This window comes from Aythya ferina (assembly GCF_964211825.1).
Source record: "Aythya ferina genome assembly, chromosome: 7".
Classification (NCBI taxonomy): Eukaryota; Metazoa; Chordata; class Aves; order Anseriformes; family Anatidae; genus Aythya; species Aythya ferina.
This window is the reverse complement of record NC_140302.1, coordinates 33822217-33930736: the sequence shown is the minus strand read 5'-3', so window position 1 is coordinate 33930736 and position 108520 is coordinate 33822217. Positions and strand designations below refer to the sequence as shown.

General features: G+C 40.1%; 2 protein-coding genes across 4 annotated transcripts; one reads left to right on the top strand and one right to left on the bottom strand.

The window, feature by feature from the left end:
• Window positions 1-2132: 2132 nt before the first annotated feature.
• LOC311439613 (uncharacterized protein) lies at window positions 2133-33326 on the bottom strand (the record flags this gene model as incomplete). Its single annotated transcript, XM_084525506.1, has 6 exons — window positions 2133-2921; window positions 4124-4279; window positions 5844-5975; window positions 22109-22328; window positions 23580-23654; window positions 32597-33326. 4 exons carry the CDS (start codon window positions 33324-33326, stop codon window positions 5960-5962), a joined length of 1041 nt encoding a protein of 346 aa, XP_084381632.1. The 3' UTR covers window positions 2133-2921; window positions 4124-4279; window positions 5844-5959.
• On the top strand, window positions 32955-78627 carry CHST15 (carbohydrate sulfotransferase 15). 3 transcript variants are annotated; one of them, XM_084526544.1, is made up of 9 exons: window positions 33099-33147; window positions 37105-37172; window positions 60150-61219; window positions 62016-62355; window positions 66145-66291; window positions 70267-70423; window positions 73727-73883; window positions 76545-76692; window positions 77997-78627. In XM_084526544.1, the coding sequence occupies exons 3-9, from the start codon at window positions 60677-60679 to the stop codon at window positions 78185-78187; spliced, it is 1683 nt and encodes a 560-aa protein (XP_084382670.1). In that variant the 5' UTR covers window positions 33099-33147; window positions 37105-37172; window positions 60150-60676; the 3' UTR covers window positions 78188-78627. The 3 variants fall into 3 exon arrangements, with proteins under 3 accessions (XP_084382668.1, XP_084382670.1, XP_084382669.1); XM_084526542.1 differs by lacking the exon at window positions 37105-37172 and having other exon boundaries at window positions 32955-33147; XM_084526543.1 differs by lacking the exons at window positions 33099-33147; window positions 37105-37172 and adding an exon at window positions 37300-37524.
• The last annotated feature ends 29893 nt before the right edge of the window (window positions 78628-108520 follow it).

Here is a 108520-nt window from a genome sequence, read left to right as displayed (position 1 = left end):
ATGTCTATCAGCGACAGCAGTTGCAGGATGGATATGTTTTATGCTCCTCTGCATAAAGAATAACGTAAAAAAGAACGAGAGCACCGGATCTGGCACAGTGTTTCCATCTTCCTTCCCTTGATCAGATGGCTTCCCATGCGGGGCTGGTGCCAGGGTGCTGTGCTGTGGGCAGGAACCATGATCCCTGTGCAAGGATGTGAAGCCAACAGGTGACACATTGTGTGTACAAAGAGGACATCCAACACTCGTCCCATAACCTCCAGTCATTCTTCTAAAGCCCCTGCAAAATACCTTCTCCCAAACAAGCACCAGATGGAAATGGATTTTTTTTTTTAACCTAATTGTGTGAGTGGCAGGGGTGCTACTCATCGTCCTCCATCCTCCCCGCGTGCCAAGCACCCGACGGCAGGCACACGCTGCATGTTTTATTTCCAGAACGAAAGACACCATCTGCAGCGTATCCCCCTGTTTATGTCTGCTGCATCTCTGCAGACTGAAAACTGTTGTGTGTGTCAAAGCAGAGCCTCTCCAGTCGATGAACTTTTTATTTTATTTATTTTTTTCTTACAGGGATGACTCACATAATAGTGCAGAGAGAAAGTCATTTCCAATCACAAGGCTATTTCTGAAAACGTGCTTGGCACCAGTGTGGAAATCTTGGCTAAAGGTGGTTGGTTGTAGTGGCACACACAATACCCAAAGGCAGACGTTCTGATAAATTTCTGACGGAGGAGGCTGGGAGATAATTCATCCGGCAGCTTGAGAAGGACTCTGCACTTCTCTTCCAGATAATTGAACTTTAATTTATTTAAATTTAATGGGAAACCATATGGAGAGGAACAGAAAGCTAATTTAAAGCAGTGCTCAAAGCAATCAATATGTTAACAGATTCCTTCAACTTTTCACACTTGGTTGCTGAAAAATGCTTAAAATGTATGTATTTTTTTATTTAGTATTATGAAAACACAGGGTTTCTGGCATGTTGTAATCAAAACTCAAGAGCCAAAATGAGCCTCTGTTGTGAAAATGAAAATATAATTTGAAAGCACAGATCTTATTAGAAGTGAAAATAACAACTCAGATATCTTTTATCAAAAACCACACATCTCTGAAGTCTCCTAAGAAGACAAGTATAAATCCTAGAGAGTTCAAATTGCTGGCCTTCATATGGCCCAGAATGAAAGCAAGAAAATAGTTGTGTGAATTGCATTAACATACTGAAATTGGCAGCAAAAATACAATAAAGAACCCTTGCATGTAAATGGAGTAAATAGAGATTATGGCAGGAGAACACAAAATTACCAAGTATGCACAGTAAGGACGAGAGAAAAACTTTTATCAATTTTCATATTTTCCTTACACTTTTGGTCCACCTCAAGATCAATTCTTTCCATACTGAGTTTTGAAAAGCAACTTTCAACAGATTTTCAGGGGCAGGATATCTAATACTGTGCTTCTGCTCTTAGATGTTGATCTTGTAACACCAATCCTCTTGTGTCCCATGTTCAAATGATTATATTTTTTTGCTCACAGCAAGGTACTAATTGATTTAATGTTGTTATATATTAAACAAACTGTAGACATCTTAATATCTGAGAAAATAAGAAACATTCTCAGATTTTATCTAATAAAAACATAATGGTTTAGTAATGTCAGTGAACTGTCAGTTTATATACGTAGTTTGTAATTTATGTTATGGCTTCATCTATGCAAGGCCTGAAGAGTACAAGCTGCACAGAGAAGCAAAGCCTGCACTTTCCTAAAGTTTATTAACTTGGGATTGTTAAGAAGGCTGAAAGCTGAAAAGAGCAGATACTCCCTGCAATGAACTTTCAGCAACCCTTACAAAGTCTTATGGAAATTCTATAAATAGTCTTCAGTCTAACCTCACTCAGGGCAGGTCTGACTTCTCTGTGGCTTTTTGAAAAAATAAAAAAAATTCTAAGCAGCATTTTGGACATTACTTTTTGTAAGCAAATGATCCTGCAGCCTTTTTCATTATCTGAAGCCTGGAATTCATTTCAGATTTTCCAAGTCCTCTCCCAGAAACTTATTAGTGAAGTGGTACAGCTCTGCAGAGATTAATAGCTCCAAAGGAAAAGGAGAAAATAATATCTACATTAGATTTTTATTTTTATTTTTTTTTTTACTTTATATATATATATATTTTAGTAATGTAAGACTATGTTCCTTCTATTTTTTTGCACCTTTTCTCCTTGGATTTTTTTCTATGCTGGGATAGTCTTGACTATAGGTCAACAGAAAATTAAAGTTACTATGTCCTGTAAATACTGTTTAGTTCTTGCAAGATCAACATAATAGTAAAATTCCTGGATACCAAGTGAAAATGAAAGACTCTTTTAAATAAAATACATCATAAAACCAATGTAATTAAAATGTTTGTCTTCCAGTGGCTAGTCTGCTGGAAGCAGTTCACTTACAGTGGAATGCAGAGGAGCTGGAAATTACACTTTCTGTGAGCTTCTTAAGGCCTTATGGATAAAAATAAATTGTTATGATCAGTAAAAATGTTATGATCAGGCCTTAGAGCCAGCATCCTAAGAGAAGAGGATGAAGCCCATGCCTGAGTCCCAGGATGCCTGCTGTAGCTGAGCAGTTTGGGTGTGAGTTGCCCATTTGACAACCAGCCCTCCCTCCCTCTCTGTCAGGGCTCTAGGGCAGTGCTGGAGGGGTGCACCTTCCTGACCTCAGGTCTGGAGGCTGGGGTGACTTTGACCTTCTGCAAACTGCACCTTCTTCTTCCTGAATACAAGATTTCTGAATACAGTTTGCGGGTGGCGTCTCACTGCTCCCAGCATCCTGGCTCCAAGTGTGAGCAGCCTCTGCTGATTTGGAAGAAGGCAAGCAAAACCCCTCAAGTCCAAAAGTTGTTGTGGTCTGTCAGGCAATCACTGGGAGGTCTAAAGAACAGAATTAATTAACAGCATAAATACAGTGCAATCAAAATTCATTAACAATTACTCAGCAAATCTCCTTTCAACCTCTCGCAGGGAAAACCACCCTTCAGAGCCTTTAATTACTAACTTGAGGATTCCTTCTGTTCTGTTACCAACTGCCACCCAGAAATTTGCCAAGTTTCATCTTTAAACAGTTTAGGTTCCTCCCTCCACCATGGAGTCCTATGGAGGGTTGCAAAATTCCAGCACAGTGGTTAGAAACCTTCTAATTCCACCCTCAAATGTATTCAAGACCTATATATATCCATTTCATCTTGTACTACCCTTCCACTCAAATAATTCTGGTTATCCCCAGAAGATTTTTATAGAAAATTATTCTAGCCTTCTCAGTCTTTAATCTCCTGGCTTTCTGTGTGATACCTGAGCAGCTAAATTGGTTAAGCCACAGGCTTTGACTGCAAGCTATAAACCATTCTGCTGATTTTCCTTTACACTCTTCCTTCCAGAAAGCGGTTCTGTTAGGCCAGTGCCCACTTACACGACCCTCCTAAACTATCTGGGATTATGTTTTTTGGGGAAAATGAAGGGAAGTGATAAGGGATAATTAGTGAGAGGACATTGCTTTATTTTCTAGGCAGTAGCTCCATGGCAGTAATGGTGATGGCTTCATTAAATTAATGTTGTAACTAGCTTAAATTATGGAATGCAGAGCTACAGAAAGGAGCAGGCAATAAGAGGATTTTAAACAATTAACATGGGATGTCCAGGGCTTGCTCATAGGGTAAATTGGTATTTGTATTTTTAATTGGTGAGTAGTGAGGTTGCTTCTTTTATTGACTTGAGGCTTTCTATTAGAGGCCTACAACCAAACATTGGCCTGTCCAGTAATTTAAGACACTCATCTTTGGAAATTGTTTCACAGCAGGAACATCATTAAACATCATTTGTGATTGTCACTGAAGTGTTTTGAAATGCTGTGTCTCCTGCCTGTTATTTTTAGCCCTTGTCTCAGCTTGGCTGTATGCTAGTGGCTGTGGCACTTGTCATGGAGAAAGTACCAGGGGAGGGCAGATGTGGAGCCACACATCATCCTGAAGGCTGAAGTCCCCTGGGAGATTTCTGCTTTCCTGTGAAGCAGCAGCTCCTGGGGCTGAGATGGGACTTGGCTGGAGATGGGCCACGTACTACATCTCTTCTCTTCCCACCTTTCTTTTGAGCATCATGTGTGGAGGCTTGTGCTCCCTGCAGCCAGGAAATAGCTGCCAAGCAACCTTCCTCACCCTCCTCTTCATGCTTGTCCTCATCCTCTGCAGGTGGGGCTCAATCACCTCTGCACTCTATGAAAGCAACATTTGTTTTATCTGCAAAGCAAGATCATGCAAGATCATGACATGCAGACACCTTTATTTTGTACTTGAGACCTGATGAAGACAGCTTCTGGCTTAAAATGTAATTTAGCAACTTCTCTCTAAAGAAGAGCCCAAAAGATTATTGAAAGGAAAATCCCAAACCTCTAGTCCAAAGTATCATGGGGCATGTCTATAATTACATAGCTTAAAAGAAAATGCTAAACATAGCAATGTTAAGCCACACACAGTATGGGATCTCCTTTCACAAAATCACAACCAGGATTGTGGTTAGCTCTCCAGGCATTTATTCAGAGGCAGGGCCAGCAGGAGAGCCTGCATCTTGTACATGTGATTGTAGCACCGTGATGTGAGCCCAAGGGAACAATGTCTGAGACTGAAGTGATGTTTTGTGCAAACAGGGGGATGCCTGGAGATTCTGGGGGGACATGCTGGAGAGAGGAAGGGATAAAGAGGCTACAGCTCCTGCTTGCAAGTTGTGTGCAGCACCTGGGAACCATGCACCTTGAGGTGTGGAGCTGTTGTGAAGCAATCTGACCTGCCTGAGTGGCTCCAGAGGGGCCCCCAAACACTCGGAGTTTAGTAAAAACACTAAAGTCTCTCCAGACTCACTCAAAAGGTATGGATGACATCATGTAATGCTGCTAGTGACTTCCTTAAAACACACACGGGATTAGAAAAAGTTTATGTGCATGTTCTTCTGCGTTATGTATCAGAAGTAGAGCACGTGCAGATCTACTTTACAAACTGAAAGCAACACAATGCCCTGATACACCAGGTCCCACCAGGGCTGTGCCATTTCTTTATGCTCATGTCTGCTTTCCTATAAAGTATGTCTGACACAGGCTCTTTAGTATCCGAAAGACTAATGGTGCACATTATTAAAGTACTGAAATATAATACCAGAAGTTTGCATTTATACAGTAGTGTCTGTAATTTACATAATTAAAACAAAGAATGCAACATAAGAAGTAGTGCTAATGAACGGCTCCCCTCACCTTTTACAACCAAGACCCATCCATCACTTACAGGGGAAGCTGGCTTTTCAACTGACTTCACCCTTTATTAGAATTTATTATTTTTTCTTTCCATGGCAGAAAGTCTTTTCTGGTTCCCAAGACACAGTTCAGGATGTACAAATCAAGCAGTACAGAAAAACGTCAGTTGTCTGTTGACTGGAATAAGGAGTGTTGCTGCCAGGTGCCTTTGCCTGAGAAATGCACATATCTGGAAAATATTGCTGCAGTTTTGCAGAGCACAACACCTGGAAATCCCAGCCCTGACTGACCCTCCATCTACGACACTGGTTGGATTGCCTGCAAGGAGCAAATCCTTTTCTCCTGCAGGATTTCCCTCCCGTCTTCTGAACCTTCAGTCTCACCTGGTCCTCACCGCCTTGTCTGTACTCCTTACTGAGCTGTCTGGAAATAGAAATAACAGCAGTCCCTCTAGACTTCTCCAATCTCTATGGAAAGATTGGTTGGTTCACTGTGATTCACTGTTGTTATTTTCATTTTTTTTTTCCTTCCTCAGCGTGGGTGTATGTGTTAGACATTACCTGGCACAGAGACAGGCGAGGAAGGAGAAGGGGTAGGGCTGTGGGTGTGAAGCTGGAGCAGGCTGGAACTTGCTGTGCATGGTGTAGGGACACTGTCCGTTCCTGGGGCTCTCCCTTCAGATACTTCTGGTCCTATAGGAGAAAAGCGAGAAAAAATAAAAAGCCTTTTGTCTCAGATTGACATATTTTCAAACCATTTCAAACCATTCTCATTGAATTTTCTGGGAATAACCCTGCCAAGCAGAGCATCTGTCCTCAAAACAGGCAGCCAAAGTGAAGCAATGCTCTCTAACAAAGATGATAGGAGTGATGGGTTCTTCAGCAGGGGAAACGGGAAATCGTGGCATCCCTCTCCCTGTTTAACAAAGAAACCTCCTTCTCCCTCCTTTTGTTCTTCAGCCTCTATCCATGCTACCTCAGACTCATGGGCACCTAATATATTTCCCGTCATGTAGCTCCTTGCCCTTGTTTTATGGATGGGAAGCAAATTACAGAGAGACCAAGATCTGTCCTGTGGGACCTGTGGGGATCGCTTTGCAGACCTGGACATGGGTGACATACTAAAGACAGAGAGCAGGGAATCAGACCTGAGCTTTCAAAGTCCCTGTGACCATCACCACAGACGCAGCAGGTCAGAAATACTCCATTCATCATGGGTCAGACTTTTACAGAATAAACACTCAGCCACAGCTTTCTACAGCACCAGGAGCAAAATGTCTCTGTGCTAGCATCTGCGTAACATTTTAATCTTTTTTCCATTGGTCACTGTGTATTTTGTTCCTACACCCTTTTGATCCTAAGTGTTAAAAATGGGCTGACCTGGGTAGTCCTATATCCCTAGCCTGTGCAGACTGGCTGTTTCCAAAGGTGTCCCCATGAGTGTAACTTTTCCACAGCTCTTCGAAATACCAGAGTCCTTCACAACCCTCAGTTTCTGCAGAAAGAGGCCGGTTCTTGTAATACACAGCAAGAAATTCCTGTGGTGGTGTTTCAAAGTGCCAGCACATGTGGACTGCTCTCTGGGTACATATTTTTACTGTTTCCATTTCAGCATGATTTAAGGCTGTGGGGAAAATAGTTACAAAGGGGCTAAAAACAAAACCCCGAGCTCTCTGAGATGGCTGAGGTTGGGCAGCTTAATTTCATACTTAGCAATCATGATCTGCAGTGAGATAATTAGACTCAAAAGTCGAAAGAAAAGAGCCAGATGTTTTCAGACCTGTTCAGCAGAGATTCTCCCTTTGATTGTGACAATTTAGCATATGAAATAAAACTATCTATAGTTGGAACTGGAGTTTAATTTCTGAGGAAAAAAAAAATCTGCTTCCTCAGAGGAAGCTATCTTGGAAAGGAACAAATAGCTTGTGAAAACTAGCAAGATAAAAGGCACAGTTAAGTCAAAAATTAATGAGTTTTGCCCTTTGTAGAGCTTAAGACCAGGCTACAACAGAAAGGCCATTGGAGTATATGATAAACTATTACTGCACACAAAGATAAGAATAAAAACTGTCCTTTTGATCTTTTTCCATAATAACAGTAACTTTGAGAAACAAAAGAAGTGCGTAGGACCTCTCTGTCTACCAAAGACTTTAAAAGAATACATATGGAAAAATCATGATACTTGCAGTTTTTGAGTTGAATTTTCAATATTTTTATTTCAATACTGGGCTAAAATGAAGTCAAAAATGACAGTTCAAGTTACACTGGCTGAAGATTTTCTCACATTTGATTTTTTTTTTGAGGACCTCAGCTCCAGCTTTCTGAAAGCAACCAAACAGATTGCAGGAGGATCGAGGAAGAAAAACGATAATTATGAGAGCAGAAGCTAATTAGGATTCTAGAGTATTGGAAAGACCAAGTGCACACAGACTGTGAAAGGTCAGGTAACTAAGAAACAGTCCAATTAAATTTACTTTCCCCTTCGGCTTTCCAAGAAAACTTCCACAGCCACAGAACATTTCAGACCCAAAGGAAAATTGCATGGAAATATTAGATTCACTTTAGAGAAAGTTTTTTTTAAGTGTTTTCTCAAGAGCACTGGTATATGGCTGTAAACTACACATAACTTTGAACTGCAAGAGTAGGAATCATAGAAAAGCACCACACATAGCAATTATCTGATTACCCATCCTTATGTGGACGTGTAACAAAAACAGAGCTGCTCAGAGTCCACTCTGTGGCTGACCTTTCATACTGCAGAGCTGTAATCCAATAACTTCCAATATTTAATGTGAAACGTGTGGTCATGAATAAAATCTCTCTGGACTGGTCAGGAAGAGGAATGACTGTAACTCTGCCAAGAGGAAAGAAGTTACCAGTTCAGAAATCTTTACTGCATTATCTGGCTGTCTCTGAGCAAACTGCTGGGGGAACCAGCCATGCCACAAGCGGTGGCTGTTGGTGTCAGAGCTCACCCTGTGGCCACCAGGCACTGGTGTGGCTCATCTCCATGGTGTGAGCTGTATTAATCACTTCCCAGTTGGGATAATTGACTGGGGAAACTTAATCCATTGATTCATGGTAGAATCACAGATCATGATATGATTTCCTTTCTAATAACATCTCTAATTCAAGACAATTCATATTTAATATTGTTTTTCCTGATAAAATATCCTACTGAGCAGTTTCTGCATATGTTCAAAGTTACATAGAAGAATTTTGTAATAAACCGTTGCACAATAGCATAAACATTTCTGAGAGGTACAATTAACCTGGATAGTTCAAAGTCCTCAAGCAATTGTTCCCAAATTGTTCCTATTCTCCAGCTTCCCTTTCATAAAGCATGTGTAACTGATTTTTATGTACAGGCTAGCAAAGTCTGAGGACCAATTTATTCCCTTAGCAAAACTGACACAGATCTTAATCTAGCTGCTTCTGTTTATGTTATACTGCTAAAATTTGACTTTTTGTGGATGTTTGTACCATAAAGGCTTTCAGTCCCTCTTCTGCTCATCTTTTTCTTCCTCTCTTCTTATGGTTTCCTACCAGCCACTGCAATTTGTCTTGTGATTGTTCAGTGCACCCATGATCTCCTTGCCTGTGTGCTCTCAGTTTCATCACTCTCAATGACCCTTCTCATGAGCAGGCACAAGTGTCTTACCCTTGCCTCAGAAGGTCTTTATTAGCAAATTGCCCTCAGTGCTCAGATAAGTTAGAAGTATTAACCTTTTGCTAATGTTATCTTGTTTAATGATGAAACCCCCAGATCCCTAGCAAAACTGAGCATTGTTCCTACTACAGCAGAATAGAGGTGGCACACCCTGTGGATCACTGCAGCTCCCAGATCAAAGATAGCCAAGAAAGATTGGTGGATGATAATTCTTTCTTCACATATAGCTGAATGAAACCATGCAAATAAAGCAAAGTTATTCTTTAAGGCTTGCAAATAAGCCTTTTACAATGTGAATCATGGAACAAAAAACATCTGCAGAGAATGTTCTCTTTATGTCTTTGAAAAACAGTCAGCATTTTATGAAACTATATTGTTACTGATGTTTATGCATTTCTCTGCTTTTACAGACAAATTTCCCTTCTGCATTTCTTAGATATTGAGATCAATACTGATTTTTTCCAGAGTCTGAGGGACGGAATTTGTTCTTTTATGGGTATTTCTTTGTTGTTCTTCAAACTGATATCTGCTCAACCAATTTGTTTAGAGCTTGTAACTTATCTGTGAGGTGGGAGGGAATTATCCTAATTTTTCAAGGAAGATGTCTGAGTTTCAGAGATTGACTTACCTAAGGTCACTCAGTGTGACAGAAACAGGTACAGAAGCAGATTCAGACCACTTGGTGTCCAAACCTATATTGAAACTGTTACATATCTTTCCTGGAAGAAGCAACTGGACTTATATCTGCAGAATATCCTGTTTTATTGTGGGCTAACTGACACAGAAAAACATTTTCAGAAAAAATAACATGTAACGAATTAGTAAAAAGAAAAGTTGATTTAAAAAATGCTTCTGATGCCAATCATAATAGGAAATGAAGAAGACATGTTGTCTTCTTCTGAAAAATTTTATTTTCCTGTAGTTTGAACCACAACACAATTCAGATCTTGCAAGAATACAGCAAGAGATTAAGCATGTCTTATTTATATGACGTTTATTATAATAAATACTTTTTAAATGCTTGCAAAGTCCTGTCTTCCTAACCATCTGCTTCCAAACAGAATCTGCACAAAATACTACTTCAGCTATTAAGATAAATGTATATAGGTGCTTTCTAGCCTTTGCTGGTCTTACAGGCAAAAAATGATTAGATGAAAAAGTGTCCCAATTTGATTAGGATGAAAATAAAATATCTATATATTCTGTTATTTGGAAGAACACATTGAAATGTGGCTCACCATCAGACACAGGAGAGTGTCATTTCTAATAGTCTGAATCTTTCAGTGAAATATAATAAATTTGCATTTACTTAATGCAAGGCTATACAGAAATATTCTTATTAATACTACTAGGATGCAAGTTCTGATATTTCAAACTCCAGGGGACAAAGACATCCTTAACGTTCACTTTGAGTCTTTGGTGGGTGGGGAAAAAGCAAACACAATGTGTTGCACACAAGTGAAAACAACCCATTTCTAATTTAGCTTCAGATACAAAACATTTCTTTGTATTTAAGCTCATGCTTTAAGCTCTCCATACAGTTGAAAGAGAGGAACTTCTCCCCTGTGCTATTTCCACCATCCTTATCTCCCACTGAAGCCTAAACCTGAACTCTTTGCTGAGTGTTGGTTACCTGAAGTAGGAGAGAAGTTTGTCCTTGCCAGGGGCAGAAGAGCATGAAGAGAGTCTGGACAGGCAGCACCAGGACTGTCTGGCCCAGTTTTTAGTTTCCTGACCATTGATACTGTGGAATGTCTCTGTGCTGTAGCAGTTGGCCTGGATGAGGCCTGAAGGATTCACTAAGAACACAAGCCGGCCCACCGGGGCATCATGTATATTGAAAACACGGGGGAGCAGAGGTGCTGAAAGCCTCAGGATCCCTGATGCTCTCCTCTGAGGGCTCTGGTTTGGTTACAGAGAGCTGCAAGGAGGCCATCTCACCTCACACATGACTTCTCTTCTTGACAGTGCCATCAGGATCCTTGCTCAGAGAGGGGACAGTGACTGTGGTGGTGTATGTTGTGTAGGCGGTGGGTGTGTAGTCAGTATGATCCCTGGGTCACACGCAGCCAGGAGCGAGCAGCTGGAAAAAAATGGCTTTTCTGGGGCCGGGGTTACGAAATTTGTTCTCCTGATGATGAGAGTTCGTTCAGCTGTGACGTGGGGAAGCAGATGCAAGAGACGACTCATCACAGGAAATCTACGCAGTCCCCAGGGGATAAGCTGTTACCGGGTGGTTGTTATCATGAGAGAGGAACAAAAAAACACAAATCCAAACCAATGCTCCTGCGCTTCCTGGGTGCAGTGGGATATGTTGTGCTCATCTGCTTGGAGAATGTCAGTCCCAAAGTTTAGCTCGCCTAGCACTCACTGCCTAGCAGGCAAACGAGAAGGAGCAGCATGAAATGTGTGCAGACTCTCACCTCTGCTCATCTATGTCCTCTCCCTCTAACTCTATGTATTTTTATCTTGCTTTTTCACGTGTAGATTTCTTATTTCTCTTTCTGCACGCTCATGCATATTAGCATCTAACGTCTCTGAACTTAATTCTCTCGGTATCTTCTTCCCCAGCCAAGATTTGACCTCACCCTGCATGGCAAAAGCTTGTTCATAAAACTTGCTCTTCCTAGCCACCTAGCTAGTTCCTTATTCAGGCAGCTGCTCTTCTCTTTCTGCCTCTCTCTCTTGGAAAAAAAAAAAAAAAAGGTCTCAGACTGTGTGTAAAGAAACCTTTACAGTTCCACTTTTTACTGTCATGTATATAAGTGCCTAGGAAAAGGGGACATGGGGGACACTGAAGATCCTCTTGCTCTCATGGGATCACCCAGTCTACCCAACAGATAAAGTGGGTTATCCAGTCCTTCTATTTGGAATTAAAACTGGACTCCTATCTTGAGAAAGTTTGTTTCCTTCCTCCCCTGGAGTCCCCAGTTTTGGGTACTATATTGCAAAGACACCTCAGATCAGAGGCTGTAATTTCCTCTGGAGGTTGCAAACACCCCAGGAGAGGCATGGCAGAGATGGGGTGATCATTCAGGCAAGCAGGAAAGAGAACAGAAAACCAGTTAAAAACATAAAGTCCCTGGAAAACAGCTCAGATTTTTAGACATCATTGATTTGATTTTTTAATCTCTTTTTCCAGTCTGAAAAATCCCCCAAATGAGAAGCATGTCTCAGGCAAACGCAGACATCACACAGCCCCCACCACCGCTGTGCAGCAGGGCGCAGGACAGCTGAAGGCTGCAGACATGTGAGCTGTGCTTCGGCCAGGAATCACTCTCAGCCTCTTTCCAAATACCCTTTGCTACACCACAGACACCACGATCAGTGCAAACAGCGTGTGTTTTGGCAAAAGTGGAGTAATTCCTGCAAAACAGATATTAAATATACTTCTCAGCTCACACAGAGTGCCATCAGCACCCATCAAGGTAATGAGGAGGGAAGACGTTAGGAGATGGCACGGGGCTCTGCAGCATTATTCTCAGCTAATTGGGTAGCAGGAGCCCAAGCTCAAGGCTGGATCCTTAGTTTTTAAAGAGGTGCATGGAGTATTAAGCATTAGTAGGGATGGGAGTCATCATGAAGCAAAACAAAAAGCCTCGCGTCCCGCTATGAAAATGTAAGTTTAAGTAGAGCAGCTGCCAGCAGAGAGATAATTGGGTGCACTCCTGGCCTTCTCTGCAGAGCCTACAGTGCAGCCAGCCCTTAAAAGCCATCTCCCAGCGAAGAAGAGTGCCTGCCTCGTATTAAGCTGTTTAAATGGTGCACTGTAATTATGCTTACAGATGTTTTAAGAGTAGGTAAGTAGGAAACTGCAGGTCTTTAATTATAGGTCAGCCTGCAGACAGTGCACTTGGCTCGACTGAAAGCAAAGCCTCTGCTGCCTGGGGCGACCTCGGAAAGTGCCTGGGCAGGAGCTGGAGCTGGTTCCCTCCTGGCTTCCAGCTTCCCACAGCAAACACAGCTTCCCATGGGCACATCCAGCTCTGAGAACTTACCACAGCGAACACGGGACACAACAGCAGTCCCTGCCTGATCGGGGGAGAGGCACCGAAATAATGCTGGGTTTTCCCAGCTCCAGAGCTCCCTGAACTGGGTGCCCCCCATTTTGCATCCTGTGGGATGTGGCCACCTCATGCAGGTGCTGCTGATGGGTGCTGGGTCACAGTGGGTCTGAGCTGGACCCTGTCTGCCCTTTCCTTCCTCACTCTTGCTTTCCCACCTACTGCAGAACCGATGAGCACACCCAAGCGAGACGGAGTGCTACTAATTACAGGGTACATGGCAATACTGCTGTCTGCCTGATTCCACAAGAAAACACTTTCTCCCTGTCCTTGTCACCATCTTGGCTTCTTGCACCCTTTCTTGTGATGAGCACCTCAGGGCAGTGTCCCTGTGTATGCATGAACGTGCAAAACATTACGAGTGGAACTGAAATGCACTGGCAATGGCAACAGTGCCAGCATGTTAAAAAAGCTGGTTAACCAGGAGCAGCAGGCGTGTAAGAGGTGGCAACCTTTTCTGCAGAGTGACGTGCCTTGTACACATTTGGTGGCAGCTCAGCCATCAAATATCCCACTGCCTTTTAATTAATTTTTACTTCTGCTGCCCTGGCAGGGCAGTGCTACCTGAGAAAGAAAACCAAGCTGAATGCCTCCTGGTGTGCTGCCTGGCAGCTTACTGCTCGAGCTGGGCTCGCTGCTGACCAGCATGGTGCCAGCTACAGGGAGCTCAGTCACCCCTCGGTCCCTGGTTGTACCCTGCTTGCACACCTGCAGCATGTTAGGGGACAGGACAAGGTGGCATTGGCACCTCTGGGTGTAGGGACAGCCTGGGGACCTGCTGCTGCTCGTCACCTCTGTCCCACCGCAGACCTGTCCCCTACCCTGGAGGATAAATACTGCTCTAAAACCAGCTTCCTTCCCCACTTTTAAGGCTGGAATTGAAATTACATGAGGGACCAAAAGCTGAGCCTTTATGAAGACTTTATGAAGACAGAAGGTTTTGTCAGTTTTGTGTTTTTATTGTTCTGAGGCAATAGGAGTCCTGCCCGAGGCTGTGCAGGGAGACAGAAGGCAAAGCGAGGATACTGCTCCTGGGGCAGTAGGTATGGGCAAAAAGCAATAACTAATATAGGCAATAAGTGTGACATGAGAGGATTTCACACCCACTGAGAAATGCGTAGCAGGTTCCCGTGTCAATAGGAGCAGTACCAGTGGCAGCTAGCAGTGATGTGCTTGGGCTCATTGCAAATCCTTTATCAAGTGACTGAGGCCAAGGGAAGGCATCACAGCCATCCCCGACTTTTATTAAAAGAAAGCAAACTAATAAACAGGAAGGAGCTGCATGTGGAGAGACCACAGTCGATGGAATGAAATGGGAATAAAGGTTAAAGGATGGTTAGCAAATTTAAATGTGAGTGCTTCCAGACTCTCTTGGAAGCGGATGAAAGACTCTGATCTCCTCCAGGCTATTCTGAGAGGTTTTGGTTAAGGGCTGAGAAGAGCATTATGTAAAATATGCTTTCCTGCAACAGTTCCACTGTTTCACCGTTTCCTGACCTTGAAAATCAGAATAATTTAACTATTTCAATGGGTTTGCCATAGTGACGTCTACTGATAACTTGGAGCTAAGAGCTTGCCCACACTTAAAGCTTGTCAGCATGGCTCTCTCACTAGCAATTCTAGCTTTTACCAGCAAATGCTTTTAATGGCAGAGATGTGTCAGATATGTAGTAGTACATTGAGTCGTTTGTGTGAACAGAACTGCTGTCTCAGTGCTTGAGGTGTAGCAGAGGAAGGTACGCTCATACAGGACAGACAAAAACCTTGTGCCTCTGTTCCTCATATGCTCAGAAATACAATATCAGTGTCTAAACACCTGTCTGTGATCCAGGCTTTTTTTTTTTTTTTTTTTTTTTTTTTTCCCCATGTTGCCAAAATTTCAAAATTTTGTTGCCAACATTTTTTTTTTTTTCTTTTAAAATACTTGACTTGAGAGAAAGACCTCACTGTTGTGTGGCTCCAGTGCCAGAACACACCTCTCTGTGTGAAACTTCTGTATTCTGCATCACCTAAATCCACCACGAGTGTCAAGTTTTACCAGTCAGTGATGGAGGATGTGCCCACAGAACATGGTGAGGAGCAAGTCTAAATGGCAAAGACATTGGTGGGACACAGAAATGCTTGGATTAGGCACAGGACTCAGATCTCAAACTGGCATTTATATTCTTACTTGTCCTAGTCTATTGTATATGGATAAGAGATTTCCACTTCATACAGACATTACTTACAGCTCATTTTAACCTGAGAAAAGTTAACTCCTTTAACATGACTGATCTTATTTCCCCCGACTGCATTACATCAGAAAATTATACATGTGAATCATGGAAGTGATTGTGGGATGAACCCTGTGTATGCTCTCCTGCTTTTTCAGAAATCAGCAACTACCACAGCAAACAAGTTCAAGGACAATAGCTATGAAACCTTCCTTCCTGGCTTCTGGGGAGTGATTCTCTGGGATCTCACAGAACTCGTGAGTGAGACTGGGTTGCATATGAAATCAAATAAATAAGTGGGCATTTTACTTTGTCTTTTAAGATATTTTCTCTTGTATGTACAGATTTCCTGTGGGCTACAGATTTCCTGAGAGCTAGTAATAGTTCTTTCTCTTCCCTTTTTCTCTCTCTGTTTTAGTTTTGACTACCAGAATTTGTAGATAAGTCAGGAGTATTTCATCAAGTGTTACAGTGAGCCATAACATTTTTTTTTCCCTTCTTTTTCTTCTACCTCCCCCCCCCCCCCATAGCTGGACAATAGAGATTTGGAAAAGAACAAAAACAAAACAAAACAAAACAAAACAAAAACAAACAAGCAAAATAAAAGCAAACAAAACCAAAACAACACATCATTACATGCCTACAGACTTTTCTGTGCAGGAGGATGTGGTAATGCCAACTCTGCTCATTAAAATATCTATTGATTTATTTAACAGATATACTAAAAGCACTGGCTATAACAGAGCATCTACAGATTCCTTGGCAGACAGTGCTCCCAAGCATTTACCTTCCTTGGCACCAGAAGGCATGTTCAGAAACTTCCTATGTTCAAGATTTTATGATCACAAAACCCTCTGCAGATATCTCTGAGTGATGAACTGCTTGCATGTATCTGCTGTACAAAGGCATGCTTTTAAATGCAGTGATAAGCTGGAGAACTGTCCAAGCCATACACTGCATACTCAGGAGCCCAACTTAGAAGATATTTTTGCTTTATTGGAGATTTCTCCTTTGCCTTCTGATGTTTACAAGAAAGTACTTCTCCTGGTTGGGAAAATAGGTAGTTCTTTGGCAGTTCACCCTATGTGTAGCTTTCCAAATTTTAGATTAGAGTGTAACTAAGCATTAGCTTGAAAAGAAAAGCCTCATCTGGGCTCACACTTCGTCAAAAAAAAAAAAGAAGCTAGTCCAATGGGATTTTTAATTTCAACTCCACCTGTAATTTTATCTGCAAATCTAAAACTCATGAGTAATGAAGTGGGAAAATCATAAAATGCCTACAGCTTTTCAAGCTTCAGCCTGTGATTTTCCAGCACCATCTGACTTTTGTTTATTCTCACATCACTTTTCGTGAGAGCTACTTGAACTCTCAAAGAATTTCCAGAAGCATCAGAAAAAGTCTCGTGCTTGAGTGAGGGTTCATATTGAATGAGACACAGGGGCTAGAGCTCTAATGGAAACTTCAAATCTGAGACACCTCCTACAGATATCACCTCCAACTGGACTTTCCCTGTAGCTTCTGTCCCTCCACCACTTGAATGCAGGCTGCAGCCAACTGGAGAACCTGAAATGAAGACTACAGCCAGGTTATATGATAGAGCTATTACATTTCTCATCATTCTGTATAAAGTTAGTCCTCTTCAGTTAAACAGATTCTCTTCTTGTCTTGGTCATCATCTTTGTAGTTAGCTATGGTATTTTATAACAATGATCATCTAGGGTTGAAGTCAGGCAATAGCTTTCAGAAGGAGAAAGTTTATCTCCTATTGGATCACTGTAAAAGAACAAATAAGCACCCAGGCATGCAAGGCCAAATGTTCAGAAAGGAACTGCTTGTTTGAAAGCTTGCCCTTTCTCTCCAGCTTGGTCAGTTTGTCTAAGGGAAGTACTTTTCCTTGCCAGACTTGCCTTAGCCACCCCTGAAATTCTGCACAGAAGTCAGAGACCAGCAGTTTGGATTCCCTGTCAGGAAGTGTTCATAGACAATTTTTAAAGAGCTGGAATGCCAGCCATAAACACGAATTATCTGTAGGTCTCGTGGACTTGGATGGGAGCTGGTCTGGGTGTTTTGGCTACAGACACTCAAGGCCATTTCTTGGCAGTGTTACAGGAACAATATTTATACAAGGATGAAGCATGACTTTGTCAAAGCATTTGCACAAATTAAAAACTTTGTTTTTCTTTGCTCTTATTTATAATAGTACTCTAAAACAAAACAAAACAAAACAAAACAAAGCCACAACAACCCAAAGTTGTTTTCCCAATGAAGGAATTTTAATTGGTTTTCATGGCAGGACTCGGTGACACTGTAGGTCCTTTCTCATGAGCACTGTGCCTGTGTTTCCTTCTTCTTCAGACCCAGGGGAAGTAACCTGTTGCAATTTTTGTCAGAGGAAAAGGAGTACTAAAGAGAGGTCAATCCTGAGACCTAGAATGCTTCATTGCCTTGCTCTAGCTACTTACACAGCTTCCTTTTCATCTCTGTGTTAGTGCAATTTTTGTACAATTTTCCAGACCCATGGCTGAAGATACTCCATGGATAGACACCAATGATAAGCTCTTTGGCATCACCCTCTCAGTGGCTAGGTCAACTCACTGAAGATCTTACTCAAATATTTATACAGCTCTGATGGGCAGGATGTGAATATATCTGAGTGTAATTAAGTAGTGTGGTTCTAGTCCAGCCTTTTCACCACTACAGGAGCCTGCTGCAATAGCTATTCATTTAATCTTTCCTCTTGAATATTGAAATAGAAATGCTTTTAAATGCTTAGGCATCACCTCTTGTGAAATGTGGGAATGAGGAGGAAGAGGAAAGAATGTTTTCCTCTTATTGAGAATTCTGTACCAGTAGCAAGAAACAGAGGCTTTAATATAGGGAATTTATGCTGAGCAATCTGTCTTAGCTGAGCTGTAGAACAAGCTGTTTTTCACCCATAATATGAAACAAATTCATTTTTGTCTTCAGGCTGCTTCTTGAATGCATGATAATGCAGACAAGGATTTCTTGAATTTTAACTTCAACTTTAAAAGAAAAAGGAAATGTCTGTATTTAAAATCTGTGGTCACATATGGACCCTGGTAAGGTCTGTTGATGTTGAATACTTTGCTGGCAGCTGCTCAATACCTGGGAGATACACTCTATGCACCGAAGAACAGAAGAATAACAATGAACTGCTAAGTTAACTCTCATGATTGTGCTAGGAATGAACACAAGAGAGAGATATTACATAGCTCTCTGAAATGAATGATCTCAAAGATCTCTCACTCTGAGAAATGGATTTGTATACCTGCATAGACTCATAATGGGTGAAAATAAGATTTTATTTTCAGATGTCTTGGTAGCTGATTAGAGCTATTTAGAAAATAGCAGTTTCATTTTGTAGGCAAATGTTGGAATTCCATTATTTCTTCTCACTTCAAACTGGAATAAAAAGTTAACATTTTCTGATGGAAACTAGTAAGTGTAGTAAAAATTGATATGTCATATTGGTTTGCTGCTGCAAAACTGCAGTTCTCCATGCCTGTCTTAGCAAGGGCTGTAACTGCTGCATTACACACAGCTGTAACTGTGTCCTGCAGCTTGCTTTTCTCATACATTAACAGCATTTTAAGAGAATTTTCCATGAATACTGTTGAGTCTGCTGGTATTTAAAGCCCTTGTGCCATGGTATCCCGTGCAAGAACAAGCTGTTTGGTAAAGCAGGCAGATGTTCCTTGTTTCTGCCCCAGCAGTGTCTGTGGGATATGATATGCAGTCAGCTTCACGCTGATGTTTTATTAGTGAAAAAGCATATTTCTGGGAGCCTCGGGTGTCTACTTTCTAATCCCAGCCTCATTCCCTTGTTCAAAAGACAGCTCTCTCTGCATTTGCAAGCAAGTGATCTCACCGCTTAAATTCTACCTTGCTCTTGCAATGAAGCAGTAGCAGAAATGGTGAGAAATGTTAGGGAATAATGTCTGATAAAGACAAGGGTGAAACAGGTCCCAGAAAGCCCATTTTGCTTCGGAGCCCTTTTACGTGAAAAGCTTCATGCATTTGTTCTTGCTGACAGAGTTAGAAATGTATGAGGCTGTCAAAAACAAACTCAGAAGCAATGTTATGTCTGTCACCATGTTGGTGGAGTTTAGATATGACTGAGAAAAAGAATTTGTTTCCTTGGTAGCAGAAAATTGCTTATTTTACAAGGTGCCATGGAGAGTGTTATCTACTTGGGATTTATGGAGTAGAGGCTTTAATAATGCATTTCAGCAGGAAAGGAATATTTGTTTTATGACATACTTTCCAGTGTGGTGGTTGGCTTTTAGACATACTGTGTCTTGAAAATTGATAATGCACATATCAGAGAGCTGGGAAGTCACTTGCCACAAGGGCAGGCAGGATTCATGGAGCTGGAGCACAAACTGACTAGGTAGATCCCGAAGCTTAAGGCACCCTGGTTGGTGGACATCCTAGTGGGACAACATCAGAAGTGGAGCACGAGCACATGCATCAAATGCAGTTCATTATTTTGGACAGCATCTCCTGGTGTGGAAATGCCATTAGCAAGAGTGGTGGTGTTTAAGCCATTAAAAGATATTCTTGTATGGTAGTATCAGGATTTGGTCCTGTGGAACATTGCTTGTTGACATCTGAAAATAATGATGAGATAGCAAAAGACTTTGAACCAAATTCAACGAGGATAAGAACAGGGCTACTGCTTTCATATTAAAGTCAGAAGATTGGAAAACATGATATAATTTACAGTTATTTGGCATGCAGCAGCTCTGTCAGCTGAGTGGAACTGACACACCAGGCTGGGTAGGGAGGAAGGCACATCGCGTGACAAACAGCTAACAGGAGGATAATATCAAGTAGGTGCCGAGAGTTATTTGTTGCTTAATGAAGAGCCTCTTGAGGTTGAAAATTTACAGTCCTTTCACAGTTCAATTTTGTCAGAGTACAGAATAAAAATAACCATTGACCAGACCGTGGAGATGTTTCAATGCACAGAGGAAGTAGAGCAGACCTTGCAGACCCAAGGCACAAAATTATATTGACAAGGGAAGGCAGACCCAGAGAACGAGCCAGCAAAGGCCAGCTAGGGCATAAAATGGGGTGGTAATTAGGCCACTAATTAGATTCTTAAGGAAGGAAGAATGTTTTTCAGTAGAAAAAGGAAGAAAAAATTTCCCAGCACACTGTCAGTCAGGCATGCCATTTTCCCCTGGACCAATCTGCCTCATGATTTCTACCACAAGCCAAGTGTTGGTGGAGATGAGAAGAGGTCTGAGAAGCTGGCACTGAGGTGTGTAGACTTTGTGCCAGCAATAGGCACATATTCACTGCAGAAAATATGAAGTTCAGATTGGAAACTTCCATGACTCCTCCACCCTCCTTGAGGGAAGGGACCTGGTCAAACAGTTGGGAACAAAACTGGGTTTTGGTCAGCAAGGGCTATGGATGGAGGTGTTCAAGGCAGGAATTGCCCTTGGCAAGCCAGAATGCAATGCCATCTTGTAGGTGATCTCAGTGAGGTAAATTACAAATGCTGAGAATGTTCCCTGTAGAAAAGCAGGTCTCCAGTGAGTTCAAGAAGCTGAATTTATGTCCTACAAACACCTGAACTTGATTTTCTGAGATGGTAGGAGTCCCTGCAGAATCACACACATATTTGACCTGTGCTTGGCGTCATCCTGACCCCGCTTCCACTTGGTCAAGTTTATAAATCACACTCATTTCATTATATTTTTCATTTTCTAAGCCGGGAGATCAATAGTCTAGTCACACACAAATAATCCAAATCCTCTCTCCATACCATTTTAGTTCTTATCACAAAAATGGCTCACTCTGAAAAGAACTTTTACAAAAGATTGTTGATTCTGCCAGAACAGATGAAAGCTAAATCTGTAATATGAAGCGAAGAGAGAATTCAAATAGTAAGGAAAAAGTGAAGGCACCTGGGACACAAAATAAATGTGTCATTTTAGCTGTGGCTCTTTCACCTCTGTTTTATTGTGTTCATGTTCTTATTATTTGAAATAACATCTCAGATTTAAAATAAGCATAATATCTGAAATGGCAAAAGGACAAGAAAAGCTATTCAGAACCTTAAAAGTAAAGTTAATATTATTTAGAAAATACGTAGTGGAGCAGTGTTTTCAAGGTACTTATGCAAATGGTGTGGGTGGCGGTGCTGGAAATGCAGTCATGATCAACTGGTTGGGCTGAGCCTCTCCCTGTGTCTGGGACCATCTCATCATGTCTCATATCCAGTGCAACCTTAGGAGTGTTTACCATCCCATCTCCTCCCAGCTCTATATCCCACCCATGGGGTGTCACTGGGGTTTGCTCGTCTCAGGGCAGGAAGCGGCAGAAAGGAGTATTTTGATGAACACTTGCCAAAATACCATCTGTGAACAATGGGAACAATGATATTATGGATGTCCAGTGGAAAGTGGAGACAACCTTAAACTCCATGGAAAAAGGTTCCCTACAGAAAAGTTATGCTCCAAAAAAGTTGAAGGCTGGTCAGTGGAGCTTGCATCTTCCTGACAATTCGGCTACTTTGGTCAGAGACTGTATCCAAATACTCTAAGATCATATTAAGGCCAATTAGGGCCACTAATACTTGTCCTCATGCCTTTTTTTTTTTTTTTTTTTTTGGTAGCATTGAGCCTTTTTCTGGCCTTTTCTGGGAAACTTTGATAGAGAGAGGTGACATCTGGAGCAGCTAATAACCAAGCTGCATCCCCTGGCTGCATCTCCCAGTTGCAGCGTGTGTAAGATGGTGTTGGCCCAAAAAGTTGACCAGAGGTCACATTTTCATCTTGCCTACAGCAGAAAGCACCAGGAGCTGTGGCTGAGCCGGTGGCCGGTTGGAGAGGAAACCAACTCACCGCTTGTCCCGCAGAAACAGCTGCCGAGGCCGACGGCAGCTCGGCGGTGGGAAGTCTCCAGCCGTGCCGTGGGGACATGGTGTGTGCTTGCTTCTTTGGACAGCCCCAGCGGAAAGGACAGGACAGCTCTTTGTGTTGCTTTGTGTTGGCAACACCGTGCTTTTGTGTGGCTGCAGGCTCTGGAGGCTGGGTAAACAGCTGAGCACACAGCTAGCCACTTCTGAAAAAAAACAAACAGGGATAAATCCAGATTCTGCTGCAAAAGTGGAAATGAGGAAGAGGAGCGCCTGATCTTGGCAGGACGTGCCCAGGGCACTGCTCCAGCCGTGGGTGGAACTCCCCATCTCCGACAGCCCGGTGTGAGCAGGCAGCATCCTGCTGCAGCCCCGGAGGAAGCCCTCGCTATGACAACAGGAAAGGGCTGACAAACATGAACTGTTGGAGAGGAAAGCAAATATTGCAACTCGGGATGGAAATGGCGATATTTCAATCAATGCTGTCACATCAGCTACGGATCGGTGTTGTTTCCTTGAAAGAAGTGGAAGATAGAGCGGAGTGGAGAGTTTTATCTTGCAGCACAACTCCAGCCTTCAAGAAATGTGCGCAGAGTGCAGAGCGAGTTCACAATGCCCTGGTGACTGCAGAGTGCCCCGCGAAGTTCAGCGTCAATACTTCTTGGCTACTTGCAGGTTGTAATTGACAGTGGCAGTTTAATTAAACAAAAACAGCAAGGCACTTTCTTGCTAAAAGGGCAGGCCATAATCATTTTCTAGAAATGGACTCCTAGAGCTTTTGCTGAGGATAAGCACTTGCAGCACTTGCAAATTCTGATAAGTGAGTTCAAGCCTTCATTGTTATCTTGCCTTTTTTATACTGCAAAATTGTTGGGAGGAATAAAAAGATCCAGGAATATTTATTACTCTGCCTAGGGGTTTCATTGCTTTCTACTTTACAGTGCTTTGTCATATTACCAGTAGTCACTGTGCACACATTTATTAAATACTTACTGTTATAAAGATAACACTCTCATCACTTTAATGACTTTGCACTAGTGCAAATGAAAATGAATATTAATAAAGTTAGCTGTAACCATGGCACAGTAAAAAATGGTTATTTTCTTTTACAGATCAGCATAGTCTGTTTTACTAAAAATATCTACTCAGCCCCAGTTCTTCCCCGAGGTGGTTCTGCTGCCTATCAGCACTGCCGTGACTGAATGAAGACACCATATGTGCATTTCTCTGCCAGCAGGTATACAGGTCTTTGGGGGTTCTGCAGGAATCCCAGCATACGGGTCAGACTGACATTTCTTTTTTGATCCAGAAGAGAAATAGCAATGGTGCTATAGCAGCCAACGGTGCTAAAGCAGCCTTTCTAGACAGTTCTGCATCGTCTCACCCAAGCAGCTTTCCATATCCTTTCTGATTGTTCTTCCCTACTGTTTGCATGCCAGCAGAGCTGCCTTACCTACCTGAGCTGCTGCCAGGATGTGGCACAGCAGCTTCATCATGGCTTGGCCAGGGCTGCACACGATTTTGGTCTTGCACTGTAAGATAAAGAAAAGCCGGGGTCATGTCTGGGGACAGCCTCACACCCAGGGAGCCGCGAGCTTCCAGGAAGGCTCAGACATCCTGTCTGCGGGTGATCTGCGAGGGTACAGCCGGTTCAGGCGGCGTGGGATGTGTCCGACCGGCCGCACGTCTCCGGCCCAGCTGCACAAGGCATGAGCAGTTGGTCTGGCATGGCCCAGAGGCACTGGGCTGGCTCTAAAGAGTCTGTTCATTTGATCTCTGTTACTGCAGGAGACACATCTATGATTTTTAGAGGTCTCCTTGCTTGGTATGAATCACTGGAAGTTGTGGACAAGGGGAAAAAATCCTGCAGTTGCAACCTACCAGAAAATAAATCTTTGTGGAAGCAAATGTATTGTAGTACTCATTTATTAAATGAGTCAAATGAAAGTTTGCTCCTTCTTACATTACGTAATTTCAATTTTATTTTTTATTTTTTAATAGTCACCACCAAATGATCAAATACAGAGATTTTTGCATGCCTCCATATTTCCCAAACATTTTTCTTTGTTCATATGAAGGTTGAATTTGAGATTGAGAGTACATGGAACTGAGAACCAAATCTTTTTTTTCTTTTTTTTTTTTTAATGATTTTTTACAGTATATGCTGTGCTGACCTAAAAACAGCTATAGAAGCAATTAATACCAAGTAGTAGTATCTTCCACAACAGAGAGAATAATCTATTCTGAACAAAGAGCTCTCAAACACATGGTGCTTTCTTAGTCTAAAATGAGAGTTAAGCCAAAGTGCTGAAAGTGCAGTCAGAAGGAATAAAGATATTGCAATTTTTCAAATACTAAGCATGAATATCTTAAATTCAAAAACCAAGAGCTTATGTAAGCTTAAGCCTTACAATTTTTATGTCTACAAAATCTGATAATTTTAAGTTATTGTCCTTACTACACAGAACTCTCACATTGCTCATTTGCTTTTATGGTCGGTGGACGTTTTTACACACTAAGGCATAAATTTAATAGAATAAACAGTAGTGTAAAATACTACAGATAGCGACTGTACAGAAGCCAAACATTGGATCTTATAGTGAACTTAACTTTAGAGTTTTCTGGTTGAACAGATGGCAAATGTCAAGCCTGATGTTGCATTAATGTAGCTTCCTTCAGTGCAGTCTTTTGATGGAGGGAAGCTTGAGGTCATACTCAGAAAATCTGCATTAACTGTGCAAATTTATCCAAAACACTCACTGTGATAATAATACCTTGACAAAGACCATATTCACGTGGATATGCAACTCATCTCGGATATTTTCAGCTTTCCAGTTTGGTGTAGGTATCTGGGATTTACAATGGGATGGGAATATCAGCAAACTACTTGTGCCAGATGTTATGAGAGATTCAAAATGAAGGAGACTTGATTGAACTTGATAGCCTAGAATAATATATTTCTCTATCTTGACTCATAGATATAAAGAAGTTAGTAAGAAAATGTGGTGTACCACTGTGGGCTCTTGTACTAATTCAGTGACCTCTGAAGCACTTAATGAATAGTGCAAGAGTTTGACCTAGCTCTCAACATAGCCCTGTTTTCTGCACCATTATGGCAGTGTTACTAGCCTTGGGTATAAAGGAAATGTAGTTGTATTTTACAGGACAATGTAGGTTCCAGAATGTTCGTTCACCTCCCTACATTGGCATTACTAATCTGTCTTTCTGCACCACTCTGATTTACCACAGTCCATAAAATGCACACTAAGACCTCTCACTACTATTTATGTCACTGTCATTTTTCTTTATTTTGTCCTGCTGTTATGCTTTCAAGCAGTCAGAAGCTGGCAGCCACTGTCTTAAGGATAAAAATGAATTGACTAAATTAATAATGGCCACAGGGTGCTGAGACAACCAGAGGTGTGGAGAAAGGTGGCCAGGTTCCCAAACAGTGTTATTAAATATAGCAATATAACCTTGGTGAGTCAATACAGCATCAATTGCCCACAACTAACACAATAATTTTACCATCCAGAAACACTCCAGGGAAATAAACATATCTCAAGATTGCCAGGAAAGCCAAATCATTAATGAACAGAATGATGATGAAATGCAGAAAGTCTTGGTTCTTGAGCAAAGCACATTAGTTTCGGGGACATGAAGCTCATTTGTAATGTGAATTTAATTCATATAATCAACACAAAGACTCTGAACAGCAAAGAGGAGATTTTCTGAAATGAAGATTGATTTCTTTGCCAGTACTTTTATGTGAAACACACTCACAAAATGTATTTCTGTGGCCAGGAGTAGATATTTAGATGCCTAAATATCCATTTGTGTATACCAATGGGCAGTTTGCCTCTGCAACTAGAAGAACAGCAGTAGAGTTGCAGGTTTTCCAAGTCTGAGTTCCCCAGTGGTGTTTCTTGACTCTCACTTTGAATAGAACTGGCTCGGTGTGCTTTTCTGCCCTCAGTATTTCTGGATAAGATTCAGAGGACTTTGAAGTGCTCCATAGCACTGGTCCTAGCTCTTTGTAGAGGAGTGAGACTGTCCCTCAGTCTCATCTGCTGTGTAGTTATGCTTGATATTAATATTTCACTGCTCACTAGAAGTTCTCAAAGCTCTTTTCAAACCTAATTAAGGTTCACGTTACATTTAAGAATGAGGCAGATATCCCAATGACAGGAAAAATGAGGACAAGAGAAGAAAAGTGACTTATTCAATATCACACAGTTGCAGTCTTGAGACTGAAACACAAAGATCTCGATTCTTGGTAGTTTGCTCTAACCACTAATGAATAATAATGACTGACCATATTGAAAATTAATAGCACTTTCACCGTGCTTAGCACGTTTAAAGTGCTGTTGAAATACTAATTCATTCACCCTCGCTGATCACTGGGGGGTATGCAAGAGTTTCTTCCTGCAACTTGATCAGCTTTGCATTCGTGGAAAACCACTGAGTTAATCAGATTGCTCACCAGTGGAAAGCAGAGCATGGAGATGATTGCAGGATGAGGAATGAGAGAGGATGCTCACACTGTCTGGCTTTGTGTGTAAAACTGAAGTGTCTGATGTAGGGGTGCTTGAGCTGAGAACTTACCTCCCTTAACATCAGCAGAGAGAAGCAGGCTCCATTAGAAGGCATTCAAAGCATCTGAGTTAGAAGCTATTTCTCTGTGCTGAGCCTCTGGAGAGCCAAACATTAGAGGTCTCAAGCTAGACATGTGAATCCTCTCCCTTAAGTGCTTATTATTATTCCCATTTTGCAGGTGGGTGAACTGGAAAAGACAGGACTGTGCTAAATTAGGTGAGATGCCTGCAGAGGAAAGGCTCCCTCCCTGCCCCTCCCGTAAAACCCCTGGAAGTGTGTATGTGAAAAGGAATGCAAAATTGAATAAATCTCTGGAGAATATGTTTAGGCTGTAAAATACAGAGACAGTATCAAGATATCTGAAAGTGCTCTTAGAATATACGGTGAGTCACGGGCATGGCACTGTGTATTAAATGGTCAACGCTTATTCAACAAAAGTAATTTCTCATGCGAGACCACAGGAGTCACAGAAATTGGCTTTGCACCAAAGTGCCTGATTCAGCAAGATATTACCAGTGTGCAGAAGCTCTGCTGCTATGCTTCAGCTTTTAGGCACTGGGAGACAAGAAGTAACCCATGTGAGGAGAAACCAAAAGACTCCTTACAGATCTGAGCATGGCAGTGTTTTAACTATGTGAATAGAAACTTATCGCTGAAAAATATGTAATAAGAACAGATAATATATGTATGAAATTCACTCCTCCCATGCTATTTCTTTAGCTTGTATGAGGCAGATTGAATTTTACTTCTCTGTCTTCTGCCACCTCTATCATTCCTCTTGAAATAAGAATTCAGTTGCAACTACGGCAGACATTAAAAATGATAACATAAGAAAGTGTTTACCAGTTCTACTGCTGCAGGTGTACTGGAAGAAGGACTACAAATTGAAATGACTCCATAACAAAGTCTGACACAGGGTAAAAAAAAAAAAAAACCAAACCAAAAACAGGCAAGGGGAAGGGGGAAGGAAAAAAGGAATATTCATTTTTTTCCCTGAAATTAACATAAAGAATAGCACTTGAAGAAAACATTTATCAGTATGTCAGCAAGGAGGTATGTGATTTATCTTTGTAATAATGGTTTTTGTAACTTAGAAGGTAAAGAGTTGATCCAGCTTGTTATTTTTCATATGACATCTAGGAAGTTAAATGACTTTATTTGTGTTTCTAAAACGAAAGCTAATCTAGCATAAGTGTGCCTGGCAATGCATCACCCCACAGCTGGACAAGGTCAGGGCCCATCGTCTGGTCCTGAGGGAAGGAAGCCTGGCAAGAGCCATCGTTGCACAACTGAACTCTCTTCTCCTAAAAGAGGGCTGATCTCATGCGTTGACCTCATCAGTGACTTCATGCCTATGGGAACAGCCCCTGACCATGCTGTTCCCTGAAGCAGGCACCCTCAGGGAATGCTAGCTGCCTGAGGCTAAAAGCAGGGCTTGCAAAAGCTTTAGTGCAAGTCTGGCTTCAGATATTGGCCCCTCTACCCTCAGAGTGGCCGGGTAACAACTCCTTACAAGGTTAAAGGGACCCCTGGAGAACCTCTTGGATCCTTTCTTATACAGGTATGGGGTTTTCTCCTCATACATAGGATTTCTGTTGCAACAAAAGGCCAGTCCATACAGTTGATCTTCTTTTTGAATTTATCAGATAAAGGAAGAAGAATAAATGACATGAAAAGAGAAACCCTGGGCAGGGGAGTGCACACAAAATGTCCCAGTGACCTACAATCCCTTACCACAGGCACAGTGTTGAAATAAGTGACCATACAGCATATATCTGGAAAAGTGACATTTTAAATGTATGACACAGAGGAGTGAAGATTGCTCAGTAGCAGAAATTAAACACCTCCAAGGGCAACACTCTTCCATCCTCCTTCAGAGGTAGCAGTGTGTGCTTTGAACCAGGAGCTACGTGCCAGAGAAGCCACCGGAGAGTTTTAGTAGAGATCTGCGGTGTCTTGGAGCATCTTTCCCCATTTAGTCTGGCTTAACTTCCCGTAGTCCTTCTATAATCAAAGCTCATGATGTGTTACAGATTGCCAAAGATTTTTTTTTTCTCTGCGTTAATACAAATAATTCAAATAAGAGACTGAACCAACCTAACACCAAGCCCCTTGGTTGCTGGCTCACGTAGTTGTTCCACAGCTGCAAAGAGCCCTTGGTTGGTGTTGAGAGTTATTGGAGGAGCAGTGTGAAACCCCCTGGCCATCAGCACACGTGAGCTATTTCTGCTGCCAATCTGAACCCATCTTCATTTATCTTCTAACTCTTAACTCCTCATTCAGATTCCTTTAGGGAATCACAGAGCTGTGCACGCACCAGGCTGAAAAGCGTTGCTTGCCCTAGAAGTTAAACACATGTATTTCCAAAAGCAGCAGGCTTCAATCGGCTCCAAGCCTCCTTGTTGCATGTGGTGCCACGAAAGCATTATGGTAATTCTGAGCACTGAACCATTTAAAATCTATTTTAATTGATTCCTGGCTATTTTGCGATTCCAGCATATTGTTAAATGGGTGGTAGATAAAAGTAGCAGGAGGTAACATCTTCTTTTGTATTGCTGCAGGGAGAGAATGCCTAAAATACAGCATTAAATTCTGGGTACCTCATTGCCAGAGAGATGCAGACAAATTGAAAGGAATTCATAGAAGAGCAATAAAAATGATTAAGGGTCTGAAGAGACTGAGTTATGAGCGAAGATTAAAGGGACTTAATATGTATCACTTGGCTAAATGATGACTAAGAGGGAAATGATACCCTTCAACAAGTACTTGGAGGGCATAAATATCACAAATAAAAAGGAATAATTTAGGGTGCTGAAGGACATACAGCTTGGGATAAAAGGATGGTGTTAGGCAAAGGGAAACTGGCTCTGAGTACACATCATTAAATCTAACAGACCATTAGTGGGAAAACGAATTCTGACACATTTATCTAATCCTGTTTCAGTATCAATTATTGCCTGTTCTTGGAAAAATCCCGTTGTCTTCAATTAAAGACTGAGAAAGGACTCCCAGATGCAATCCAGGGATTTATGAGCCAAGAAGCAGTGGCAAGTTGGGGAAAGTGTAAAAAAAAATAAGTGTTCGGAGTTATTTGAAGGTTGATATACCCTATCCCCAGCACCAAAGGATGTATAAAGACATGAAATCAGTGATCTGAATTTTAAGAATGTGTCTGTTGCCAGGATACCACGGGGAAAATAAAAGTAATAATGCATTTCTTTACAACGTACACATTCCATTAATTCCAGCGAGAACTGTACCAACACTTTAATGGGAAAACAGTCCACAAAGAAGAATAAACCTTTCTCTAATTTTCTACTAGCACCAACTTAGAGCTCCGAACCTGGCCTCAGAGCTGGAAGAAGTGCTGGAAGAGTCTCCGCAAGCCTGACAGCACTGCAGCCCTAACCCCAGTCTGTCTTAGAAAGCAGCCGTGCATTCAACAGGATTGAATGTCTGCGTGAAATTAGGTTTTGCTGTGCCTCTGCCCAGCAAAGCCGATCAGCAGCATAGCAGTGTAATGCCTAAAAGTGCTACACACACTGTATATAGCACCTTGTGGTTTTTTGGACTTACTGCATGGAAACTCCCTGGAACCATTCAGAGGTCCCCACGCAGGACATGATTTGCTTCCAGCTCCCCCTTTGCTTCCCTGTGCTGAACCTGCTGCTTCGAAGGGACTTGGCTTTTCTGTTTGCTCCTCACAACTCACAGCACAAGGGGGACAGAAGCTCTTTGGGGATGTTATTTGCTTTTCCTGCCATAACCCACATCAGGTTCTGGTGAGATAAGATTTAATCTGAGGGCATTAGTTTATGCTGGTACCATGTGGAAAAATCCCTTGAGAAAGCTTTTGGAAAGCTGGGCCTGGAGATGGGAGGTCATGGGAAAAGGACACCCCAAAAGCAGCAGGAGTGGGAAGCAAAAGTCTCTGGGGCTGTTGTGGGGAATGGACTTCTTCCTCCAGTGTTTGAGGGTGGGAGAGAGTGAACGCCAAGCAGACACATCAGCATTTCTGCCCTCGTTGTGAGAATAGCCTCAAGATGCTGATGCTGTAGCAGGCGCACAGAGGAAGAGCAGTCCATTTCCCCGGATTAGCATCCCATTACAGCTGTGCTCTGAGGACACAATCTGATTTGTTTATCCCGGAGTTAACTCTGGCTGTAAATGTGCAGTTCTGCTCCTGTCAAACCCAGCCACTAGACCTCTTCACCAGGGGTCTGCCCCAAACAGTGATCAGTAGCAATAAAGCAGGACTCTCATGCATTAAAAAATCACCTTCTGTATTCATGCATCTGTGCTCCCATGTTTCTTTTTTTTTTTTTCTTTTTTCTTTCTTTTTTTTTTTTCTTTTCACTTGATGACTTGATAAGCCTGTTTAGAGCTTACAAATGTGTTCAAACATGTTTTAAAAGCAAGATGATCCTTTCTGTGTTGCAGAGTGAACAGAAATCGTATCTACAGAGGTGGGGGTCAGAAGCTTTATTTTTTTTTCTGAAAGACAATATAGTCAGGGACAATTTTCCTATGATTTTTCTGTTTAATTCCTTCATTTCTTCCCTCTTTAAACATCTTGAGTCATGAGAATTAAATCCCAACCTTAATTTTAAAGATGATCTATTTTGACTGCTCTTTTTTTTTTTTCTTTTTTTTTTTTTTTTTTTCTGACTGTAATTGTCCACAATAACACAATTCATTGCTGGAGAGTGATTTAATATGTCAAAACATTTTGGATTTCCCTCCCCATCTCACTGGGTAATGTTGAAGACAGTTTGCAAGTGCCTGTGAGATGAGTAGACAGAAACTTTATGGACTGTCTGGGAGCTACTGCTTGTGGACACTGCATGAAGATATTTGCTCCAGCTGATGGTTGGTGGGGAGTGGGGTGAGCAGCTCATTCCCCAGAGAATGAAGATCTTGTTTTCATGACAGTTTCTTTGATTCTTTTTCTTAAATATGTAGAAAGGAAGGAAGGGAGTATAATTATGCAGAAATCTGGCTAAGCGTAATTGCTATTCAGAGCATCCCATGAGGCCTAAAAAGGCTTTGGAGGGCAGTATATTTAACCCAGAGCAGAAACACTGAATACGTGTGAATATTTCAGAAGTCCCAGGTTTCACCCAGTCAGCTGTTTTATTCTGAGAAGATTTTAAGGTGAGAAATCGGTGAGGTTCAGACTTAGCTGAGGCTCTCTGATCCATCCAGAGCTCACATACACTACGATGTAGGAAACTTGTGGATGCGTGTTTTTAAGTCAGTCTCTTAGCTATCTGTATGTGATCTTGCAGGTGTATTTGAATTCTGTTTGGCTCCCAGTCACAGCTGTAGTTTGGAAGCTGTTTTGCATTCTACTTTTAAGTTATATATGGCTTTACTTCAAAAGGGATTCCCATGATTTTTTTCTTTGAGATGCTGCTGAAAGCTATAACTAAAGTTGGATTTAGGAAGGGAAAATCTTCTAATCTTCAGTATTTTCATACTTAGCTCATGCTTTGTTACCTCGACATGTTAGCAATGAAGTCACTGAGCACTACCCATGCAGACTGAAACCCGACAGTGGCTTCCCTTAGTGGTAAGAAAGGGGTACAGAGAGCTTTCCTCCTGCGGTATGCTAACACCCAGACCTTGGCTAGGGCAGGCACAGCTGCACAACTTCAGATAAGGCGAGCCCTGCGAGCGTGGCACCCAGCTCTGCCGTGGCACCGCAGGAGCAAGCAGACGTTGTGCGGATGGTTTACTAAAGCAGACTGCTCGTTCAGATAAACACATCTACTTATGTCTACATGGTGGGGTCCTCTTGACGGAGGATGAACCGTGCGCTATCGGAGCGGTAGATTTTGCCTTCCTAGCCAGCGTTTGTGCTGTTGCTGTTACAAACCTGAAGCTGGGCTGCGGGACCCGCTCGGGATCCTCGGGTCTCCCTCCTCCTGCCCCCACTCCGCGATTGGGGCCGCCGCCTTCCTCGGTGGGACACCCTTCGTCCCGGTGGGACAGCCGGGATCCCCGCAGCATCCCCCGGGAGAGGCCTTGCCGGGAGCTCCCAGCGAGCCGAGGCTGCAGCCGATGCTGCGCCGCTCCCGGCGGGGGGCGATGCCCAGCGGGACCCGGAGCCGGCTGGGTGCGGGTGTGTGCGGGTGTGTGCGGTGCTTCTGGGGGTGTGTGCGGTGCTTCTGGGGGTGTGTGCGCTGGGGGGGCACAGCCGGAGCCCCCCCCACCCCAGCGGAGCCGAGCACGCCTCCTCCCGGGCTGCGCAGCGCGGCCGGGGAGCGGCGCGGGGCTGCTCCCTCCCTCCCTTCCCCTTCCTCCCCTTCCTCCTCCTCCTCCTTCTCCTCCTCCTCCTCCTCCTTCCCCCCGCAGGGGCGCGGATGGGAGGACGAGCAGAGCGGCGGGCGCGCCTCCCGGCGCGGTGCGGAGCGGTGCGGAGCCGAGGTAAGGCTGAGCCCAGCTGAGCCAGGCTGAGCCGGCTCCGGGGGGGCTCCCCGACCGCCTGCTCCCCAAGTTTGGAGGCGGCAGCACTTTGCGGGAAGTTGGGCGGCACCGCGGGGCTTCCACGGGGACACCTCGGGCTGCCCCGCTTTGCTCCGAGGGGAAGGCTGGCGAGCCTCCATCCTCCCGGGGATATCTGGGGGGGACACGAGGGGCTGCACCCCCGGGGCTCGGCCGGTGGGGAGAGGTGTCCCCCCTAAGCGTGTCCCCACGGTGACAAAGGGACCGCCGCTCGCTGTCACCCCGCAGGGAGCTGCGCCCTGGAGAGGGAGCAGGCGCCCGGTGAGCGGCTCGCCCGGAGAGCTGCACCCAATTCCCGCACCGCATCCTCCCTAGAATTAAGCCCCGGAGGGATGTTGCCGCTCGCCGCTGCTTATTTTTCGGTGAAAAGGGGTATTTCTTCAACGCGAGCTGTTGGCCGGTAAAAATAGCTTCGTGGCATGCGTTTGCTGAGAATGCAGTCAAGGTTCGGTGGCGGGTTATTATGGTTAGGCTCTTAAGCAACAGTCCCCTCGCTGAACTTTGGTGGTGTCGTACATGGTGAGTTGGTGGCTTTTCGTTGTTGTTGTTGCTTCCTGTGCTGCCTCATTGTGATACTACAGCCGTACCCTGCGGTGAAGTCCCTTATGTGGTCACAGCCAGGTTTGTAGGTTAATGGGATAGACGGCAGCATTGCTAGGGTGCTGCATCTCAACACCCACCAAACTTTCCAATATGGAAATGTATTTCTGTCTTATTCCATGGTTTTGGGCCTAAAGACGTCTTTGTATTGATTTGCTTGCATATGACGTAATAAATGTTTCACTTCTTGAATCGTGTTGGCCGGAAAAAACACTCAGAAAACGTTCTCATCTGAAGAATAAACATGTGCCTTTTGTGTTTAGTGACCAAGGAAAAAGCACAGCAGTTAGCTGAGCAGATTACAGGTTAAACCCCAAAGTTTGCTGGAGCTAGTTGTGAAGGGTAAATATTTGTAAGGTTTGAATGAAAATTGTATGTGCTCATTTGTGTAAAAAACTGCTTTATTGAACAGCATCATACTTGATACTAACTGGGGACTACTAGGTCTCTGCCAAAAAGGGAAGCTTACCTTAGTGAGAGGTCACAGCATCTATAGGATTTATATGTATTCTACAGGATTTATACATATATATTTATATTTATGCTATTTATATAAAGTGATGTAAGTATTTGATATATAATGAAACACACACATATATACATACTCACTCATAAACAGTAAATAGTAATGAAATAGATATCTTAAGGTTTTCTTTGTCACTGATCAAAATGTTGTCACACATCTCTTGGCCTGAGAGCTTCTCTGCTGCTGGTGCCATTTCACTCTTGGGCATTGAGTCAAAGTATTCATCTGGCTCTTCTTATGCCAAAAGGAAGAAAATCAATTTGAATGCAGAAAAGAAGAAACTACTTCTATGAAGATTTAGTAGTGAAACTAATCTTTTTTATTTTTAAAATTTTCCTTTAAATGGCATTTATATCCTATGTCTGTAAGTGCAGTCAACATGCAGTTCTGAAATCAATAACAAAATAGTTTCATGGTTCAAATTTTGTAACAGGAAGACTAATCTCAAATTCAGAGTGCTTTATTTGAGGTTTTGGAACAGGAACATGATGAAACAGCGGAGATTTGCATGACAAAACACTTAATTCCACTAATGCAGTGGAAGACAGTAATGGATTTTATCTTCTTTGCTAAACAAAAAGTAGTTATCTGAAAACTACAAATGAGCAGGTTGAAGCAGACTCTCATATTTGGGTTATTTCATGTAGTTGAAGTGGAAGGATAACTTATATAATCCACTAGCAGTATTAGCAAGGATGGGATTATAAAGGCATAATCAAAGAGAGGTAAATGAGATACTGCTTATATTTTAACACTATATTAACAGCACAGCCATTGTGCTATTTGTGTCCAGAAGTAGCATAAGTTTGGAGTTGAATTATTTCTTACTTTTTTTTTTTTTTTTTTTTTTTTTTTTTACAAAATATTGCTATATAGTTACTGTCTAAAATTGATGTATTTGTTAGAAGGAGACTGGTAACTATAAAATTAAAGTAGTCTGATGTACACAGCAAATTTTTATGGTGAGAAAAACAATGAAAGTAGCTAGAAATCATAGGCCCTCTGGACAAACTAAATACACTTGTGCAAAAATAATCATGAACTGTGACGAACAATTTTAATAATAGAGATTGACAAGTCATTCTTTTGCTATTTATCCTCTGTGCTAAAGTCCTCTGAGTGCCTGCAAGCACCTCATAACAGTCTTGAAACTTGAAGTGTCACCGAAAGTGTTTTTTTTTTCTTTTTGTGGTCTGATAACCTGCAACCTGTGGCAGGAGCTCTATGAGAACTGGGACTTTCAGTGGACAGAGATGATGTTTGTAGCCCAGGTGATTTCAGTGGGCATTGTATGTGTTCTTAAACATGGACTGTGTACTAAAATCTCTCTCTAAGTGTTTATTTATACTTAAGGTCAAGTTGCTAGGTGGATGACAGCAAACTTCCAAAGTTCATGGGGCTATTGTTAAACATGATGCTACACTTCCCATCACCCAATAGGGATCTTTTTCTCAAAATTCCTCTGCTGCCTGGTAAGGGGATCCTTCACATTATTAAATACTTTTCCATGACTGAGTACTTCCCCACATGCTCAAAGGAGCAAAATTTTATGAAACTGTAGCTCAGCATTGTGTTACCTTTCCATTTTGTGTTTTAAAAGTTGTTCAGATGCTCATTGTCCAAAAAAAAAGATGTTCGTCATATCTTTCTCCGGAGACAAACAAGCAGCAGCAGGCCGATTTTGTCTAAATTACAACAATTTAGGAAGTTGGAACATCCAGCTGTGCTCTTTCAGTACAGATACATCATTCAGGTGAAGAGAGACATGACTTAAATAGGTACCAATATACTCCCTCTGCCTCCGAAGTCTTAATTACTCTTGCAGTTACTACGTCCTTAAAGGCTGTATATCCTGCCATTAAAAACTGCAAGGAAATGTGCTGTTAAATCATTCAGCACTGCTCTGGAAACTCAGGTGATGCGAATTGCTGTTTCCAACATCTTGGAGAGTTTTTAGGAGCCTCCCCTAGTTTGAGCTGAGTTCCTTAACTGCTTTCTTGAGGTTTCAGCTCCTCCCTCGCCCCACCTATTTTTCTCTTTACCTTGCACAGGGAGGGATAACTGAGTTTCCACCACACTCCTTGGCTGGACTTATGTTGCTCAGCTGGAAGAACCCAAAGTGCAGTGGAAAAACAAGGTAGATTTCCAATAAGAGAGCGTTTTTTTTAGTGCCTTTCCCCACAAATTAGTTTTTCTTATTTATTTATGTTTCTAGCAGAGTGCACTGTTTTTCTTACTGAAGAACTGCAGAGCCAGATTTGAGTCTAAATACAGCTATTCACATGAGGGGATGGGATCTGTGAGCTCCTACAAGCTCTTATCTCAGAGCAGCCTGAATTACACTGATCTTTCCACTCTTACTGCAATTTCACTAAAATTGTCTGGCTATGTACAACATTGTTGACCCACTCTCTTAGAGATACGTGGGGCTGTATGTGCATCTAACAGAAAGCGTGTTGTACAGTCGGTCACACTGGCTGTTTGTCTGTACGACCTTTTCATTTGTGTTTCCCTGTCCGAAGGACGTGATTACAATTCTGCCTCGGTTGCTCGATTTGATTTTTACATGCGAGGGAGACAGGAAAGCTACCGAGGAGCTGGAGTGCAGCAGGCGCGCTGCAAAGGGAGCTCTGTAATCCTTTGATTACACAGCTGTGCCCGACATGCCACTAAACAGCACTTTAGGGGCAAGCAGTTAATGTAGCTTTTCCATGGAATATTTATTAATTTATGTTACACCTGGCTTCCAGCAGCTGTTGGACGTGGCTTGCAAGCACTGGTTTTAAGGAGCGTGGAACCCTCCCGAAGAGGATACAACCAGGTGAAGTGCTTGATGCCTAGCGAGAAGAAACAAAATAAACCCAAGTCCAGTTGGGTAGTGGCGGCTGATGGCAATGATGGGGCAGCTGTGACTGTGATGAGAGATGAGACGCGATGGTGGATGTGAACAGGAGCCCGTGGTAGGCTCTGGCTGAATGACCTCTCTGTGTCCTTCCATGGCAGTGCACTGAGGTTGTGGACTTGCCAACGCCAACTCACAGCCCTGCTGCTTCCCATTCCCAGATCCAGCTTCTCGGTGTTCCCACAGTGGCTTGAACTACCTGAAATGTGTGTGCTCCAAGTCTCTGAAGTGGAATGTCTGCTGGTTTCCTAGTGAGCTTGCCAGAACTCAGGTAGTACCCATAAGCTAACCCAGCTCCATCAGTGTTTTTGGAACTCCTGTTGCAGCAGCCCTTCCTTGCTTGGGTTGCAGAAAGTGTCTAAGGTCACCACAGTGGCATAGAGTGTGGGAGGAAGTTGGCTGCCAAGGTGTCTGCTCTCTTTGTAATGGCTTTCCTTTGAAATGAACTCATTCGTGTGTTGAAACGTGGTTTTGGGTAGTAGGGAAATGACAAAGGCCTTGGAATTTCACCCTAAGATGGAAGTGAAGCTAGAAAGGCATCATATCTAATAAGATGTCCACAGTTTCATTAAAAACAAGGCCCTTGCCCTTCCCCAGACTGAAATTCCTCCACAGAGATTGCTTTTGGCAGCCCTGATGCAAGTGCAACTTTGGGCTTTCAATCTAACCCCTATAGGCAATCTAAAATGCAGGAGCCAGTGTCATGTCCTAGATTACAGACCCCTAAACCATGCATTTTGGGCGTAATTCCTGCTGTTTTTTTTTTTTTTTTTTTTTTTTTTTTTTTTTTTTTTTTTTTTTTATACAGCAATAAGTCCATTTTGAGGCTTTACTTGATAGGATTGAAGAATAGGTAGTACTGAGATCCCTAAAATTTAGTTATAAATGTTCTTTTTTATACCAACAACTACTAAATTCACACTTTTTAATTTATAACTTAATGTGCTATTATTTAGACTCATCAAATATGCATGTCACTTTATATATACTTGTGTTTTATAATGCCAACTTTCTATCGAGTGTAGCTGTTCCTCACTGTGAAGTGCACAGTGTACAAAGCAGATGTGTACCTAAACAGCAAAATATTAAAACTGACTGCTTTTCATTTGCTTCATGTCTTCCAGGATGGAGAAATGTGCCTCATAAGGAGATATTTTTCTTATATAAAACTTCAATGTTCAGTGTGGGTGAAGGTACCTTGCTATCTTACCATAAAATTAGAAGAGCTGATGAGATTGAAAAAGACTTCTGCATTATTATTTTCTAGTATGAATTCAAGCAAAGCTTAAAACTGCCTAGTTTAAGTCGGGCATGTCAACTTCTCATGGAATATCAGGAAGTGCTTTCCTTTCATATAATGGCAGTCCTAGCGCTACAGACGACTTTTAACTGGAAAGAACTATGATATCAAACCAAAAAAGAAAAGAAAAAATGAAAGGTTTCTAGAAGTACAAAGAAAACAAAATAAGCCTGCTTTGAAAAATGGCAAACTTCTGTAAGATACATAGGAAAAATAATGAAGATTTGTATGCAATATGTCTGTATAAGTGATGGAAGATGCATGATAAACCGTAGTGTCAAATGGGCGCTACAAAAGTGAGCAGCACAATAGGTGTCTTTTTGAAACGCTGGATAACTTCAGATGAAGATGACAATGTCCTTATGTGCTATATGTGTCCAGTTAAAATTCAGGTCTTGGAGCTATATGGAAAAAAGTGCTTAATTTAAGTGCTTTAGGTCTGGCATGAAATTAGCTGTGAGATACAAAGAAATGGGAGAGACATTTTGAAAAAAGTAATAGAAATCAGGACCCTGGAAGGTTTTGCACATGATTTGAAGAAAATGTGAGCTCATTGTAGTGCCTAAGATTGGATATAATGGCCTATGGATACTAGAATTTATTAATTAATTTATTAATCCAAAAAAGGAGGAGGAGTATGTTTGGTACAGCCAGGAGATTTAACTTTAAAAAGCTGGAAATAAAAGAAAATCAAGAAGGATGGGTTATTAGGTTATTTAACAGGTTTATCATGCAGTGAGATGGGTTTGCCTGTGAGCCCAGCTCTTCCTTTGGAAGCTTCATCCCTTGAAAATTCTATATCTGATTTTTATCTAATATTCCTTTCCAAACTCTTGTATTTTGGCTACTTGTTAGATCAGAAATTTGTCTTCTAACTGAGCTGTGTAGATATTAAATAGATAATGTTAAGTAGACATTGTTAATGTTAAATAAGTTAAACTGAAATCTGAAATTTGTAGGACTTCCCAGGAACATTGAAAGCTCAGTAGTTCATAGACCTGTTTCACAGTGTGATGCCAAAGGTTGTGCTCTTCTTCCTTTTGTGATTATGATTAGTGCATTTGTAGGGTTACTGCTGTAGAGTTTGTCCTTCTGGCTTGATTGCCAGGGCCTGAGAAAATTGCCTGGATCCATTCCTCTAAGGGATTTTGTATGCTATAACATTATGTATGGAAGAGGGGCAGGTTGCATGTGTACATCAGGTCTGATGGCAGGTCAGCTTCATGAAGGCATATGAGTTCATGCTGTGCAGTTGTGCTCCAGGATTAGGCTCTCTGGATTTCTAGATCATAGTTTTGCATCCATTGCAAGTGCAAAGGTCAGATAAGTGACTGAATTTTGCTGTGTGAAAGCTCCACTGTGTGAAGGGTTACCAATAACAGTTACCACATTTGTTAGTTACTACATTACTGCTAAACTTGTGATCTCTTCATTAAAAAGACAAAAACATGTTCTTGAACATTTTGGCATTGAGTATTGAGCTTTAGGCTGTGAGCAACTTGTTGGACTCATTCATAAAGTAAATAATTTAGATGAAAAAAAAAATCATAAATTATAGTGCTATAAAAACAGTATCTCAGGTTGAGGATTAACTTGCCTGAGGAACAGATAAGGATAAATCATAATGAAACCAGTATTGCTCTTGACATTCAGTATTAAAATTACTTTGCAAAGCTATTTATGCCAGCTTTAAAACAGTTTCAACAAGAAATGAGATGTGAGAGGTGAACAGAAGGGAACAGTGGAACCTAAGCTCATCTCTCTCATTATAGGAAGGAGGAAAAATTGATTTGTTTAACATTGGGCTATTTAAATACTGAAGCATTTAACTCTTAAGAGTAGGTTTTAAAACACTGCTAAGGAAAACAGTCAAATTAAAAATACACAACATAGTAAAATGCAATTTATATTGGTAACCAGGGAAATCCCATGTGGATTTCTCTTCCATTAGGTTAGATCAGGAGCAGCTCAGCTCTGGGTTTTCACTGATGTAAGGGGGACAAGAATTCGGCACCTCAAACATGGGCACAGAAAATGTTCTCCAGTTGTTCTGGAGAATTTCGTCATTGACTACGTGTGTGTAAGGAGTCATGTCCCAGCTGTGCACCCTTTTCTGCAAGGCAGGGAGCCTTGCTGGGAGGCTGCATCAAGGAGTGTATCGGCCAGACAAGCTTTTGCCTTGCATCCTCACTAGAAGGCAACACCACCCTCCGCTTCCCCACATCATAGGTGGGAAAACTCCATCTTGTTGGGCACATCATTGTGCTTGCACAAGGACAGACCACGCAGCTGAATTGTCCCATTGGATGCAATCTGTCTCTCTTGCTGATGACTGGAGCTGATCACTGTTTACATGCCATACCTGGTCTAGCAGTAGAATCATAGAATCCTAGAACCATTATGTTTGGGAGAGACCTCCAAGATCATCTGGTCCAACCATCTCCCTACCACCAACATCACCCACTAAACCATGTCCCTAGGCACCATGTCCAACCTTTCCTTGAACACCCCCAGGGATGGTGACGCCACCACCTCCCTGGGCAACCCATCCCAATACCTGACTGCTCAGTGTCCCCGTGTGCCTTCTCCTGGCCCTGCCCTGCAGAGCAAGTGGCCTGGGTCACACAGAGATTTTCTTTGTACTCTTCCTGAATGTTGAAGGGGTTTGGGGAGTTCTCTGGTGCCTTTAACACTGCCACATCATGACAAGGAGGAGCTTTTAGTTTAAGTCTTAACACTGCCTTGTGTTATTTTTTTTTTAAAACAGATTTCAGTAACTCTTTGGGTAAAATGCACTTCATAAGATGGCATCAAGTCATTTGCTGCTTATTTCTGGATGCAGCTTTAAGGATTTAGTATTCTTGTTGTTTGATATCATGGTTACAACATTGCAATAACTCATTTTGGTTTAATATTGCAGAATGCATAAAAAGCTTCTGCTGAGATTTAATAGCTTTGTCTTTTAATGGTACCCATTAAGTGGGTGTAATCTCTCCAGTTGTCTAAGTTTTCATCTCACTATACTAGTACACTGGATAATAAATGACAAAAGCTGTAAAAAAAATGTACTGTGAAAATACAAGTAACCATGTAAATATCAACAAGGTTTCTTTTGTTGGACTATTACAATTCTAGATATTTTGCCAATATTATTTTCTAAGGCTTTTCACTATTACAAAATAAAGTGAAACTTTATGACAATATATAGTTGTGCATTAAAAATATGTGCTTGCTACTAAAACAAGATTCTCCCAAACATAATCACTAAAAATGATACATTGCAGTATCTTAACTTTGTGTATCTTTAAAGATAACAAATAATTCTGAAACAGCAAATATCATTAAGTTACATTTAACAACAAACTTCAGGGTTTCAAATTAGGTAGTATAAATGCTGCACTCATTCCAAACAGCAGTTCTCAGGATGAGCTTCTGGCTTCACTGAAGTCAATGAAAACTCTTCCTGCTGACTTAAGCATGCCAGGATTTAAAAAAAGATATATAAAATGAAATAAATTGAAATGGGATTTTAAGAAGCTTTCTTCTTAATGAGTTGCTGGAGTCATTCAGATGTAGTTTTATGTTCTTTAGTTCAGCTGGGAAATTCTAAGGTGAAGATGATGTCTGGTGGGGAAGAGAGCGTATGAAAAGAAAATGTTTCCAGTTGAAATAACATAGCACTGGTTGTGTTATCCCATAGAATAAGAATACCCTGAGTTGGAATGGACCCCCAGGGATCACTGAGTCCAACTCCTGGCTCCATACAGGCCTACCCAAATATCAGACCAGGTGTCTGAGAGCGTTGTCCAAATGCTCCTTGGACTTCAGCAGGGTCAGTGCTGTAACCACTGCCCTGGGCAGCCTGTCCCAGTGCCTGACCACCTCTGGGTGCAGAGCCTTTTTCTAACACCCAGTCTGAACTGCCCCTGTCACAGCTTCATGTCAGAGGTCCCCATTTTTGGAGACCCACTTTGGTGCTAATGAAAGCTGAGTGTGCAGGTGGACATTCCTGTTACAGATATTTTGTCTTCTAAAGTGATGGAAACCCCCAAAGCCTAACTGTTAAGAGTATTGCATTGTTGCATTGTGTGGATAGGAATTTGGGCAGGTGTTTTTTTATTTTTTATTTTTAATACATTTTTTCTTCATCAAGTATGGTGTTCAGGAATAGTTTTAGGGACATATTTAGTGTTGTCCTTCTGGCACCAAGGATTTTTAAGTAGCAACTGAATAGGAGGAAGGAATTAATGTGATTTAGTGTTGTCAAACTGAAAATGAAGTTCCTCCTAACACATCCTTCGAAGAACACTCAATGGCTCTGGATTTAGCCTGCCATCCGCTTTATTTCCCTGCGATATTTTTGCACTTCCTCTGCTGATAAATATTTAGAGTCTGTTTATATTTCATCTGATTTTTTGCTAGATAGTGCTTACAGACTCTTTCTGTAAACACTTATTACTGAAGAAATTGGTATCACAAGCCTTGAAATTGCAGTGATTGCAATTTTGTAATTTTAACTGTAGCTGACCATATATTTGTTAATTATCCAAGAGAGGCTTATTGCTTTATAAAAGTGAACTTCATTTCTGGCTGCAAAAGCTAGAAAGGTAGCTGTAATTGCTTTGCCTGGAGTGCAGGTTTAGTTGCAGAGGACTTGGATGGATTAGATGTGACCAACACTGAGGATCAAGAAGGGATGAAAAGAGGAAAGACTTTCATGTTTGTTAAAGTTTTAGTCACCAGGATCTTGTTAAACTCAGAATAAAAATCATAGGTTTTTTTTTTTTTTTTTTTTTTTTTTTTTTTTAAGTTAAAATCTAATGAAAAAGCCAAACCTATGTTAATTTATTCGAGCCCTTGAAGGATTTCCTTCTCAAAATTGTGTGCAGTCTCTCCTTACAGCATGGCTCTGTGATTTTAACTGGGGTTGCCTGGCTATATCTTAGTGCTGTTTTGCCATGCCTTGCTAATTCCTTTTTGGAGTAATGTTTTTTTCCTGATGTGAATATGACAACCCCACTTTAATTAGCTAACAGCAGTTGCCAGGGATCACAGTGCCTGAGAGTCTCAGAAGTGTCTGTGTCAAAATAAATAAATAAAACATCTAAAAAGCTTTACAGCTTTACTAAGAAGCAATAAACTTAATTGAAATGGTTAACAGCATTGAAATGACTTGCCTACTTATATTACAGCATGTAGCCACCAGATGTCACTTATTTTGTGCACTGTGCTAGGAGAAATATGCCCTTGTATGTGAAATACTTAAAAAAAAAAAAAAAGGCAACTTGCTCTGAATGGGTTTGTTTCTGTTTGTATTCCTAATTGGCATGTTACTTCCTTTATAAATATTTTCATCTTAAAATAGATTGTATAGACTTGTTTCTCACAGACAAGATAGACTTGCATTTTATATGAGCCTTAAATGTCAGCAGTGACATTTCGAGATTCAGTCTTTAAAAGTATAATTAATAGTCTTACTAAATTTTCCGAAGGATGAATGTACATTTCTGTACAAAGGACAGTCTTTTTATTATGAACTGTACGATCATTAAAGATACTTTAACCTGTGATTTACATATATATTCATCTCCAGCCAAGTTAAAAGCAGTGGGATGAGTGAAAAACTCTTGCAGCACTGAAATCATGGTGGAAGGTTGTGCAAACAGGAGAAGGACCACTTCTAAAAGTAGAAAACAGCATCCACTTACAGAAGCAAAGTGTAAATATAGATAGACACATGGGGATATCTCTCTGAACTGGAAAAGGAACACTTAGTGCCCACTGTAAAACTCGTTCTCCAGAACCCAATGAGCACAAGCTATCTTGATGAGCAAAACATAATGGATAACTGCTCAGCAGTAAGAGCAAGCAAAGAGCTCATGATCAGGGTTGTGGTGTCTAGCAGTGTTTCTTCTCTCCGTCACCAGAGATGCTCAATTGACTGATGCACACTTTTTGGTCTGTATGCAAAAGAAACACTCTTAGAAAATGGAAATTGACTTTTCTGTAGTTGAGACAGAAAGACTGAGTTGTGTTGGTGTCATCATAGCTCTGTGGGTCTTATGGGAGGCAGAGTATAGGGCACTGCTTTTACTTCCTTTTTCTGTGCTTGAGCAAAACCTGAGGCAAAGCATTGCTTAACTGCTAGAAATGGTGCTGACTAATAAATGGAGCACATTGGAGTTTTAGCAGTTAATACGAAACCAGTCGTATGAATTGAGGGTCTTAACTGAGCTTTGTTTATGAGCCTGAGAGTTTCACTTCCTCACTCCAGGTCTCGCAGCAACGTTTCTGAAAATGCCACCTGGGGCTGCTGCTGTGGCAGGGGCTGGCTCAGCCCTGCTGAGGACCCCATTGCACAACTTCTCCGTCATCTTCCAGAAATGAGCTGCTCCGACCTGTGAGCTTGGGGAGAGGCTGACATTTGTCTGGTTTAATGAAGTTACTGAGGGGAATTGAGATTCAGTGCTGCCTGTCTTAGGTTGTTTCTGTAGAGACTGGATTGCCAATGGCATTCCATCCTTTGCAACACATATCTGAATTTTGGCCAAAGTCCATCAATCCCCATGTCACGGAATTTGAGATGGTGAGTTAGACCTGGGTTGTTCTTGGGCTTCTAGCATTTTATGTCCTGTGGTAGCACAGGTAACACGTCAGTATGCACATCCCTTTGTCAGCCACAGACTGCAAAGCACTCTGACATCTGCCACTGGGAGTTACTCCAAGAAAAGGAATGGTGCCCATGCCCTGAGGGGCTGATCCCCATGGACCTTTACAAACCTCTTGGTACCTTTGAACACACTATAGCAACCTCCCAAGTCTGCTGCATGGACTTGGTGTTTGCAACAAAGACTAATGTCTTTGCTCATTTAATATTTTTATTTTTTTCAGGTTGGACAGAAACTTCTATGTAAAAGATTAATAAAATAATTCATGTGTCTTATTTAAATGTTCATGTTTGGACAATAACGTATTGTCTGTTCTACGTCAGTCTTGCTGGACTAGCTTAGCCCTGTGCAAGTGTTCTTTATGAGAAAAAAGTTTTCACATGTAAAGGAAGAAAAAACATAATTGTATGGCTTTATTCTGATTTGCTTTTATTACTGAAGTCTAATTTCAATAATGAGCCATGCAATAAAGAAATTAAAATATATTATCACTATATTTTATTCACTTATTTATTTCTTCACTTAGTGAGAAGAACCATGAAATTGTCTGTGTTTATAGATTATTTAGAACCTGTGAGGGCACTTACTTTGATTATAAGTGTTTTGGATACTGAAGGCTTTCTTCAGGATTTAAACAAGTGAGAAAGTTGTAAATTTTAAAGTCAGTAGTGAGGCTGTCATTTTTCCTATACCCCTAGGGTGGCTGGTTTTCTAGCTTGCCTTATTTCTACATAGACTGGTGAAGTAAGTGTAAAAGCAGCAGGTGAATGACTTGGAGTGGTTTACACACTAGGCTTCATTTTTGCCATCTAGAAAGACTTTGTCCATTAGACCCACTACTAATGATGATACCAAAATGGAGGGTTTTCATGGGGAGAGCACCAAAGCAATTAATAATTAAAAACAATAATCAATCTATCAATTCGGCTGACAACCTCACAGCCTGGATTCACAGAGACCCCCACACGTGGATTACAAGGCTGCTGGCTGTCCCGATGTTGGAGGTGTCTGCTGGAGTCAGGCACAGTGGGAAGCAGGGGTGACTTTGCTCTTCGGTCCCCACTGCTGCAGGGGCAGTGTCATGGGTCTGTGGTGTCCGAGGCTGCTCCTGCCAGCTGCTGCTGAGTCACAATCCTGGGGCTGTGATGAAAGACGTGGCATTTAGTGGCACTAGATTACGTGTTGCTGGCTTTGGATGTGGGCGTGGAGTGATCTTTGCAGAAGACAATGATTGATATGGCCTTCTGCAGCACACGCTGTGTTTTGTTAACAGCATTCTTGAGGGTGGAAAGCATTAAAGGAAACCGAGCACAGACTGAATTGTACAAAGCTGTATTTTTGAAACCATAAAAACACTTCTCATACCCTTAAAAAAAAAAAAAAAAAAAAAAGTAGGCATGACTCAATAATATTATTTAAAGAGCAGGTCAGTATGGAGCCCATTTTTCCCATTTCTCTGGACTTGAGGCATTGACCCAAGTGCCATCTCTGGAGCTGCAGTCTGATCCATCAGCTGTAGCTCGTGCTCCCACTGACAAGTGCACCATAGCTGAAGTGTATTTCTACACCGTTATCTGCATAACACTTATGTATTCTATTTATCCTTGTTTTATAGTAATTGGATGTCACTTTTGAGAAATTAACTCTGCTTTCATAGAATTCCTGTGCTGTCACTTACTGACAACGTTTTAGTTTCTTTCATGGTGATGTTATTTACATAATGTAGTAGTGCTTAGAAACCATAAATGGGCTTGGAAGCTCTCTCTTCTAGTCCTAAGACACTCTAATAAGCTCTTATTTTGGTGTAGCCTCTGCAGCAGCCATATATTAAGGAATTCATTGTTTATTTCACATTAGAATATCTGCTCCAAATGCATCTGTATGCTCTTGATGCCATTTGAGTCTCCTGGGTGTCTGAAGGTCTTGAATGCATTAACAGCCTGAATCAAGTTATTGCATTAAGCTCATGAAATTAAAGAACCATATCCTTGACTCTAGGTAGAGTAAACACTAGTGTAAAAAGAGAAACCGAACAGATGGAAATGCATTTCAATACTTGGGAGGTATTTTTTGCTGGAGATGGCTTTAATTAGATATGTTAATTTGGCTAAAGTTGGGGTTTATAGTTCCTCATGAAGCATTTAGAGGTGTGTATTCTAGAGGCGCTTCTAGGTCTTTATGGAGTTTTATAATGTCAATACACTATTTCTTTTTTTTTTTTTTTTTTTTTTTTTTTTTTTTTTTTTCCCGTCACTAGAAACTAAGGTTTTTTTTGGGTTCTCATTAACAGTCATGAATCTGTTTTTTGAAAAGCTGAATGCCAACTGTAGTTGTTTGGATTGGTGTTGCTTTAGATTTATCTTTGAATTGCTTCAGTAAATGATTCATTTCAAGAAGTGGAAAAAGCGTTCCAGAACTTCTGTGGGTCTGATTTCAGCTGGGATCTTCTAAAGAAACTCTGTCTTCTGTTTTTAGAAAATGTTGCAGGAAAGAGGGGGGGCATATGCCAGGTTCTTGGTACATTCATCATTATGCAGAGTTCCTCCCCTCAGTTTCTTTCCGTTGACAATCAGTAAAGTAAGTTCTCAGATTTGTATCTTGTTTGTTTGTGATCTACAGTCTGGCTAAGTGCAACATAAAGAATTCAAAGATGCCTGTGGTTGTGTTATTTCCAAGTGGAAAGCAAGTACACTGAAACCAAACACAGGCAAAATTTATAGGAATACATGGCCAAGTCCAGGGAGCCAGTGACCCAGTGGATGAGGAACAGACTTATATTACTCTGCTTTATGTCTATCTGGATACTACAGCATTTACTTACTGGGAATTGGTCAGTCCCATACACAGCATGACTTTATCTTCACTGTTTCTGTTACAAACTAGGGGTTTTGTGCAGTTACTGGGCTAGAGTTTACTTGGTTATGAAAACTGCATCAAGAGCTGGGATTTTTTTTTTGTGAGGATGGTGAAAAAATGAAACGTTTTCTTTCTTTTAAAATTAGAAATCAGCAAATGAAAATATTTGAATTGCTTCTTAAGTTTACGGTATAAGTAATAATCTAAAGATATGAGAGGATGATAACAAGTGTTTAAGCCATTATCAAATTGCATTAGGTTTCACATCAAGCATGTGCTATGCCTACAAAGATAAGTGTTACTATCAGCAGAAAACAGAGTGTTGTGATGCAGTCATGTCTTCAAAAAGATGGTATCTTGTAAGCTGGTTAGTAAAAATTTGTTTCACTTTTGTGTCGTTAAAGAGCATGTGATATGGGTGAGCAGTGTAGGCTAAGCCCGTGAAATGCTTATGAATAGCACTAGAAGACTTTGGAAGTGAATATTGCTTGAGTAAATAATAAAAGTAAAAGTAAATAAATACTAAAGAGTTTATTCTTACATATGATACAGTAAGTTACAGATTAATTAGCTGTAGCCAGAAGTTACCTGTACAAACGTTAGCTAGCGATACCAGGTTATGCTTAGAGATTATTTAATTAGCAATTACTTGATAATACTTAGGCTTAGTGAGGTTCTGCTCTTGGACTGTGAGCTCTGAATTGACTTTGCTTTGGAAAAAGTATGTACCTTCTTGGTGCTTTAATAGGCTGAGATCTATCTGTTGTGTTGTCACTTAAAGAATGCAAGTTGTTGAATGTTTATGAAATTTATTGATATGCTTTTTTTTTTTTTTTTTTTGGAAACAAAGTCACAGGTGTGACTTGGTTTAAATTAATAATATTTGTTGACTAATTTTTGTTTGAATTTACAAGGCGCTTTAATGACAAACTCAGTTTGTCTCTTCAGGATGCAGCTGTGTATGTTTCCTTTCACCCACTCAGTAGTAGATGAAAGATGAAATGCCCTATTCATGAAGAAATACTTACACAGTAGTTATGTACAGATGAGATATGTTTTTCCATCCATTTTAATGTATGTCTCATGGAGAAGGTACCATATATGAGTCATAATGGTAAATTTCAGATGACAGGGTTAAGATAACAAAGCTTACAGAGAAAATTTAGTTTGGAGGTGGAGGAAAATCCCTTTCCAGTCATTAAAAATCAGAGGAAAGACTGCTAGCATATACCCTGAAATTGTCAGAACAACACTGTATTTAAAGCAATGTTAAGTATCACATCAACAAATTCCTTTCAGAAAGACTGCTTATTTATTGAAGTGTGAGGTGTGAACAAATGAATTCTAGTGGATACCATCTTGTCGTATCATTGCAAACAAAAATATTTTAGCAAACCATAAGATAAACAGGCACTGGAGGCATTATATTATGCATATTCTATTTATTCCATATAATAATATTCATCCCTCAAAAGCATCCTTAAATTAGCAGCTGATCTCTCACAACCCACGAGATTTAGCAATTCATACTGTATACCATTTGCAAAGTGGCAGAAAGTATTAGATTTCAGATGGTGGGAAGAATGTTTCTCACTTTAAATCAACTTGAGGTAGCAGCTGCTAAAATCAAGTAAAATCAAGCGTGTAAAAAGAACAAGATGGTAATCAGAGTAACATAGCTGTGAATGCCCACTACTTTGCAGCATGTTGAGGCTGAAAATGCTTGGCAATACTGTTGGAAATACTCTCAGAACATTTTTCTCCCATGTGTTCGTTCTGGCCCAGTGATCAATACAAGAGACAAAGACCCATGCTGAAAATAACTCTTCATCACTGAAAGATCTCTTCCTGCAGAGTCAGCTGTGCTACACTCACCCTGCATCTCCTTCTTTAGTGAGAGTTAGCTGGAGCTCTGAGTAGGAAGATTTATTTGTCTTCAACACAGTGAAGCTTTGGTGTTCATCTCACCTTAGTGGTGTGCAGATGCCTAAATCTGAAGCAAGTCACTCAAAGCTCACGTTGCAGCCAAGGTAAACAAATAGGCTCTCCAAGGACATGGGTCATCTTTAGACTGCTTCCTCTGGATGATTTCTCTCCAGTGTCCAATGTGATCATATTGTGTGTAGATCTCTGGCATCTACTTTTCTTCTGATGAATTTCAGCTCTTCTGACTTCCGCTTTTTTTGAAGTGGATCCTTATTCATGAGTTTCAGCCCAAGGGCAAATTTGCCATCGTTTTTTTTTTTTTGTTTTTTTTTTTTTTTTTTTGCCGGATGGATACTCAATAATAATCTTCCACCCAATGTAAATTTATAAAGCTGCTAGATTAAATTTAGATTGGTTAAACCCACCTAGGAAGGTGAATTCTCCAAGAATGTGCAATTCAAAGATGTTATTTTTACAAGAGCTTTCAGAACATATTTTTTACTTGCTTCACTATATTAATTGTATTCTTGTTTATAAGTACAGTCTAGTAAATGGCATGAGACTGTTGTACTATAATCTATATTTATATTTTTATATCTCTGCTCTTATATTTAACTTGTTAAACCCTGAAAAGAAACAGCAGTGTTTAGTTGACATAGGTACATAATTACACTATGATCTGAGGACAAGAAGAGGCCTGTCAATCAGCTCCTAATAAAGTAATAGAAAACAAAGGGGAAATCACGTTTTCTTTTCTCAGGAATGAAAACGTTTGGGAAATGGTGTTCTCTTTCCAGGTTCTCTTTGTTGTTTTTTCTGTGCATTGATATTGTAGGATCAGCACTTGGCCAAGGTACAAGTGTGTGAACACAAACGGGAGAGCTGTGCTGTCTTCTCAGCTCTTGCTGCATGCTGTCTGACTGCCTCGAGAGCTGGACAACCTTGCAGTCTGCTTCTGTTAATGCAAGAAAGTGCTCGAGCCAAGCTCAACTTGCTGAACTTTCTCCCACTCCACTGTTAATGACTTGGTAGCACTCACTACTGCAGTATTGGTTAGGGTTAGGGTACCTGCTGCATCAGAACTATTTGCTGTCCTGATGTGAGCTTGGAGAGGACCCGTGGTCTCTAAATCCCTTTGATCTCCATGGCTCTTGGCTGTGAGTTTAGGGACATGTGTGATGGGCAGGCTACTTTGCTGATGAGCTGGGCAGCATGAGCACATGGAGGATTTTTCTGTGTTCAGATAAGGTGATGGAAACAAGCATGCTGTCCTCACCAAACCCAGTTTTGCATGATGGGAAAAGCTGTATCTCCACTGAGCAATTGCTCCAGAAGAACCATTTGAGCAAATTACTGCAGTGTCAGCCCGGAGACTCAACCAAAGCAGGCTTGGAAGCCTGAAACGAAAGTGGGATGGGCAGCTGTCAGAAAGAAGTGCACAATGAAAAATAGCCTGCCTTTGATAAGTGAACTCTGTCAATACTGGAGCAATTCTTTGCCTCCAGAGTTTTCTAAAGATAAGTACTTATTTGTTTTTTGATTACAGACTGCCTGCGGGGCATGTGGGAGCTGTTTTCCCACCTGCCAATCCCTCAATCCCCTGCATTTTGTTGATTAAAAAACTACTTGGATTGGAAGAGCTCCATCATAGATTCAGCCTGCACATTACGTGTTTCCCTGTTGCATTAGTGTTTTTAACAGGAGGAATGTTACCAATTTGCAGAGTGATAGTGTGATTTATTGCTTGAAAGTGCATATAGGAGAGAATTTTCATTATTGTAAAGTATTGTGATATCCTGTGTTGAAAATGAAACTTCAACATCTGTTTGTTCCTATTAAATACATAATAAAATAATTTGTGACAAGGCCAGACTAATTGCTTCCACTGTACCTGACACTGTATTTCAGGTGGTCCTTTTTTTCTTTACCAGGAGCTCTTTGTTTCTTTTGCTTCATAACAAAAGAAAATAAATATAGCAAATTCAACCTGAAGAATTCTCAGTGACATTAAATCACCGAATGAGTGATTTAACCTTCTATGTCTGTTTTGATCAAATTGTTGACGCTGGATGTCTTTCTGGAGATTTAAGAGAGTGTGCTTTTTTTTTTTTTTTTTTTTTTTTAACAGGGGATAAAAGTTAACTGCCATTAACATCAATATTTTATATCTGTTCTGGCTCTTAGTGATTCGGTTGTTTTCAATGAGGAGCTGACTGTTTTGATAGCCATTAAATAGATGTGATTTCTGCTTGTACCACAACTTTCAAATCTGATTCCAGATTTGTGGGAAAGGAATCTGTGTGCCACACAGAATGGACGCATCAATTTATCTCTGTTTTTGTGGGATGACCTCAATGACTGTGTAGGATATGTCAGGAGATTGCTCCCAGTAACTATGTGAGTAATAATAATAATAATAAAATAAAGATACTGAACTTTGACCCTGCATAATCTAGCTAAAAATGGCTTTTGTGTGAGAAGACATGCACTAGTGTAATTTAGGTAAAGGTGAAGTTTTTCTACAGTGTGCTTTTTTTTTTTTTTTTTTTTTTTTTAGTGTTCAGTATAAATCTGTGAGTATTTCTCTAGCAAGCCACTATGTGAAACGAATAGAAATTAAGTGAAGCAAAAAGATGAATTACTTGAGATGTTGCACACCATAGTCAACAAGCTTTGATCAAGAGTTGAGAAGCTAGTTGAGTACTGGAGGCAAAATTCTGCTCTGTTACCCTTATCAATATGTGAGAACAAGATTTTGTTCCATAGTTGGAGACGAGGAATGTCTTAAATACATGGGTGTGAGCTCCATCCTGATGCAAGTTGAAGGATTCACTATGCTTGGGATGCCTGGTGTCACAGGTCAGGTGGCTGGCAGTGGTGGTTTTTCTTTCAGGGCTTTTGGAACTACTTTTCTGGAGAAGTCATTTCAGTAATGATGCCCCAGTTTCCTAAGCTTCACTTCTGCTCTCATCTCTGACATAAATCTTGCACTGTAATTGCTTTGGAAAATGACGTTGTGTGGATCTGAGGAAGGTATCACCATGGAGGAATTACTGACTAGACCTCATCCCCTATGTTAAATGCAGAAGAACCAGCCCATTTCCTTCTGAACCTTTATGCTAGTTTAGATCTAACTGTGTGACCATGATATGCTTTGGCATTTATCAGTAAGATGGAGGCTGGTTGTCTTTGGATTGTTTTATTTTCCTGTCTGGACATTTTATTCTGCACTTAATGCGGAGAAATGACGGGTCTGATTCTAGAACAATTTAAGTCAGGTGAAATGCAAAGATAAAAACAACTCAGAAAGGATTACATTTTTATTGTTTTTTTTTTCCCCCCACTAAAAAATAAGTTTAAAAATGGGCAATAACAGGCTTAACTAGTCTTTTCACATTTTCAAGGTAAAATAAATAATAGCACATCAGAACATGCCAACATGGCAGCAAGAAGCTATGCCTATATCATTTCTAGGAACACACTTGGACTTCAGACATAACAGGTCCTGGGGAAGGCATTGACCTGCTGCAGCTGGTCCAGGACAATCTGCTGCTCACTTTCCCACCTCCCCTCCTTTTTCCTTGCTTCTGATAATCTGTTTATTCAGGCAGTGTTCATGCCCTAATTAAGTGGTGATTTAAACTCAGTAACTATTTCCTGAGCTCTGCAGGACAAATAAAAGTAGGTCCTTATTTGATTGAAAATACTGCTGTTAATCTGATTTTAGGGGAGTTTGCTGATTTTTGCAAATAGAGGCTGTCCCATTCTTTCATTTTCTCTGGAAGTATATTGATGAGTAAGGAGTAGAGTGTGTTTGGATTAGATCTTGAGAAAGAAACCAGCTGTGTTAGGGAATGAGCCACAGTTAATATTTGGGCAAGACTGGTGATTCAGTGGTGATTCAGGAGGTTTGCTTTTGGCTTTAAAAGGCTTCAGATCTGGGTTCTTAAAAGAATATTGCATGCTTGAAAAGTGTTCAGCTGTTGTTCAGCAGGTTGAGTGTATAACCATGGGTTATGACCACATATTCTAGCTTTTAAAATGAAACTGTTTCTCAAGTGATTGCCTTACAAATATTTGTGGTGGCTTAATATCACTTCTTGGGAGTTGGACCTATTTTTTTTTCTTTTTTTTTTTTTTTTTTTTTTTTTTTATTAGCATTTTTAAGCAAGTAGAAGAGCTATACTTCAGTCTGTGAGAGGTTGCTGAGCTTTGTAATGAGTCCCGTGGCTTTTCTAAACCGTCGCAATAGCATTTTTATTGTATTTATTTTCACGTATTTATTTATCTTGCAAGGAGGTTGCAGAGAGCAATGATTCTCATTTTTTTTGGCAGCTCTTTGATTTCTTTGAGGTGAGTATATGTGAATTCAGGCAAAGTTTATTTCCTAAAGTGCTAATGTGAGCAGCCAAATGAGTACAATAAGAAGGATAGAGTAAATATACAATTATTCCTTTCTTTTCATGTTTTTTTTTTTTTTTTCTTTTTTTTTCGATGTCCAGTTTTTATGACTTCTACTGTTTTGTTTATTGAACCAGTACTGCCTGTACTGCCTACTCACTAACAGGATGAACTTCCTCATGTTGTTTGAACAAATACCTTGGCTTGCTCTGAAAACACGGTGTTCAAAAGCAAACCCTTTGTGAAGCCTGCAATCTCGCTCAGTCCTTATCCTTTCCAGTAAGGATAGAACAGGGAAGCAACAGAGCAAGAACATGAACTTCTCTTGTGTTTCTGTGTATTAATAGTTCTAGGTTTTGGCTTTTATTGAAAACTAAGAAGATTCCTAGTGAAAAAAATGCCCTTCTTTCTCAGGTGCAATAAACACATCAGCAGACAAAACCTTAATGTGATGCCAGACATGGGTGGCAACAGGAAAATGGACAGAGAGAAAAAAAGACAAAGTCATTTTGTGAGACTGGAGAGACTGTCTGTAGGAACTATATCTGAGAGACATGCTTTGGCTGGGCTTCACCACTTCTACCCTGAGAGTCTGTGGATTATTTTGCAACTTATCCTAGACATAAACATTTTCAGGCTGTGACCTTCCCAACAGGACAACCTTCCTGGGTCAGATTTTCAAATAGCACATATATCTCTGTCCCTGTCTCCTGTCTCTGGTCATGACCAGTAATAAATGCCTGGTGAAAGAGTGTAAAGCAGGTATTTATAGATTTCTTACAGCCCCATATTTCTACCTTGTGGGAATTGGCGAAAGCAACCACTGATAGATTTATTCTCCATTAATTGTCTGATGTCTTTTAAATGCATTCAAACTTTTGGCCCTGATGAGTTCCACATTTTAATTATATTGTGTGAAGAGAGGAAACGAAATGATGTAGCTCCATTGACATCAAACAGAGAAACACTGCTATACATCAAGCTGGGAAGCATGTTACTGGTCTACTTGAAGTGTGTTTATAATAGGTTCACAGCATGCCACTCTTTCATGTGGTAGCAGGAAAAGCCAAGCATGTCTAAAAGTAACAAGGCTAGTATGAAATTTAGACTTAAGTGTACTAGCAAGAGTTCACTTTGTCTTCATTTTAAAGAATTATGAAAAAAGGAAAGCACATTAAAAATTGAAGCTTGTGACCTGAAAAATAGAAGTCATATGCTGAGACGTCCAGAAGATGTGTGTGCATCTGTAAAATCTATTCCATCTGGTTTATCTTATTCATTGAGGAGGAGAATTTTAGTTATATGGCTGAGCATATGAAAGTAATTTATTTTCATAGTCATTTTGATTACAGTATTCCCTTATAGTTCTTTAAGAGAAAGGAGAAGGATTATATTAAATCTTTAGTTAAAAGAAATAAAACAAATATTCAATTATCTAGATATGAATGAAAATACGTGAGCAATTAAAAAAATCTTGCATGTTTTATTCTTTGTGGGATTTATCTTTTTAGCTGTCCTTAGGACAATAAATAAGGCATAGCGGGTACTCCATTTTCAGTAGGTTTCTTGCTAAGCTGTAGTGGGCAGCTCTGCCTTGTGCTGATTTTGATGTGCCTGTAGGTGTGTACCTGCCAGTACTCTGGTCTTCTGCAGCCTGCACAGGGCAGGCAGGAGTCCCCTGGCCATTCAGCCAAAACTGCCAATACTGGGCAGTTTTATGTAAAGTGGGAGTTGCACAGGGAAACTACCAAGGAAAAAGTCAATTTTTAACAGGCAAAAAACCTTATTTGCTTATTAAATCCTCTGTTGTCTGTAAATATATTTGTTAGGTTAAGTCTTCCTCAGTTGAAATCTGTACTGTAGGTCCTGTTGGCTTCAGTGGGAGTTTGCTGAAATCTGAGGTAGCTCTTTGCAGTTTTTGTTTTGTTTTTGTTTTGTTTTCCCTCCTCATTCTGATGAGTCATCTCTTATGTCCATTCTTATGTCCCCGTTTCCTACTTAGGAGATTGCCCAAAACTCTCATTTTTATGAGGAGGATTACTTTTGGCCAAGGTGCTTGAAAAGGTTTATGTTGATTCCTGCTTTGTAAGCTGGTATATATTTATGTACAGCAGAAAAATATTGCATAGACATGATCATAAATAATTCACCATTCATTTCAACAAGAGGAAATTACATGCTACATTATTCAAGAATGTACAAAGATACTGCTTGTTGTGTAAAGAGAGTAATATTCTGCCAGTGAGCCGACAGCAGTTTTGCAACTAAAATAAAAAGGCATAAATGGTTTATTACCAACTCAAGTCTCACAACTTTTCTTCTGTCTGCAATTCACATTCTTCTGCTGTCAGTATTGAAATACAAAAAAGGTAAAGTATTTCTGTGATTATGACTGCTGGAAATGCTGACTGGAAGAAACAATGAAGAGATACTTTAGATTGCTTGATTTTGTGGGATGGATGAGGAAAACATGGGCTCCTTGCACTGGTGAAGATCCTGGCCTTCTGGGTGTGTATTCTTGATTGTACAGTGAAAGACTGGAGAATGTATTTAATTAAAACTTCTTGGTAAAGAGAAGGGAGTGGCTGTAGGGAATTATATCCTGGCTTTTATGTGTTTATTGCTGTAGGTTGTTGTTTTTTTTTTTTTAAATCTTTCATATTGCATGACCTTGACAGTAGGAAATAATATAAAATGGTATGTCTGCAACTAACGGTTATTAAAAATCAAAATCAAAATCAAAACGCAACAAAAGAAAAAGCCCTCCCTCTATTCTGTTAGCTGAGGAATATATCATTATGCTCAGTGGTAGATCTTCAAAGAGATCATCTAATAAAACAACTTGTTGTAGTGCATATACATAAGCTGGCAGAATTATGGTTGCTTGTGGAATTTTAAATTTTTCTCCTGACTGGTGTGATTAAGATCTCAGTTTTACTGGGGCCTAAGCATATTTCTTTTTTTTTTTTTTTTTTTTCTTCCTTCCTTTGTATCACCTTCCCAATAAAGCATTTTCCTCAGCTTTCAAAAGTGCAGTTAGTAAGATTTTTCCTTGAGTTTATAATATGTATACTGCAGTTTCATGAGAAGTGTCTGTACCCATTAAGAGTTCAATAAATTTTGGTCCATTTTATTAACATGCAAATGGACATAAAATAGGACTCAGAAGCTTACGCAGTGTTTCTAAGATCCTGTAATCTGAATCCATCAATGTACCTCTGATAGCTCTTTTAAAAAGTTTGAGAATTAATGTCAAATACACAAGTTTTGAATTGATTCTGCAAGAGCGTCTGGGATAAATTTGTTCAATTCATAACATTGTGAAAGTTTCAGGTGCCTGTTAGAAGAGTACTGGAAAATAAAATGGATTTCTCTTTTAGTAGTGCACAGTAACTGGTCCCTCTGAAAATACATAGCATGGAGCTGGAGAGCAGAGGGCTGGGAGGAGACTGAGATACTTGTTGGGTATCATTGGGTTCGGGGTGGAAGGTCTGCACAAATATATACAAGTAGCACCTCATATGCTTAATTTTACTGATGCTCTAGAGTTCCTTCTGGTTACCCAGATCTTTTTATAACTACCACTGCTGCCTGTTCTTTGTGCATCTTTCTATAAAGGTGCGCCTTTCAGCTCCCTCTTTTTTTTCAGAGCCTTTGTTTCCATCCCACCTTCTTGCAGTCTTTTCTGGGGGAAGGAACTCTCTTGGAAACTCTGTTCTAGCCCCAGTGGATGATACCCAACTCTGCCCTTCCTGAGTCTCCTCTTGACTCCATTTCTTTCCCAGTGAAAATCTTTGCTCAGGTGCCTTATTACCTTGCATTTAGATTTGCAAAGTGGAAACTTTTTCATTGTTGTCAGAACCTCCCTTTCTCATCCTCCCTTTTGACTGTCCATGTCATTTGGAGAACTGCTGAGCTCTTCTTACTTTAAATCTTGGATCCTTCTCTCCCCATTATGGTGCTGTTGAGGAAATGGAGGTGTTGGGGGGGAAGTGGATCTCTGCTCTCACAGAGTTCATGTGAGGTTGGACAAGGAGTATCATAGAGACAGAACCTTACAGCACCTTAATTCCCAGGGACTAAAGGGAAGTTGTGTCTTTTCTGGGTGACAGAAGCCAAAATAAAAGTTGACCTTCAGAGGCATAACTGCTTCTTTATTTTTCAGCATCTTTTTTCCTTCTCATTCTGTCCAAGCTTACTGCTTTGTTTCTGACTTTTTAAAATAGTTTTAAAATATTTCCTGTCATAGAATGGCTTGGGTTGGAAGGGACCTTAAAGATCATCCAACTCCAACCCCCCTGCCCATAGGCAGGGATTCCACCCACTAGATCAGGTTGGCCAAGGCCCCATCCAGCCTGGCCCTGAACATCTCCAGGGATGGGGCATCCACAGCTTCTCTGGGCAGCCTGTTCCATTCCCCCTTGTCCTATCATTATCTATCTATATATAAGTATTATCTAGTATATTGAAGCACATGTATTATCTGTGAATTTTGTATTTGTTAATCTCTGTTTTGAGAAACTGGATTTGTTTTTGACTTTAAAATGTGAGTAGTTCCAGGAAGTTATTTAATAAGCTACAAAAACAAGGTCTAGAGGAACTATGCATAAATATGCTGTAATTCAGACCATCTTTTTGAAAGCTGATGACTTGTTTGTGAATTTGTACATCTCTGCTCTGAATTCTGTCTGGAAAGCCAGGAATGAATGCTGTCAAAGGTAGACACAAATACTTCTAACCACCTCTAGTCACTTTTTGTCTATGAGCAACTGTGCTAATGAAGTGGTTAGAGGAGGATAGCACGTGTCCTGTGCAGCAGGGTCCTTTAACCTGCATGGATGTGGAGGCCTCCGTGAGACCCATGAGTGCTCAAGTCCTTGGAGCAAGGAGGCATCCACTCATGTGGTCATTTCTGCACAACCTCTCCTGTGCTGAAGTGCAACCATTTAAGAGGATTTTCTGGATCAGGACCTTGTCTTGAAATTGCAGTACTGATTGTACGTTTCATTTAACTAACACATCTTGCCATTTTTATTGAGTGATATCTTGTCAAAATGTATTTGACAGGTAATGCTGAAAGCATCTTAGTGCCTTTGCAGTGCGTCACTGGTGGTTGCTCTTGTCCCAGAACCACTTGTTCCAGAAGACAAAGATCCTGATAGGAGTTTTTGCTTATGTCTGTTATTTAATCTCTTAAATTTACAGAATGTTTTACTTGTGGCTTTTTTATTTGTTGTTTGTCTGTCTTCCCCATGTGCTTGAAAACATACTGTTGTCTTATCTCGACATTGTCCTCTTACCTGGGTTCCTGCCCCACTTCAGGAAAGTTAATTTAAGGTCCCTGTGCACAGAAAGAGAGTGAACATTTAAACCTGTGTTACTGGCTACTGTCCAAAAATGCTTTCAGACTTAAAGAGCAGATTAAAAGCTGTTATAGAGGTTAGTGAGCAGGTGATGTAGGTAGAGTAGTGTTACCTGTGTCAACAACTGCTCGCTGATGTGAGCAGGTGGGTGACTGAAAAGAAATGGCAACTCACCGCAGGCTTGAAGCCAAGCGTTTCCTGGGTTTAATATCATGAGTGCTGCAATTAATATACTTAGCAAACAGAAGGCATCTTTCAAATGGTAGTGTGAAATTACTTGTGATGGATTGCAGTTTTGCTATGACCTTGAATGAAGGTGAATGTAGATATTACTGAGTTTGCTCTTGTGTGTGTGTCAACACATATGCTTTTTTTCCTTTAGGTTGCACAATGCACATCTTTGAGAACATCTCTGAGACATTGAAGCTTCCAGGAACAGAAGTCTGGTTTAGAACCTGCTTGTTTTAAGAATATCTGGGAATTTCTATGCATATTTGCTTATTCCAACGTAAATCAGAGGACAATGAATTCTTTTTATTTTTTGCATGTTTTCACACTAAGTAACAACTTTTCTTCTTTCCCATTCTGTTCAATGGGAAAAACTTGAGCCAGTTGTGTAGCTGATTTTTATTTTGCCACATTCCTCATCCTGAGCCAAATTCTTGGAAAACACGTCTACAATACATCTATTTTTGTAGTTGGATTTTTTTCCCCCTGTATATGTCATATTTCACTTTTGGAGTCCTTTTAACTGTTCTGGTTTGAACCTGTCCTTTTGTGTCACTGAGAATTCATAGAATCACTCAAGGAATTGAATAATTTCAGACTTGCAGAAGATGACTCATATGCTTCAGAAACATTTTTGTGGCTGCGCTTGGCTCATTAATACAGGAGTTTAACAGTACTAATATGAAGCATTGCATTAATTGTTGCATACATTTATTACCAAATGACTTGCACAGACAGTGTTTCAGATGCCGTGGACCTAGCCATAATAACCAGAAGTGTCCCGTTTGCAAAGGAGAAAATAAAAACCATTTGTACACTGATAGCAAGCAGATGAAGTTGCTTGCAGTTTTGGAAGTAAGGACTGATCACAGTGAAAGCTGGAATGGATTTTTCTGCTTGAAGAAGGGGAAGCTATGCAGCTTAATATTTGGGTTGATTATAATGACTCTAGTGATGGCATCCTATGTACTGACTGGAGCCAAACATGGCCTGTTGTTAATACCGTCTCCCTTCCATTACGGAGCTTTTACTAGCAATCCAAGCTTAATGGACAATGAAAGCCTTAGTGACATGAAAGACCATTACCAGTCTTCTAAAATTAATATTTCATATGTAAAGGATTATCCAAGTATTAAATTAATTATTGACACTATTACTTCAAAGATAGAGTTTATAACAAGACAGCGCCCTGATTTAGAAGAGCTGAGGAAACAAGAGCCACATGTAAGTATGAGTTAAAGTGTGTCTGAAATTAGTGCATGCTGGTTTATTTCAAGAATTTGGGGTCAATCTTTTGCTGAGATAAAAACAGTGCAGATGTTTTGATGTTCGTATTGTGATTTATACCACCTGGAGTCTCCTTATTTATACCAGTTGATGAGCTGATGTTATAGATCAAGTCCTTCAGAGTCACAGGCAAAATGGATGGGCTATATAAATGGTCTTGACACCTGGAACAAAAAATCAGGCAGTCTTCCGGCAGCTGTACACTCTCATTGACTTGAGAACCTTGTCTCACCCAAAATCATTCTGATTTAGTCAGATTTGCCAGTCACCTAAAGTGATAAATAAGAAGGGAGACTTTCTAACTACCTGTGTGCATTCCTGAAAAATTGGTTATTGCAAACCTTGTATTTCAGAATTAACAACTGGAAGTTAATTTGTATATTACAACTTTGACTTTAAAAATTAATTCCTGGGGTGGTGGGGGATGTGGGATATTATTAATCTGCCTTCTGGCCTTAAATTCAAAGCATTTTTAAATGTGCTTCTCTCCTAGTACACCTGTTTGCACTGGATTTTTTTCCAGTGCCATAAGAAGTAAGTTAAGTTAATTTCTTAGTTTAAATACTTTTTTTTTTTTTTTTTTTTTTTTTTTTTAATTCATATAAAACAAGGCAGGGGGGCAGGGGACGTTAATGCTAATGTTTCTATTGTGTTCTATCATTGTGCTAAGTTAGAAAAATATAACTGCCACTTTTTTCTGCCTTGACTGAAATTATTGTTCTTTATGTTGCAGATGTTTTCAGTAATTCCTAATAAATTCCTTCCAAATAGCAAGAATCCTTGTTGGTATGAAGAGTACAGAGGAAACACAACCACAGATCCTTATACAACCAACTCCTATGCACTGTATTCAAAACGTTTTCGAACCATATTTGATTACCTCAGGAAGGTATTTTGGAACCACTTGTACCATTACAAGGACAAACACTACCGGCTGCGTTGCCTCCCCCACTTCTACATCATCGGCCAGCCCAAGTGTGGGACAACAGATTTGTACGATAGGCTCAGGCTGCACCCCGATGTTCGGTTCTCAGCTATCAAAGAGCCACACTGGTGGACAAGAAAGCGGTTTGGTGAGTAAATGTGCCTTCTGACATTCAAGAGAGTGATCTATGAAGCTCTTACGTTATTTGTATGTATTGGGGGTGAATTATATGGATTTGGTCCATATTGGTTTACCTTGAAACAACCAAAGGTGATGGATGCTCAATAGGTTCTAGCCTGTTTCTGTTTAATAATGTATTGGGTTAAACCTTTCAAGACGATGCACATTTAATTTGGTTTCATTGCAGTGGACTGGAAAAATGTAGAAAAATATAAAAACACTGGATAAAACCAACTTATATTTTGTAAAGGCTAGATAAAAACAGGTTGTGATAAGAGGTTTAAAGAACAGCGGTAATAATTTTACCATGCATAATTTTTCTGTGAAGCATCAATATATAATAGGTCATTATTTGATACATGAGTGTCTTCTGTCCTTGCGATTCAGTAAAGGCAACTGTGTATTATAGTGGCAGCTTCACTAGTGTTACAGCTCTAGTCAAATGCTCTGTGTGAGACAGCTCTCTCCCATGGAGGAACATGGATGTATTCCTGATGCTCTTTTCCTGAGTGACATCAATATTTTAGGAAATGGTTCTTCATCTCTGAAGGCAGAATGGAATAGCTGAGGTGGTGGCTGCTTCTTCAAAGGGTGTCTGAGAACCACAGGCCTCGATGCATTCTTTTATCCAATGGAAGTGTTTATATCTTTCTTGTTCTCTCTTCTGTGGGTACCAAGGCAGGTCAGTCTTATGGTTAAAGACTGAATGAGACTCAGAAAGTCCAAGTTCAGTTCTTGACTTTACTGTGTGCTTAGTGCTTTCACTAAATGCAGGTGTGTATAGTACTTGCTTTATTTCACCCAGGCTTTGTGTTTTCTCACCGTAATAGTGGTTGGGTCTATCTGTGAAATTCTAGGATGCTGATATCAAATTTCTCAGGCTTGTCAGTGGTATTATTGTTTCCAAGAAGATGCTGGTTTTCTTACAGTGATGTTATCTTTCCTCCCGTATGTGATTTGCTGTGCTTTAACGCAACCATTGCCTTTGGAGCAAGGAAAAACCTAGCACTGTGGGGTAGATCATTTGTTGAAGCCTTTGCATCACTACTTCCCTGTGGTGCTTCTTCTGAGCTTCTTTGAAATCGGAAACTCTCTCCCCTAATGAACTGCCATGGCTATCATTAGGCCGCTTTCTGAGGAACTTGGACACCTGCAGTGCTGCTTCTGTGCTTTATTTTGTGGTTTTACCTTCAATTCTTTCCCATACACATGGTGTTACCATTTCCATCTCCCCTCTTTTTGCCTTGAAGCCCTGAAAATCCCTTGAGCTCCTGTAGATGGAGGCTTTGATCATCGCTGTTTGGTGAGGAGAGGGCTCAGTCACAGATCTGGGATTCTTAATTACTTATATAGAAATGGCTTAGCTGTTTTCTTGGGGTTTATGTTTTCTTCCTTTGAAAGTGCCATGAAAAAGTGGCTCATACCAAACCCACAGTGGTGTTTCATATATAGTGTACTATAAAGCTAGCACAGAAACAGCAAGCTTTGCTTTCTTTGTCTCTAATACAATTAACCCTCTTCAATGTATTGTAGACATTTTCTAAATGTTTCTTATAGATTAAGATGTAAAGCAATAAGATGAAAATACAGTTTTGCTTTTGAGATAACTGTCTCCATTATTGGAGATATGGGAGGTATTGATGTGAATGAAGGAGCTGGGCTAGTTGCAAAGTCAAAGAAAAGAAGCATCTTGGTGCCTCCTGAAGTCCCCTGAGAAGGAGTTCATTCATCACAGTCAGTGGCTGACTGAAAATGAATGATAAGATTTGCCTCATGACCTCCAGGTGGAAAGTCAGATCAATGAAGAAAGTGGATTTGAGACTTGGACACCTTCCAGTGTGAATGCCGTGCTGCTTGTCTCTGGGTGTCTAGATGCAGGGATCATCAGCAAAACCATCTGTGGAAGATTATGTCTTCCAGGAGAGTGCTGGCAGGAAAGGCAGAAGCAAACTCTCAAGTGATACACTAAGCTAAAATCCTTGATGCTAAACAAGTATCTACACTTAGTGTAGTCTTAACAGCAATGTTTGCAATTCATGGTGGAGGAGGCTGTGCACTCAATCTCACTAAAGCCAAGACAGTTGCTCAGAAATGGACCAACTGATACCAAATGGTCCAACTGACCAAATGAACAGGCAACCATAAGAAGTCATTTTGGAATGAATGTAATTTGTGAACAAGGACGAATTCCAATCTCAGTACTGGCACTCACAAACCTTCCACATGCATGACCTTGTGGTCAGTCACTGGGGGACCTGCAGCAGATCCACAAAGAGAACTTTCTTTCCATAATTACTTTTTTTGTTGTTGTTGTTTTTTTGTTTGTTTTCAAAGATGAAGAATGAGGAAAGTTTGCAGAGCTCGGCATCTTATGGAAGGAAGATCTATAGAGATGACCTTCCGGCCATTTCAGGCTGTCTGTCATTCAGAAAGACTAGATTTTAATCTTTTCTGCCCCCAAAGTACTTTAGATAGTGGTTGCTATTTGGCAAAATGAAAAATAAAAAGGAGGAAAAAAAAAAAAAAGGTAGTAGTAGGCTAACAAATGAAATTGAGACAGTCCTCTTTAAAAGCCAGCTTGTGCATATGACTTCTGTGCTGCTGGCTATTATCTTGTTTAGTTTGTAACACTTATCTGGAGAAGAAAGCCTCTTTGTTCTATGGCATTCTCTGATTCAGGGATTTTTACAAGACAGACTAGTTTCAGCTGAAGCTAAACAACCCTCCTGGGAAGGTCCCTTTTCACAAATCACCACTTTCCCGTTCTGCTGGGATGGTTGATGCTCTACAGGACTTTGTCCCAGCTTGACTGTCTCTCTTTCCTGGCTCTTAGCCACAGCTGCTGCTCCCATGAGTGGGGTGGCAACAAATCAAGGCAGTCTGTAGCACCATACATTCTAGAGACTTTTTTCCCCCCTTTAAAAACAAATCAAAATACACTGCTGATTTTTTGTTTCCAGCTTTGTTAAATCCTACTTTTCTAAAAGGGAAAATCAGAGGAAATAGGCAAAAGGACCCTCTTGTTGAGCTTTTCTCTCACATAAATGATAATTACCTGCCTTGCAAGAACAGAAAATGAGAGCCAAGGAGTCCTGCTCTATGCCCTTACTTTTGTTCCCACTTGGTTGTTTTCCTTGACCTCTGTCTGGCTGAGAAATGTGGCTCACAATGCTGAGAAATGCAGGGAGAAGGCTGATGATGTTAAATGTACCCTGCAGCATATGGAGGGATAGGAAAAAAAGCTACTATCATAGAGACTTACTTTCTTACTTCTGAAAGATAAAGACATGAATAATTTCCCTGTTTTCTGATTTTGATAAATGCACATCAATTTACATATTTGGCATCAGAGTCTGTTCTTAGTCTCAGTACAGTAAATCTAGTTGGAGTCTGTATTACTCCAGTTTATACCAGTGAAAATGAAAGCAGAATTTTGTCTTTTATATTCATTCATTCTAAATGCGAAATTTTGAAGAAAATAAATGCAAGCTATTCATGCAGAAACTATAAAACAGAATACTTAAGATATTCCTATCACTGTGAATTTATGGCTTAATCATATAATATCTTGAATCTCAGCTACTCCATTATTGGCACTTTTAGTTGAGTGTTACATTTCATGGCTCTAATTTTGTGCCAATGTTAGCTGGCTCAGACCCAGCAATGTCAATGAAGCTGTCCTGATGTAGACCAGCAGTTAATCTTGCCTTGCTATTATTATTATTTTTTTAAACTTCTGTCTTTTCACTGTTTTTAGGAATCATTCGTCTGAGGGATGGATTTCATGACCGCTACCCAGTAGAAGATTACCTTGATCTATTTGACTTAGCAGCACATCAAATTCAGGGCGTACTGCAGAGTGAAGCAGCAAAAGAGCACAGCAAGACAAACAACATCATAATTGGTAGGGCAAATACAGCTTCTGAAATGTGTTTTTATCTCTGGATTTGTAGCATCTGTACTGTAGGCATGAAAAGGGCATTTTCTCAGGGGTGACTGGTTCACTGCATGGGGCCACTGATGCTTGTTTCCCCTGCTGTGCATGGATAGTGCAGAAGTTCTTATCTTGAGAAGATGCCTGAGAAAGCAATAAATGCCTGATGAACATCAGCATTTAATTAAATAATAAAATAAAAAGAAAGTGAGGGAACTTGGCTACTCCTTCAAACACTGTTTTCATGTCGTTTTCATTACAAAGGGTTTGCCTGTATCCACAGGATTGTAGCTTCAGGTTCAAATACTGCAATGATGTGAGTTTCTTCCCAGGCATAGCAAACAAATTGTGGTATTACTACTTACAAAACGACACTGTAGAAATCCTGTAGCTGACTGGAGACAGTTTTCATTATAGTGACACAAGAGGCTCTTCTCAAGCTCCATCATAAGACACACGTAGGAAGAAAGACCACCATGTATTGTGTCATCATCCTTATGTAGCCACCCTGGCTTCAGCTGGGCTACAGCAGTAGCCTATGGTGGACTGAAATAAACATGATTAAACCCCTGAGCTGCTTCATTAACAGCAAAGATAACACTCGTTCAAGAGCAGGAGTACACAGAGTCAAGCTGAAACTATCTTGCACTGTATTCTTTTTCAGGTGCAGAAGTGAGAGGCATAGTACAGGATCCAATTTGAAGACAATTTTATGGTTCTGGTTGATATTACTTTACTCAATTAGCATTAAAAATAGAAATATCCAGTTTAGAAAAGCTGTTGTGTTGCACATTATGGAAACCTATGATCAAGTCCAGGCTCCATGGAAGGGTGCCTGGATTGCTTTCCATGGCGCGTCATGGTCAGTAGACTATGCTCATCCACCATGGTACAAATGGATTTCAGTGCCTGTGAAGAACATCAGTGGAAATTCTTAGATTCTGTTTTTGCTTTCTGCTGGAAGCAGAAAACCGAGGAGAAGAGAGCTTTACCAATCTTACTCTGTCGTCTCCAAATCTGCCAGGGAAACCAGACACCACTATGAAAATATTAGTTGGGCAAGAGTCAGTTCCTTGTTGAAAAGAGACTTTTGAAGTAAGCTGAAGTTATTATCCCACAGAAATTACAGACAAGGGATTTGCTGCCTGCTCATGGAGAGAATACCCTCAGAATCCTCTTTCATTTAATTTTAACCAAAAATAAATTAACCTATTGTTGGCTTGATGAAATGGTGACATTGTGTTACGTTTCTTAAGCCAGAGACTTGGCTATACTCACATTTGTTCAATACTTCCTTAGCTTTTAAGTCTACCATTTGATTTATTAAATATTCAGTGCTGAGCAAAATTTGCAAGACTGGGTCTTTAGAAATGTTGCCATAAAGGACATCTGCAGATTTTCCTCCTACTTACAATAGTATCTCCTGTCCTTTCATGGGTGAATTGTTTATACTAATTAAATACACTAATCTAATTGGCTATGTACATCTTTGATTACTTACCTCCTGTTACAGCTTTTTCTAGAGTTCAGTTTGTGTTTCTTTTTCCTGTAGTCTCATTTCTTGTTTCATTAAGGTTCTGTTCACTTTTCTTATTAAGTTTACAGGAAAAGTCCTGAATGATTATGCTCATTAACTTTTTTTTATTACCTTGGTGAAACAAAACAAAGCTAGCTATGATAGAATGAATCTGTATGAATGTCAGGTTTGCTTAGAATCCTGCATTTTCCTATTTCAGGTTATTAGAAAGAAAAATCTAATTAAACCTGTAAACATTTCGGTAGTTCATCATGCTACGTTATTTTGAAAACGTAAACTTAATTGGGTATTATACTTAGTGGGCAATAATTCCATTTTTCCAAATAAAATTGTCTGCTTAGAGAAGATTAAAGTGGACAATGCTGAACTAGCTTGAGGCAGCGTGAGCAGGACTTGTTTATCCACAATCATTAATATCATTAATTCACAAGAATGTCTTTTGAAAGCACAATATGATTATAATCCATTAATGACTGAATATAGAAGTTATACATTTATTCTTTGAGAAGCTTAGTAATTCATATGTTCTTTAAGTCCTAAAGAAAAAATAATATATTTTTAGTTGCAGTGCAGTAATTTCATAGAATTACTACAGCAGTGATTAATTTATCTCATGTTTGGTATGGCTGACTCTCTTTGCAGATATTAAATCTGTATTATAACTCAGAAAAGAGCACTATCAAATTATCGGAAGTTTTTTGGGCTGCTTCAGGAAATTAAAATTATAATTAGCAGGGACCAGAATGTTTTTTTTTTTGTTTTGTTTTATTTTGTTTTGTTTTGTTTTGTTTTTAATTCTTAATGGCCATCTTGTTTTGAGAAGGTTTGCCTTCTGGAACCCAAGCTACATGTAGCCTGGACTATTTGCATTACAGCAGCACCTCAAGCCCTTGTTAATGCTTTAGCATGATTTGATGGTGTGCCATTGGTCGTCCCTTGCTCCTGCACTGCCTTCACATTTTGGTGGTGGCAGCTGATCCAGCTGAAGTGATTTTTGTGGAGTATTTTGATCTGTGGCATTAAGACAATCTGCTCACTTATGTCTAAATACACTGATTTTGTTTAGTTCAAATAGCAAGTGTGTATGCAGGTGTTCTTAGGTTTAGTCACCCTATGTGAGCTACTTAGGGAAATCCAATAGAGGGCATCAAATAAAATCAGAAGTCTGTGGAGCAGAGGTGTATGAAGGAAGATCAGAAGAACCATATTGAGAGAGGAAGAGGTAGTGTATAAAAGAGTATGGAGTTGAAGAGCTTACACTGTAGCAAGAAATATGGGAAATTGTGCCCTCTTCTGCTAGCACTGGAATAGCTGTGTGATGCTTCTGTGGCCCAGTTATCTCAGCACTTGTCCCATATTTAGTCTTTTGTGCTTGTGCTTTAACCATCACAGGAGCCAGGCTAAGTGAGTTTTAATTGACAAGTCAAAGCCTACCGATGATTAGGCAGTGCCTTGGCTGATTAATTTAGAATGAAAGAGCAGAGCTGTCGTGGACACCCAGCTTTAACCAATGGACCTGATCCCCTCCTTTTGAAATGAGGCAAAATGAACATGACAGAAGATTAATGTGTTTTCTAACAACTCCCAGACTTTATTAATGAATCACATTATATTAAGCTAGAGTTTGGAGCAAATAACTATTTCATGTTGTGTTTTGGCAATCTTTTAAAATCTTTATTGGTCTTTCCCAAGAGAGAAAACAAAAACGGAAAATCATGTGCAGGTCTACAAGCCTGCAACATTATTATTATTATTATTATTTTTTCATCTTGTTCCTTTTGATTCAAAAAAACTCATTAACTAGCTCTCATTAGGCTGTCAAAGGGTGGAAGTTTCCAAAAGGCTTCTATATCATATATGCTTTATTAAGCAGCAGTGTGCCACATAAATGCCACAATTAGTTAAAAAGACAGGGAAGACTGAGCAATTCAAAACATCATATCAGATCATATATTTAGCAGCTGAAGCATCATATACCTTGTTCTTGCGGAGGTGGTACCTATTGTGTTTCTCACTGTAGAAATGCCTTACATGTAAGAGTATGCCTCTTCAGAATCTAAGTATGTAAGAGCTTGACATTTAATGAAATGTTAATCTTTAGTAAATACTTACATTTCACTTGTTCTATAATAATTGCAGTTACATGTCTAAAAAAAAAAAAAAAAGAAGCAGTGTGGACATTAATAGTTCATGTGTAATTGCATAAAACCTGCCATAGCCATCACTAGCTTCATAAAGGTCGAGGCAGTGTGACTTCTCTAGCTCTGGGGTGCTTCGGTCAGATCAGTCTGGAAGAACCCAGAAGGTGTGCTGAAGTCAACTTTTGAATGGTCTACACCAGCTATTGGATTTCCACACTGATACAAAGAATGAAATGAGTTACTAGCAGAGATGCTTTTCATTTCCAGGGGAGGCCAGTGCCTCGACGATGTGGGACAACAACGCATGGATTTTCTTTTATGACAACAGTACCGAAGGAGAACCTCCTTTCTTAATCCAGGATTTTATCCATGCCTTCCAACCAAATGCCAAACTTATCATCATGCTGAGAGATCCTGTTGAAAGGTGAGCAAAGATTGCATTGCACAAGCACACAAGAAGATTTTCTTACTATAACAACTTGATTCAGTCTTGCTTTGGGGCACAAATAGATGCTCGTGTCGTATTTGGTCAGATTTTTTTTTTTTTTATATTAAAAATCGTTGGTGCAGCACTCATAAAGCTTCCTAATGCAACCTTAGCTAGCAGAACTAACAGATACATGTACTTAGGAGTTTACCCTTTGTCTTCCTGACTTGTCTGCAAAGGAAGGGCTCTACTTTTCTAAAGTATGAGCTGCTTTTGAAAGGTTTTCCACAGTTTTAGCCACAAATGTCCTTCTTTCCATTTGCATTTCACTCTTTCTCTTAGTTTTGTTTGAGACTTCTAGGGGATTTCTTTCCACTGTCCTCTGAAGGAGGAGGATAATGGAGGTATGTGGGTGAAGGAGTCAAAGGCAGAGTCCTTTTCGGATACCTATTCAGGTTATATGGGGTTAGGTCAGAGCTCAAGGGCAGAGCCACAGGAGCACCCAGGAAAGGGGAGAGCAGAATGCAGATGTTGATGGGGACCTACTCATGGGGTGCAGAGCTGTGTGAGCTTCCCATGTCAGCAAATACAGTTCTCAACCTTTAACAGCTTCTAACCTCAGGATTTAACAGATGGTAATTTTATGAGAAAGAGCTGGCCGAAGTGGATTCCTCATGTAAATTACCAACAAGTTCCCTGATTGCTTTAACCACCCTCTGTAATGTGGGTGTAGCTCTTTGCCAGCTGTAATGGGAGTGAGATGAAAAGTGAGCTTCTCCTCCCTTAATGTATGTATGGTAAATTGGTTTCTTGTTTGTGATGCCCTTGTACCTCACAGCTCCTCTGAATGGAGGAAGGAGCACTGGGGGACAGTTACCTTACAATAGCCAGGAGGGTGAGAGGGCAGTGTGCAGGTCCTGCACAAAGTCTGAGAGCAACTGCCCAGTGCCCCCCAGTGTGAGAGGCCCCTGAAAATGGGGTGTGTTTGAAGGACATCAAGGTTGGTGATGGTGGGTATTGATGGTGTCCTTATTTCATTGTAATGGATGGGGATTGAGGGTAATGACTTCAAGTAGCTTGAACAGCTGAAATCCTAATCAGCAAAGATTTTATTACCACACAGATGTCCCCAGAATTAAAAACAGATGGGAAGAAATATAGAAAATCTCAGCTGCCCTGCAGAGAGAGAGAGAGCTTGTCTTCAAGATCATAGTTTTCCATAAGATGTCAGCAAGTCTTTAAAACTATGGGTTTATTTTAATGCATGATTAGAAATACTAAGCGCTTCTATTAAGCCTTTTAAACAAACAGCAGCCAGCCCATGCTGTACATGATGCCTGCTGGCTGATTTCCTCAGGCAGGACCTTTCCACCTCCACGAGTGGCTGGTCGTGCCCTACCCAGGATGAGTCTTGTTCATGTTGTTTGCTCGCTGTTAAGTGATACTCTTCACAGGCACACACTTTTCTGCAAACAGGAGATGCTGTTGAGTGTCTAATGTAGCTGAAGCTGGCTGGCTCTGCCTCATAGCTTTGCTTCATCTCATCCTTGCTCTCTTTGGTGGGTCCAGCAGAAGGACCCCAGAAGAAGAGTACAGGTGGTCATGGTCCTCAAGCACAATTGGATATCACTGTCCTCAAGCACTGGTTAGTCTGGTCCATGTCTGGTACCCTTTCCTGTGCTCTGAGATGGAGCTTTTTCATTTAAATATATATATTTATATATCTATTTTCTCCAAATTGTTCATCAAACAGGACTGAGATGAATTCTTCTTAACTTTCATGGTAATTTTTCCAAAATGAAAAACAAGCCCCCAGTAATTTTTATTTAAAAGTTTTTAATTTAAAAATAGTTTTTTATTTAAAAATTATATATATATATAATATATATATATAAATATATATATAAATATATTTCATATATTTTATTTAAAATATATATTTATATAAGCCCCAGTTTAATTTTATTTTTTTTAAAGTTTATCAGCATTAAATTAACAACTGTGGGACATAACTGATACAAACACAGTCTGCTGAGATTTTTATTTTTAAGCAGTTTTCAAAACACCTAGATTTACACGTACAATGTATTTACACGTACAATGGGCAGTGCATAGTATGGCAGAATATTGTTAAATTAGTAAATTGAGCAACCTTGGCAAATTCTCTGCTTTCACTACAAAGAGCAAGGGAAGGACACAGAAGCTGGGTCTGTGTGATGCCTGTGCAGCTGGGTCTCCTGTGGACATGGGAAGTGATGCCAGGCAGCAGCACGTCAGCATTTGCCAGACTGGAAAGAACTGGGCAAAAGTAATGATTTTCAGTCTTTCTTAATGGATGATGCATCGGTTACTGTTGCCTCATTTTCTATACTTTGCTGTGATTTCTATTTTAAAGGGTGTAAAAAGTGAATTAAAAACAGTCTGAAACATATGCATCCCTTCTCTTCCTTTTCAAATGAACAGAGAATTTCTGTCTGTCGTATGGGAATTAAAATCTTGTTCTTGCAAAACACTAACATAAATAATGAGTGCAGAGGGGCTATTCCTGTGCTTAAGTGCTTTGCTGGATTAGGGCCTAAACTTTCCAAATTAAATGATGAATTTTAAAGTACCTGTGGCAACCTAGGGAATTAAAAATATAAAGCGAGTGCAATAGGAAAGCCTACCACAACAATAAAATGAGTCTTTTTTTTTTTTTTTTTTTTTTTTAAGAGGCTGAAAGATACCTCATGTTGGGAGATGGTGCCATGGAGTTGTAATATGGGTACTATGAGAATACTGGGAAAGCAAGTCCCTCTCAAGTGTTACCAAGGCTAGCTTAGTCAGAGAAAAATTGTTTCTAACTCTTCTCATTCTTCTGTTGGGTTTGGTTTCAACTGTGAGCTGTTGAGATGAGGACTGTTTCTATCCATGGCAGTGTGGAGCACCTTGTACAGAGGGGTACCAATATCTGCCCAGACCAGTTCTACCTTTTATAGATAACACAAATTTAAAGTATGTACATTCAAAAAATTTGCCTTTATGAGAAAACATTGGCTCATGCAATTACTAGGGTCTAGATCTCACAAGATGCTGACCTAGCAAGTGGGGAAGATTTTGAGAGGCTCCGTGGAGTAGCTGTCATTCTGAGCCAAAGCCCATCAAATTGAATAGAAAATGTGTCATGGCTGAGCAGGGCTGCTGGGGCAATGTTACACACACGTGCCACTGCTCTCAATTCATGTAAGTGATTGCCATTGTCATGTAAATAGATCTTCTTTCATTTCCTCTGTCATTTACTTGCACGTATTTCATCCACAGATTGTACTCTGATTATCTGTACTTTGCAAGTGCTAATAAATCTGCAGAAGATTTTCATGAAAAAGTGGCAGAATCACTGCAGCTGTTTGAGAATTGCATGCTGGATTACTCACTGAGAGCCTGCGTCTACAACAACACCCTTAACAATGCCATGCCCGTACGTATTTCCAATAACGTCGGATTCCTCGCTTGGATAATGACATACTGTGTCAAGGCTGTTAAAATGCCAAAATGCTGTGCCTATAAACATCAAGAAATAAAACTTTCTTCCTTTTCATTTGTAAAGCGGATGACATAAATATATATGTAAGCATGTAAAAGCTGATGTACTGGCTCAGCTGTCTCCTCAGTCTGTTCCCTGATGAATGCCAACAGCAATAATACAGTCTTTCTATTGTGAAGGCGTATGGAGAGCACATTTAGGGAAGATTACAGTTTAATGTGTAAGCTTTTTGCAGATCTCTCCAAAAAGTAGCTCTGGCAAGGATCTTTGTGGTAGGAAATTGCCTCAAAATCAGAATAAATTATGTATTCTTTCACAAGAGAAGTCTACCAATAACTAGATAAATCCTCCTTTTATAAATTGTGCACATTTAAAAAATGATAAAAAGAAATACAGAAACTGCTGGCAGAGGATTGATGTTACAGGCTCAGTATTCCAAAATTCACATTTTTAGTGTAGAACTGGCTTTGAATTTTCCTTGAGAGGGACATGAAAGCCTATGCAGAATAATACCGAGGAGACTGACTTAAAGTATCAAGTCTGGTCAATTTGCCATTCAATCCTGTTTTATTTGCTAAGGCTTTAACAGCTTCAGAGGGAATACTTCCCTCCTTTGTCCCCAGGGTGAAGTTATTGTTTCTTTCAGTCAATAAAATGACCATAAATGAGTGCATCACACAGGCCTGAGCCCCACAGCAGCAGGGAAAATGGGATATTTCTCTTCCTTACCTTGGCAGTAGTGTGGAGCCATAAGGCTTGGATGGTAGCCTCCAGGACCTCCACGGACATGAGTTGCTGCCAGGTGGTGCTAAAATACTTCCCAAGCATCTGCTTGCATAAACAGATTTCTTCCAGTGTTGAGAGAGAAAGGCAGGGAGAGAACCAGAAGGAGAGATTTTTTTCCTCTCTATTCTTCCTCAGGGTGCAGAAACACTCTTCATTTGTTGTCTTAGGCAGCCCTCAGAAGACACAAACCCAAGCAGATGTTCATAAGAAAACACAGATGCTAACTGTGTTCCTCTGGACTTCTCCAGCCCCTTGTTCAGACAAGTTGATAATCTCTGTTATGTGCATTGTTTCCTATAGATTGAAAAAGTTGGGGTCATTTTCCCCTGTGAGCTTATTAGACTGCCAATTGTGTTTTGCTATTAGTTAGTATGTTCCTGAAAGAAGAGAGGTGAGTGTCATAGATGTTACTGGTGCTGGATGCCAACCTGTAAGGAATGGGGCATTTGTCAGCTTATCCATGTGGAGAATCAGTGAAAAACAGAGAAATCTAGAGAAAGGCAAGCTGAGCCAAGGGAATCAAACCAAGCCCGCAGATGTGGATGTTATGGAAGGGAGAATAGCTTGGGAAACCCCACTGGTGCCCTTTGATGTGCAGGATGAATCTTATGGAAGTGCACTGAATCTTATGGAAGAAGATGACATGTTTTGGAAGAAGTCAGTAAAATGTGCTATATAGGGTAGGAAATCAAGGTTCCTGAAGAAAACTGAAAAGTAATGGGACAGATTAGTTAAAACTCCTGTTTCTGGTGAAAAGTTTTAAAGAAAGATTCTAGGCCTGTCTGGGGAAAGCACTGCACTGCCAACATGTACCGTGCAGCTGAGAATGGAGTTTCACTCACCTTTATCAGAAGAAAAAAGTGAAACCCAGTGCTGAGTTATGTGTTTCCCCAGAGTTCAGTGAAACCGGATACTAGCTAAGATAATCACATTTTTAATCAAATAAGAGTTCAAATTCTTGTACAGCACGTATGTAAAGAAGTCTACTAAATATGGAGGCTTATTGTAAAAAGCAGTCAAAGGCACATCAGAATCTCACATCATGATAACAGTCGCTTAGCAATAATCCAAAAATTGGCTTATTTGGGGGGAATTTAGGTAGTTTAGGTACATGAGTCCGAGTAAGAAACTAAAGAGACTTGTTATCTGTCTTCAGTACTGTGGTAATGAGACTAAAGTTGTTAAGTCTCTTTTATGAAAGACACTTATGACTTGGGATTCATGTTTCTGTCTTTTGTGCCTGAGCGGTTTTAGAAAATTATAAGCACAGTCAGAGGCTGGACTTTGATATTGCAACTTATCTAAAGTTTAGGAGGTTGGAGGGAAACAGGTCAGGACAGGATTTTCCCACCCTTCCTCCTCCTCTCTGGTTTGCACAACCTGATGCTTTCAGCGTGTGCTCAGCTGACACACCACAAATGCTGACGAGCAGCCACTGCTGCAGCCTAGATTTAGATCTAGAGATCACAATCAGAAGCCACTGAGCTTCTAGGAGGCAACGCTGTTACGCAGAGCTGCAGCTGATTCAGCAAATGCTGCAGGAAGGAGTGCGTGGTCAGGTCCTTCATGAAATGTTTCCACTCGTAGATAGGCCATTTGCAAAGATTTACATAAGCTTCACTGAAAGCAAGAGTAAGATTAATTTTTTTCATATGTTTTCTTGTCATAGTCCTTCCAGAGAACATATTTGGGACTTTTGCCCAGAAGACATATGTGAATATTGGTTTGTTTTTGCTCAAAGTGATGTAAATTAATTAGATTTTCATACTTTTTTTTTTTTTTTTTTTTTTTTTTTTTTTCTACTTATAGGTAAGGTTGCAGGTTGGGCTTTATGTTGTCTATCTTTTGGACTGGCTGACTGTTTTTGACAAAGATCAGATACTTGTTCTCCGCTTAGAGGATCATGCTTCAAATGTGAAATACACCATGCACATGGTGTTCCAGTTTCTGGATCTCGGTAGGTGTCCTCTGGCTGTTCTGAGATAAGTACAAAAAATCATTATTATCCTTCTTAGGTCATTTTTGCGATATTAGCAGACAAAACAAAAGCATGTGAATCAGTCTTGAAGGATTCATTAATCTTGTTGCCTTGAGTCAAGCAAAATTAAAATTCCCAAATTCCCATAGAACGGTTGGTGTTAGAAGAATTTAATAAAAGTATATTAAAAAAAAAATAATATATTAAAACCTTTCACATTGTAGGGATATATCTTATCAGACAGAAGCCAGTCCTGCTTCTGAAGGCAGTGAGGGCTTGTTTGTCATGGGCTTACATAGGTGCAAGAGCTATCCCACGCAATTCAAACAGCTTCAAGTGTTACCAGGTTGTGAATGCTGTTGCCAGCTAAAACTGATCCAGCATCTAAATGTGGGTATGTTGAAAGGTTGTGTTTTTAGCTGGGGAGAAGGGGAAAACTGTGTTTTTGCTGTGTTGACTGAGACATCTGTTGCTAATTCTTGGAGAAATGCTGGCAGACAAACTGTTGCCCAATGTTGATTTGACAGTAGCAAGAGGATGAAAACGTGGCTGCAAAATAGTCTGACTGGTCCAAACGCTGGTCTAGATGATGAGAAAGTTTGAATGTGGCAGATTGAACAGATGAAGAGCTTGGCATCTTCTTCCTGAAGATGGTTTATGCTGGAAAAGTCTGTGGGTGCTTATCTTTCTGAAGTACGTTGTCAAGGGCTAAGATTTACGCCTGCAATATCTGTGTTACGTGTATATATATCCATATATATCACTCTACCTGGGCATCACTTTGATCCCACTGACAACCTCAGAAACAGGCAAAAAAAAAAAAAAAAAAAAAAAAGGAGGGGGTGGGGGTGGGGCTTGTATAACCCATGAGCGAGTCTAATGGAGTTTCTACTAGGGAGCAGACAACTCACATCATTAAATGAAATAACAGTAAAAGAAAAAAAAAAAAAGAAAGAATTTTGATTCCAAAATGGACAGAATGGACAGGGAGTATATTCAGTGTCAGCGTTATTTTCTGAAAACAAATCTTTTCCTCTAGAAGTGACTTATGGTGTTTGTTTTACAGATGATTAATTAATATGAGAGAGAAACATATTTCCATATTTACCAAAAATGATTCATTTCACTAATCTAAACCTGTATTCAATATTCTGAAACACTGTCTGTGCTAACAAAAATTCCATTTGTCTTCACTTGGCAAACCTTCCAACTTACTCATTTTTCTTCTTTAGCATGGGTATTTTGGGGGAAGAATGATAAGATAATATTCTATTTTTCCACAGGACCTCTAAGTGAGAAACAAGAAGCTCTGATTACAAAGAGTCCTGCATCAAACACTAGACGACCTGAAGACAGAAGCCTGGGACCTATGCTACCAACAACAAAGGCAATTTTAAGAGATTTCTACAGGCCTTTTAATACAAAACTGGCACAAGTTCTTTTTGATGATGCTTTTTTATGGAAAAGGACATAATATGTAAATTTAGTGCCACAAATACAGTGCTTAAAGGAGTTTTTATTTTTTTAAATTCTATTTTTGTGCGTGGATATTTACATTTTTCCCATTCCAAAGAGAAGCCGATTGATGAGATGAGACTCTCACCTTCAGTCAGCACACTTCATGACAGTTATATCACATTTTCCTTGTAAGAATGTAAAGCATCTTGCTTATGAGTTTCTTGCAACTTCTTTTGCCCCAGCAGAAGTGTAGGATGGAAAAGCACTAGGCTATGTCTTACACTCTCGGCTGGGATGTAGAAGTTTAACCTTCTCTAAGATGCTGCAACATGGAATTAGCATCAATTTCTTACAATTACACTTATAATCTCATTTTCAATATATATTATTCATTCATTTTTTCAAACTATCAGTGTCATGTAGTCATTAAATTTTTTAAGTGAATTCAACCAAAAATTTTGTTTCTTTTTGTCAGCATGTTCACAAATAGTCTTCTCTCACACTAAGGTTTCTATGTCTCCTTAATTCTGAAAGTAACTTTAATAGATAATTGCATTCACATAAATTTCAAAGTCTAATTTATGTCTTCAGTATAAATAGGCTTTCCCAGCCCCAAAATCAAAAGAAATTTTATATTCACATATGAATGGATGACGGAAATTTAAACAACAGTCCACATTCAATGTTTAGTGTAACAAATCCATTTGCCTTCCATATTTTGTTCATGTAAACACAAACATGTATCATCTATTCATATCATTCACATTTTCCTAGGAAACCACTATCGGGCTTGATGTAAAGTCAATGCTGGCCATAGAGAGCTTTTATGGAGTTTTCTCTTTGGTCCTACACAAGTGCTCTACTCCATTGCAAAAAGTATGCATTTTTAAATCATTACGAAATCTGGTCATTAAATGCATTAATGGACAGGATACACCATGTCATGTATCATTATGGAAAGGATATGTTAAATAATGAACTAGTTGCACACTGTGTACATCTAGTTTAAAAAAGGCTTGAAAATAAAGACTTGAGGAAAAGCTATTATAAGGATGGTGGAGAAACTTTGGATTCAGTTTGGAGTCTGGAATGCCTAAAATAAGAAATTTAGGTAAGCTGTTCTGGACAACTAGAACTGTTTAGCTCTGGTTCAGAAATGTTTATAGATCAAAACTTCTTAGAGGAGTGAGAATGGATTTTTTTTTTTTATCAGTCTAAAAAAAAGTATTATGGCAACATGAATCAGAAAGTCAGAATCAATTCACCACTAAAATTTTCACTCTATATTTTATTTATACTACACATTTCTGCTAGCTGTTCTCTGAATTAGAATCAACGCCACATGGCCAGTAAAACTATATGGAAATTTTATTAAACATAACTGCTATGGACACACATTTCTGTATTTCTGTTTAGTTGCCAGCTACAACCATGATCTGATACTATCTTAACCAACCCTAAATGCTAATGAGTGTCGTTTTCATTTAGTGTGAACATCAATTCCCTGAACAAATCATATGCACTAGTTTGGGCATGGTGCTGAACATGAATTTCACCAATGGCCAGGGAGATTCTCTATGTCCATTGCCTACTTGTACAATGTAAATTAGAACATGCCTCAAGGTCAAAATTTCTGCCCTAGGTTGAATCAGCCCCAGCACATTGCTAGACCACAATCTTGCCTAGTTATGGCTCACAGGAAGGGGAAAGGTTGAGGGTTCCCTATGCAAAGGAGGACAGTGATGGCATCTCAAGCAAGGACAGGTTCAACATAGAGCCGTTGGTGCTCTGAATGTCACCATAGCATGTATAGAACACTAACACAGGGGGAAGGAGCTATAGTTATTGATGATCTGTAAGGCCTGTGGTTCTTCCAAAAGTGAAGTTTCCAATGAGGTTGCTTTTATGTCTTCATCTCTTTCATAAGCTCCAGAACATGATCTCATGATTTAAGGAACCACCTTACGACACTGTGTTATTGAAAGGCTAAATATTAAAAAGTAGAAAATTAAAGAGGGCATCTCTTGGGAGGTTTAGGGGGCAGGGATGGAGGTGGTGGTGGTAAGGATTTTGCTGTCTGGTACAGACTGGAAAAAAATATTGAACTGGTGACTCAGAATAGCGTTTGATCTTCCTGAGTAATGGTGGGTGTCAGACCCCTCCTCTGCAGCCAGAGCAAAGTACCACTGCCATTCAGTGGCTTCACTCTGGCCTCACAGCAAATCTCTACACGTGACAAGGCTCATCCAAAAATTTTCCAGTCTCTTTACCTTCCTGTTGACAGTTCTAGACGTGAAAGAATATGATATTATTGTTGTTATGTGCTGTAGCCTTGACTTGTCCTACATCCCAAGAGCAGTAATTTGCCAAGAATTTAAACTTACTATCAAGACAATATGTTTTCGTGTTTGCCAAAGTGTAGCAGTGGCTCTTTGCACAGAGCTCAGAAAATGTGTGCTTCATTCCCTATTTACTCTTATCTCTGCTGAACTAAAGTAATCAGGCGAGGATGCAGCTTTCCTGAGCCCAAAGGCACTGAGGAAAGGGTCGTTACCAAATGTTCTTGCTGCTACTGCAGAAGAATGCAAAATGTGCTTTCTGTAAGACCTTGCATGCTCGGGCCAAGCACGTTGGCTGGCTGGAAGACGCGCAGTGAAAACAAAGGCTCTCCTGCTAAGAAAAACAGGCACTGATTTACAAAGAAAATGATACGCTGTTATCTGCTGAGTCCAGAGCACAGGCTTGTATGCCTCAGCTAAACAAACTGAAAACAAGCAGCGGGGTTCTCACAGATCTGAATACAACTTTCTGCTAAGAAATTAATCCATCTTCCAACCAACGCTCTTTTATTATAGACGAGGCACAAATGTGGTGCAAAAAGGTAATAGATATCTCCCAACAGATAGCCCTGCCACGGGCAAGCCCAACCAGGATTTTCTGAGCAGTAGTTTTCTAACAGAAACGCTTGTGTTGCAGTACCATCTTGTGGCTAACGTGTGCCATAGGTTGTGGGTTTGACATTTTTTTTTTCTTTGAAAAAGGAAAAGGCAGGTTGAAAAAAAAAATCCAGTTCTTTTCGTATGTCCACAGGGCATCAAATGCCCAGATTTTCTGGCTCCATTTATTGTAGCAGTGCTTCTAAGTATTAATACATGCATATCATTGCCATTAATACACTTGCCAGACTGCTGTCCTGAGAATCCTGGCTTACAGAGGTACTGCTACAGACTTTGATCCACGCTTCTCTCTGGACCAGCTCTCTGGCACGGCCTCTGTCAAGGGAAGGATGTCAGTAGCAGCAGAGGCTTGAGAGATTTCGGCAGTGTCATGCTGGGGACCCCTGCTTTTAAGTCACGGCTCCCGTGGAAACTCTGCCTGCTCTCTGTGCTGCCTCCATCAACTGAAAGGCCCTTAGAATGATTGTCAGAGTGGCAGGGGCTTAATGGAGTTCGAGGCTGAAATCTGCCGTTGAAAATTAGAGTCCTGCTGCGTACACACTAAGCCCCAATTAACAGAAAATAATGTTTTAAAGAGGCACAAATAGCAATCAACGTATTGCATTTCACAGGAAGGAAATGCTTCCTGTCCCTCACCCTCACAGCTTCTGAGCACCACTTGCTGAGCAAAAAAAAAGCCTGTATAGGGCAGTGAGATGGTTAATGGCTCTGGGGCTGGGACACTAACTGCACTGCCTGGCACAGGATGCTCACACCAGAGCAGAAGGACCATGGGGACAGCGGGGGTCCCCAGCCCCTCCTGCTCCCCAGGTACATCCATCTGACGTGCATGATCTAGAGGAAGAATGCTGAAAATATAACTCTAAGAGCTTTAAAATTGACATTTAGTCATTGAAGTAGCAGTTGCTGGGGTAACAACTCATTGCATGGCAGTGGTGGCATTGCAAGTAGCATCTTCCCCAAGGAAAACACAGGCAAGCTATCATTAAGCCATTCACTATTAAAACAGAGTGCAGACTAATTCACAGTTATTTCCTCCATCTGGCTGTAGCGCACACACTTAGAAAATGATCTCTTCTTCTACTTTAATAATGAATGGGAATGAGCAAAGGGAAGGGTTGAGCTTGCACTCAGAGCATTGCAGTAGAAGGAAAAACTCATCCTGGGAGCAGCTCCTAAAACTTTCTTTATTTCAGGCTACAGGGGCCTAAACCACAGATGACTTGCAAATAATGTGAGCTTTAGCTTTTGATAAATCTAAAACCAGCACATCCCAATTATCAAATATTTTACATTTTATATTTTAAATTTCCCAGAGGCCAAAGGCTGTCTTGTGTAACAAGACCTTATTCACCAGTGATGCTCACAGCACAGCCAACCAAGCTGGGTCTTTTCCCCCAATTTTTGAACCAAGGACCAAAAGATGCGACACAACAGTTGCAGGAAGGTATAGGATGGGGAGACATAGGAAAGAAGTCTTGCAGTTGAGTCAAATGAAATCCTGGAGTGGTGAGAGAAATCGATTGTGCAAAATTGCACTGAAGAAAATAAAACCAAGCAAGGTAGCCAAAAAATAGAAGAAATTGGACAGAGAAATAAGCAGAAAGAGGAGAGACATGCAGCTGTCAGATGGAAAGGAAGAATTGATTTTTTGATCAGCTGAAAAGGCTTAGGACAAGAAAATAATGATATAACTTGGGGAAACCATGTTGCCTTGGCTGGAAAGGTATCAGCTGAGCTCACCAGGGACTGGGCTTTTTGTTTTGTGTTGTACTGGGAGATTTCACCTCAAGGTAAGGAGGGGTGGAGTGGGATCTGCAGAAAGGCTCTCACCTGCCTCTGGCTCGTAAAACAGCCACTCACTGCATTAATGCTTTGGAAGGAGCAAACTATACTAAAGGGAATAAAACAACTATATTATTACGGGGAAAGGGCCAACATAAAAACGGGAGCTATATGACTGGGCTAAAAAAATCTGAAAGGGGGCTAAATGCTGCATTTATAGCTAAGAAGAGGAAAGTGTTGGCATTAGGAGATTTTTTATTTTTATTTTTTTCTGTAATTTTCCCCTGGTCGTTTCACTAAGGTGCACAGTGGTACCGATCTGTACCCGCAGCATCGCTGGAGCTTGGGGGGGGGGGGGGAGTGGTCCCCCGGCACTGATTTTTGGGGGCTGTGGGAGCAGCAAGAAGCGGTGAGGCCGGCAGGACACCGCAAGAGGGCAGGGCATAGCTGGAAATTCAGCCGGCATGCCTGGGACAGCTGCGGCTCACAGCCTGCAGAAAGGGTTTAGCGGAGATTTCCCCACAATTGCACCGAGGGGCAGAGGGAAGGCGGCTCTCAACGCCACACAACACAAATGCATGCGTAATGCAACATAAATCGTATGTAACAGAGCTCACCCTAACCCAGCATAACACAAAGAGCACCTGGAGAATTAGGCAAAGGAAAAAAAAGGTGCACAGCTGGGCCATTTACACCCTGGAGTGTATTAACTGAGCGTGCCGTTGATGCTGGTTGTATCGTGGCATTGGCATTGCAATCCCCTTTCACCCTCTTGCGGGAGCCAGCCAGCACTGGGGTACCCAGCACATCTTCCAGGCTGCTCTGATCCATGCTGCCCAACACAAATCCCTTCTCAGAGCTCAACACGACCGATAAGGATTTTAAAGGTAATAAACAAAAAATCCTCTTTCTTATTGTGATGGGCAAACCTAAGCCCAGATTCTGTGAATTTATTATTTTGGTGCATTATTTACATACCCTATAGGAAAATATATCAGGAAAAAGAGATGAAAAATTCTTCACCACTAAGATATAGTTTTGTGGCAGTTGCACGCTAAACTGTCAGTTCAGTGTTTATTGAATCATTTAAAAATATTTTTAAATGCTGTGTTGCCTTATGTTAATATTATCAAACTGAGGGCAGCTGAAATATCTTCTGCCACAGCAGTACTACCAAAACATTGAAAATTTTCTTAGACTGAAAAAAAACACCTGCATTTAAGTAACACCTCTTAAACAGGGACACATGAGCCAATCCTTGAATCCCCGTGCAGCAGTGCTGCGTCATCTGGCCCAAGGTAAATCCTATAACACTTGTTCCCAACCCAAATCCACAGGAGTATGATGTGTGGCTTGATTCAACAGTTATGTTTCTCGAACTTGATAGCAAACCAAGCATATTTCTTTGCAGCAGGTGGTGCTGCAGAGCAGACCTGTTCTTGTATCTGTGGCTGAGCTTTTTAAAAACTGTGTTTGGAAAGTACTGAATATATACATTTACATTAAGCTGATTTTCAATAGTTTTCCGTTCTCCTCCTGTGTGTTACAGAAGTCTGTATTATTCAGTGAACACGCCAGTGGGTACGTGTTGCTGTGTAATTAAAGGCTGGGGGGCTGAGGCAGCGCAGCATGAGCTAACACAGGTATTTGAGACAGAACAATTCGGCAAGCAATCAAAATCCTAAGCTTTTGAGGCCAGAAGGTTCAAAGCACTTGGACTAGGCTACATGTACTAGCATGAACATGATAAAACCTCAGGAGGCAGAAGCCGTAGGTGTCTGGCACTGCAGGAGGCAGGCTTTGCTGCAGTTAAACTCCTGGCTGAGCCAGGGGATTGGGAATTTTAGCACCATGAAGTCCAGGAACTGAAGTGCTGGAGGACTGGAGGACTCGGGATAGTGAGCGATGAAAGGTTCCAGGGGCAGTCCCAAGGGGGTGGTTGAGAAACTGGGGCTGGTGCCAGCATGATTTGGTCCTTTGACTGTAAGGGGAGCTAAACAGTGTGAAATACTCTGGTCACTGCTCTCGTGGAAGGGATCTAAGAATTTTTACACATTAATTATTTAAAATTTGAAGTGCACTTGCCTGTGGGTGCTTAAAAACTGTTTCTGCCCTTAGGATCACTTTTCTGAAGAGTTCACATTGTTCACATTTTCTTTACTTTCATGAATTCTATACTGCACAAGGATTGGCTCCAGGTAATAAAATACCCAGCTCAGGGTTGTAGTCACCAAACCTATAGGAAGATTGTCTTACAGCTAATGCACCTACATGGGACTCAGACAATTTTAATGACTGTGTCTGCCTGTGGATGTGCAGGCTACCACACATAGCTCCAGATGGGATGGACAAAAGACAGACTTGGAGGGCCCTGTGTACAGACATAGGAAGGAATTCGCCTACTGCTAAGTACCAGCTTGTTACTTGCTTAACCACTTACTTTAATAAAACAAGGCAAAGGGGAATATGAGGAACCTAATTGATTAATATCCTGATATTTTTAAATACACAGAGTTTTTTACAAAGCTTTGTGAAGGCAGCAAAAAGCTGGCAGTTTCTAAAGCCAAGAACCAAGAAAATATTGGATTTTTATTTATTTATTTTTTTTTAAATAATTTTCTCTCATTAGAACTTGCACACAGTTAAAACAGATTGACACTGCCTTTCAAAAATAGATGTCTGCCATCTTGCTGGGGCTCTGAAAAAAAAAAAGAAAAAGGTGATTTTCTATATTAATAGTGCAGAAGACCAGAGAGCAATAAAGAGTGCAAAGCTGTGAAACAGTTTCCATAGCAAATACTAAATGTCAGGCTTCTAGATAGTATAGGCAGTGCTGTGATTAACAGCATCAGTTACCAGTACAGCACTTCAAGTTCTCTCTGTGACATATTAACATAGATGTAGGAGCTTTGAAAATCAGGTTATGTAGCATTTTAGGTCTGTTGATTGACATGATGTTATGATATCTACCATATGCTTAAGGGGAAAAAAAACAAAAACACACACACACAAAAAAAACAAAAAACCAACCAAACAAACAAACAAACAAAAAAAAAAAACACAGGACCTTATACTATATTGATAGTCTGTTCTTTTTGCACCACATTTTTGTTTAGCCATACAGGACTGGTTCTCCTAACATATTTGTCCTACTTTTCCCCAGAGCAACTGATTTCTAGACACATGTTGCAGATTTTCTGCTCTGCAGCTCACACAAGTCCCCAGAATAAGCCAAGCTGGTTCCTGGTTGTCCTCGACGCATTGTCACACTGGCCCAGTTTTAATGTGCAGATGTAACACAAATAACACAAGCTCAGGTTCACATGTTAAGCTGGTACACAAAACCATAGATGCCACCTGAATAAAATTTCAGTATAATGAATGTCTCCTAAATAAAGTGTAAATTGTCTTTAAACACTTATCATGATTACTGGGGCCAAAGGAGAGAGTGAACACTTGTGACAGCACCAGCACAGCTGTAGGACAGCCAAGCTGGACGCCTGGATGGTGACCTGGAATTGCTACCTCAAAGCACATTTTGATGCCAAAATCTTTTCCTGCACTCTGACCCAGCAGGATGAAGGTTAAAGTACAAATAATTTTCCTTTGAGTTATAATTTTTCAATTTTTTCTATGTTTAAGAGATGGAAAGTATATACATTGAGATACAAGCCCAGACAAGATAAATATATTCTCTGAATAAGTCACAAGAGGATACTTAGATGTACATGCAGTTCTGTTCAGAAGTTTAGAAATCATTTCACAAGCTCCAAAGTCAATTTGAATAGGACTGTAAGTGGCAGCAACACCTATTTCCGGTGTCTACAATCTTGTATTTATGATTTATTGAACATAGTTGGGAAAATATGTTTTCAGGTTGTTCCAGCACTGTGTATTGTTTGTGGAGCTGAAGGACTGTGCTTCTCCTCTGTATTGAAGCAATCTGGTTTATATGTAGGAACTCTTCACATTCTTGGGGTGTGCAAGGCAGCCTAAGAGAGGTGCAAAACCACCTTGCATCCTCCTGTGTGATGGGAACTGCACTCCTCTGAGGGAGATGGAGATGAAAGAAGAGGCATCACTTTCAGGCTGTTCCTCTACATCAGTCTTTTCTGTGCATTTTTTTTTTCTTGTTTGCCATGCTTTTGCACCTGCATGTTTTATGGCAGCCATGTAATAGTTAGCTGGGTTTCAAAGTACTCTTTCAAGAAGCAGCAGATCCAGAGCATGTCTGCCCAAGCCACAGCCCGGACTTACGCACTTCAAGCTGTTTTTTTCCCTCTCTGTTTTCATGCACCACAGATGAACTCCACAGCATAACCATGAGCTTATTTTTTCTCTGGTGGACCCAGCCTGTATCTCAGCCGTGGGGCTGCCCTGCGAGCTGCAGCCGTGCTGTGGAGCAGGGCTCTGTGCAGTGGAAGACCAGCGGGGCTGCTCAGCAAATGCAAGGCAGACCCTGCAGCAAGGGTTATGTCACTTGGTCTTAGGCCAGCAGCAGGGGGGACTGAAGGGCTTAATAGACCGAGGTCCTCACACTGTTGCTCTTCTCTTTGGAGCAAGGGGAAAGTATGCAAAACAAGAGCCAAAACCTGAGGAGAGTAGCTCTCCGGAGCTGTAAGGGATCTAGCATCAAACCTGTGATTTCTGCTCCAAAGTACATTTGCCTGCTGTCTCTCTCTGATTATTGTGTGTCCAGATCAACCCACGGAGAAGCATAGCTTTGTTACTTCAAAAGATTTCTTACTGGCTAGGGATTAAACAAAAATTCAGTCAGAATCACAAGACTATTTCAACTGCGACTGCTCGAACTCCACTCTGAAAATAAAGACCACACAAAATAACATTGCAGACTTTGCAATGAAAAATGAAAAGGTGTAATCCAGTCACAATAAAACAAGTAAAAGGGAAATTCATCTGTGTGCTGCCCCTATAGACACAAGCAGAGGCCAAATGCTGGGATCTGTAGAGCCTGTTCCTGCCCTCTCATAGATTTGTGCATACTGGGATTACCTCTGTAATTATGGCTCAGGAAATAATTCTACTGGAAATCTAGTGAAAGGAATAAAATCCACTTAGCTCCCTTATGACTGCAGGTTGGCAAAATGCAGAAGGCAAAGCCAGAGGGTGGATTTCTAAGGACTTGGAGCAGGATCTATGGTGTTCCCCCATTATCATCAACTTGGACGTTTTATATGCACAAGTCCTGTGCTTAGTGAGAGACTGTGCTGCTGCATTGCTTCCAAATAGCATGTGAATCCTTCCTGGGGATACACCCCAAATCTGCACCACAGATTATATGGGATGGTCACACAGGGAGAGCAGGACAACGTGAGGCCTTGCCAAAGTCATCTGTGGAGAGGCCAACAGAAGCTCCTGGGAAGCTCTCCAAAGCTCTAATCTGGGCCTCCTCTGTGTACTTCTTTTGGTAAAAAGCCCTTTTCTTTAATCCCTGCTGATGTTTAGGGTCAGGATGGCACAAGGCCTGATGTCTCGTCCTGTGGGGCCTCGTGCTTTGCAGGAACAGGAAGTCCCAGCGGTGGGAGGCGTCTCCCTGGTGCTGATCCTACCATGTGCTGAGAGAAGGACACAACTGAGCAGGCCCTGGGCAAACATATATGCATCCAACACATCTAATGGGGGCCATTTTTGAGGGGGAGAGGTACTGGGCCATAGCTGGAGCAAAATCCTGTTCTTCCGAGCCAGCTAGGCTGAGCAGAAAGCATCTGCTGCTGTCTCAGCCGTGTGAGTTGGCTGACATGGCCTGGTTTTAATCGGAGAGGTGCTTTCAGGTGAAATGTTGAGTCCTCCTTAGCCCTGCGAGAACACATCTGATCAAAATTTTATACAGCCTTGGGATCTTGGTGTTTTATAAACAAAGGTTTTCCAGAAGTGTAAATGAGAAAAGACTGGAGTTTCAGAAATTGCTCGTCAGGTGAAAAAATATAAAGGAAGAAAGAAAAGCATAGGAACTTACTGATTTGTTTGTATTTATTATTTGCTTCCATGGTGAAAATAACGTCTTTCCTTAATATGAAAAATAAAATAAAGCAGTAATTACTATTTGTGCTCTTTGCTTGTTTGTTTGTTTTTCAGTTTGTCTATATATAAAATCATTTTCAAAACCTACAAAATGTGTTTCAAGTCTTTAAGGAAAGAGTAAGATCTTTGGGCTGGTGTTCCCAAGGTACTCCATGGTCTTTTAAAATGGTTGGACAAGATGATCTCACAGGTCTTTTCCAACCTTAATAATTCTATGACTCTGAAAATCCTCAATTAATTTATATTAATTCTATCCATCCTGGATATCCTGTAATAGTTCAGATTATTGTCTCTGCTCTTTATTTCACCTGCAGTCACAGGTAGGGATGCTGGTGAAGAAGCAAGGCCTTGCAACACCAGTTGTGTTAACATGGAGTGGTAGAGGCAGCCCTACCTAGGTGTCCCACAGCCTCTGCACACACACAAGGGGTGATAATGGAATTTCCTAGCTTCTGAGGCTTTTTAATCACAGTGTTGTTTCAGTATGGGTTTGGGGTATCATAGAGCCATATTTTCCTTGGCAGGCAGTGATCCTGATCCAAAGATCATTGCCAGTTTGGGAAGAAAATGTATTAGTTTTAAAAGAACGAGATCCTTAATTCACTGGATAATCCACTGCTAATATCTAGTGGAGAGAGGCTGCTCCCCTCTTTGTTTCTGCTCTCATAATATTTAACAGGTACAGTTGCTCTCCCTGCAGCGGTACAACAGTTCCTGGCAATATTCAGAGCCCCTGATATTCTGTTACCGACTCAGCTACTTGGTGATCCTGGAAGTTATAGAGTGCTGAAAACTGGACCACTGCTTGGAAGTGTGCTTGCTTGCAAAGCCGGTGTGATTTCCATGTCCTGTTCCCTCCGAATCCCACTTGCTATTTGAAATACATCTGATTAGGATGTTAAATTGCTCTGATGTTAATGCACTCCAGGTGGTCCTACGCTGTTGGGAGCTAACGTGTTTCATCACAGAGAGACACCGCAGTAAGTGCTTACGAAATGGAAATACTGCAAAGGCTGCCAGTTGTCATTTGTTCAACAAGCAGAACGGTCAGCACTGATTACAATGCACCAGCGCACCTCCGGTGCAATCCCTGAACCACAAGCAGAGCCTCTGCAATAAATATAAATACAGCTGAGCACGGGCTGCCGAGACATAAATAGATAAAACCATCTGGTAAAAATTGACCTCACCTCCCTTACAAGAGCCCTTCTTAAAACTGAGGGTGGCTGCCAAATGCATGCTTGCTGCTTGTTCCTGTGCTATGAGACGGACGATGAATGTCATTTACCAACTGGAAGTGAATCCTTCTTGGTTCAGGGTTTGAGCATCAGTCATACCACACTTTTGGTAGTATGGTGGACCTCTGGCAGAAGTCTGGAAGCCAAAAAAGGGCTATGTGATACACAAGCTAGCCACAGGCTGTACGCTGTACCTGTTGCAATAGAAAGCCTGATGTTTTAACTTTTCCCTAAGATGCCTGTTGGCCACACCAAGTCTCTAGTCACTTTGCAGAAGACTGTTTTATGTAGCTATTGTGGATGAAGTGTTCCTCATACCTGTGTTAAAATATATATATCTATATTTTTGACTAAGATTTTCAAAGACATTTAGGTACCAAGGAGGATACTTGGGATTTCTAAGATGTACCAGGCAGGATAAAGAAATGAGTTTCCAATGTGTGGAGACCTAAGCAGCAAACAGATCTGACAGAGATTAAAAAAAAAAAAAAAAAAATTATGTGGAAAGTATGGAGCACTTCAGCCTTTCTCCTGGCTGAGAGTTGGATTGGAGAAGAAGGTCTACCTGGTAGAAGATTGGCTGGAGGATAAGGAGACAGAAACAGGCAATAAAAGGCTGAAGGACTCAGCACCTTGGGGCTGAAAGATGGCGTTAAGTAAAGCCTTTCAACCCTGCATCCCTGCATCCCCCCTTTTTTTTTTTAAAAAAAAAAAAAAAAAGATTAAAAATGAATGAATTGAACTGATTATTATTTTTTTTTTGGGGGGGGGGGGAGGGGAGGGGTGGAGTGGGTGATGGGGGAGGGAGAGCTCTTCTCTTATAAAAGCAATTCCTATTGTAAACTTCTGGATGACAGAAGGTGTTATACCAATATGCCCAATATCACTTCCCTTTAATGGACAGTGCACAGCATAATTTTAATGGCAAATTTATTATAAGAGTACTCTTCTCTACTAAATCTCATACCACAATCCTAAATACTGATCTATGTTTTCAGCCTCTAAAATAATCCTTTCCTTTCTCAAAGTACTAAAAATGTCTGCTTGAGAGAATAAGTGTCCAAACATTTTCAAACTGTTTTGCTGAATTGCTCAACTTGAAGATAATGTTTGCCGGAGTCACACTGGAAAGTCACATTTTGTCTACTAAATTTAAACTTCATTCCTCTGTTTGTTTGTAAGATACTCTTTTTTTTTTTTTTTTTTTTTGGCTTCAAACTGTTATATTACCTAACTACTACGGCTAACTGCTATATAAACTATTGTGCTAAAACTAAAAATGAACTAATAATGTTTATGTAACTGACCTCAGAATTGGGAGAACTTTCAAGCAAAGGGATGTGTTTCTACTCAAATTTCACCATTGGATAAATTTGTCACTGTTTTTGTCTTTGTAAAAATTACAGACAGGTTTAGTTTTCATAAGGAAGCAACTATTTCAGGTTAATATTGTCCCATTTAGATTTGGGCTTATTTGTGTTCAACTCTGTATTATCAGATTTTAAGATTCAACTTTTGCTGTTAAGAATCTTTTTTTTTTCCATCCATTGTGTTGTGCCTTTTCAGCAAGAAAAAGACATGTTCTGCATCAGTTTTTTTTTTTTTTTTTTTTTTTTTTTTTTATGTTACCATTAGTAAGAGACTTGCACTTTTATTTACAAAGACAATTTATTGTACTGTATCTACATGTTAAGTGGTTGCTAGGAAATCCAGTTTAATCCACTGCTTGTGAAAGAGAATCCATCTAGAATTTTAAATAGATGAAGCAAATGTGAATTATTTCTTTGTTTCTAAGTGCACTGCACACAGGTCCAAATTAAAAAAATGACTTTGAAAGATTTTTGGGGGACTGTTGATTCTAGATTGATTCCATCTATCCATTCAAACTACTGGATTTTATTAATGCTATCAAGTAGAAGGCTGTTGTCTCTTACTGATCCTCTGCTCCTAGCAGTCTTTACTGTCATGCACCACATCCAGGTTTGTATGTGAAAATCCAGGAAGGTATTTTAATTTCCACAAGAGACATGTTTCAGCAGGACATCTTATTTGGCAAAAATACTGCTTCATACCTCTGATAAATATCAGTTTTACTGATCACTGTGGAGATCTCTGCTCTTGGGCCATAGTGTGTCTCATACCCATGCAAGAAAACAGAAGATTTCAAAAAAACATTCAGTCACACAAGAAATCCTGTACTTTTGGTTAATTCAGGTTTAATTAAAAGAATAAATACTGTATATTGCATGTGCACTGCTGGTAATCCCATGTATTGAAAAATGCGAATCCAATCCCATGAAATGTGAGATTAATTAAAATAAAACATTTGGGCTTTTTCTGCGGCTTGCGTTTTGATCCACAGGTTTCCTATTTCATCTTCATGTTTGCCTTCCCGGCCATGTGGGCTAGAAACTAACTTTTTAAGGGAAAGTTGAGACTCTAGCACACTAAATAAGTTTAGCTGGTGGGCCTCTAAAGAAAATATTCATTACCAGCTGACTCGTAATAACATCTTTCAGCAGCTGCACGGCGTGTGCGGTGTTCTCCATGTGCTGGCTCAAGTGCTGGGCGCACGTTGCTCTCGGGCAGCTGGCTGATCTCCAGCCCTCTGCCAGGGTCAAGGCAAACACTGAAAGCCTGCACGGGGATTGCAAGTGAGCGCGTGGACCCTGTTAGTGCTGCAGGTGAGTTGGTTGCTCTACGAGTAGTGTTCCCACAGCTTTGGGAACTCATGTTTTTCAAAAGTCAAGAATTTGCATTCATCTGCTTATGCTTTTGACCTTAAAACAATGCCTTTCTATGCTTTTGCCATGACAAACACTATACAAATAAAAATGCATTTTTTTTCTAACACCTGAGACTGTTAGGAAATACCAAATCTATGGTGACTTAAACAAGGAGGAACTGCCTACATAAGAAAACAAAGCAGGCCTTGAACCAATTAGCACAGCATGATTTCATTTAATATATTTATTATGGTTTCTATTAAAGAGCCATTGCTTGCCTAGTTACATAATGCTATCATTTTGATAGACTGTAACGCTCTTTATAAAATATGATATTATTTTGGCTCATGATTCCAAGAACAAATTTTTCACTTAATTTCTGCTAAGTTTAAGGAAGCAGAATGAAGCTGGTACTGACAGTCTAGAAAGAAAGGGGTAAAAAATTTGTATAACAGTACTCGTGTACTAGCTGTCCAGGTGAAGTGAAGTGTGTGGGGAAGACATAGGCACATTTCCAGTTGCCATCACATTGGCTTGGACACCACTAAAAGAAGAAATGGAACACATAGACAAATCAAACAACTTTCCTGCTGCTCAGGGTCTGCCATGGAGCCCAGGAGGGGTCCTGCAGCTGTTTTCTCTTCACACTTTGTCTCACTCCATGTGGAACAAGCTCTTCACCTCTCAGCAAGAGTGGATTTCAGTGAAGGATGGATATTTTCCAACACTAGCTGATTTCATTGAAGAAAAATTCCCTTTGTTGTGGTTGGATCTTGCAATGAGGCAATTTTCTCCAGGCTGCAAAGGTGACTGTAGTGCATTGTCCTGCAATGATAGGCTAGGTTTTCTTTAGACTCTTACAGTAACTTCCCAGACCCTCAGACGATCTAAATGAAGCACCATCCAGGGAGCTTCAAACCATTAAAATCTAAACCTTCCCTTTAATCACCTCATGTTGCTGTCACAGCTCCTTTGCTAGTGCCCTGAGGCAGTTTCCTGAAGGATGCAGGAGCTGAGGAGTGACTTGCTGAGAGTCTGAGAGCAGAATATTTAGTTATCTAAATTGGCATTGCTGAAGTGATATCAATGTACATGCACAGTTTTATGTCATCTGGAGATCAAGGTCTGGAAATGTTTCCATGTCTTAAAAAAAACCACAATACATAGCTTATTGTGCTCTTTCCCTTCTCTTCCTCTTTCCTCATACTCTTCTTTATTTATCCCAATGTTTTGTTCCACCTTCCCCTCCTTTTGACACTATTTTCTATACAAATTCTATTTTTTGTTTGTTTTGTACTGCTACTTATAATCTCACCACACGGATTTCCATATATGCTACTAGATGACATACCACATGCATCTCTAAACCCTGGCTTTAGAACACAAAAGCACAAAGTTGTAAGTTTGGTTAAAACTTTCAAAATTTGATATAAAAATTACAGGAGGAGATCAAAAAGTAAACAAACAAACAAAAAAATAAAAACAACAGGAGTGCAAGAAATTGCATTTCAACACATCATTCTGAAATCTCTCGTCTCTTTGCCATGCATCATGGTTGAACCTTTTGCCAAGACCTTATTCAAAATGGTCTTCTGTGGATCTCACCTCTATGCAGATCAATCTGAAAACAAGAGCAGGTATTAAAGTTTGTGTTCCTGTTGAATGTAGGACCAATTTCACTGATTTCAATGGTATTACTTGAGCAATAAGCTACTACTTCGTATAAAAGAAAGAAAGAAAAAAAAAAAAAAGAAAGAGAGAAAGAGAGAAAGAGAGAAAGAGAGAAAGAGAGAAAGAGAGAGAGAGAGAGAGAGAGAGAAAGAAAGAAAGAAAGAAAGAAAGAAAGAAAGAAAGAAAGAAAGAAAGAAAGAAAGAAAGAAAGAAAAGGAAAATTTCAATTCTACAGTCTGAAGTCTATTTTCCAATGAAAAATACTTTTAATGTCTAATGTTATTCTCCTTGATACCTGACAGTGCTATATAGTCATTATTACTGAGAAATAGTTCATTTAAGTCACCACAAAATCACAAATGTCTTCACATTTGAGATTTTTTGTTGTTCAGGACAAGGAGTATACCCACAAGCTCCTGAGTTTTGAATACACAAGTTCTTGCCCTTCTCAATCTAAGCTAGTTAAAAAGAACTATGGACTTTTCAAGATATTGCCTCTGGAAATTCCTGTGATAGTTACTGCACATGACATTACCACAGTCTTGTAACTGTTAATTGTTTTAAAAAATAGGATAAAGACTATATTCCTGACACACAACCAACTAGAAAATTACCCTTTTGTTAATGTTCTAACCTGAGAAGAAAAAACTTTGACTCAAGACTCATTAGAACATTAAGAAATATAATGGGATCTTTCCTTCTTTTTAATTTTCTCTTTCCTTCAGTAATAATAATAATAATAATAATAACGTAAGGTTAGCCATTTATAAACCTGAATATATTTTCTTGATTGTAATATAATGACTTTGCTTAGATTGCCTGGAGTCAACGAGGCATCTATTCTTCTAGTTTTTGTATGAGCAAAGAGCTTTTTTTTTTGCTTTTTTTTTTTTTCTTCCCCCCGTTAATCTGAAAAATTGATTCATTTTTCTTCTTTTCAAATGAAAGCCCTATCCAGGTTAAGTCAACGAGATGTTCTACTTACTGCAGCACTGCCATATGCACACCATGTCCAATGTGCTTGATGTGTACCGTGTGCTACACAGCAGATACAGCATGGGGAAGTGGTAACTGAGATGTCAGACAACAAACTGTCATAGGTCTTGCATCTTTGGTGACACGTGAGCTTGGTGTTGAGTGAAATCATGGACTTATTCTTCGGCAGACAGCTTCTTCTGCTGGGGACCACATGACGATGGTAATGGGTTCCAAATGAAGGAAGGCTTTGGGGTAGGTCATCACCTCTGCTCCACAAAACTTGAACTCTGTGGGCACCACCATGAACTCTTCCCAAGAAACCTTCACAAAGGCCAAGTATGCATTTCCTCAGCAAGATAGTCAAAGCTGTACAGATTGATGAGTGCTGCTGAAGTCTCTGCTGGGCTGATCTTGCTTGTTTTTCTTTATTTAATTTAAATAATGTATTTGGATGTGCTCTTGTTACTGGAACAACTTCTGGAAAGCATATGATGACTGCAAGCAGTAAAACATACTTTATTGATATACCATGGGTGATTACCAAGACTTGGTTGGAAATTTGGAAAAATCTGTTCTTATTTAAATATAATAAACAACACAGGCTTGAGAATTGCAAAAATTGTTGAATAATATTTCTCTCTCTGAGGAGATTTGTCTGAAATGCATTTGTTCATGTTGATAGATATGAAGAATAACCTCATGCAAGTTGCACTGGAGAAAAATGAGTGTAGGAGGAAAAATAAGGAAAGGAATCTGAAGCAGAAACCACAGTTTTATGGTATACGAAAAAAAGGAAGTATTGTTGCAACTTTTAAGGGAAATGTATTTATCACACTGACATTTTAAGGCTGTAGTTGGGGGTGCTTTGAGAATAAACATTATTATACAAAGAAAAAGGAATCTGTAAGGTCCTGACGAAAGTAGATGCCAGAGACTTGATTCATTGCCTCAAGCAATTATTTCATGTAAACAGAAGCCCCCAAACCCACTCCTACATACTACTGAATATGTTCACTGTTTTGTTTTGTCAGTTGTTGAAAGTCATATTGCAGTTTGTTTAAAGAAAAAGCTTTTTGTTTCAGAAAACATATTCACCAGGAAACCACAAGAGACCAGTCTGTACAGCAGAACGTACTACAAACAGATCTAGGGTAATCCTTACCCTGAGAATATGAGGGTAAAAAAAAAAAATACATTTTCCGATGTATGAAGTTTCTGGGTTCCTTGGATATATTGTGTGAGGAAGCCACAATGGTTTTAGTTTCTGAAATAAAAACAGAGTTCCTTAAGGAAAGAAAGGTTTCTATTAATTTTGGTTCTTTTGGGTGTCTCCTGGGGGTGTTATTTATTCTTTCTGTTGCTGGATCCACACCAACAGTGTTTGAATTCACTGATATTTTCACACAAAATGTACCTAACATTTCTGAGAACTCTAAAGATGTCACAAATATACTGGTGATTTTTTCTTGGGATTTGAGATATTTTTGTCTCCCTACCCTTAATATTTAAATTCACCTGCTCTGTGAGATATGCCATATACATTTCAGACCTGTTGTTTACCACTTAGTGGTGATGATAAAGAAGGTTCATCAGCCAGAGATGTCCAACTCCTCAAAAAGAACAGTAAATAGGACAACTTAGCTTCGATTACCCTGTTCTATCTTGGCAACAGTTTGAATACTTCTGGTTTGGTATTTTTCCAAAAAGTCAAAATTGTCCAGACACGCTAATAAAAAGTTGAGAACAATATATTTCATTTCTAGCTAGAGCAGATCAGGAAATATTCTTGCATTTATTTTTCTTGTCTAAGTCCCAAACAGCCCTGTGTTTTGCTTGCATGAGACTGAAGTCAGACAAAGAATGAAAAGCAGCCAAATATTGAATAAATATTTCTCAGGGAAGGTGACCATGATAGTTCATCCGTGATAACTCCCTGGGTAACTCTCCTTCTACACTAAGGGGAATACTTTTTGTTTCACAATACTTTTCTAGTATTAATATATTAAAAAATCATTAAAGAGTCAGTGAATTTTAGATTTCATTGTAAAAAATTGCTTTTTTACAACTCTATCAAAATTCCATAATTGCTAAAGGAGTCTTAAATACTCTCCATTCAGCTGAAAATAGAGTTGTTTGAATATTATTTTTTTTTTTGCAGTTAAGATATGATTTTTGCTAATAAGTGGATGCTTCTGTCAAAATATTTCAGCAGCTTTCTCTCTTTCTTTAAAATTGGCTCAAGATCCAAAAAGAAAACTGTGTGCCATGGGCTGCATGGTATATAACCAGGGACAGCATTCTTCCAGTTTATCATACCACTGAAGCACTTTTATTAGAGTATAAGATACAGTCAGGCAAAAAGAACTTTATTTTGATGTTAAAAAAAAAAAAAAAGCCCACAGCAATTGGGACAGGTAACCCAGATCAGGAGACAATGACGTAATTGAAAACATTTTATTTTTACTCATTATCCCCTTATTTTGGAAAATTCATCCCCGTTGGAAAAATTTGGCGAATTCCATAGTTAAAGCATTTTAACGGGAAGAGAAGATAATGGAGAATAGAAGGGCAAAAATCCTTCATCTAATCCTTATTCACCAACAGAAATGCTTATTGCCTCATATGACCACACTTTCATGCCACATGGCTTGGCAAGATCACAGCCTTTCTCACCATCCACATCAAACATCAAAGAACATAAATGATGCCAGCACACATGGTCTCCCTCTCCATCATTGCCATCTGCGTGGAGATCATGCACTTGGATGGGTGATGGGAGACCCTGCTTCATTACACTTTGGGGTCACAAGTGAACATGCCACGAGTCTGAGAACTGCTGTGAGTGGTAAAACCATCCGGTCTTAGCTGAATCCCTGTCCTGTCCTGCAGCGTGGGAGAGGTGAGACGTGGTGTGGCACAGTGGGATGCTGCTGAAGTCCCACATTTCCTCCAGCTGCCAACAGACTTGGGACTGCTCCCCATTGCTCATCAGCTGAGCAGGAATGAAAATCACACCTTGGAAATCTGGGGAATTTTCACAAATCATGAGGAAGGAGGAATAAAGACATTGGGCAAAAACTAAGGTGGCTGCTGACAATAACCACAGCAGCACGAGGCTGGCAGTGGCTGTAAAGGAAGATTTCCTGCACATTGCAAAACCTACACCACTTTGACAGAGGTTGCTATTTTATTTCACACTAGCTGATGCTAGATGGTCCCTGGGGCCCGCTAGGTCTCCAAGTTGGTGAGCTCATGATACTTTCAATAATCAGAAGGTATTCCTACATGGCTGCACTAATAGACAGACTGACAGGATCTACCTGCAGGGAAGAAATTGCTCTGAAACCATAACAGCAGCGTTGAGGGATTGATGGGGTGAGGTGCTGGGTTTTCACAACTCCCTGTGGGTAGGATTGCTCTGTGCTAGTGCAGGAGGATCAGTGGGCAGAGAAACTGACCTAGAAATAAACTTGCCTTTTCTGTTCATTTTATTTATTTTATTTTATTCTATTTTTTATTCTTCTTTTTTTATTTATTATTATTCTATTTTATTTTATTTTAATTTTATTTTCCCTGCAACCCCTCTTAGATTAGAGTTTTGTTTCTGTTAGTCCATGTATTTTGTGTTTTAAGTCACCTTTTCCAGATCTCTCCCCATTACAGCTATCACAGTGCCAGTCAGGAGACAGCTCAGCAGTGACAGCCACCCTGTGGGTGCTGCCAGTGTCCTTTGGGGGTCTTCAAACTTGAGCTTCTTCTAGGGTGGCAGGACAGCTGTCAACCCTATCTACCTGCTGGGTACCATTTCAGACACTGCAAGAAGGGGAAGCCTCTGCTTTGCAGCCACTGCTGCTCACGGATGCAGATTAACAGGGGGGACTCTGCTCTTTTCCCCTTCTTCACTGCCTTTGTGCTCAGTCCTGGACGCTGGAAGCAAAAACTTTGTTTCTTCTATGTATTCCTCTTAATTTTCACCATATTTGAGATGTGGAAATTACTGTTCATCTTATTAATTCTTCAGCCATGCTGTTTTCTTCTTATCCCTTGAATTTCCAGTGCTTTGCATCCTAGAGAGGTGGCTGCACGCTTTGTTTGCGCTGGTAAACCTAAATTACATTCCTAACCCCATTTGTATGGAAGATTAGTAACAAAGCAAGCTGAAGAGAAGCGGTAAGTCAATCAATGAATTAACCTCCTGGTTAAATGCCATAGTATGTGACAGGACAAATGCATCATGATCCCTCTTTGGTTTAGAAATGCAAATTTCAACAAGGGAGATTAGTGCAGTTTATAATGACCCAGAATGTTTGCCTTAAAAAATGATATCCCAGATGTTGGCTGGCAGACAAGGATTCAGCCTCTAGAGTTTCAGCAATATGCTTGCAACATGAAAAATGTGCTCTTATCAAGGAGTGGAGACTCCAGGCTCAGTATTGATTTAAATTTATGAGCATATTTCAAAGGCAGCGCAGGGTTTATTTAGTGCAGGCAACTGGCTGAAAACAATATTTACCTTGCTTCTCAGGGCCAGCAGAGGTACCAGCTTCAGGTTTCCAGCTTCCCCTGGTGTTTGTGCAAAACTGCATGTCTTCCATGCTGTACAAGGGGGAAATCCAAATCTGCCCACCCAAGTGAGACAGCAGACAGATCACCCCTCATCCTTGAAGGATCAGATCTGGCACAGGAGCTTCACTTGGAGTCCACCTGAAGTGTCGGGGAATTATCTGAGGTGACAACTAGTATCTGGACTATTTCAGTTTTACATCTGGAAGGAGAGAAGACAGCTGATCCTCACTGACCCCTAGATGAGCTTTTTGCTTATTAATGAAGGCTGAGGAGGACCCCATCTCTTCCCTTGCATTCTTGCAGAAGAGGCAGTTTATGAGAATGACTAGTCAGGACTGGAGATTTACTGTAAATGTCCTAGTTTTCCTGTGGGTTGGCCAACTGTGAAACTCTTACTGAAGATGTATTCTTCTATAAATTTCCATCATGGATTGTTTTATGATATCCTCTTCATCTGGCCGTTTCTGTTTACTTTAGCTGCATATAAACCATCTCACAGGTCAATGTGGCAAGAAATTAAGCTAAGACAAAACATTTAACTTAAAAAAACCCAAAAACTTATATTTTACTGTTCACTGGCCATCACATTTCACTGGCTTCTTATTTCTATTTTAAGACAAGCTTTATGTATTTTTTAGGAAGGAATATCAATTATTTGAAGCTTGCACATAGTTATATACATTTTTAAAGCTTAAGAGAATTATTAGATTTTCTTTAAGAATTAGAACTTTCCCTTTCACATTTCAAGCTCTCCAGTTATTGCTTTCCCCAAGCTCTTCATCTTTCTAGATGTTCCTTATTTGATGTGCAGCTTATCTAGATGTACCTCCACTAGATGATATGCAGGTTTATCTGTGATAAAATACTGGAGATGAGTTCTCAAGGATTAATCTGACAGAATTTTCTTTCTTTGATTTGCATTTTAATGAATTTATATAACCTTAGGGTACTTTTTAAGCATCAGCAGCATTATAAATGGTTTTAAGATATACAAAAATCTGCATTTTGTTAAATACAATGACTAAAAGTTCAGATGTCGTTAACTCTGTAGTTTGTCTATCTATATAATACACTCTGAACAACATTTAGAAAGGTGACCTTGATGTGTGAGCATATCCATGACAGACAAATCTAGATGCAGTTTAGTCATAAAGTCTTAAATAAAGCCTCACAAGTCTTCCTCCTTCACCAAGATAACACTAAGGGAAAAGAAGAAACAAAAGATGGAAGTTATAGGAGACAACAAATATATCTCGGGGGGGAAAAAGAAAAAAAAAAAAGGGACAGAAACTCCATATAAACAAATTATTAACAGAACAACCTTGGAAAAAATGTATGAACTTTTAAAACCATATAATGGTTTTAAAGAACATAATATTACAGAATCACAGAATCACAGAGTAATTGAGTTTGGAAGTGACCTCCAGAGATCATCTAGTCCAACCCCACTGCTCAAGCAGGGTTGTCAGCATTTAAGTGAGATTGAATTAGTCATGCTATAAAACTGGAGATCTGTAAAAAGAGATAATTATTTAAAGGAATTCAGTTCCTAATGGAAACTTCCTGGAGAAACAAATCCCAGTTTTGCTATGGTCAGAGCCCTGATCCATGCAGCCAAAATTGCCTGAAGGAGTCCAAAGCCAAAGCATAACCACTTCTGTAGGTCTGCCATTGATATTCTTCAATATCCAAAAAAAAAAGCATCCAACCCAAATTGTAGTAAAGTAACTATATTTAGAGTTGAATTAAAATCAGAATAATAATAATAAAAAGCCATAGAGTTAGAATTAAAACAAATAAACAAACAAACAAACAAACAAAAAACATTTAGGGAGAGACTTGAAGTCACAGTGATTTGGTGTGCAAGAGTAACATGCCAGGTAGCAAGGTCAAGAAAGAAACAGAAGTGAGAAGTAATACTTTTCTACAAATTAAAACAAGGTGGACGACACTGAGTTTGTACAGAACTAAGTGGAGAGTTCCTCGCTCCATGTCTTCTGTGAGACCTCAAATGGTGAAGCTGTTATTTTGCAATCAATTCATCTGTATGTACATCGCAGCACATATTGCTACAAAGTTCTGCCTAAAGTTTTGTAGATTAAATATTTATGAGCTCTTTTGCAACTCAAAAAACACTGAATAAAATTGGACTCCTGATCTGAATGGAAATACATTGCTACTTAAAAGACTCAAGATTTGCTGGAGAAGTTGCTTTTACATTTTATTGTGAAGACTTGTACCTGTCCTATGTGTGAAAAAAATTCCAACCATCTTTATTTACATCAGAGGCAATTATTGCAAGAAAACACAGGAGAAGACTCGTGGTTTGGGTCTGAACTTACATTCAACATCTGGTACTATAATCTAAATGAAAGCTTTTTGGAAGGAAAAAAAAAAAAAAAAAAAAGCTATTGACTTCTTTAGGTTGTTCTAGATGATTTTAAAAGTTTTAGAAGTATTTTTTTCCATGACTTAAAATTAGGAAAAAAGATCTGTCATTTTTTTTAAAGACTTTTTTGTTGTTGTTGTCACAGATGCATCTGTAGTTAATACAAACCAAAACAAATTAAACCAAACAAAGATTCCTCATGGCAGTCTAGCGGAGATTTAGAGGAATTGACAAATTGAGATTAAAAACTTTGCATAAAACATTAATCTTCTTATTTAACAATTTCATAATAAAAGTCTTGGCTACTCATATGGCGCTCATGATGGGAAAATACAACAGCTCTGTGCAGTGGTAAGTGCAAAGCGTCTGTCATTAAGCTGGGGCCATTCTCTGAACCTGAGAAGTGCTATGGGGTAAGGACGATCCAAACTGACCTATGCAGAGGTGTGTGTATTGCATGCTACACTATATTTTACATATGGACCCTGAAGAAAGAATTTCTCACTTAAGGGGAGACTAATTATATGACCTTTGTAATTTGAGGATCCTTCTGGAGAATTTTAATCACTCAGACAGCATGAACGATTCAAGTCAGCTCTACTTACAATCAATTACGTGTAAGCAGATTTATCATCAGAACAAGCCATAAAAAAAGGCACCTTGATAGAAATAGTGCTGCTTACATTGCATGCTAGAATGCATGTTATGATTTCATATTTTCCTGATATTAATCAGGAAATCAGGATACCAACTCTGATGAATTTATAGCAGCAGGGACATTGCTAGGACAAGATGTGACTGATGCAATGTATTTTCCACTTTAAGAACACGAACTTCAATTTTTTATATTCATTCGTTTATGTTATGTTATGTGGGACAAGTTGTGATCTGTTATGCTGCAGTTCTGTGCCATAAACATCTTCAGCAGCTCTAGTGAAATCATCTGTAAAATCAGGCCATAAAATCCAAAATTGCCCAGAGGAGCCAGCAATGGTAGCACACCTTACAAGTGAGGCAAATGTACTCCTCAAGTTTTGCTCAGAAGGAGCTAGAATAGGTGTTTTAAGGTCATTTGTCAGCTACAAAAGTTCTAGGCATCTTCCAGGCTCTATATTACACAGAAGCACTTCCTTTTGGTCTCTTTTGGACAGAGAAATGTAGTAAGATGAGAAAGGTAGAGAAAGAAATGAGATGTTAAGAAGAGAGGCATTGAATGGAGAAATTACAGTTGGGATAGAAATAGAAAAGGAAGATGAAGACAAAAATCTTAGTGGGTGCGTTCGTTACTGAACACTTCTGTCTTAACTCTGTGGAGATTTTATATGCAGCTGTACATTTCTCATAGTTATTTATAATCACCAGATTCAGAAAAAAAAGCTTTATGTCTTTTCATAGGCTTGCCAGCTCAAGAGGACAAGATCACCTATCTCCTTTCCAATGGTAGAATAGATTACAGATAACTTTACCTCTGTAACTTACAAAGATGTTTTCACTACAAACAAGTGACTTTCAGTGTTGTGTTTAGCTGAACAAACATGAAGTTTATCATTATAAATCATCTCCTCCTATTCATCACCTTTAGATATTTGCTATTCTTTTTAAGAAGTTTTCCTTCTTTTTTCCTTCTTCCTTATTTTCTTCTTCCTCTCCTTTTTCTGTGAAGCAGTTGATTCCCAATTCCCATTACAATTAGAGCATCAAACCAATTTGAAGATCCTGATTTAAAAGCTTACATGTTTTACCAGTGACCTGTGTGTTCTTCCTGATTAATCTTTCTCTTCTGATACCTCCTTTGTAACATCTGGATACCTCAGCCAGGTGCTCTGAGATTCACTGAACAGTCACTGTTTACCTTATGGAAAGCTGTAACAGATACCATTATAGCCACTGCTTGATGATAGGCTATTATGGGTTTTCTGCTCTTCTCAGGGGTTTTGTTTCTTGCTAAAAACACCAAAAGTGGTGATCTCTACTGGGCAAAGAGCCTTTTTCACCATCAGAAATATAAATTTGATGCATTCTTGTGTTCTGGAGCACTTCTGTAATTTTCCACGAAAGATTAACTTCCCCATATTTATAAAGATGAAAAGACCTCAGTGTGATGTTCATTATCAGAGAAGCAAACACTGACTCAATACTGACTATCAGATGTAAGAAAACAACACAAAAGGACAGATAAAATCTTTGGCATGGGGGACTTCAGGCATAGAACCTATTGCATTAGTATTGCCGTATGGATGAATACAGATTTTAAGAAGCACAAGATGGGCAGGGCTGTATCTCCAGCCTGAGCAGACTGCATATTGAAGTACCGAAATTGAGGTCAGCTCATCAGCAGCAATTATCTCACCTTCCAGACACAACAGATTCTTAGACCTGAGCTCATTTGATGCCTTTTCTTCCAGGGTTAATTTGGAATAACCAGAGAGAATGTATTATTCTGCTTGCACCATGGGTCAAGAATCAAATGAATAAGTCACCCTTGAGCTTTTAGTAAAATATTACTTACACAACGTGTATTACCAGATGCAAGAAGGCCTTTTTTTTTTTTTTTTTTTTTTAGTTTGTCCTGAAGAAACAACAAGAAAGCATTTTGGAGACACTACTATCATTAGAATCATAGAATCATTCAAGACTTAATTTTAATTCTTGGATCTCAAACTGAGCAGAAACATTTCCTTTAATTATAACTCCCATGTGAAGATATTTTATCATTCTGTAGGTAAAATAAACTGACACAGAACCAACGAGCCTCTACCTCTGAATGTCTCTACTGTTTTCTGCTTTTCTGCTGAGAAGATGATGAGAAAGTACATACATTAAGAAATACAAATACCTACAGATGGTCTCTGGAAATTCACACAAAGTTGAACTAAAAGATCATTTCGATAACTGGCTGCCCAGCAACACCTTTTCTCTAAGACAATTCTATAGCATGTAACAAGGTTTTTGCCAGCTCTGCTATGATGATGGTGCTTTTTTTATTGGTTGTGGACCCAGAACATCTTGGTTCATGCAGAGTCCATAGGCTGGAAGTCTCTTGGAATCTGCTGGTCCCAGGTACTTGCATAAATGCCACCAGTAAAAACAAATTTAAACATTTCATTGGTGTAGAATTTCAAAACTATTCAAATCCAAAGAGATGAAAACTTCCCCTTACTGAACGAGTGACTATGATTTGATCTGCTTCTGTATCCAGAAATACTTGTTATGGGCTTAGGGATATCTATAGTAGTAATAAAAATAGTAACACACTGCTAATTTGAAATACATTCTGATTTCCTTTCTGGAGACAGAATCTGCTGTCTGATGGCAAAAGACATGAGTGTAGCTGGTGGGGGGTTAAAAGCAACATTTGTAAGATAAGCATTACCGAGGCCTTATGCCCCTATCTTGTTGAAAAACATGCTGGTATAGCTGGAAGCCTTATAGAGATTTGAGGCTTATATTCCTATAGGGAAAATTTAAATAAATAATTTTCTCTTTCAACAGCTGTAGGAAATGCTTAGATGTACCCTTTAATTTCTCTCATCAATCAGTTCAGATTGCTTTTAAATGGGGATCATAGGGAAGCCATATGCTCAGAGATATTCTTAACACATTGTTCAGCCTAACAGAACTAAGCTTGCTCCTTAGGAGGTTAATTTTTCACTGTAATCTTGTATTCTGATCGAATTTCCTAGCAGTAGGTGGTCAGCTGCATTGTTAAAGGGCCATTTCAATGAACTCCAAAGGAACGTGGCAGAACAGCTCTCATCTCGCTTTCTTCTAATTGCTTAAAACATCTCCACGTGTGAAAGGCAGCACAAAGGCTTTGCAGCGAGCAGTGATCAAGGTGGCTGCTCAAATCAAAGCAGAAGATTGTTGTGAGATACTCTATTCATTTTGTGAGGAAAGTCTTTCCTTTTTTACACAGACTCAGAAACATGGCTTGACCTGCCTTTTGCTCTCAGGGGGACAATTGGTCCCTTTGGTTCTCACCCTCCAAGCACTCACCAAAGTCAGTGAGCTCTTTGCCTTTAATCCATAAATTCCTTTTTTTGTGGAGTACAAGCTCTGAAAAATTAATGATTTGAAAGAGATCATATGCACAGGTCCTGTCTCAGATCCTTTTCTGTGTGAAAAACTGTGTATTGAAATGGCAGAAATATACATATATGTGTATATATATATATTTTTTTCCCCTCAACTTCTTATTGTTTATGAAGAAGGCCCTCAAAAACAGAAGGGGAAAAATCACCATTCAAGTCAACTGCAAAGTGCCCAGCTCTGTTCCTGAAAGCTGCTGCTTTGTCCTGGGAAGGCCGAAGACCTCCAGCCACCTCCTGCCTCAGCAGGACATGGCACAAAGGCAGCAGCTCTGCAGTACATCGAGAATGTGCCAACTGTGGAGTCAGGTCATCTATGGTGAAATGCCTTGAAATGGAAGATCTTTCAGTTTTAATGATGTTATTTCTTTGTGTGAAAACAGAAAAAATGAACTCAAGAATATATATTAAGTGGATCAGTAGCAAAGGCAAAGCTTGGGTCCCAACGTAAGGCCAATAACTTGTTCATCTGGGGAGACATGCATTTGCACCCTGTTGCCTGGGCAGGGTATTTTGGGAGAGAGGGACAGCAGTTCACTTGATGTTGCTCTTGCAAGTGAACAGCTTTTTGCATGGGCCTCAGCCCAATGGCTGGGAGCTAAAAGGTCACATTACCTCTAAGGAAGAGGAGAATGAGCAGTCTTCAAGGCTAATGGAAATGCTGGCACTGGGTGTTGCATAAAGAGAGCCTGGTTCTTCTTTCAGGCGTGTGTAAATCAATCTGAGTAAGAGATAATGCATTATAAACTGTTGCACATAGAAGGAAAAAAAAGAAAAAAACACTAAGAACACTGTTTCTTTTGCTAATGGCATGTGCTCTTTGCAGCCTCTAGTAACAGCTCTCAGCATGGGAGATATTTTATATAACAACATCTGGTTACATAGTGCAAACAAAACAACAATTTACACAAGGGCATGTGAGAAGGTTTGACATATGGTATTTATTTATGAGTTTCAAAGAGTTGCCTCTATTTAGTTTCCATTCGCATATTCCATATATCCCATGAAGAGACCCCACCTGGGTTGTATACATGATCAGATCATTTTGGTGTATTTAGGCACGATGCTGAGTTAAGGGAACCTCCAATTGGCAGGCTCAGGTGAAGCAGAGATTAATCACAGTTTCTACTGAGAGAGATGGCAGTTTTCTACGAGAAATATTAGTGAGAAATTCAGAACTGAGAAAAAAATATCACAATTCATCGATAAGGATTAGGCACCAAATATGTGTCATCTGATTTATTGCAAGAAACTTCCTGTAATGACATTGAGCATCAGCCATTAATGCCAAATTTTGATCCTGAAGTGTTGTGGAGTCTCCTGTTAAGTAGGGATACTTTTTAATGTTTAGATGGAACATATAGCAGAACATTTCAATGCTTTTCTTGCTTAGAGTGGAAAAAGTATGCTTAATAATATAGAAGTCATATCTGTGCCAGTCATTTGGTTCAGATCATGATGAACTCAGCCATGACAAGCGTATAAACTCTCTGTGTCTACATGCACATCCGCTCATTTCTGCTCTAATCTTCCAAGATCCTGAGTGCACAAAGTGGCCTCAGGACTAAAAGATGCATGACTAGATTACTATATTACAGATCTGTAATGTCAACTTCATGTCCCTATGGGAAAAAAGTATCATTTTCCAGTGACCAAGAACAGTAAGCTAGCAATTTCAACTACTTTACACACTGATTTATTTCCAAATCATATATCCAAGCCTCAGATGGGATTTCAAAATACTTTGTAAACATATCAAACCAGTAAACTTGCATAGCTAAAACCCAACCAAACGTGAAAAATCTGCAGACAACAATTCAATCAAAACAAATTTCTAGAATACCAACATATAAAGCCTAAAAATTAGAATCATGTTAGTCTCACATCCTCAGGTCACGACATTTTCCAT

Excerpts from the sequence above, each read along its gene's own strand:
- CHST15 (XM_084526542.1), top strand. The coding sequence starts at position 60,677 with ATGAAGCATTGCATTAATTGTTGCATACATTTATTACCAAATGACTTG. Across the intron at positions 66,292-70,266 it reads GACAAACAACATCATAATTG|GGGAGGCCAGTGCCTCGACG; the intron begins GTAGGGCAAATA and ends TTTCATTTCCAG. Across the intron at positions 76,693-77,996 it reads GTTCCAGTTTCTGGATCTCG|GACCTCTAAGTGAGAAACAA; the intron begins GTAGGTGTCCTC and ends ATTTTTCCACAG.